Source organism: Pezoporus wallicus, unplaced genomic scaffold, assembly GCF_028554395.1.
Source record: "Pezoporus wallicus isolate ANWC-B61680 ecotype Strahan unplaced genomic scaffold, APGP_CSIRO_Pwel_v1 contig_4684, whole genome shotgun sequence".
NCBI lineage: Eukaryota > Metazoa > Chordata > Aves > Psittaciformes > Psittacidae > Pezoporus > Pezoporus wallicus.
This window is the reverse complement of record NW_026637499.1, coordinates 1,750,725-1,894,903: the sequence shown is the minus strand read 5'-3', so window position 1 is coordinate 1,894,903 and position 144,179 is coordinate 1,750,725. Positions and strand designations below refer to the sequence as shown.

The 144,179-nt window shown below is 44.4% G+C and overlaps 1 protein-coding gene across 1 annotated transcript; it reads left to right on the top strand.

Annotated features, from left to right (window-relative positions):
• Positions 1-32,155: 32,155 nt before the first annotated feature.
• BRINP1 (BMP/retinoic acid inducible neural specific 1) lies at positions 32,156-118,653 on the top strand. The gene is made up of 8 exons (XM_057405894.1): positions 32,156-32,406; positions 59,085-59,352; positions 91,686-91,876; positions 96,977-97,146; positions 98,445-98,550; positions 104,528-104,764; positions 110,253-110,475; positions 116,969-118,653. Exons 2-8 carry the CDS (start codon positions 59,135-59,137, stop codon positions 118,107-118,109), a joined length of 2,286 nt encoding a protein of 761 aa, XP_057261877.1. The 5' UTR covers positions 32,156-32,406; positions 59,085-59,134; the 3' UTR covers positions 118,110-118,653.
• Positions 118,654-144,179: the final 25,526 nt, after the last annotated feature.

Here is a 144,179-nt window from a genome sequence, read left to right as displayed (position 1 = left end):
CTCACTGTGCTTCTTGTTTAAAGACCAAGAAAGGAGAAGCCCTTCTCAAGGAAATGTTTTAAATACAATAAACTCTCTCTGAAATTCTGCAGTTCTTTCAAAGTCCGTATTGCAGAAATACTGTTGTGTTCACATAGTCTCACAGTATTGGAGATTGAAGAACGAGGTCTTAGTATACTTGTTCATATTGAGGTAAATCAGGGAGAAAAAGTCTAGGTGGGGTGGTAAATTAAAACCAGGCCCAGATAATACCATGAATGTCCTGAGACAGACTGTGTTCATGTCAGGATTCCTTCTCCTTGAGTGGTTTGGATGGACAGAATGAAAGACCTTTGACAGATCTCCCATATTAATGGAAATTTCAGTCCCTGATACCTTCCTTTCTATCCATGTTGTGATCCTGATGTATTATCAAAGCTAGAGCTCCCAGTGGAAAAAAACACTGCAAAGGAATTCCTGCAGACATAGTAAGCAAGGTATTTTCCTCTGGGGAGAATATTTACAACCCCAAATCAAAATTAACTGACTTGCACCATAAAACTCCTCAACTCAAGCTTCACCTTCAACCCTGCAAATGCTAAAGGTGGCACATGATGCATTTCCCACTCTCCCACCTTCCTAAAATCCGTTTAAAATTCCTTGAATAAATGTCCAAAGACAGGACACCTGAGCTACAGTTAACTCCTTGTGCACTCTGATGGCACCAGGATGAGATGACAGCCTGATTATATCTTTCTGACAACCTGCTCTGAAATAAACTCGGAAAAGCCTTCCCACTGTTTGCTCAGACTCCCACACAAATCCCCAGTTTATCCATAAAATCACAATGACGAGATGGGGAGAGAAAAAAAAAAACAGCTAATGAATTTTTGTGCTTCCCATCTTAATATTTCAGTTTGTCCCTTTGCACAGGCTTGCCTTCATGCACAGGAGCCATAAATCTGGCCTGTCACTTTTATGATTATTAGTGGTTATACCTGATGAATATTGATATGTGGCAAGCGCTCTTTCGACGTTAAATACGTTTGCCAATTTTCCTCCTCCAGACTCCACCCGTTAATGCTTCATCCAATATGAATCAATATTGGTTTAATAATTAACATGTTTAAACATTTTTTCATGTATTTTTCATGACGAGAAGATCTATGTTTATTTTATGATGATAAAATATTTAGGGCCCAGGGAATTTTACTGGGCTGTCATCACAGTGTCAGTTGGGCCCTTTTCACTCTGCCTGAGGGGGCATCTCTGTCTCTTCCCAGCAAAGCTGAGGCTGAAAAGGTTTCAGCTACTTGTACAGAAGGTCTGTTTATGTGGATCTGAAGTTATCTGAAATATGTGCTGGGGCTGGAGGGGAAAGACTGCCAGTGTGTTTGCTGCAGAGTGCCCACCATCAGCCGCACAGATCAGAACACCAATGGAGACAGATGTGGATCCGACCTGGAGAGACTTGTAACAGGCTCAGCTTCAAAGCAGATTCAGAGTAGAAGTTCAGACTCTTGGAAAACATACACAAAAGTGAGCAAAGAAAGAGAGAGACTAAAGCTGGCACGGGGAAGGCTTTAAAGAGCCCATGGTGCTTGCTGCATAAGTGGGGGCTTACTCATCCCCTTGAAGGCAGCAGGCTTGACTTCCCATTGCTGTTTCTATACTGGCAAAAGCAGATGTTGAAGCAAATTTCCTGCAGTGGAAAGGGCTTGGTGGGAGTTGAAAACCTCCCTGCATAAGTGAAGGGGTTATTCCTTAGCACCTATGTAACATGCAGAGGGGCTTGACAGCCTGACAGGGGAAAAAAGTACATGTAAGGTGGAAAAGGCTTAGGAAACATATTTGGTGCTCTGCTGCTTGGCCTTAGCCATGTCTGGCTCCCCAGATCCTACAAGACCTCTCTACTACATCACCTCATAGAGGACAAATGCAAAGAGTGCAGACTTCAGAGCCGTGCAAGCGGCATAGCGGTGATGCCTTGGCTTTGCACTGGCTCTTACACAAGGGTGAATTCTGCTCCGGCTGCCCAGGGCCACCAGGGAATCAGGGATAATGAACAAAGTGGCTCCGAACACACCGAAATCCACGTGAAGGTTTCCTGTGAGACTGTGATTAATGTGATTAAGATGATTATGTTTATTTCCATGTATTTGCTGAAAACTATTCAACTGGTCACAGTCCAGCAGCTCCTGACGTTCCACTTCTGGGCAGCAGAACAAATACCTTGTAGTACATGCGATCTGATCAGGCACCAGCCCTCACAACATTCCTATTGCAGATGCATTGGAGGAGTGCTGCACTCCATTGGGTACATTGGAGGCTGTTGACTCCAGGAAAACACTTTTCTTGCATGATTTGCTGTGCAACATGTTTATTCCAGAAATGGATTTAAAGAAAGGAAAGGGGGAACAAAGCATGTATCAAAGTCATGATGTCTCCTGAGAAGAGATTTGCTTGTCAAGGTGTGTTTGTAAATAGCACATCCAGAAGGTGAAAATGTAATGTGGTTTCACACTTTACTTTTTGAACCCGTGTAAACTTCTGGCATTCACAGAAAAACAGAGTTTTACAGCTTAGCTATGCATTTTGTGAAGCTGTTAGATACTTCATGGAACAAAAGCATCCAACAAGGGCATTAAACCCAAAGATAACACCGGTAACTGGGGCAATATCTGTGCTGTTGATCACTGGAGATTGAGAATGAGTAGGAGAGAAATGGTGCCACTTACTTGCCTTTTTTATATAGTCTTTTTGGGGGCACTACTGAACATATGACACTGGGCTAGGTGAACTTTTCATTTCCTTTTATTCTTATGGCATGAAACGTGAAACAAATCTGGTGGAAGGTCAGGTAGGATGCTGCTTCCTAAAAATACCCTGTGTTTTGACCTGAGCTTAAAAACCCTTCTGAAAAATAAGGAGGAGAAGGTGAATGCTTCCACATCCTGCTTGGCATCAGGGAACTTCCTGCAAGATATGCAAAAAATAAGGATTAAAAATTACCTGCCAGGTTTCAAAGGGGATTTTTTAACTTCATTGTGGTTATTTTCCTCTGCTCTGGTTAGGAGTAGCAATTATATTAATCCTTCTCCTCCAGGTTGTTAATCTTAGTAAAGCAACCTGTTGCTTCGAAGATTGTATGTTGTTAAGGAGCCCCCTGAGAACATTTATTCATGCTTGGGGAATGCATTCCTAATGCACACGCTTTTCAGTGAGGCTGAAATTCACCTCTAAGAAGAGGGGCTGTGCTGAAAGCCTCAGTATCACTTAATTCACACTTAAACCCTTCAGATCAGAGGATAAAATGAAATCCAATGGAAAACTCTGCTGATAGAGTAAGGAGACCTTAGTGCAGAAATCAGTGTGGCTTTGGGTGAGAAAAGGAAGATCACTGAAATTAAAATCACTTCCTTTGAATTTGATGGATCTGAGCGGGTGTGAGAGAGGGGAGACGGAAGAAAGATGCTCTCATAGTTATGTGAGCTTGTATATTTATGCTCCAAACCTGAGCACAGAGTGTAAATCGGATAAGACAAGTAAATTGCACCCAACGAGCAGTGAAAGCAAGCAACAGCATTCATGTGGAATCTCAATTTACACCGCAGCTGGGGTCTGGAGGAGCTTCACTAGGAAAGCAGGGGTCTGAATCACAATCTGCTTTCTTTATTCCCTTCTTTTCCTCCCAGTTATTCAGCACAGTAGATATGCTCCAGTGCCACCATCAGTACAGCACAGTGAGGCTGCGAACCAGTCACCCAGTGCCTGCAAAGAAGTGTCCCACATCCTAGGACGTGTTCCACATACTGCTAATAGCCTAAGAAAGATTTACATGGGCACTGTGCTCTGATATGGATTGCTGTCATTTCCATGTTAATACGCTGCTGTTCACCAGCCAGCAACCTTTGTCCTTGTAAAATGCTCCCATGGCTTTGTCACAGCAGAGTGGCTCAGGGGCCGAGCCAAGCAAACTTGCTGCTTAATGCTAATGGTGATATGTTCTCTTTTTTCCTTTAAACCAGTGAAGGAAAAATGCTAAATTTGGTTTCTCTGAGCATGTTTAAAGCTCTTCATAACATGGCTGTATCCCAACCCTTTTCAGACCTTTCCACCACCTGCTACCCATGAGATGTGTGCTCTGCTGCTTGTGTGCCTTAGCTGAGGGATGCTGTGGGTATGGAGCCAGCAACCGGCTCTCAGGACTGTGCCAGGCCCTGTGGGGTGGCCCATCTGCACATGAGGGCTGGGATTCACATCTTCCTACTTTCAGCAGCTCCAGCACAACTGTCTTCAGCTGAGCTAGTTGTCTGGACTCCCCTTAGAGTTGGGAAAGAGAAACAAGCAATTCCACAGCACAATTCATCTGACTTGTTTTAGATGCCTGTCTTAGAATTGGGCCCTACAAGTGACAGTTTCTCTGCCTTGATTGTAAAGGGAGGCACTCCAACCTGCAGGGATGCAGACCTGGAAGCTCCAGGTATCTGTATACAGCTAGATAAATCCTAGAGTACATGCCTCATACTGATGTAGCCCAGTGACCCCATGCTTTGAGGTGTTGAGCAGCACCCATGGTTGTGCCCTGTCCTGAAACAAGATCTCTTCTGCCCTTAGAAGTGTGAGGTCCCAGCTGAGAGACTCACAATGCCTCATTTCTCTTGATCGTGGTGCTTCGCTATGACAGATATTCCGATCTGTCCCTGTATAAATCTCTTCTGAAAAGCTGTCAGACCATGTAAGAAAGAAAGATGGAGCTCCTTCTTGCAAAGTGCTGACAGGGTGCCATCACGTACCAGCACAACAACAGGGTACCATGCAAGGGCCTGACACTTCTCTTTCTGCACAAGAGTATTGTCCTTTTGCTCAGCTCCTTCTGTCCCCAGCTGAAGCAGGAGAAGCCTTTTTGTCTTGTTCTTTGTTTTTAGTCCAACAGTAAAATGCATTGTTATTTTCCTGATGATATTCTTATCATATTTAAATAGGTGTTTGATTCAATCCTCTGCATGCCAAGTGTTTGTTTTCTCCTATCACTGACTGCAAAGTTATTGTTGTTCATAGACATATTTCCAGGGGAGATTTTATTCAGTGGCAGCAGACGTCTTTGCCTGGAAAGCACTGATGCAGATAGTGAGTGCCAACTGCCCTTGTGTGTTAGGAGGCATTTTAACCCAGTTCTCTATAACTTACACTTCATAAGAGTCTCCAGCAAGTTCCACTCTCAGTTTCTGCTGTAGCTCTGACCAGAAGCATCATCACTCACTAGTCCCAGGCTCCTTGATTCTGACCCAGCATCATGCACACTGACTTGTTTACTAGAGCTGTGTGATAGCTGACAACATACTCCTAAAGAAAGAAGCAGGAGAAGCCCAAGAAGAGCTATATTATCATACCTTCATTGGTGGAGGTGCATTTTCTACACACACCTCTCTCTGCACGCTTCTATGATGGACAGATGCCCCAGAGAGCATGAAGATGTAAGGGAAATAGTGACACTGTTGAATCACAGTTTTTGAATACTGTTGACTCGAAGGTATGTGAGTCCCCTTCCTCCCATGGGGATCTCTGTGCACCCTCTGAGAGGGCTGAAACATGTATTTTCTTGCAGGTGCCTGCCTTAAAACTGGTGGAACTAGCCAGCATCAGGTATTTTGGTCATCCGTCATACATCTGAGCTCCCTACTGTTACCTACACACTGTGTGCAGCAAGCAAGGATGTACGTGCAATCAGAAACCTCCCCTGCACACATGGGCATCTTATATGCTCTCTGCAGGCACACTGGCTTCAAAAAACAAGCCTGGGCTGTGAATGCCAGACACGTCCTGCTATACCTGCTGCATCAACTGGACATCTCTATAGGAAGTGTATATACATCAAACACACACACACAGCACGGAGACAAACAGCAATGGGGGAGTCATGTATACTTACTAGCACACACTCCCACATACAAATGCAGTGAGACACACTACATGAGCAACCATACTATACTTATTTACTGCAAAGTAGCCCCATAAAGACCCATGGTAGTTGCATCCACGCAATCTCATCTCCATGTGCACACATGCAAGCACGAACTCTTTCCCCTGGATTTTTGTGCTCTGCAGTCTTCAGGGGTGACTGTACCTGGTCTGTCTCCCAGATCTAACACATTCCAGGACTTTATCCAGACCCTTCAATGAGGTTTCAAATGTTTCTGTGCATGTTTCAATCCGTTCAGGCATGTCAGACAAGTAAGTGCTGTGGAGGTACCTGCAAATTACACCATCTGGCTGCCTCAGTGAGCCAGACGAGAGGCAGACTGCAGGGAAAGGGAGAATCCAGACATTAAAGGAAGGAGAGGAACACACCACTAACCATTTGCAGAGGAGTGCTTCAAAATCATTCCAAATAATCTTGCAGTAAAGGTTTACCCATTTCATTTCATTTTATTAACAAAATCTGATAAGTGTGAAGGAATTTTCTTTGGAATGAGCTCAGTTCAGTGGAAAATCATTTCCACCTTAATGGTCATGCCTTGAGTAATGCCAGGAAATATCCTGTATGGCAGAATCTGCAGGTTCCCAGGCCTGGGCCTCTGAGGGTGAGAAATAGTTCATGATGGGATGAGAGTGGGTTCAGAGCAACTGATATAAATAGATAACTCCATGAATAGATAACTGATGACAGAGCCTTTTTCACCCTGACTTGTTTAAAAAAGAATATAGGTAAATTTTCATGCATGAGTCTGCATGAAACAACGTCACTGCCGTTAAAAACAACCCCTCTCACACCACCTCGACAAAGCAGCTTTAAATCAGAGCTGGAGCATTACTGGGGGGGGAAGGGGTATTTTTCAGGGGAAATAAATTATTTTCAGACAAAACAGACTTTTTCTTTCAGCACATTTAAAAGGAATGGGAAAAAAGGTCCCCTAGAAAGTAAAGAAAACCAGTTAAGCAGGTTCAGACTGGGTTCTCAGACCAGGATGGATGGATAACCCTCTGATTGGGTGCATCTGCTCAGAGGCAGGCTCGCTTGTCCAGGTTGAGGGACAGGAGCAGCCAGTGACACAACAGCTTGTGTCACCATGATACTGACTGTACCTAATCTGGAGGTAAACCAAAGATGCTCATCTGTTGCAGTGTTAATTTGCAGAAAGCTCCTAGTGGGAGAAACAAGGCAGGGGAATAAAAGCGTTTATTTGTTGAAAGGGAAACATGTTTTTGTTGACTCAACCTTCATTAAATGGCTTTCATTATTGCCGCAGTGTGAGCTGTTGGCACAAGCCTCTGCTTTGCCACTAAACCCTAATGCCATCTGGAAAAGGAAGAGGAGGGAAGCAGGGCAGAAGAGCCTGAGCATCTTCCCATAGCCCATCTCTGAGCTTGCCCCGATCTGAAAGAGAGATGCTCTGCTGGGATGTGCCGGGAGCCCCATGGCTGGGCTATAAATCTCACTCCGTCAGAGAGGAAGATTTATACTCACAGCTTTGAAACAACGCCTGTAGCAGACACACACACACACACGTGCTTACACACACACACATTCCCGCCCCGCAAACCCCAGCAGCTTTGCCAGAACTGAGCCTGAAGAGAAGGTGCAGCCCCTGGAACACCTACGTTTGCTTTCATGACTTTCCAGCAGCGTTTTGAAGACAAACTGGGGGCTTGTGTTTTAAGTGTAGCCCCGATTTGCATTCGGATGGGCTAACAGGCCATGCAAAGTCCATGGTAAAATACTGACCTGTCAAAGGCACCTCACAGTTCTCAACAACTGCTGAAATGGGTTTAAAACAGACCTGGGAGAGCAAAAAATAATCAAAACCCCTCTGCCTGATGAGTGAGTTCTTTCATCTGCTAAAAGCTCTCCAAGCCCATGAGCCTGAGGCTGACTTTAAATAGAGTCAATGGAGAAATATCTTCTAGACAGGGAATGATGAAGCCCTCCAGTAGTCTCTCTCCCTTTCATTTGTGCTCTCTCTCACACACATGTATTTACCTCTGTTCTCTTCCTCCCTCCAGATAAACTCCTATCCAGGCTGGTGCTGGGTACCCTCACTCGTCATAGATGTTGGAGGGGTGTGTGCCATGGGGTTGAACTTTAGAACAGTTCTACAGCCACAGGATCATGGGGTCTTGTCCAGTTGTGGATGATGATGCTTTAAGGTCATTTTTTCACCAGGTAAAGAATTCTTTGGTTTATGATATCTTTAAATGAGTCACAGGGGAATTCACCACAGACACAACCAGTTTCTGGATTCAACCAAGAGACAAAATATTTCCTGGGGACACGTATAGCCCTGAAATTCCACTCAGCAATGTGGGCCACTGCAGAGCGCTTTAGCCAGAGCAAAAGAGGCTTTGAGAGGCGGAGGCAAAGGGCCTGTAAAGCATTCGCTCTTCCTTCTTCTTCCCCAGCACGATTCCATATGTTCTAGGATACCCCTTGGGTCAGTTGGGATCAGCTGTCCTGGCTGTGTCCCCCCAACCCCTTGTGCCCCCCCCAGCTGCCTGATGGGGTGCGAGGAGCAGAGCAGCGCTGTGTGAATGGCTGTGCAAGCGCTGCTCAGCAGGAGCCCAACAGCCCGGGGCTGGCAACGCTGATTCCATAGGGACCAAAACATCCCGGGGTTGGCACCGGTTTCCAGCACCAACCAAAACACTGTTTCCAGCACCAAAACATCACCCCATACTGGCTACCACAGAAAGATTAACTCCATCCCAGCCAAACTCAGCGCAGTAAGAGATAAAGCTTTTACCTTTTGTCATATATTAGCAAAGCAAATAAAAAGCCCTCCAATCGCATGATTTGCTAAACTACAGACTGAGAAAGACATTGCGAACTGTCATTTTCCACATTGCACAGGAGATAACCTCGGGACAGTTTCCAACATCCCTCCTCCCCAGTCTTTGAGTGAAGAAGATGCTGAAAGTAGCCCTATCTCCATTTAAAGAGTTTTCAATTAATCTTCACTTTGGGCTGAGCCAGTCCCAAGTCACATCCTGAGAACCATTTAGAAGAATGATGGATACTGAAAACTGGAGTTTCAAGCTACCAAGGCTGCGATCTGTGTCTGACTCCAGAGATCTAAAGATCTCACCCGCTCCTTTTCTGTGTGAAAGAAGTCAGCTCATCTTTGGGTGCCTTTTTATAGCTCATCCCACTGACCTCTGCAGCGCCCTTAGGCCATCTCGATGTGCACTGACATAGTAATGATGGATAAGAAACATTTACCATATTGGGGGCGAGGCAGAGTGAAAAACAAGGTTTCCCAGGCCTGCTCCAGACCCTGCAGCCTGGCTCTGCATCGACCTGCCCCTTTCCCAGAGCACTGTGAAGCTTCCCAACCCAACAGCACATTCCTCTCCCTGCCCTACAGTTTAGCTCTGATGCCTCAGCAGCTCCTATACTTTTGACCTCGCCAGCATTGCACAATCTGCCTATGAGCCCGTTCCTCCTGCTCCATCTCAGTGATGCAGCATCAGCCTGAGGCAAACTCAGCTGTGAAGAAATGACTATGCCTTGAGGCTGCAAACCTTTTGAGATATGTGTGCAGATTCTGTGAGCTCCAACAGGCATTTGTACCTACTTGGTCCACTTCTCTTGCTCTTTGGGGTGGGTTGATATTGGCTAGACACCAGGAGCCCACCAGGCTGCTCTATCAACTCCTCTCCTCAGCAGGACAGCGAAGGGAGCAAATAAGATGGGAAAAACCTCATGGGTCAGGGTAAAGTTTAATAAAGTAAAAGCAAAGGAATGTGGAAGCAAAAGTGGGATGAGGAAAGAAGATTGGCACTGAACTAGTGTGGGCTGGGAGACATCAGTGGTACCTTTGGGTTAGCCACATGGAGAAAAATGTGCTCAAGATGTATCTGTGTGAATTACAAGACTGTGAGGGTAACATGTTGTAGCATGGTGCAATTCCCAAGAGCTTCAGGGCTTGGGACCTATGTGGCCCATGAGAATGGTGAATGTTCCTCCATGCTTGTTTCAGGTGAGATGACCCCATCAGGATAAGGAAATGACTGAGCCTGGTGTGGAGGTGCAGAGAAGGAAGAGCTGCAGTCAAGGGGCTCCATCACAGAGCTAATAACCCTGAAGTGTCTGATTCTGACCCAGCTCTGCACAGTGATGTATGGCTTTCCCAGCTTGCATTAGCCTTGCATTAGCAATGACTGATGAATCTCTGCACCATTTGTCTTTGCATGCTCTGGATGAGGCCTCAGCAAATCACCTCAATCATCTGCTTCTCCTGTATATTGCTCTGGCCTCCCTGCATCCCTCCAGTCACCTCCTCCCCTCTTCTGTTCAACATGCAGTGCACAATCTTAACTTGGTGGCTCCTTCCTCTAGTGTTCTTTACCTATTTAACCCAAGCACAGTAGTGACTTTGTCACCTATTTAATCCTGAGCTAAGGCCACTGGAGTTGTATCTATGACAAAGGGAAAGAGCATACAAGGTATTTTCCTCACTACCTTCTCTCCTTCCCCAGGCCTTCCTCTGGAAGGATTTCCCTTTGGCCTTAGCTAATAACTGAGTTCAGTGAGAGGGGAGAGCTGCCTCAGGACACAGTTCAAGCTTTTTTCTCCTCAACAGGATTTTTGTGACAGTTCCCATTCCACCTTAGGAGCAGATACTTAGTTATGAATTTCCCCTCTCCATCAGGTGAATGGCACATAGGGATGGCTGGTCTTGGGGCTCATACAAGTTTTCTGCTTAGAAACAATTTGTTTTGGCATAAACTGGTGGGTTGAACACAGACATAAGGAAGAGGTGGAAAGGACAATGTGACTTCCATGTGCAACTCAGCCATTAGAACTGGCTTGTTCTTTACTTGTTCTTTCCCATTCACCCCTCTTGCCTTGTAATGGTCATTGGTAGCAATTTGTGTCACACCATCCTGAGCGCCAAGATCCCACAAACCCATTCATTATGGCCCTTAGGAACAAATCCCATCAAATCACCAGTTTATAAACTGCATTTCAGATCTGTTACATGAGCACTGATTGCAAATCTGAAGACATTTCCATTTTGCCTGAGGCCCAGATTTTTAATTTAAGAAAAGAGAAACCCTGACAGGGTCTCTGCAAAGGCTCTTTAGATATTCCAACCAGTGCAGTTTATTTAAAAATTCAATAAGGCAATTTTCATGGAAGCAAGGAAAAAGAAGTTGGAGTCTGTAAGGAGAAAGAAGCAGCCTGGATCTTATCTCCCAGACCCACTCAAGCCTATGCTGCTACCTCGTTTTGGCTCCTAGCAGCCATCAGTGCAAAACTTGAGATACTCTTTCTGCTCGGCAATTAAATTGTCTGCAACAGCGGAACAAGGATTAGGGAGCAGGGAGCAGACATGGCCTTTTTAGAATGATCTGCTGCTCAGGAGTCACATTAGCCAGCACAGAGCAAATACAAATGATCAAACCTATTTGTGGACTTCATGAGGCTGGTGATGGAGGAGAAGAGAGTGGTTAGCTTTGCACAGGCATAGCCCTGGGAAGTGGACAGAAGGTAAGTATGATGTATCTAAAAACTGGTTGTTCTCTGCTTTCTATGAACCATATGGGGCTCCTTGGAAAGCAGAGACGAAACTGAATTGCTGTATTCAGACCAGAGGTGTAGAAACATCCCTGGCTTCTCTAGATCATGTAGCAAAGGTACTTTTTGCTATCTTATGTCCATTGTTATCTTGCTATCTGCTCCTCAGCCAGACATAAACAATAGCCAAGACATTCCCTTGTGATAGCATGGGACACACCCAAGCCCAGCCTTGGAGGTTTGTGAGGTTCCTATCCCATCAAGGAAAGCAGTAAACAGGAGTCAGTGGTGCTTAGGGAGAGCACGGAGATTTCTGTCACCCATCTCTCCCCTCATGACCTCAGTTCAAATGCCCACCCCTCCAGAGGAGCAGAACATCTGTGAGACTTCCCCCTTAGTGAGTATTCGGGTCTCAGCCTAGTGGCAGAGGAGCTGAAGGACTTTCTGAGCGTGCTTCTAATGAGTCCATTAAGACAAACACAGCAATTACATGAACCTTTCTAGTCAGAAGGCTGAGGTGGGGTTTTAATTAAGCTAATTGTACTCAGTTGGAAAGGCTATTTGCAAAGGCATTTAAAGGCTCTGGTAAGGTGCTGTGCTGACAGACTGAGTTTAAAGATAGCAATATTTGTAGAGCATGTGAAGCCTACTGTCTGTGTGGACTACTGGACTCAAGCTACCGATGTCTTGCATGAAGAGCCTGATGCTGTACAAGAGGTAAGTGATGTTTTGCCGATGGCAATGTCAAGGATGAGTTTGTGCTGAAGCATCTCTATTCTGGAGAGGACGCTGCTCTCTCAGCTCAGGGGGCTTTTCAAATGGTCAGCACTTTCTTTTCCTCCTCCAAAAGAGGGCAAACACTTTTAACTTCAGAAATGTTCCCAGGTCAGCATTTTGTAGTGACTGACCAGTATCTGTGTCAGGTCAGTTGGTGTTTTGTGTTTGTAATAGAGCGGTTTGGGTTTGTTTTTTCCTTAAACTCTCTTAGTGCAGTGATCTATAGTGTCTATATGAAAAGCAATTGCAACTTGAAATTGGGAACCTGGCATGCTTCTGACAATTCAAAGCTCTTATGGATTGTAGAAGATGGGTCAGAACTGACCCTGGCCTGCAAGAAGCTGGGGTTTTGACAAATCAATGCGTCCCTGTGCAAGTCCCCATGGAAAATTTCTAATCAGTGCTGGTTGTGTCCACTTTACTCCCTTTTTAAAGTCTTCCTGACTAAAAGCCACACAAACCTATTACCCCTTGCTAGGGACCTGTCCTCTTGCTGTGTTACAGCTTGGTTGAGTATTGGGGTCCCATGGTAAGGATATCTCATTGTTTCTTTATCCTCAGTCAGAAAGACAGAGCAGATCAATGTGACTTACACTTCACCCTTTCCCATTCAGTGCTGCCTCTCATTTTGTTCTGCTTTTAATATCATCTTTATTGCAAGTCTGTTCTAATGCTGGCTGTTTATTTATGGCTATTACTGAGATGATGCTTTAATTGTCGGATCAGTGCCTCCAGTCCATCAGTTAAAAAGCAGGCAGCTCTTTATAAAACATCATTTTTTATTTAGCTAGGCCACATGCACACACACAACACACACACAATTAGGAACAGCAATGGTGTTATTCCCAACAAACCCATGTTCAGCCCTTTGTAATTTTACCCTGTCTTGGAAAGGACAGGCTTTGAGTCTGTTTACTGTTCTTTCTGCATTGAGCATTTTGCTTTGTAGATCTGGAAAAGGGAAATTTAATTAGAGTAGTATTCAGGATGGTTTTATATACATTTTCTTCCAATTAGCATTTCATTAAGGCAGTTAAATTGCATTTGCCAGAGACAGACACAACCCATTGCAGAGTAGTATTTTAAGATCTCGTTTCTCTTTTTTCATATTGCAAGCAGAAAATGAGATCAGGTAGTGATTGATTAATTATTAATTCATTACTGGTGATTGGCTTGGGTTGGAGCTGGGCAGGAGTGTGTGAGAGAGAAGGGGGTGTGCTAAGGCATAGTCTTGTTTTGTTTCTTTGGACAACATTGCAGGAGAGATGAGGTGGGTAGACTCAGCCTAAAGCCAAGTAGAGATGCTGTGCTGCTTTGGGTGCCTGGCACTGCCTCCTTCTGAGTTTCTTCACCATGAGTTCCCTGCAGGATGGAGATGGTAGATGGGGGAATGGTAATACTTCAGAAGTGATAGTGATTAGAGCTGTTGAGCAAGAACTATCCTATTCCTTGGTTAATCTCCCTCTTCCTCATTATGTAGTGAATTGGTGGGATGAATGCTGCTTTTCCTAGAGGGCTGATAGGACACATGCCCACACATGGCATGCTCCTGCTGGCTGACACCAGCTGTCCAAACTGCATCTCTGCTTTGCTCTAGAAGAGGGCTATGCTCTGCCTTCCCTTTCTTCTCTGAAAGCTCCTCTCCATCCCTCCTTCTGCTTGCAGTATGGCTTTGTCTCTCTTCATCGTGCTCAAGGTCACCATTGATCAGACTGTGAGTACTTTACAGCTACAGCCTCGGATGGGCAGAAAGAGAAATTGATTTCAGTCAATTCAGCAGCAGATTGAACTGTATTGACTTGTCCCCTATTCATGCAGATGAGGAGGTTTGCTACCTTTTAATTACCACGGCTATCCGTCCTCAGAATCAATGGAATGGTTGTGTGTGTGTGTGTGTGTGTGTGTGTGTGTGTGTGTACACAGGAGTGTGGGGTCTTGATGGGAGAGTATCTGGGGGGGGATGTAGGGATGATTTTTGGCATGTCAGGACTACACAAGGCAGGAGCACTGGTACTGGAATCCCGAGATAGAAAGTTGTGTTTCCTCTCTTCAGTAACTCTTCCTGGAGGATTCTGCCACTGGAAGTGGTTTGTTTTCCACAGTGGAAGCCAGCCATTTTCCAGAGAGTGGCACTGTGCTGAAGAAATGGCAGCTATAGGTGATACAGGTGCTGCTCCTTTGAACTGGACATACTGGGCAGGAAAGGCAGAGGTGCCACTGTGAGAAACATTACTCCTTCTCTCTCCCTGTCTTTGAGCACACAGAGGAGGGGTGTGCTGCTGTAAGCTTTAATAGCTGGATAAACCAGTCTCCTGTCAGCAAAGTCTTTTGGCCAAAACCTGAATTCCTCTTGTAAAGGAGAAAGAGCTGGTTTTGTGGTTTGTGCTTCCATCTGCAGATCAGGAGAGACTAGGATGCGTTCAGCTGACCCCTGTGGAAAACAGGATGTATGCGACTGATTTCCATGGAGCTGCTCAGGCTTCTCGCCCTGGATTCTGCTTCTGGCTCTATCTCTGAGCTTTTGCAGCACAGTGATTCGCTGCTATCATGGAAAGTGCAATTGGCATTTTTGAAAGGTGCAGGATTGGCAGCTCTAGAAGACTGAAATCCTCTGTTCATCTGCTGAACTGCTGCCAGTAGTACCAGCACTAGGAGTGAGAGAAGAGCAGTGATTCCAGCAGGGCTGGTGAATGACAGCTTTTCTTAGCAAATTGAAAAGTTTAAAAAAGCTAAACCAGAACAATGAAATCCCTTCTATTTAGGGTTGGAAAGTCCTGCATTTCTTTTACAATTAAAACTAGTCTGAGTGAGACAACAACATTAAAGAAAACGTTCAAAGGAATGCAGTCTTCAAACTAGAGCTAAAATCAACTTTTTAAAGAAAAATAGGGGAAAAGTTAATTTTTTCCCTTGTTCCTCCTACAAAAAGGTCAGAAATTCTCTGCAGGTGACCAAATACACTGTTTTAGCCTTCCTTCTGGGACTTAGGCCCAACACACTTCTCCCAGCACCAGGATTACTTAAGCCTAGACCTAACACTGTAAGGATGCTAACCCCCATGTGTGCACTACATGGCCAGTCACTGCAAGCTGGGTTAAGACAAGCAATTCACTTTACATGAACTATTAAAGCCCCATCAGCTGGTTATAAACACAGGCTGAAGCTTCCCTTGGAACCCAGACTGATGGCCTGTAGGTCACCTTTCCTTGACCTTTCCATATAATGAGGGGGTATCTTTCATGACTGACTGGATAGGTAATGGTGTAGGGATCCTGACTTAGTAGGTTTAGATAACATAAGCAAAGGGGCTTCACCTTTTCCATTATCTGCTAAAGATAATTCTTATTTTAACCTTGCAGCAGACGAAGGTACTGAGATGAGGTGTTCAATATGTAAGTGCATGACATTGGTTTTAGACCCTGCTTTCCAAAAGGTCTTTGTATGAAAGTCATCCCCTCGTGATTTCTGTTAAGACATTCTGGACAAACTAAAATGGGCTCAGTCCTGTACTCCAGCCTCTGTGATGGAGAGGTTTACTTGTTATTAGTAGCAGACCAAGGGTACCTATTGACTATTGCAATCCAGATTGAAAGTTGACATAGAGATCAGCTCTGTAGTATAAAGGCCTTCCTCCTGCCCTTGTAGAAAGACCCTTTCTCTCTTCCTCACAGCATCCTAAAGGGGGAGAAGTGAATTCCAGCGCTTTACAACTCCCAGGGAGAGAATGTTCTCAGATAATCTTCCCCGGTTTCTAGCTGTTAAGATAAATTCTTCCCATGTTAGTAAGCCTCCCCTGAGGCCTCAGGAGAACAGGTGCTCACTTGACCCAAGTGTCACCTGTACCTAATATATCACATCAGCCTCAGGGGGAAAAACTGCAGCCAAGGTTTCCCTCCCCACACCCACACAGGGGAGGCCTGGCTCAGCACAACCACAGATGGAGACCCGCATGTGCGCTTGAAACAGAACACTCTTGAGAGATGGGATTTGCTTATTGTGTCCTTGCCATGCCTCGGTGATGAATGGTTCATTGGAAGGCTTGAAGGTATCATGCAAATCTTTGTCCACTGCAACTTTTGAGGTGCGTACCAAATGTTCTTCTATCAGGTGGCCATCCTCTGACTCTATGAAGGCTTCTGGGTTCTTACAGCTTTTCATTACATAGCTAGTACTGCTGGGCTTAGTCATGGAGATGAACAATCATCCTGTGATTCTGGTGAATGAGCGTTTCCCTGTGGAAGTTGAACAAACATTTTCTTCAGGGAGTATGTTCTTTCCTGCTGTAGAAAGTCCCAGGTCATCTAGTACCAACAACTCTTCCCCTGTCCTCTCCCACGCAAACCTGAAGTGTGGGTGAAAAGTGTCACTCAAAGTAGCTTGAATGATGACACATCCAGAGAAAGATAACTCAGCCAGGGAAATGCAGGCCCAAATATATGATTCTAGAGGGCTGTGTGGGAATGTTATGATGAAAGCAATGAGGCATGTCCCCTGCCCACCATTGGTCCTGGTTGCCCATCACTGGTTTCTGGAGGTGGATTTCAAGAACAGTAAATCCTACCTCTTCTTCAGAAGTCATTGGGAACAGAGATGCTCTAAAAAAAGTTAGAGGAGATTGCCCCAGATATTAATCAATGGGGAATAGTAGAAGAGAAAAATGTCATTTTTTCTGAATAATATCAGGACCCACATTACATCCTTGCAACAGTTACCCCAAAGCCACAGCAGCCAGATCTTGCAATGATGGGACAAAAACTTAGTTTATATTCTGAGCTTGTTCACTACAACCCAAACTCAAGGAGCCCACATGCTCAGGCTCTCATTTTTTTCCATACCTAATTATGTGTAATTATTTAGCAGGGTATTAATTATTTTGCTAATTATTGAGACTCTGCATGTGACTGGCCATTCCAAACGATGTACAACATGGCTTGATTTCACGCTTCATGCCATGTTTGTGCCAAAGTCAAAAAGGCTTATTTTGTCATGATTAGAGAGCGATATAGAGCAGCAATTGTGGAACAGTTGTTCAACACAAGGTTCCTGGGAATCTCGGCTGGAATTTCTAAGTAGCCAGCAATTTGTGTTTGCTTCTAGGCTATGTGAAGCTGAACAGTCACGTTGGGCTGAATGTAAAGTTGCAGGAGGACTTGTGTAAACTGTCTGTGAGCCTCTAGTTGTAAGTGTTTGGGAGCCATCATCTAATACAGAAAGAGGTTCGACAGGACCTTATAATTGAAGTGACCAGTTGCTGCGCAGTAATGATTAGTTTGTGAACATCTCTGAGCATCTGTTAGAGGGGTCTGCGTTGTGATGGTTTTGCACAATAAAAATGTTTCAGAAAATGAAAATCTGTTCATGGAATACTCTGGCAGTAGCAAAAGAGTTTATATACGGCTTGTAAATTCTTCACCAAGCTCCAAGAATAACAAATTCCTTGCAGGGAAAAAAAAAGTGGGGGATGCACACGTAGAAACATGAGTAAATAGGAATCACTGCATTTATTTGGGTTTAAGTGGTGTGCAAATAGAAGCAGATAAAAACATTCATGCTTTTGGAGGGCTTGAGGTCAGTCTTCCTGAGTAACTGTTACTAATTTACTTCTCTGCCTCCTTTCCCATGTCTTGGCTAATACCAGTACTCATTCAAGGCTGGACATACATCCAGAGGGATGGGATGGGAAAAGAGGAAGTACAGAGAAGGGAAATAGCTTTTTGTCTGTCCCCTCATCATGCACACTGAGGAACTGGAGAAGAAAGGACAGCCAGCTTGGAGTATGGGTGGAAAATGCATGGAAAATCCCTTTCCAATGATTCTTATTTCACTCCCATTACTAAGGCACAGAAGAAATACTATCCTCAGTTGCGGAGGTAAAAGCCAGTGTGTGTTTTCCCTTGTAGAAGACTTAAACGTTTCCTGAGGGCCACCTGTAGAGCAAAGCCTCCTCTTTCCAGCCATCTGGGAATCACTGAATGCAGGCTCTGCATTGGTTTTATTTATTTTTCTGTTTGTAGTAACCAATTAAATGAAGCTTACTCAGTCCATAAAGAGCAATAGCCTGGGGAGTGTGGGAGGGAGAGGCATTGCAAAGAGGCATTTTATCTTTGACACACGCTCCTGGGCAGAGGATTGAAGGTCAATGCGTGCACATCATACTGGGCTGATTGCAGTGTTGACAACCATTCAGTCAGTTTTATGAAATTATCAATAGATCTGTGATTGCAGAACCTAATCAAGGCTTAGGAAATACAGTGGGTGGAAAAGCCAGTTGGGCTGGATTGTTCTCCTACATCTGGCTCTGTGGGCAGGGTGTCTTCAAGCTCTGTGCAGCTTCTTGCCACTATCCTTTCTATAGCCTTTCCTATCAGATGCCTTACTTTGCTGACAGGTCATCCTGTCCCTTTGTGGTATTTTAATTCAAGGAGCACAAATTTATTCCAAATAATATGAGAATTTATTCCAGTGTTTGCTGGAGCCTGAGAATAGCGTCAGAAAGGAGGGAGGAACATTTGTGAGGGGAAAATCTGAGTTCTTGTATTACTTACAAGATTTATCAAAAGCATCTTGACAAAATAAGCTCAAAAAGGACTTCAGTAATGTGCACTGATATCATTTTAACCAGGTTGTTATAAATCTCATATCAACTACTTTCTGAGAGACCCAGATTCAGGTGTCATATTATAATTTGGATAGCTCGTCTTTTACCTACTCACTGTAAGAATCAAGTTTTCAGTTTTCATAGCAGAAAAACCCTACAAAATATCTCTTGTGAGCATTCTGAAGGATCTGAAAATAGAAGGCAAATAAAAGATCCTTTCCTGTCTAAGTTAGTTTTGTATTTCACAGAAAGTACCTTACACAGATTGTAGAGAAAAATACTGCAATTCTTTAAATGCTTGAACTTATCAGTACTGAACAACACAGAACTGATGTCAATGCATGGATTTCCTCCTGGAGCTTTCCCTTCTGAAGGCTGAACACACAGCTGCTATATCACCATTCTTTTTCTCACAGGATATACCATTTTCTAGCTATCTCTACTATTTTCTAATCTTGGCACACAGTATTTCCCTTTCAGCTCTTTGGCTGTGTCACTGGAAGTGCAGTGGTCAGAAATTATGCATGGATTGGGATCCAGCATTAACCAGCCATTAATTGAAAGAATAATGGCAGAGCAATGTTACATCTATACTTCTGTAAGCATTCCTGCATACTTCAGCCTTCCAAAGCTGGTAAGAAGACAAGATCCAGTGTGCTGGGTGGGGTGATAGTGATGTTTTTGCCTTCTCTGACTAACCTTCAGAAAGAGCACCTATTAAGAAGCATTAGGAACATTCTCCTTATTTCATGTAGCAACTGATGAAATGATTCCAGTGAAAAACCAGAAAAACATTACCATTAACTGCAGTAGGAGAGCAATTTGGAATCCTGACGGAGACCAAGGCTGTGTTGTACTAAGGGATATTCAAATGCATAAGTAGAGAAATACCCGCTCTGAGATTCATGTCTGAATAGCTAGGAATTTTTGGAATCCAGAATATTCTAAAATGAAGAGTGTTCTCCAAGGTAACAATAATGACATAAGTATACAAGAATTTAAATCAACAACGCTGGGATTTGGAGCAGTGGAATGTGCCTTTTCATTTCTATGTAAGATTTGTACTCTTCTACTGGTGTAAGGAGGTATGAAAGGACTTCTTTTTTTTTTTTTCCAAATGAAGGAATCAATTCTCATGTAATCAAAATGAAGCAAATAGACAAAGCCTTGGCATTATGAACCTTCAGTAAGCTGAAGTTCCATGTATTATGGAGCTCATAATGAAAGCTTGGACTGTAATAAAAGCCCTTCTCTGAAATAAAGGAGTGGAGAAACGGGAGAAAAAGGAGTTTTTCCCAGTCCCCTGCTTTGCAAAAGTAAAGGTAACTGCTCAGGGACTTGCTGGGGATTGCCCAAGAGGTGGAGCTGTGATGATTAGAACTGATAACTTATGTCCACCTTCACAGCCTGGTTTCTAAGCTTCTCTGGTACTCTACCCTCAGCTGGAAGAAAATACCTCAATCAGTTAAGTCCCATTACTTCAATTCCAAGACCATAGTTCTTCTCAGGAGGCAGCAGAGAAATGTGAGAGGTTATCCTGTGCCCTCTCCTGATCTGGCTGAGGTCAGTCTAGCAAGCAGATGTATTTCCACTCTCATTTTAAAAGGCTTTACAGTTTAATAAAATGGAAAATCAAATTGCAAGAGAATTAAATGATTTTCATAAACGCTGTGGGCAAAGGGGTCCTTTGGATGAAGGTTTATCTGTGTTTTTGAATCTTCAGGCTGCCCTAAATGCATGTAATAACAGTAAGTCATTCACAACATGCACATTCTCACAGAATTGCTGTATTAAACAACTGTGTTAAACTGGTGGGGGGTGAAGGTATATCTCTTTTAATTACCCCTGCAAAGGGAACAGAAGCTCATTGGTAGATCCTGGCCTTGCTGCCATGGCTAGATAATGCCTAAGCCTATGGAGGTCGTCTCGGAATTCATTGCTTACTACTCAAAGGCACTGTCCTGCAGTCGCATCACTGCAGGCGGAGGGATTGGAATAAATGGTGATATTTGGAGAGCCATGGTAGTGGAAGAGGCTTAGCTTATTTTTGAACAGTAGAGATTTACTTATACATTACAGTTCAAACTGGAGAGCTGTGGGGATGAGGCTCTCCTTTGAATCAGAAATGTTAAACAAATCCTCAGTAAACAGTCTCTGTGCAATTTGTACCTCTTTTAAGGTCAGGCTTTGGCTAAAACTGAACTGATTTTTTTATTGTCACAGAGTCAGCTGGTGATGATGGGATGGGATTGTAGTCCTGAGAACCCCCCTCCTTGGCCTGTCTCAATTTACTTCTGTAATACACTGCCTGCAAGGGAAGAGGCTATGACTGTAGATAGATAGATGTGTTCCAGAAGCAAAACACGGTCATTCCTCAATTCCAGGCCCTACCTGGGATTTGAAGAAGAGAGGGACACAAATCATACTGCAGTCCCAATATCTGCATTCCTCTTTGTGTCAAAGAACACAGGGACTAAGGATTTTTTTTCCCCTTCACTTATACCTACCTTTGGTATCACTTGGTAGGACACAAGGTTGAGCACAAGGGATGGGAGGAATAAGAAAACCATAAGACTCATCCAGTGCCCTTTCCTATGAATTCTGCTTAAGGGAGTGCACTGACAGAGACCTGAGGGAGATCATGCAAGGACTAAGAGTCTGTCAGAGTACCAGGTACTGACCTCCTGGACTCATCTGCACATCCCTTGGTGTCAGACTGAAAGTTTCTTTTTCTTTGTTTTTACTGTAAATAAAATCCCATGGCTGAGAACTTCTGGTGAAACAAAAACCTTTTCCTTGCAAAATTTGGTGTTGGAAGACTGTTTTCGAATCAAAACTCATTGCATTGGGGAATGAACATCCATCTCTATTCTCTAGATATGGTCAGCTTGTATGTTTGTGAGAAATGCTGAGAGGAACATTTTGTCTCCTGTGAATATGACATGTTTGGGGAAACCATGTTTTTGATGGATTGCCCTGGGCGCCGCTGCTATTAGAGATGTTTCTCCATTTGAACTCCAAGGGATGGAATAGTTTATTTTTAATAGCAGGAAACAGATATAACATCATGTGGTGGAAATAATTCCCTCCATGCTGAGAACTTTAGTAAAATTTGGTGGAGAATGATTTTGAATTCCCCCTTTTCCTTTGAATTGTAAAACCTTTGCTAGCAAACCCTCAAAAAGAGACAATGGCAGAGTTAAGGTGGTGAAAATATGAACAACCAGTTACTTCCAGGGCCTCCTGACTTCCTTTATACACAAAACTATGCTAGCTAATTCTTCTCTTATTTCTGATGATATGAAATCCTGGGGTTTGAGGCACTGTGGACTGAAAGCTTCCAATAGGAGGTTGATTCAGTGGTTAGGAGACAGGCTTACTATTTTGGAAGCAGCAGGTCAATATGTTGTCTGAGCATATCTTTTCTATGTTACTTCACAGATAAGTCCCATCAGTCTGTCAGGTTTTCATCTATAAAAAGAACATTTCCACCTTATCCTACATGTGTTAGGAAATAAACCTAGAAGACTCAGGCTTTCTGTCTCCCTGTGTGCACACAGGCATATACCTATACTCCCTTCTCCCTTTCCACAGAGCTGTTACTTCATTCTTACAGCACGTTCACAGCTTCTAAGAGGTAAAAGTGTTAGCTTATCCCTAAACCTTCTTTTCTCTTTGCTGTGCAAAATAACATTCTAAAGATGACACAAGTTTCTGCCACCAGAAATCAGTTTCATGGTGCTCTCTGTAGCTGAGGCACATCCTGGTTGAATGTGACTGTGAATAAGCTCATCGAAAGAGGAGTTTGTCCACCGAGAGCTGAGTCAAGGGGTATGTGGGGATAGTTGTACGTAATAAGCATACTTATATGTGATAATGTAGTTCTATGTAATAAGTAATGCTCAAAAGTATTAGTTATAAATTAAGCGTGAAGTATTATATAAGAATATATGACTATATATATAAGAACAGTAATAATATACTTTGGCCTAAACATAGATGTCTGTTCCTCTTCTAGTTTGTAATAAGATTGTTTCTTTCTGTGTGGAGAACACAAACTTAGTTTACAGACCTGGGCTGGGAAAGCTAAAATCCAGTGATCCATGGGGCAATTCTGATTAATGCTCTGAGAGTTCTTGCTTGAGTTTCCCTATCTGCAGAAGGAATATAGAAAGTGTCTCATTAAAGTGAAGCTAAACTTATGTTTAAGTACCTTCAGAGGTGTTTGGAGCTATAGAAAGCAGCTAAGTGTGCATCTATGCACATTCTGACACACAGTACCCTACAGCAAAAGAGGTGGTAACAGAATACTTTGCCCAGTCAGAGGATTTGAATCTATCTCACCTTCAGCATCAGAATTGTAACAACCCAATGTCCTAACATTCTGCTAGTCTTAGAGTCCAGGGAGCTTCTCACCCAGTCACCCAAGGGAACTTCAGGGTGCTGTGGACATACAAGCAGGATCACACCATACTTGAGGTCATTATGTACGCAATTCCCCACCTACCATTTCATTGAGTGCACTGATTGGGAGTTTCATCTGTGGGTCTGATTAGAAACCCACTTGGAATCACTAGGAGTCTTTTTCCTTTTTGGCAAGTAGGATTTGAATGTGGTAGTTCGTAAAGAATGCTTGGGCCTCTCTGGGATGAAAGGCACTGTACTGAAATGTAACAGAAAAAAGTTCCTTCTTCCACATGTTTCTATGAATATAGGTACATCCACTTACTTTGGTACACTGAAATTAATATCTGCTGTAAGATTAAAGCTTATCAAAGCCTAAACATTGTACAGTCAGCCTTCTGTGTAGATGCAGCAGCAAAAAGAATTGAACCTGACAGAGGAAGACGGACTCATTAAAAAGAGTTATAACAAATCGGTTATCAGCCGTTTAAAGAATAAACTTGTTAGAATAAACCTGTTAAATAAATCCTCAGCAAAGCTAATTAAGTTGGTGTTACACTGGCACAATGGTTCCCTTCTTCCATAGAAGACTTAACGGTAGCATAAGCCTGTTAAAGCAATACACTAAGCATACAGTAAGCCAGCTATTTAAAGGATACCTCAGTCAGTTCATTCTCTAAATCTGACCTACCTACAAATTTTCCCTAGTGAAAAATATCTCCTAGGCTCCAAATGCCTATTGAAAACCCTTGCCGGTGAACCCTCTCCTTTGTGAGAAACATAGCCATGGATGTGCCCCTTTTACCAAACAAAGGGACTGGTGATGGCTGTGGAAGAGCTACATGACTCAGGGTTTTTTGTTTTCCTTTGTGTTGTACTCAAGCTGCAGATTAACCAACTGAACCTCTTCTCAGAGCTGTAATGACAGGATTGATCGGTTATTGGTGAAGCAGCAAGGCAAAAAAGGGAATAAAAATAATTACTTTGCCCTTATATAGTGGGTTTTCTCAGGGCATGTGTAAGGATGGATGATTTGGAGATGAAGAGATGTTTAAGTGAGGCTTGGAATACCTGGGTTTGTCTCAATTCTGCCTCTGGTTTTGTGTAAAACGTACTCTTTCTACATCCCTCTTAAACAGGGTGACTACTGGTTCCTTTTGGTTTTGCCTGTTGTGATACTGAAGTCTGCGATGTAAGCTTTACAGCTTCCTTCATGATGATCTACAAAGCCAAATGAGGCTTTGGTAGAGTGTGTTAGCATTCCTGTGATGGCTTAGTGTGGATAACGGCAGGAGTGGAGATGTAGGTGCAAACCATGTTGCTCTCAGTACTAACATTTCCCCCACATAGCTTAATATGTCACTACCATCATTCCTTCATGCTGCTGTGTAGACAAGAATCCGGGTGGGTAACTGCACTCGGCTCAGTTCTGGCTTCTAGGTGAAAGTTATACAAACAATAATCCTGACAAGATGAGAGCGCTAGACTGGTGTATTATCACTTGTATTGCATAGATGGAAGCAGAAGCAAAGCAAAGTCATCCCCTTGAGATTATGTGGCCATCCAGCAGGAGAGCCATAAATAGAACCCAGGAGTCAGAGTTGGTCCTGCATGCTTTATGCAATAGATCACTCCCTCCAGAGGTGAACTGGGTGATTTTCCTCAAGTGACATGGGAAGAGTTAAATGCTGACTGCCTTGGAGGGAAACTAGCTAAAATTAGCAGAAGAAGAAGTGTTTATTTCTGGAGAACGTGTCACAAGCCAAAGAGAAGCTAAGCTTGAAAACAAGAATTGAACACTACATAAAGAAGCGCTTGACAGCCACAGCTCTTTCAGTTGCCTTGAGTGTCTGTGTGCAGAATTCATCTCTGGCAACCATAAAACAGTGTCAGCTCTGAAGCCTAGGGTATGAGTTTACTGTAACAGCATTGGGACATTGGGGATGGCAGTGCTGTAGGGGAGATTACTGGGCTGGCAGAGCTGCCATGGACAAATAAATACCAAAAGAGAAAAGATGGGAAATCAGAACCTGCAGGATCCCCTAGACTGAATTTCTGCCTAATGTTCGACCCGCTCCTGCAGAAGCTCAAGGAATGAAGTGTCTGGTATGGAAAGCTGGAACATGCTGGTTTCAGAGCATGTCTGGACAGCAGGAGGTGCAGAAGCACATAGGCGAAGTTCATTGTTAGCAATATTACCATTAGCAGGGAAAGGTAGCAGCTGAGTTCAGGACTGCTTAGGGAGAGATGTGCATACACAGAACAAGTAGCAGTCTTTGCTTTGGGAAGCATCCAAATAAAATAAACAAAATGGAGTGTTTATGCACACTCCTTAACATGCTGCTTGGAAACTGTGGCATAAAAGCTACATTTGCACCGTCTAGCAGCTGTGTTTCACGCTACATGCGAAGAGCCTGGTGTTAAGCACCTGCACAAGGTATGCTACGGCTTGTTCTTAGTTTACCCAACTGTGTTTCTAGAAACTGATTGAACTTTCCTGCTCTGACCACTAACCAAAATAGCACGAGAGGCTGTTTAGGCAGAGTTTTTGTAAAGCATTTTGGTGTGTACCTTTCAAGTGTAGCTTCTGAAAATCGATTGCATCAACTTTTTCTTAACAAGATGAAAAGTCAGTATTGTATGTGAGAAATAACGTTGCTCAAGGCATGTGGTTACTGCATGGTAACAATAACCCCACTTCTCAGGGTGCCGGTATGCACCAGCTATCAACCTTGTGACTCACTGCATACCTGAGGCAAAGTGCAGTTATCTCAGAGTAGCAGCATGCTCTAAAACATGTCATTCCTTAGTGCTTCAAATTCAAATTTTCTCCCAAATAAATAATAAATGACACCCAGGGGGAAAGGAGGAAGGAGGGGGAATTACTTACTCTTCTTCCTATATTCAATACTTACCAGATAGACTGTTTTGTCCAAAGATAATGATGATAGTCCATTCTGACCTAGACTACTGATGATAAAAAAGTGCAGTGTGGTTGTACGAATCTGTTGTAACATGCCAGACTCCCTTCCCTGGTGATTTGGATCCTTGGGATCAAGAAAATGGAATTTAACCTCTTTGTTGTGTGGCAGATAGCCAAGTGGCTTGAGCATTAGTTATAATGCAAAGAGAATAAGACAGAACCATCCCTTCCAGAAGCTGAAAAAATTTGCTCTTACAATTACAATACATCAGCATCAGTTTAACAGTCATGCAGTCAGATGTGCATACATGTTATGAATTGATTTGATGCTGGGGGTGGTACGGTTATTCTGTACCAACGTCTGATCATGCAGCCTTAGCACAGTCCTGTTGATGTGCACTGGCTTCTCTTGGGTAAATCAGAAAAGAAGCACTGACCCTCTAACTCTCATGGACATGCTTCAGAATTAGTTTAGACTATGGATGCCAGTGTCTATCTGCCTCCTCCAGCAACCCCTGTTAAAAGACTGAGATCTTTCTCATGCCTGCTTTGCAAACATCAGGAGCTTAGCAGTGCCCCTTGCTTTACCATCTCCTTTGCAATGAACAGTTTTAGGGCTCTGGGAGTTATGAAGCAGACTTAAGGACATAGATATGTTGGAGTGAGAAATAAGGGGGGAAAAAGCTCAATTGAACATTTTAGTCCCCTCATTTGACTGCATGGGTTTCAACTACCAACACCTTTTTGAGTGGTCTGAAGTGCTGAGTGATTGCAGATAGAAGCAGAGAGAGGCTTGAAGCCCTGTGTGCAGTGTACAGCTCATGATGGGTTGGGAGTTACAGGTGGTTTCCCTTTGAAAGCCTTAGTCCAAGTTGAGAAGGAAACTGAGCTGCAGATGATGAATACTGATGACTTGTACTTGGTACCAGACAGTAGTAACAATAGTGAATATGAAAGATCGCTAATAAAGCGGTTGGATTTGTGCCGAAGATGGGAAAATCGGCAGATACAGATTCATTTGGTTGACTTTTGTGCACCTCAGCAAGCTCTAGAGGAAAATATTCAATTCCTTTAGCTTCATCCCTCTCAAAGTAAGGAATTCAGTCTAAGTTGCTGATTTTGTTCCCTTGAGAGTCAACATACAGTGAATTTCAGAAGGAAATTCATCCCATATCAAAGGTAGTGTTTTATGTAACAGGAAGATGACTCTTGTAGAGTTAAAATTACCCTTTTCTGTTAACTGGAGAGGGTATTTAGACAAATACCTGAAGCCCAGCGCCTGGACAGTTCTAATTCCCCATTAATTCAATGGATCACATAATTTTGCATTAGTTAGCCTTGGTCAGGACCCTTCACATCAATGACAGTTGGAAGCAACCTTCTAAGCTGCTAAACAGTAGTTCTCACTGTTCTTTCTTCCTAGTACATTTTCCTACAGCTGACCTCATAGTGACTGTTCTCATCCTCAATGAGACACAAACCACTATTACTCCTTTGTCACAAGACATCTGCTTCCTACCCAGGACAAGTGGGAAAAAAACTTAAAAAGGTAATTGGAAAGCTAAATCTCAGGAGATTGAAAATCCCATTCTGCAATCCCCAAAAACTCACAGCGCTCAGAACAAGTATCCTGAGTGCTTAGTACAGCTCACGCTCAATTTTGAAGTTGTGGCATTTCCTCCTTTATTGGTTTGATGCTGGAAGGAATTTATATCAAAAGATAAACTTGGGATATGTCAATTGAGGAGCAGTGCAAAGATGGAGAAGCACTTCCTTGGAAAGTTTAGTGAGTTCAAAGCCTTTCAGGCTTCCAGAGCTGCACTGAGGATGATTCAGTTTAATGCAGAGGAACAAGCTATCAGAAACTCCTGTCAGATATAAAAGCCAAAACCATTCCCAACTGTTTCTTCCCACTCTGCTGGGACCTGCCAATGTTTTTCCTTAGCTTGGCAGGGGGTTCCAGCCTTCCCTCCAGCCCCTACTCAATCCTTGACTCTTGCATTGCGGATGGTGGAAACAGTTTCTGCTAGCTCCTTGCCTCTTAGCCCTGATGCTTAAGCCCACTCCCAGACTTCTTCCCATCATCCATCAAAACAGCCTGGCATTTTCCTGGCCACACAGCCCTTTTTATCACCCATCCTGCCTTGTGAACAGTAAGACACCCATGTTTTAAGGGATACCAGCAGTAAATGAATACAGTTAGTGTTTAGGAGGTGGATATCTCTGCAACCAATGCAAAGCACAACCTAAATGAGATCACTACTTACTGTGATATTGTTTGCAGAGGAGAAAAGGGAAATACATTTCACAAGAGACTGGGAGAGCTCCAGAATATCAATACAATGTTCACAAAGCAAGTTTAATCCATTTGTAGCCTGTGATAAACAGTGAAGTCTACGAAACCTTGACAAGAATACATTCTGCCTCCTCAAGGAGGGCAACACAACAGGATATGTGGAAAGAAAAAGTTTGCTGGTAGTGTAACAAGAACTCAGGGTAGGGTCATCAGCTCATGGGACTCTAAAGCGAGTTTTTGCAGCTGTATCACAAACATAAGTGAAGCATTTACTGTATGTAGTTGGCACTCTTTTTGCACTAGATAATGGCACTTTGTGCTGCCCTGTCTGGGATGGAGTCAATGGAGTCAATGTCTTTTATAGAAGCTCACATGGTTTTGTGTTCTAGATGTGCGACCAAAACAATGTTGTTAACATGCTGGTGCTCAGCTGTTGCTGAACGGTGTTGGCCCAGCATTGAGGTCGTCTGCTTCTCACCCTGCTCCTCCAGTACATAGACTGGGGGATATGCAGGTGGTTGGGAGGGGATGTGACCAGGTGGATGACCTGAGCTAACCAAAGAGATATTCCATGCCATATAACAACATGCTCTGAAATAAAACGGTAAAAGGGGGAATTTTAGTTTGGTTAGCCATATTTTGCTTGGGAACCAGCTTGATATTGATCTAACTATGGAAGATGATGAGTGATTACCTTTGCATCACTTGCTTTTTCTTTCTCATCTTCTAGTGCTCCTTCAGTTATTAACATTTTTTTCCCCTTGCCCTTTTTTCCCTTTTTCCCCTTTTACTCACCCTTTCCTCTTCCCCCATGGGGAGTGAGCGACTCTGCAGTGTCTAGTTGAATACTGTAGTTAATTCACACCCACAACACATTTGGAGTACATGGTGAAAACCCATTTTGCTCATCTTTGTGGCAGCTGTTATATGAAAAAACATGAACACTGTTTTCTGCTTTCTAGATCTGTTTCATGTGATGTCTTCCAGAACTTCTCCTAGACAGTCCAAATTACTGTTTTCCTATCCTTGTCACAACCGTAATATTGGGGGGCCTCATGCTTGCAATTGGTAGACTCTTTTTATACCACGTGCATTGTGATTTTCTGTTCTTCATATCTTCCTGTGATTGACTAGCTTCTATTTATTTCATGGGAAGAATATTATAGCTTGGAAAAATCGAAGCATTGCTTTTAAGACAACTGTTGAAAGAAGAGGAAAAGATAGTGAGGATTTGACATGCTAAAACTGTTAATAGCTTAAAGTCCTTACTGGAAGAAGAAATAGAAATTCTTGTTCAATGGAGCTTTGCTGATTTGGGCTGAAGATCCAGGTTTTCTTCATTGCAGGGAGAAGGAGAGTTGCAATACCCAAGACTAAAGAGAGACCACTGAAAAGGGAAAATTACTGAAGTGAAATAATTTTGTTTTTTAAAATGACATCCAGAAACCTTATCTTTGACACATAAGAACAGACACACAGTTAAATATGCTGTAACCTGCTTAGGTTTCCAAAGCAGCAAATTAAACCAGTGGACTATGCAGTGAGTGTCCATTCAGATGAGCAAAGCTCATTGAACACAACAATACTGTAAAAGAACATGTTGAATACTCAATGCACCAAATAATCCTCTTTTGATACAGAGACAGTAAAAGCTGTTGGGAGAGGAAGCGATAGTGTATGTATGAAATGGGGGAATAGAGAGAAAACATTCTGGGACAGGAAAATGATGTGCAGAACTACTCTTTGCTTTGTTTTGTGTTTTCCCCTTGTATTTTTATATTGATAGCAACTATTATTTCCAGGCAAAACACTGGTCCTAAAGTTTGTTGACTCTGAACAAGAAGAAGGCGTTACTTTGTAGAGAATATTTGAGTTGTTTTCTAGGGTCATGAAACCTTTGGGTACCTGAAGAGCATCGTATCACCTGTTTTCTCTCATTCCCTCTTCATAGGGAGTATGAAATATCAGGCTGGGTGGTGCTAAGTCCTGCTGGACCCGATCACACAAGGGCCTTCTTGGATGTAGTGAGGAAAGACACCCAGTACAGTTGCATTAGTTGAATCAATAAATCCTGGCTAAGTCCAGAGCTTGCTCATGGAGCCTTTGCTTTGATTTCAGACAGCCTCATATAGGATGGAAAGATTCCTCTTCCATTTTTGGCAAATGCCACAAGCACTAATGGAGCAACACACTAGTGATAACCCCAAACACCATTTATATGTTTAAACAAGTGAAAAGTGCTTGTTTGTGTTTTGCATAAGATCTGATCCTTCAATCTTCTCTGCCATGGTGTAAGCCGTTCCTTTGTGGCCTTGTACCAGGGGAATCTATGAGAATCACTTCAGCCTTTCATTTAAGCCAGTGTGACAGAATCAGGGGTGGCTTTACCAGCAAAGGTGCTTTGTGGCTGACTAGTCACTTGGAAAAAAGTAAAACTACTTTGGGTATACTGTAACTGCAATAAACTAAGCTACAGCCCTGTTGGTATAGCTTGGAGTCCGACCAAACTTCTAATTCTTCTTTGGAAAGATTTGCTGAAGATTTAGCATAAGACAATGTTCTGTAGTTGCAGAGAGAAGGACGTAGTGTCCTTGCAGGCCAGGGAATGGAGATGAAAGGAAGGGTGCCTCCTGTTGCCCTCCTTGCCACCCCTGAAGAAGGTGGTGGATTTTTTTCCCTCTGTCAGCACAGTCAGTACCTGACTTGTCCGAGGGGTCCTTGACTTGAAGCCTCACACAGTGGCAGGAGCTGTGAAGTGCTCTGCCTACGCTGGGTGGCCTTTACTGAGCTGCTGAGGTTCGCCTGGGTGGGCCGTGTCCTTGAGGCATCCCCACCTCCATTTCCTACCTCAAACCTTCCCTGGGGGGCTTTTCCCACCCCTGCCGTGCAGACCCAGCCGAGCAGTCGGGACAGGAGGCTCCGGGGATCGCCCGTCCCCTCCCTGCTCCGCTCCCTGCCTGCTGCGCCCGTCACCGCCCCGCCGGGCCGCCGCTGTCCGCGGTGCTGAACCACAACCGCACTGCGCTGCTCGGGGCTGTGGGGGAAGAGGCGGCAGCTCCTTCCCCCTACCGCTGAGGGAGGTGAGACCCCCCCAGGCGAGGAGGAGACGGGGACACCTCGTTTCCCCGCAGCTCCCTGCTCGGCGGATCGGGATCCGTGAGGGGAAAATCGAAGGCGAAGAGGGAGAAAGAAATATTACATGGAATGAGCTGCCTAGAATCCAACCAGTCCCCTCCCCAAATCCGAGGGGCAGACAAGTTTAGATCCCCGTCCAGCGGCCCTTCCCGGTGTCATCCTCCCTTTCCGCGGCTCAGGCTCTGTCTGGCCGGAGCTTAAGTCCCTCCTTTTTGCTCCCCATCCCGCCCCTCCCCTAATTATGTACAAAACACTTAGAATAAGATGGCCAGGCTGGGGCTCCTCCCTGCTTCCCTCTTCCCCATTCATCCTCTCCAGACCGCTGCAAGCCCCTCCCCCGGCAGCAAGCCCAGCCTCTCGCTTCCCTCCTGGAGCCCTTTTCATTTTTATTTCTAACCCCCTCTCCATTCTCCCTGCTGCCTCTGCTCCTTCCCCCGATGGCTACGAACTGAGCAGCAGAAGAGAGGGGGGGGCGCGGGAATAAGGGAAGGGGGAAGGAAAAAAAAAAAAAAAAAACAAGGGAAAGAGGGGGAAGAAAAGGATTTATTTTTATTTTTTTTTGCCTCTGCCCTTAATGCCCGCGATCTGGATCAAGGAAGGGGATTTTCTGTCTGAGCATGAAAAGGACTGCTAGAGCCCCAGGATTTTCACGCCTGCATTATCAGCCCAGCACCCAGTATGCGAGCTGGACACAGAAGCTCTCCCACAAGTTCCTACCGAGCCGAATAAAACCCACGGGCGATCAGATCTCCGCCAGAGAGGGACATTAGCATCAGGTAAGGCGAGCGCTGCGGCTGCAGCCCAGCACCGGCTCCGTTCCCGACGGGCTCCCTGGTCCTGCTCGGCCGCGTTGTGTAACGGCCCCTCGGTTCCCCCGGGCCCCCGGCAGCGTGGAGTTACCGGGCAGAGGGATGCACAAGTCCGGCAACCCGGTTAGCGAGTGTGTGCGGGAGCGCGGGGCCAAGATTCGCCGGTACCGGGAGCACCGGTTCCTACCGGGAAAGGCGCAGCCCCTGGGGGCTGGCCGCGAGTGGGGGTGAGAGGCAGCCAGGATCCATCTGTATTTCGGAGTATCGATACAGCCCGGAGCGGCTGGGGGGGACACAGGGACCCTCCCCAAGGAGATGGTGTCATCGCTGCTTAATCCGCTGCTCGGGTTTCGCGAGTGACAAAAGCAAATCGCGCACGAAAAGGGAAGTCTGGCGCCTTGGATCCCACACTGGGCGGCTCGCCTCTACTTTCGGGGGGGAGGAAGAGATGCCGCGGGTGGGGGGGGAGCGATGCCTGGGGCTGCATCTCACAGCGCAGGGGGTTGGTGCTCTCCGGCTCAGCTGCTTATGAGGCTGGTGAGGAGCGTAACTTTGCCTTTTCCAGTCCGTGGGGGAATGGGGAGCCCGGAGGGCACCTCCACGCCATTGCATCATCCCCGGGGTCCAGCGTAGCCCGGCTGTTATGATCCGGAGAGGGGAGGCTGCCGGTGTGAGTGTGTGGCTTTGAAGAGTCCTCCCGTGCATTTACTTGCGAGTAGGGAAGGGGAGGGGTTGTCACTTCCCAAATGCAGTCTTCGCTTCATGGAGAGATGCAAGTGCTAGGAGTCTTGATGTATGGATTTAGCCTTGTGATTGACATCTGCACTAGGGAGGACAGGAGGGTCCTTCATGCTTTACCCTGGCTGCTCATCTGGGTGCATATTAATTCGTTAATGGCAGTAAAGCTGCTTTCTTAAGAGTTGCAGAGAAGTGTTTTGGGAATGGTGAGCAGGAGGTAGTGAGTGAAGGGGAGACGAGGCTTTGGTGTAAGAAATGTGAAAGGTTATATATTTTTTTCAATTCCTTATAAAGGAAAAAGATTGATCAGATCTGCGTGTGAGTGACAGACAGACAAACCCGGGCTCTCTCCCTCCCACACACCACACAGACAAGCAGTCGCGCTGTCCCTGGCAGGCATGTACACGCTAAGCACACAGGACACATGCTGCCGAACTCGCGCAAGTCCGTCCCCCCCCCTCACGCTTCAGCGCAGCATCTTGGTCTCGTTCTTTCACCGATTCGAGGACCTGTTCAAGCTCTGCAGTTCCCCACACTCAGACACGTATTTGACCTACACAGGAACACACTGTAGCATGCAGAAATAACCACATTGATATTCTTATGATCTGAATCAAACATTCAGATGCTCGTACGAGCATACACATGCTGTCTCCTGTGCAGGTCTCTCAGTGTGTGGTTTGTTCCCCAGCATCATCCTCTCCCTCATAGTCAGTTCCAGGCATTGATTCAGGGTTTGCTTGACTCTCAAGCTCTTTGCAACTCAGCAGAAAAAGCTGCTACGTTTTGTGTGTCTTCGTCTGTTTTATGGCTCTTTGCACGTTCCCAGGACTCAGTGCTGATTTCACTACTCGAAAGGCAGGCGAGTGGCAGGCAGGGACTGGGGGCAGCGGTGGCAATCCCAAATCCATCACACCCTCTCTGATCAAGAGCTGGAGTCTGTGAGTATGGGAAGGGCTCTGCTGGAGCCACACTGCTTCTCTCTGTGTGTGAGCAAAACCACATACGCGTCTATAGCTAAAACATACAGTGCTAGGCTCTGCTTCAGTCTTACTCTGCTTCAGAGCAAAACCCTCCCATCCTCTGAGTGCCAACACCCCCGAGCCTTTGCAAGCCCCTTTGGTCAGAAACATCATCATATGTGCAGGGGGTTGTTGTCACTGGTGTTAGATGTATTTAAGTAACACCCCGCTCTGACCTTCCTCTTCTTCCTCTCTTTCTATGGGGCCTAGTGAGGAGGCTGTGCAAGGATAGAATGAGGCTAAAGTCTGCGTTAAAACTTCAGAGGAAGAATGTGTGGGGAATGGGCTTGCTGTAGGAAGAGGGTATCCCAAAAGAGGTGGTGGAGGGTGCTCTGTGTTCCCTCCTCACCTCTGCTGTTTACTATATTAAGAGTATGTGTAAGGCTGATGCTGAACCTTAAGTGAGGACTGGTCTGCCAGGAGACAATCCTCACTGCCGTCTGCATAACAGAAACGGTTCAAAGCCAAATCCTCCCGTCCTCGCTCCGGCAGAAGCCCCTCTGCCTGCCTGGGGAGCGCTGCTCGGGAAGGCGCTGCAGAAACTGGCTCCAGCCCAGACCCGCACAGCCGTGCCTGCCTCCAGGCATGGATGTGTGTTTCCAGAGTTTATCCAAGGCTCTCAGCCTACACCCTCGATCCAGCTGACGCAGGGAAGGCAGGGAAAATTTACTTGGGGGGGGGAATAAACGGCTGAAGATGGGAAGCGAGGATGGAGAGCGCCAGCAGAGCCCGAAGCACCACGTTCGTGGGTAGGGAGTAAGGGAGGGATTTCGGCACCACCACCACCACCACCCTTTCCTCCTCCACCGCGCAGCGCTGCGCTCCCGCGGAGGGAGGCGGGCGGCACCTCCCTGGCCCAGTAGGGGGCACTGTGGCTCCATGCAGCGCCGGGCGCGCAGCGGCGCGGAGCGGGACCGACTCCCCCCCGGCCCCGTGGCGCTGGAGCCAAGCGCCGAAGATAATAATAGTACGGGGGGGAGCGGTGCATAACAACGGGGCTCTCTTCTCCCAGGGGCCCAGGTGCAGCTGAATGGTCCGGGCCAGATCCTTCCCGGCCCTCTGGGGCGTGCGGGAGTGCTGAGGATCTGGCCTGGTGCACGCAGGAATCTTTTACCCGGTGATGAAATGCAGCTACTTCTGGGACAGAGCCCAGCAGCTTTTCCGTGCCAGCCAATACTACAGGGGAAGTGAAAAATCACTTCATGCATTGAAAGTGCAGAGATGAACTTAGTGAGGCAGAATATAAATTACCCAGAGTTAAGTAGCTTGTGCCTTGTGGCTTGATTTACACCATCCCTCTTGCAAAAGTATCATGAGATTTTTAACAGCCACAAGGACCTTGGTCTGTTTGCTTCCAGAGCAGCTTCCCAGAAGGAGAATATCCATGCATGCACAGAGATCTGGCTGCTAAACAGACCCATGGATTGTGGTCCTATCCTGTGAATCTTCCTCTTGCCTGGAAGATGGCTGCCACCCAGAGCAGGATCCTGAGTTACTGCATGGTGCTGAGCTGGGCCAGGATAAGATGTGTGTGGTACCCCAGGGTGTTCTTGGATGCTGGGGAGGCTTTTCCTTGCTTGCTGTGCCACCGCACTGCCGTGGCCAGCTGACCCATGGGGACTGGAGCTGGGCTGGACAGGGCTGCAGCAGGCTTATAGCTTGTAATCGGTGTGCAGAAAGGAAATGCTATCAAGCAGAGAGGCCTGGGGAATAGGAAACTGGGTATATCTGCCGGGTTCTTGCGTCTGGAGAGAGTCAAACATGGGCAGAGAAGGACTTGACAAATGAGGTGACATTCACTGGGGTTGGGGAGTAGGTATAGGGTAGCTATGCTGACTTGACAGGCTGAGCTGTGCCGTTTCAGGGAAGAAGTGCTAGGACTAGTGAGAGGGAAGAATGGGAGAAACCGCAGAAATCAGAGGATCAGCTAATTTAGATTGAGCTGAAGATAACTTCAGAGATGCTGGACCAGATCCTAAGTGAAGATGTCATAAACTGGGTATAAACATGTAATTTTGAAAAGGAGCTAAAAGTCAGACCCAGGATTCCTCCTGTGGTTGGGTTGGGGAGTTTAATACAACATATCTAAGCCTTTGCAACCCTCTGCTCAGTGAGCTGTTTCTTTGCAGCCTTGAGGCAGGACCTGCAACAGCATCACAGGGGAGAAAGATGCTTATTTATTTTTGCTATTTGTTCTTCTGAAGTCATGTGCTCTACATCCATTTTATTGTTGCCTACAAGATGCAGCTGACAGAGCTTAGCTATGCACAGCGCTGTTGCTGTGCCTGCTGACAGGCCCCTCTGGAGCACAGTGTTGGGTGAGTACCACAGTAAGAGTGGTACCCATGGCGGTACTGATGCCTCTGCAGCTCTGGCTGTGGCATGCCTCTAAATGTAGACATAGTGTTCCCCAGTGCCCTGGACTCATATGCATGATTCTCTGCTCCTGCTTCAGGAAAACAACTAGTTGCACTGCTGATAGATCACCTCTTACACTGGCAATAGAAATAACAGTAAGTCAGAGCAGCAGCAACTGATTAGAGTAAATAATCTACAACAGCTTCAAACGGTGGCCTGCAGAGGAGGAAGGAGTGAATAGCCTTTGCCAGACTCACACTGTTGTTTCACTGTTTATTTTGGTGGTAGAAATGCTGGACAGACGTAGAAATTCAGGTGCCAGGAACACCAGTACGGCTCTCAAGCCCTAGGACAAATTCTCTCTGTGGGTTAGCAGTGGGCACTGTGCAGGGGAATATTGCCATCAGTGACATCTTTCCTCCCAGAGGTTCACAAATGACATTAAGCCAGCTCTGGGCTGACATGTACCAAGCAATGGCACAACAGCTTGCAAACCAAGCCATGCGAGCTTCTCACATGTAAGAGAAGCTCTAGAAATTACAATTTGCTCCAGGGTTTTTTGCTGGAAATCGGAACAGAATATAGGAGCAGAGGGAGCTCTCGCACTCCTATCCATCCTTCTGCACTGCCTGATTTCCAGTAGAGTAGCTCTGGTTCTTCCAATGTCTTCATGCTTGGAACCTGTCTCGCTGCTATTCTAATAGAACGTGTGCTCTTTCACCTGGTGGTTATAGAAGATAAAGCCTGAAGCCTTGTGAGAGGTTGTCTTACAGCTTGGACTTTAATATCTATGCATATTACAGCTGAAATATGTACAGTGAGTACCCATGAAAAGCTTGGAAGCACTTGCTGTAAATCATCACAGCCTGTCGAAGCCAGCAAGTTAACTGGCTTCATGGTGAGTGAGGATCTCTTTCTTAGGGTTTGATTTAGAGCATGATTTAGAACCTGGCCTCTGCTCTAGACTCTGCTGTGTCCATCATGAATTTGGATGTAGTTTTGGCCAGAAGTCCTGAGTCGGCACAACTGATCCCATTTAGCCATCTCTTTACCCTCCTGGAGCTGCGTACGATGTTGTCAGATACATTGCTAACATTGGAGACCTTTGTTGTAATTTATCCTCTGCAGTTGTGAATGCTGCCTCAACAAAGCTGCATGGAGGATGGGGAGGGTGAGCCTTAAAACCATTGCCTCATGTGGGCAGCACATTCCAGGTGTAGCTTCAGGACCAGAGGAATAAATACGAGGGACTTGTTCAATAGTTCAGAGCAATAGATAGAAAATTGCAAAGAAATTAAAACAGAGGAAGGATGGAAGGGAATGAACTGCGACCCAAGGGAAAAGGCTGATGATTCTGGGCAGGCAGAGAGAACCAGAATGAGCAGGTGGACTTGTGGGATCAGTGGAGCAGACAGCAGTGAGGCAGGTACCAGTGCTGGAGCAGTCTGCCTGCTTTCGGCATGTGACTGCTCTGCAAGCAGGTACAGATGGTGAGCGGGTAAGCAAAGCCTTTGGACATATGCTGGGTTACATATGTGGCTATAGGTCTCTCCTGGCTCACGCCACCTCTTTGCCTAGAGAATGAGGATACTAGCGTTACTGCAGACACTTCTCACACTGCTCTATGCTGGCTGAGATTTGCAGTCAAAATCAAGGGTGTGTTTCAAGCCAGCTGGGAAAGCTGAGGATGTACAAGGTGAGACTGAAGAATGCTTCAGAGATGCTGCGAAAGTCCAAGTCAAGAATGAGCAAAGGGCAGCATAATGTTTGTGCTGAAATGGTGAACAGAGATAAAGAAGCAGCAGCGAGGATACATGCAATGTAGCCTTAAGACCAGCAGCTATTTCTAGAATTGCTTATGTCATGTTGTCCAAATTCAGAGTAGCTTCTGCAAAACAACTCCAGGCTTTGCTGTTTTATGCCTGAGAATGCTGATAATGTGTTTATCTGCCATTTCCACACTCCTAAAAGAGAACTAAAGTATTAGAAAATGATGGTGGGCTGCTTTACTGTATTTTAGGCCAGCGACTAGATAAATCTAATCAGCCAGGGAAAAGGCACCAGTTAGGATTCTCCCACAATTTGTGTGATTCTGGCTTAAAATAGCCTAATAGGGGTAATATGAGTTCTCGTAAATATTTTGGTAGAATCCTTTTTGTGCATTTAGTAATGTATATTTATCAATCCTTTTATTTGCTTCTTGAGGGAAAAGAGTTAATGTTTAAAGACAGCGATCAGAACTGGATCACTGTTGCTCTGCATATCTGGTAGTGACATGGAGGAAGGAGTGATATGTTTTCATGGTGGAGCTGGATCAGGCCTTATTAAGACTGGGAAAAGCTGGGAAGGGGTCTAACCAAGACAGCAGGACACTGAAGGGATTAGAAGGGCATGGATGAATGCAGTCGCTCCTGGGATAACCTTTAAGCTGTTTGGGGACATGCAAAGTCAGTAGCTGTATCGGGATTGTCATGTGTAATGCCACTAGGAATCTGAGATCTTGTAGGTATAACTATGTCTTTATTGAGCCTTTTTATGTTTTTAGTTTTCATACTGCTCTGCAGCAATGGAATTACTTATGAATTGTCTGCAAAAATATTTTGTTTGGGATATTTAGATCTGTTACCACATGATTTCCTTGGGTGCCTCCAACTTCCTATGGGCAGGATAAGGTGAGAACATTTCTCACCATCCATCTCTCCCCCATTTGTGACTGGGTAGGCATCAAATCACTTCTGCAGAGTATGCAATCCAGTACTTGTATATTGCTGAAAGTGTATCACATACAGGCTTGCTTTCAAACGCGTGCTCAAGTGTCGCTGGCCCGTGCTATCATGACTGCAAAGGTCCTGATCCTGCAGTCTGCATCACACAGATGAATTTTTAATTACAGTCCCATGCATATAATGAAACCTGTTTCCAGGATCAAAGTCTAAGCAACAGCAAATCCGTATATATGCTAAGTGCAGAGTGAATCATGTTTATGATCTGCCAGAGTTCAGCTGCTTTGTTCTGAAAATGCTGGTCAGGAAGGCAGAAGAAATATTCCCTGGTATATTATAAAGACTAACATATCAGAGGGAGAATCAATGGAGATTGATGGCAAATTAGATGGACACTTGAGACATTAAAAGGAAGGCTGGAAAACAGAAGTGATGTTATAATTGAACCATATTAATATATTTTGAATTGCTTTATAAATACTAACAAGTTAAATAAGGAAAGCCTGGAAATAATAGTTTAGTCTGGGAAAGCTAGGAGTAAGAAGGGACTTTTGAATTCTAATATGAAGGTTAGAATAAAAAGTGATTAGAAGTATCTTAATGCTTTGATGATACAAGAACAAGGGGACACATCAAAATTAAAGGGCACAACTTTTAAAGCAAATTAAAAGGAAATAGTCCTTTTCGTCAGTGTATAGTGAAGCTACACAATTCTCTGCTGCAGAATGTCACCAAGATGAAAGTCTAGTTGGATTTGAAGTGTAAAAGGCTACGTAACTTGGTAGCAATTAATAGCACTCACAGCTCTGCAATCTGGGACAATGGTAATCAGATCTCACACTTCAAAGCAAAAGATGACCATCTTCTGGGGTCAGGAAGGACATCTTTTCTCTGCATAGAAAGAAGATAATATGGCTGGCCAGGTAATGTGACTGGGTATGGTCGATCCTGCTAGAAGCTAAATCAGCAAGAGATTAGCAAATAGCTTTCTGTGGGTGCTGGATTAAGGTATTATGAAAAGGTTTTCATCAATGCCAGACAGAATATCAATCCAATAATCTCTTCTTCTGTGTCAACTCCCACAAAAGTAATTTCACTGATTACAGTAGATATTGAAGTAGGACATAAAATGGGTGGTTATAAGCAGCAGCAATGACCCTGAGCCACTCGTTTCAGTTTTCTCTATCAGCATTGTGATCTGCAGGACGGTGCAGAGCTCAGATGAGCCTGGAGTCTCCTTGTGCTTTATACTGTACAGTCCAGACAGAGGAAAAGAAACAAGGAATGCTGTCCATTCTGCTCAGTATCAGAGAAAGTGCAGCACAAGGCTCAGGGATCAATTCAAATTCTATTAGGGTCAGTGGAAGTATTTCAGTTTGCAGGAACAGGAGGTCTGGCTTGGCCTCAGCAGAATTGGAAAGACATCGATGGTAAGGTGATGGAACATGTTTAGAAAACAGGACATTAAATATCACAGTAGGGTATGCTGAGCACTTGGAAAATCAGCCTCCAAGGTGTTTGTAAAATGTCACCTGAAGGAATTTGACCACGCTTACATGGGAAGGATGAGACAGAGAGAAGTCCTGTGTGCATTAAATCTAGATATTTAACCAAGCTAGCCTGGTAGAAATAACAGTGGAGAGAGCTCAGTTATGGAGCCAATTAGTGTCCAATCTCCCCTCCCCACATTTGTTCCCATGCACCAGAGGGTCCCTCAGTGCCTCCCCCACGTGGAGGTCCACCTTCTTGTGCTGGGCACAGTCCTGCATCCTGTCCATGGTCTTCCACCATCACTGGGGCCTTCCTTATTGGTGGGAAGAAGGAAGAATCTGCCTTCCTCGATACTCTTTCTTTCATATCAGCCATTTTTTCCTGTTGATGAAGACACGTTTGTGTGAAGAGAGAACAGGCTGTTGTGTATAGACAGGGGTATTCAGCTTCTACAGGTGGTACTTGCTGAGAGCCACTTGTCCAGTGGCCGTAAGCATCTCCAGGTGAGCAGAGAGCAGATTCCTCTTCCATGGTGTCATCTGCACTGGGGCTGAGACGGGTAATAAAACTGAGTTTCCTTCAGAAAGGTGGGAAGGATGAAAAGCTGTTGGCTATGAGGAAAGCCTAAACAGTAGATGGAATAAAACCCTGAGAAATGTGTGACTGGTGGTGGGTGAAGGAGGGGGGAGCTGGAAGGTAGGAATACCAAGTTTACTGGCAAGGCAAGTGTGAATGCTAAGATGAATTGCTACATCAGGATGAATGATTCCTTTGCTGCTTGGGGTGCAAACAAGAGAGAGATGTGACCAGCAGGTGCAAATCTGCCGATGAGGTGTTGTGTAGGTGTGATGATTGCTGTGCTTCCAGGCTTGGCTGGAAAGGGAAAGGATGGACAGGAGAGCTTTCATTCTGCAAAATGCATGAGAAAGATGCATGAAAAAGAAAATAACTATGAGGTAGGATTGCAGTTTACCTGCATTACTGAACGATTGATTTCTGATGAAAGGAGCAGAGAAGGGAAGGGAATAAAATTTTATAGACGGCAAGAATGGGATCAGAGCTTTAAAATGGCAGTTGTGTGTTAGTATTCTTGAAGGATTGGTTTAAATGTGACTGCAGAGACCAGTGCTAGTTCCTGATTTCCAACCATCTGCATTTGAAAGAGAAATGAACCCAGCAGACTGGCCTCAGTGAAATGCAACTGGGTTTCCCCATGAGAATCGGAATGGTCACTGCATTTCAAGTACCTGGAAGACTTAAAACACTGACAAGGCTGAAAGGTGGGGCGAGGGTTGAAAGGAAGAATGGATGACAGGAATAAGTAGATTGTAGACTAAGCTGGATAATTCAGGGTTCTGTAATAAAACTGCATGGTGACAGAGAGTGAATAAAAGACTGTAGTTATATTATGGTTTACGGAGCACAGGACAGATGTCTCTCTAAGGAGGCTGTGATAAGGAGTGGAAGGTAACAGTGGACCGAGAGCAGTGGCTGTTTCGGGATGGAACAGCACTGTGTGAATAAAGCAGCACTGTAGCACGATAGTTCAATCCCAGTGCTCACTGACATATTATATATGACCTTGGGCAGGTCACTCAGGCTGATACCTTTCAGAAAAGCTTTTTAAATGCATGTGTCCCCATGCACAGGAACTGAATTTCTTGCAGTCAGTGCTGCGGTCTGAGCCCTCCAGCTCACACTGTGGATGTGAGCCACCCAGAGAACTTGGCTTCAAGTTTGGTATGAGGAAAAATGTGGGTTTTTCTTTCCTTAAGGATTTGGCAGCCTATGTCCTCAGGAAATACAGCCCCCCAAAGACTGGTGTTCAGCAGTGCTGAGTCTTTACCTTTCCAGCGCTGGGCAAAAGCAACACTGGATTTCATCCATTTCTCCTTTACCCCAACAAAATGGCTCAATGTTTAGCAATCTGGCCTGAATTCATTTCTCTTCTCATTGCCTAAGATCACTAATGAAGTTGGCCTTTTACTGGAATATGTAAGGGAAGAATATGGTAATTGTATCTTGTTTCATTCTGTTGCACACAGATATAGGGCTTTGACTTGCATAACACAAAATGAAGTGTGCAAGCGTATGTGTGCACACACACGTGTGCATTGTGCTTTAATAAGCCTGAATCAAACCTGCTGTTTCAGTGCAGCATATTAGTCTTTTTACCAACTTCAGCATTTGCAGTAAATAGCAATTAATGATAAAGCTGCTTACATTAAAAAGAAGAGCAAAAGAGGCTGATAAGTCCTTGTTACCAGTAGATTCTCCTGCAGTGCTCCTCATTACTTTGGTTTCAAGTTTGAAGCCAGAAATCTTGTCCATGGCACGTTTTTTTTCCCCTCCCTTTCTCTGCTGCTCATCCAAGGGAGCTCTTCTGTAGAGCCTTGAGACCAGTGAATTACAGTCCCCAAACCTATCGTGTCTCAGATAACAGGGACATCGTGATGCTGGGGGCATGACCCTCCCTCGGGTGCCATAATAGAGGTGGACAGAAGGCCTGCAGACAAATACACACTCTGCTGCCCTTGCACAGCATTACTGCTCTTCTGCAGACCTCCATAAATAAGATTTGAAACTGGGGAAATCAACAGGAGAGCTGAGAGACGCTCTGGATTTTATTTTTATGTGTAATTTTAAATTTCTAGGCTCTTGAAAGGATGTGAGGGCTGATTTCCAGCTCAGTAATACACTATTTTTGTAGCAAGATGCTCAGGAAGCATTTTCTGTGCCCCATGTGTGTGCGGGTTTGATGGTGCTCTATCTTCTGGGATAGCACTGAAGGATTGTGGAAGATGACAGTAAACCATTGGAGGGTTTGTGCTTGCTCATATTGCCCACAACTGATGTTAAGAAAGTAAAATACACCCAGAACTGAGTTTCTTCTTAATGGAAGCTTGTTTTCTCCTGAAGAAACCCCAAAAGCAAACTAATACAAATGCAATGCTTATGACTAAGGAATGCAGGAGCCAAATTCTTTGGCAACGTAGAAACACTCAGATATTTATTTAGACTGCTGGCTTCTAGATAGGGGCCTCATTTTCATTCAATCCAGTGGATGAAGGAAGCAAAGCAGGTGATGCTTCCCTGAATACCTCTGGGACAAAGATTGCTGGTACGTGGTTGGGAGCAGGGTCCTGTGCTTGAGAGATCAGGAGCAGATGCCAGATGTTGTCTGAGGAGCAGCAGCCCTGGTACATGCTGTTCCCATCCTTGCCTGTCTGTGTCTCATCCAAAGAGCACTTTGGTGGTTTGAATCAGGGATGGCTGATTGCAGGGAGTTCTGCTTTTAATTTTGCTCAATGTCAGATGGAGTTGGACATCGTATGTTCCGATTTGCTGTAGGAACCTCAGGCTTGTTTGGTTACATGTTAGAAAATGAAATGAAATAAAAGGAAAGCCAGAGAAGTGAAAAGAGATAATTCAGAGAAATAGATGGTTAAAACAGATGGTGTGACTGTAGAATAAATCAGGAAAATACAGCTATTTCTAATGGAAAAAGTAAAACCAATCCCAAGATTATTTCTTGGGAACTTTTCTCTCATTTTTGATACAAGGATTTGTTCGTTTATTTTTCTGTAAATCTAATTATTTCCCTGTAAGTTCTTCTTTGAATGCAGAGAGCAGAGGACTATGAAATCATCAGCTTAAACTCAGACTTTCAGCCTTGCTGTGATCCCTCATGTTGCTATGAAGATCTGACAGGCAGTTATTGTAATTCCTGGTAGGGATAGGTGAATAATCATTTTTGGTTTTGGGTTTTTTTGTCAGTCTGAAGCAAAAAAAAAGGAAGAGGGAAAAATGAATTTTAGCTTTTCAAACATAATTGACATGGGGGGAAGAATGAAAAGTCTTTTATATGTGGGACTAAAAGGAAAGGAGAATAGAAAATCACTTCTAAAGTTTAAATGATGCAGAAATGCATAACTTTTTCTCATAACTGTTTTTCACTTTATTTCCTTCTAGATGCACTTTGTAAACATTTCAATCTGAAGCATTTAAGTTAAGGAATAACTCAGTCATGTACCTTGATTCTTTTGAATTTTCCCCAATCCATTTTTTGACAGTAACTATCTAACAAATTCAACCTGAATTAATAAACACTGGCAGTCAATCCCCAAGTGCTTCGCTGTGCCTAATTTAACTATGTGTTTAAAATGTCTTGCGTCTTTAGTGCCTATGATTGCAGTTTCCTTTATGCTACACACAGTTAAAGACAATTTGTATCTCAAATAACATATACTCAAAGGGTAGAGAGCAGTGGAGGGGGGGAAAGGAGAAAGTAAAATGATTTGTCTGAGTAAACCAGTAGCAGAAGCATATAGAGAAGACTATAGTCTTGACTTGCATTCCCCTGCTCTCACTAGACTGTGGATTAATTATAAATCTTTCTCACACATAAAATTTTACTCATACTTCTGCTCCTGCACTTTCTCATTCACACCTTCAGTTCTGTGTTACTCTTAATTCAGAGTTCTTTACATTCCAGTTTTACATGCTTTCCTCTTTTCTCCTCCTCTGCTCCTCGTGTAGAAGGTTACTAATGAAGTGGCAAATGTTAATAAGGTGTCTTGGCTGCGCTCGCTGTGATGGATAAATGAGCATGGTGGGTGAAGAAGAGTAGCAAGGAGGGATGGAAGACAGTAATCTGAACTGATTTCAGACTCCAGCTGAAGGTATGCAGGAACACAGAGGAATTGGCTGCATGCTTAGAAACCCCCAATGCAATGGGAGCAGGAAGTCCAAACTGAATACATAAGCATTTCTGAAAGGTTGGGACTTGTATCCTCAGGGATACAGGGACCAAAAGGAGAGCAAAGACTTGTAAGACTGGGTGATGTGTACGTGAAGAGGAACCAGCAGATTCCTCCTCTTTGCTGTGACAGGACCTCAGATGTGGATCTCTTGCTCTTGATTTATCTGGATGAGTTTGTGCACAGGCACTAGAAGCCCCTGTGCACATCTGAGTAAACTCAGATGTGAATATGCATATTCAATCAGACAGGGGTTACGGGTGCTCTCTGCGCACTGGGCATTGCATGCTGGCAGGGATTACACCACCATCTGCTTGGTACGATGCACATCACAGGCTTGGTACCTGAATCTGGGATGTTGCTGCAACTCCTGCTGACTTCTTCAAGTCTTGCAGAATAATGTTTTTGTCACTGGAAACTCAGTTGTGTCATTAATGGACAAATCTGGACAGAAGCTATGGATTTAGTGGGGAGAGGCATTTAAGGGGCAGATAGAAGAAGCTGAAGGATCCATGCTTCAGGTTGATACCTATAGTTCCCTGAGGAACACAGACCAAGCCCATAACAGCTAGTGGGGGAAACTGTGTTGATGCCATGGGAACAAAGACGCTGTGTAGTCTGCAATCCAGGCAGGAGGAGGGAGAGAACAGAGATGTAAATTAGGAGGAAATTTCCTTGAGCTGCTTTGGTCCAAGAATATTATACCAAGAATAAAATGTGCAAGAATAGCTGTCTGTCATTGTAACAGTCACATTAGATGTGATGGATAACTTCAGGCTATGTGTTCCTGAGCACAGTAGACTCTAAATACCCTTCTTTCTTTAGAAACTCCTTCCAAACACCTTTGATTTCCCAGGGATAAGCCAGCTAGCTGTATTCCTGTTCTGCATTTGATTTTGCGCTCACAGAGTATTATTCATCTAGCTAGCTATTTATTATCTAATTCCATGGCTGCAGTTGAGGCAAGTCTGTTTATTCCTTTTCCACAGCAGTGTCTCTTTCTCCAGCAGCTCTTACTAGCTGTGAGGTGCCCTGGGGAATGTCAAAGCAGAATTAATTACTCATGACCAGCGATGGAGGTGTTTTTTTGGCTTTGGCTTTGGCCAGCTGATTGCACAAGATCTTTATGGGAGTCAGGCTGTTGAAGAAACAAATGTGACACCTGCTCTGGATTGCTTTCAGACAGAGTCACTCGGGGAGGCTGCAGAGGCATGTAGGATCTATCGAGCAGCAGGGAAAAGCTAACAATCTAGCCAAAGTCAGCAGTGTGCATGCTGGTGGAAGGGACTCCTCACTTCCTTTGGCAGGACACCATGTCAGTGAAACTGTAAACCACAGTTTAGTGTGTTCTGCTCTGTTCCCAGCCTGCAAAGGTGTGAGTCTTTCAGTGTCCATAAGAAAGTCTTCTGTGCATTCATTCTGAATGTCCTCTTTGGAGCAGGAGGAGTTGTGAAGGCATCTGACACATGCTAAACTGGAAGTCACTCCATCAGCATGCGCATGACTGATGGCAATGCTGACCATTTGCACAGGCTGTGCTGAAGCAGCAGTGCTTGTTTTACAAAGCGCTCTGAATTCTTCCAGACCCTCTTCTTCTCCCTTGTAGAGCCCAGTAGAGCATGTGCTGTTCTTCCTGGTCAGTGATTTCCTCCTGGCAATGGAGAAAGGTCAAGTGTCCATGCCAATTCTTCATCTGTCAGCAGCTTTCAAATCATCTAGCAATGAAGGGCTAATGATTTGCAGTGTCTGGCATGGATGGGCACTCTCTCCCTGCAGGAGCATTCCTTCTTCCTAGATAGAGTCTCTCTTGTTGCTTCAGGTGATGAAGCGTTTCCTTCAAGGATTCTTCCAAAGGGGTGATTCAGTGCTCAGCTGTCAGAGTGATGGGGTTACAGTATTAGAATGCGCTGATGACCAGGGATAAATTCAATTTTCAAGTAAATAATCCACAGTTTTCAAAACATATTATCCTCAAATATCTTCTGCCTTCAACTTGTTCCATTGTTGCCTAACACAGAAACAAATTGAGGCACTTTGCTCCTTTCCCACCCCAGAGATGAGGCCATGTGTACAGAAACATCGGCTGGGACAGAGCCATTTGTGGGGCAGGGAGGTGGAAACATCGGCTTTTAATGGAAGTCTCAGGCTCCAGCACTACTCACTATTAGCAAAAAGCTGTAATCTGTAGTGACAGCCCAGCTGGAGCAAGAGTAGCTAACCAGGCACATCTGCATGCAGAGGTGCACGTTGAAGCAGCTGCGTGGGGGATTTCACATTCCAAACTGCAGTGTCTGGTGGTGGAGGCATATCCCTTTAAGAGGAAAAGCAGACAGAAAAGCTCCCTGCTACTTCAAATAAACCTCCAAAGAGTGGGGATGCTTCTCCTTTCTGTTCCCATTGCATAAACCACTGTGCTCCCCTGCATCACCTGAATGGTGGTTGGCACTAATCCCTCTCTCCAAGGGGAGGTGGCAGACTTGCCATGGAAAGGAGCAGCCTTTGCTCCTTATTTAAACTTGGTTTTAGCCTGATGAAAGGGAGGAGAAGGGAAATGTGGTCATGCATAGCCATGCACTGCCTCTTGCTCCATGCACAGCCGTAGATCAGGGCCCTGCCTTTGTGCATGCTGTTCTCTGTATGCACATTTAGAACAGAGTCTGTCCTCTCACGTTCAGCCCTGCGAAGAGGCACCAGCAGCACACAGCACTCAGACTTCAGCACTGAGACCTGCTGCCCTCCATCTCTTATTGAACTGCAGTGAATGCACAGGAGCCGTTGGGGACATTTTCATCCATGAAATGAAGAATCAATAGAGTTGCCTCATTACAGGCTCCGCACCACTGTTCTCTCCTTCCTCCCCTTTGCCACTTGCCTTGCCCTGTTTTTCAACCCACTTTTACCACAGACTCGATGGTGTGAATTCATGGGTAGCAATTCCCCTCTGCTATGCAGAGGAGCAAAAATCTGGTTTAAAAGAAGAAAAGGAAAATCAGGTAGACTTCTTTTAACCAGCAGAGAAGTTGGTTTTCTGATCTGAGGAGGGGAGGGAAGCTGTGCTATGCAGTCATTGAGCTGACGGAGCTGCTTGGAAAATGGACATGTTTTTTCCTTGGGAAAAATCTTGCCTTCTGATTTGTGGTCGTGCTTTTAAGCTCCAGTTTGGATGAGAACCATGCTCCCACAAAGCTTTTATGGCCTGAAAATTCGAAAGCAATGCTAACTTGAGACCTTCATTATTTTCTGTTTCTGTGGTGCTGAAGAACTAGAATGCTGTAGGAAATATTTAGCATTGTTTAATGATAACACATAAATAAACAAATAACAAATATTTTCTACAAGATGCAGTATATTTGAAATATATCAATACAATACAGAATATGTAAAAATGTCAAAACAAATTAATTGAAACAACATAAAAATGTGTTTCTCTCCTCAAAATGAAACGTTCCAGTATGACTGAAATGGAGAGAATCAAAATGATTTGTTTTGACACCTTAGACATCAAAAAGTTTGTCAGAATTGACACGTTCCCATGCAACGTTTCGATTGCAAGAGAGAGGCGTTTTCCTGCTAAGAACTGTTCTGTCACAATTGTGTGACCAGCTCTACTTGCAGTCTATCTAAACAGACAAACATCACAGCCAAGACTCAAACGCTCCAGGTGGTCAGAAGATGGATTTAGCACAGAGCAGAACAGACTCAAAGAAGGAAATAAAGAAAACTCTCAGCTAGCGATGGTCTTAAACTCGGATACCAAGCTGCTTTCATGTTTGAGATGCTCAGACCTGCATGGTTTCAGCCTTTAATCCTAGCAACGACTGAGTTCCTTCAGTGTTCTAACAAATCCGTGCTGCAGGATTGGTGTGCTGATGGAAGATGCTGTTTGTGATGGTGGAATGCCAGTGCAGATCCTTAGTATCCTGTGGTATTTTTCAGTTCTTGGCATTGGTTGGGGTCTAGCTAGTACCAGTCCTCTGTGTTTGACAGATTAATATTGATAAGTATGTGATGGCTTTATTTTCCACACATCCCTCTGTCTCGGTGGAAATCCACTAGGGATTAGGCTGAAATGTAGTATTTTGGGCAGATTGGCTCTGGGATTCAAGGCTGGTGAAAACCCCTTTGGCTTGGAGTTCTCCCACCTTCATGATACACAGATTTTAAATCTTCCCATTATATAAATGCATTTTCAGGTTAATTTGAGCTTCTAATTTAATATACTATTCCAAATTAAGAGTTAATATGCTATTTGATTATATTTTTGCAATGAGATCCAACCCAAGGCTCATTGACTTCAATAGACCTTCCAACAGAACCTGCGGCTGCAGAGCCTGCCTAAATGTGTGCTTAGAGAGGGAGACCCACGCTCAGGATTCCTGGCTTCTGTTTCAGAAGCTGCAGATAAAATGGTGTTATTACACATTCTGGCTCACATGTCTAGCCTGAGTTAAAGTGCCTGTGTGTTAATGTGTGTGTAACTTTCACTATATTGGAAGGCAGGGTGATAGAGAGACCTGGGCCCAGGTGTTTTCAGCCTCAGACCAGTGTCCTGTGCACTAAAGGAATCTGTCCTAAATACTTAAGAGATTCCCACAACACATCTCTAAGTCACTGGGCATCATCTATTAGGTAGTTGCAGGTGTATAAAGTCCATGGCAGTAACCACATATCTTCAGCCTGCAGAAGTCTGAGACCTTATGAGGACTCACCTTGTCTCTTGAGTATCCTTGCAGGGCTGTTGCTCAAGGGTCTAAAGCTGCAGGAGCCTGTGTGTCTAAATGCACAGCGAGATTCTTATGGCCATAGCAAATTCTTCATTCTCTCAGTGTGGTAAGAGAGGTGGATGAGCCCAGGGATAGAATTTGCAGTCATCAACAACTTGGGGTCTTTTTTCTTTCCCCTCTTCAACTGCTTCTGGTTCCCTTGGCTTCATCCAGCGTGAATGGTGGCAGAACCTGGTGCCCATAGGAAGCGCTCAGTTAAATGATGCTTTTCATCCTGGCAGGCAGGGCTGTCATTATCCAAGCAGCAGGAGCTGTACCAGCAGAAGCAATAGCCTGTGGATTTTAACCTGTTCTGCTCCTCCAATAAGAGCTGAGGAGCACAAAAGCCCCAGCTTAAGAGCTAAGCTCCTTTCTGAGGGGTAAGAAAACCAGGAAGATGGATCATTTGCAAGGATTGTTAGGTAACCTCAGCTTCCTAGCATACCAAAATCAACAGCCTTACCTTGCCTATGGAGTGAGATTACTCTGTGTGACAGTGGTGGTGAAGTCCCTGCCCAAGAATGAATTTCAGAACAACAAAATTGTTGTAAAGAATGTTAGGTGTGGGATAACAGTTGACCTTTAGGATCAAATGTTACATTATTGCTCTTCAGGGCAGTTTTGGCATCGATTACTTTTTTCCTTCAAGCTTTCTGCTTACAGGTCCTAAATGTTGCAATGAAAGGTATTAGAAAGGCAAGTTTGGGACAGAGAATGGAACAGGCTTGAAAGCAAAAAGCAGGGTTTCTGGACTCTGACAGACCTCTTTGAACTTAGTTTTCAGATTACTCAATTCAACAATACGGAATAGTCTGATTTTTGTTTGGTTTGTTTGGTATAGTTCACAGGTATTTCTTTTTTCAAAATGCAAGAAGAGCACTAAATGAATTTGGACATTGCAGAAAGCACAAATTACAAAATAAATTTGGCTCAGTCAAAACACGCTGTTTAAGAAAACACTTCATTTTGATTTTGAATGTATAGTACTCAACATGTAATGAAAAACAAAACACAATCTTGAACCGAGCCTTTCCAAATGGAACACTCAACACATTCTGTTCCAAAGAAAAGCTGACTTTATCAAAATGCTTCTTTTTCCCCCCTTTAAATCAACAAATTTCTACCAAGTGTTCTGCCTCTGATGAATTGGCATTTTTTGACATAAAATGAGCAGTCCAAAAAAATCCTAAGCAGCTCCATGGCAAGTCCTAGCTAATTCGGGAATAGTAGCGTGAAGGTGCGTAGGAAGGGTACTGCAAGGAGATGTCGCATTGAGCTGAGACTTAAGAGATTCAGGTTGAATTCCTGAAGCAGTTAGAAAATGATCTGGGACAAGCCATTAATCAAGCCTGTGTCTCAATTCCCATTCTGCAGAATGGGAAAAACCAGCATTTCCCAATCTTTTAGAGCTGCTGCAAGGATAGAAACCTATTAACACTTATGAGATTACAGGACTTTGATATGAGGTGTATAAATACTGAGGAAGACAGAGGACAGAGCTGCATTTTTTGGTGTAATTTAAAATGAAATTATGGAGAAGTGGCTTAGCTTGGACAATAATTTAATAATAGTAGGAATAATTTCAAGTTCAGGGCAGTGTTTAATAGAAATCACTGCTCACCACCCACCATATTTTTTTTTAATAAGCAGCTCAGAAAAGTGCTATTTATCATTATTATTACCATCTATATTCATTCTATCTCTGCCACTTCACAAATGAGAGGAGTTCCTCACAAACATCTCCAAAGCTAGCTCATTATCCAGCCTCCCTATTTAGAACTCTCATTTCTGACAATAGCTATCACAATCTTGCCAACAGTAGGGCTGCTGGTGTGCTGACACCACTGCTCTGAGCCCGCTGAGCAGCATTATCTCACTGTTCCCTTGTGCTCCCCCATCTGTCCCTGGCCATCTGGTGTCCTTGGTCTTCTGATTAGACTGCAAGCTTTTGGGGGCATGGACCACCTTTCTGGTGTCTGTTTGTGCAGCACCTAGCATGATACCTGTTCCAGTCTCAGATTCAGCAGGGCTGTCTTCAGAATGTGATACTTCACCACGTAAATCAGTGTGTACATGCATAAGTTCCTTTTAATTTAATTCCCAGTTCTACTGAGCACTGTTAGATGGATCCTCTTTCTAAGCAAATCCATAAACCTAGTGCCTATGGATCCTGGATTTCAGAGTGGTGGCTTTGGCACCTTGGCTACTGGATTTATGATGAGGACTACCTGATGTTGTACCTGATGGAGGTTACAAGCCTGCTGCAGTTCTTTGGTTTCAAAGAGCCTCTCATCCTCATCAAAACAGAAACAGCAGTTTATAATTAGCTGAAGTGTGGGGACAAATGAGCTGAAAACAGGTATTTAGTTGTTACCAGTGTGATTCTCACCTCGATAGAGGCACGGAGTAAGTCAAGTTTCTGCTCAAAACCTGCTCCCTCTAGGCTACTGATTGAACTGCATTAATAACAAAGGATTTGTAGGATGTTTTTGGTTCACTGAATATTCTGACAAGTTGTGAGCACAGTGTTGACAAACTGAAAGGAAAAAAAAAGCCTTTTCTCCTCTAAATCACTTGGGGTCAAAGGAACTATTTTCATCAGTGTTCTCCCTTAAGAAGCTGGAAAGACAAACCAGAAGGAGAAAAGGGAAAAAAGTCTGATAGTTTTAAATGGAAATTTGGAAATGTTTCCCCTTGGTGCTCTCACAGCCAAAACACTGACATCTCCCAGTCGTTATTTTTTTCAGCCTGAACAATCTGGCAAAAAAGTGAGTCCAGGGGTTGTGTTGGTATTTTTGGTGAGATATTTCGTATCCTTTCTCCTTGCTTTTCCTCACCCAGAAATGTTTCAGCTGATGAGTATCCTTCAGGTCTAATCACTCAGGCATATTTTAAACTGAACTGGTCAAGAGTGAGTGGAAATGTAGGCACTGGTCAGTGGAAAATAGCCAAGGTTTGGGGAGGGATTCACCCATCACTGCCTCAAATGGAGAAATCACGCTTCCACCAAATAATAGCTTATAATCATTCAGGATTTTACAACGTTGCTTGCCAGAGACATCCAGAAAGTCAGAACCACTGCTGACTTGCAGCTCCATCTCTGACTCTAGTCAGTTATCAGCCCCTGTAGTTTGAGCTATAGAGACATGTAGATCAGAAGCAGCCAAATTCTTTTTTCCCAGAGCTCAGGTTTATCCACAGAAGTTCTTATGACTTGACAAACCTTGACAGATTTGTTTCCTGATCCTTTTCCATCCCTGTTCCCTGTTTTCCCCTGGCCCTGACACAGAAAAGATGTCCTCAGCTTGGTTGGATCGCTGACCACTGTTTCCAAAGGACAGTTAAAGCAGTTTCATGGGCAGTATCTACCTCCCAGCACTTTCATGAGCCATCTCTGAATTAGGGGCAGGACATAAATATTGTCACTCCAGTTGCACTCAGTGACCTAACACGAGTTAAATCCTAAAGGTGTAGGGCAGTAGTTACCTGTCTAGCAGGAATGTGAACGTACAGTTAACTTAAAGAAGGGGTAGTTGAATAAAATCTAGAAGAGTATCTCCCAGACTTAAAATTAAGGATGCACTTAAGCTGTTTGCTGAAATGAGGTCAGACGATTGTCACTTTGCAGGGTCGAGCTCTAAACTAATATAAGCTGTTTCATCTCTCCCTTGACACTTCAGTCTTTTACTAATTTATCAGCATCCTAAAGCAGTGTGTGAAGTTGCTGCAGAACAGAAGTGTTTCAGATACAAATAGCGATTGTTAGCCTCTTCCCTCTGGTAAATGGCAGCAGGCAGAAACCTCTCTCAACCTGCCAAGAAACAAATGTGGGACACAAGAAAGAATTATTGGTGCATGAAGCTTAAAGAGATAGGGGACTTATTTCTTTACTGCAAATAATGTGTTCAGTAATTTCTCTTTCCTGAGTCTGCATTCCTGATGGAAAGAGTTTACAACACGAGGAGGAGAAAACAGAAGGGTTATGTGCAAAATCAACTTGAATCTAATAGAAGGGATGAATGAAAGGTACAGAGGTTAGAAGAAAGGTAGAAAATCCCAGGAGGCAGAGGAGTAGTGAAGTATTCACAGCAAGTGATGGAGAGTCAGAGCTCTTACGTTCTGCCTTTCCTGTTTGTAGCAGTCATTTGGCGCTACACAACCTCCCTTGTATGAAACAGACCTTGCAGTATCATTCTGTGCAAAATCTATCATTCTGAGCTATCCCACTGTATAAAAATTACCTTTTAAGTGGCTAAGTAGACACCCAGCTCTATTCCTTTCTTCTTGTTTCAAGAAACAATGGGAGTAACAGCACTTGCCTGCCTTACTAGAGTGCTGAGAGCTTTAATTAATGTCTCTAATTCAATTTGAACTCCTTGGATAAAAGGCACTGCCTTGTGACAGAAAAGGTATTGCCTAAAATAGAATATAATTAACACAGAGATATCAATCACAGTGAAATTAAGTGTACATTCAAATACAACTTGCACTTTACAGAAAGTACTTGCCTATTTTTCCTCCAAGAACCCTTAAGACTCACAAGACAAGGAACGTTTAATGTTCCAGGCTGGATCTGTATTAGAATAAGGCCATCTTAAACCACCCAACAAAATAAAAAGGGTTGTAACAGAAACCCCTATTTGCACTGATGGATGTGCCTTTGTGATGGACGATGCTGGAAACCGACTGTAACGTGAGTCAGAATCAGTACATCTAACATTTTCTTCTCCCAGTTCTTATTTACTGTGAACTGCAGCCTATGTCTTAGCTCACCCACTGATCATGTTTATTAACAGATGTGCTAATTGCATGATCATATTTGCTGACATGAGCCAGAAGGACCCAGATGACTGCATTGCTCTGTAAGGCTCCGGAGTGGAAATGGCCTTTGTAGCTTGTATTTTTGTTATCTGCTGTATTACAAACCTTCCTGTCACCTCAAGAGGGTTTTCATTCATTGCTTATAGGGCAGGAACACCTAGTGAGCTGTGGGGGCAGCAGGACTGCCTTTTGTTAGGTGCTATAACCAGATGATGGCCTCTCCTACAAGTTTGTGGTCCAAGTAGTCAAACGTTATTGTGTTTCTATGCTGGAAAGCAAGGCAAAAAAGCATGGAAGGGCATTGCCCAAGATCATAGAAGGTGCAGAGCTGAGCAGAAACCTAGATTCCTGGATCAAAACCCAGTGTCTGGCTCTCCCAAGCCTCCCCTTTTAATGCAGAGATGGCTTTTACTTAGTCTTGGCTCTCCTACCCAAGCTGTATATACTTGGAGACATCACCTCCTTGCCCCTTTTTCCCCATCCCCTTTGCAAAATCCCCAGAACACACTGCACATCAGCTGAGCCCCATAAAGACACCTAACAAATTAATTTCAGATTCAGTCTTGTTAGGAGTTAGATTGAATGCACCTCATATAATATTGCCTTAGACGCAAAATAATCCCACTTTAGTAAGCTTTATAGCTTCCGTGGGGACCAGCCCCATGGTGTGTATTAATCTTTAATGTGAAACAACATCTCTACAGCAGCTACAGGGGGGAAAAAGATACTACTAAAAAATTAAAGTTGATGGTGTGATAGTTGTCTAGACCCAACTGTGCTCTACCATCCTTCATTGCCTCAGGCACCATTCCCTGCTCTCAGTGCTGATCCAGCTTCCAGACTGGAGATGTGTCCTTTTTTGCTAGCGATCTGAAGGCATGTTCTCCCCATGTCTTAACCTGTGGTTAAGAGCTATCACAACTCATATCATCCTGACACTAGCTTCAATCTAAAAGGAGAGGAAAGGGGAATGAAGACGTGCGTGGGGGGGATTAGTGAGTATCTCCTCTCTTTTATAAGTTGATATTTCCTCAGTGTGTGATGCTCTCATGTGGGAGGACACATTGGGACTTCTCTGAAACACGTTTTATTTGGTTCTTCTTATAGTTCAGTTCACACTTGCACTGCCTGGGAACTGGAGGGGAGTTATCACTCTATTTAGGTATGTGAAAGCTCCTCTCTTTGCAATAGAAATTCAATAGAAAGTGAAATGTTTAAAGCAAAACTGGTCCAGGCTGGCTGATGAAGTAAGTAGTTTTGGATGAGTTTAATGAACAGACACCCAAGCAAGTCTGGACAATGTGTACTGATAGCTATCAGAACAAATGTGCGTACCCATCTAATGGCAAATATGCTGAGTTTGCATCTGCTTACTGTGATGGGACAGTGTTGCAGATCTGCAAAGAGCAGCAAGGCAGAGAAGTAGCCTGGATGGAGAAGGAGGAATGGGTTCCTGAACTGGAATTTGGAAATCCTGAGGGTGCGATACAGCTGGGAGCATTTCCCAGTAATCACCTTGGGATCATGACCAGTGTGAGTGGAAGAAGAGATATAATGTAGTTCACTTGGAATATTCTTTATTCTTTTCAGTGTGGGAATAGAGCATATTCCTTTATCCCCAAACCCTGGGTTTGTAAGGTAAAGTAGAACCGATCCTTTCTGAGAGGAGATGGGCTGAAACACAGAGAGCTGCCACACTAATGGGTGCAGTAAGAGTTAGTGCTGAAGGGCACTATAAAGTACATGCCTTCAGAACAAGAACAGCCTCTTCAGTCAGGAGCTACAGGTACCATTAGTTTTAATAACAGTAATATTCTATTGGCATTTGGAAAGAAGTTCGAACAGAACTTCTGCCCAACAGAAAAAGCGAACATTCGTTGACTTTCCCATACTTAACGTTTTTCATTCCTTCATGTAATACAACAGCTGAGTGTCGTTTTTAACCAGACTTATACAACTCAGCTTTGATAAGTGCTGCAGAGCACACTGCAGCTCCACAAACACATGCTGTGCACACGTGCAGACTCCCACACACGCACTCGGCACTTGTGCTCCCTGTCACACTCCCGGCACAGGAGACCTGGATGCTCAGAGCCATGGGCTGCAGCTCTGCTGTGCTCCTGGGAATAGATCCTGATGCAAGAGACACCCATGCCAGCAGATGGTGATGCTCTCTGGTCTACACTGCGCTGCTTACATCAGCCATCTCACATTCACATGCAGTGCTACAAGTGCACATGGCACCTCTAGCACACCTTGGTTTGGCCTCTCCTACGCTCTTAGCAAAACTTGTCATCTTTGGGGCTCGCAAACTTTTAGTTTGAGGGCTTATGGTGGACTCAGACTCAAAACCAGAATGGTTTCTGGGGATGTACAAATAATCCTGACGCTAAATTTCCTTGTAGCAGAGCTTTGCATAGCCGAACTTTTCCTGCTTCAGAGAGTAGCAACAGTCTCTCTGCACTCTATTCTGCAGAAATAGAGGGTATAACCTGTCCTGAGGACAACTTTTATCCAGGTTTTTGCTCCAGGAGTGGGGGATGCAGCCTCAAGATCTCTGTGCCTGCCCAGGTATGCCCACTGTGCTGGCACATCCTTCACCAGACTCAGCGAGGCAGCCAGATGGACAGGAGGTGGGCAGGAGGAGGAACATGTCCTGTGTATGGAGATGACTTTTTCCGAGCAGCATCAGCAACAAGCAACACAACCCAGCAAGCTGGGATGCTGCTGCAGCCAGAGTTAGGAAGTAGAAAGTGAGGGTATCCATGTCAGGCGTGGGGTGTCAGCTAAGCAAGCTGCTCACCTTCCACCAATAGAGCACACGGCTTTGTTCAGAGAGGGGCATTGTGCCAACAGCATGACTGTGGAGGTGGATGATCTAATGGCTGAAACATTGCGAATAGGAGTCAGGAGATGAGGGCTCTCTTCCAGCTGTATCCGTGGCTTGCTGTGTAACCTTTGGCAAGGCATTTCACCCCTCTGTTTCCCTTCCCACTCATCATATGTCTTGTCTATTTAGCTGTTAAACACGTCGGGGAGAGGAGCTGGCTCATAGCAGGACTGGCCTCAGCCATGATTTGATGTGGGGGTGCAGTGGAACAACCACTCTCCCATCATATGAATGACAACATGTCCTGCACCAGGTGCTGTGAAGCATCCCCTTAAGCTGCCTAGTAAATCTGCACTGAATATGCAAGTTCACTGTGTCACCTTGCGGAGCCTTGATCTTGCAAAGAGCCTGGAGGTCCTCCTGTAATCGAAATAGCAACAGACCTTGTTCCCCCTCTACCAGACACACACCTCCCAAACACACAGGCAGGAAAGCAGGTTGAGGTGATTTTTCTCCTTCAGAGTTTGGCAGGATTTCATAGTCGTGTGTGTGTCTGTGTGTCTGAATGTGCTCCTCACTGGAGCCTGGGTAATTATTTTGTTTTATTTCTCTTTTTGGCAACACTTTGAAGTAAGAGCTGGGCCTTCATAGATTGCTCGGGTTGCACGGAGTATGGATTACAGATCATCAGACAGGCATGAAAGCAGAAGACACGTTTCTCTGGCATGGCATTAAAGGGACAGGAAAGGGGTAATTGTAGCCTAAGGTGCAGTCACCTTCTGCGCCCAGCTTCACTTGCCTCTGCGACACTGCAGAGAACTTCATGAGGGAAGTGATGGAAAAGCTGGGGTAAGGATGTCTCAGGTTAGGACCTGGTTATTTCAAAGGTGATATATGCTCAGGAGGTTAAAGACACCACTTAGGTACATGAATAAAACACTGCCAAATACCCTAAGCTGTAACACAGGCAGAGGGAAGTCTTTTAAAACTTGATTTTTCATGTCTGTTTTCACCCTGAGAGACAGTTGTCGAAGGATCAAAGCAATTCCCATTTTAAACTCTCTCTTTCTCTCCCTCCTCCCTCTCCCCTCCATTTCTCTCTCTCTTTCCTTCCTCCTCTTCCTTCTCTTTTTCAACAGGACTCCACAGAATGGAGCAAGAATGAGAGGAAAAAGGCAGACAGAAAAGCATGAACTGGAGGCTTGTTGAGTTCCTCTACCTCCTGTTTATATGGGACCATATACTAGTACAGCCCTCCCACCAGGACCCAGCTGCTACCAACCAACATGTCTCCAAGGAGTTTGATTGGCTTATTTCAGACAGGGGGCCTTTCCACCACTCACGGAGCTACTTATCCTTTGTGGAAAGACATCGTCAAGGATTTACAACCAGATATAAAATATACAGGTACGTTGGTTTCCTACAGCACCTGGAGCTTGGATAACTTGTTAGGTGGTGGGAACTCAGTCAGTTCCATGGGCTCAAGGCTTGTAGTCAGTTTGAGACACATCATTGTCCCTGTTTCATCTGGAAGCGCTTCTTTTGTTCTTCATGGTCCTCAGCTGGCAATGAAAATTGCTTCAAAGACTCAGCATTAGCTCTGATAGGGAGATGAAGGTAATACCGTGACAAAAGGGACCAAGGGTGTGGGTGTACTTCATTTGTGATGATGGATAAGTTCATAGCCAGGTTCACAAGCATGTTTGTCAGACCAATGTACCAATGGGCAGACCCCAAGCCTCTGTAGTCATAGATGTGAACTGCCAATAGCTTAAGGTTCACATGAGTGAGAACAGACATAAAGATATCAAGACACACATCAGTATGGCAGTTCTCACACTGCTGAGAGTGATGAGCTTTAGCTATGTACTGCCTACCACAGACCTTTGCAGATTATCTCCATGTAGGAGCTGGACTTGCCCCAGAACTGTGATCTTGGTTTAAGAGACTTACAACTAAAAAACTCCAGAGGATAGGCAGAATCTGGATTTTCCTTTGCCTTCTAGGTTTTGAAGCTTTTGTTGTTGCTTGTTTCCAGCTCTTCTTGCCCACTGTGATATCCAGAAACATGCTTTTCATTTCTCATTTTAACATGAAAACCTGGGGTGCCCATATGAGCCTCCTATTAACACAGCAAGTGCTTTGGAGTGAAGGGGAATAAGCCAGCAAATGTCATGAGATTTGTGTTAAAACCTAAAGAGACTGCAAAACCCTCATAGACATGTGCACATTTACATAATTATATAGCCCTGGTGTGTTTCAGAAAGACACTTGCAAACACAACTGTTGCAAACTAGTAGATAAGAAAGCACTAGTGAATAGCCTACTGGCAGCATGCACGCAGACACACATTGGATGATGACTGGGGGGAGCAGGGAAACCACATGTGTTTAGGCTGTGTTCTCCATGGGCAGAGAGCCAAAAGCACTTGTAGAATAAGAGTGATGTGCAAGACATCATCTATGTGTGGGGAAGAAAAATGAGATGTGCCTGTCCCATGGCCTCCAGGGAGTGCAGCATCCCCTCCCCTTGCACCAACCTGCAGAGCAAAGGCAGGTAAACATGGGTTGAAGATACTGTTCTGGCTTGTCCTCTTCATTCAAAACAGCTCAGGGGGAAGACAGCCCCAGACCTAGATACCATGCTGCCATGCATCCACTAAGGGCATCTCACTGTCTTTGCTTGCCCAGAGGAACAGAGAAAACATGCCTTTTTCAGACAGACTTTCTTCCTATGTGTGGATATCCCCAGCTCTCCTCCTGCCCTGCCTAACACCAAACACTGTGATAGAGACTGCAAATCTCTGCCCCACACAATGCCCCTGGTAGAGGCTCTGCCCGTTGCTAAAGAGCTATTCAGCCCTGAATACCACCTCACTGGTCCACAGGGGCTGTAGTGGGAGAGAAATGCATGCAATGTATGTGTTCAGACACATCTATGAACTGTCACTGTAGGTCAGGCCAGAGATCCACCAAGCCTGGGATTCTGTCTCCAAGAATCACGGAAAAATGGGTCTGGAAGGGCCTTGAGAGGTCATTTAATCCATGCCTCTTCCCCAAGGCAGACTCAGACATACCTGTGTCACATCTGACAGAGGTTTGTGGGCAACCTCAAAGGTTTCCCATGATGGAGAATTCACACCCAGAGCAGGGAGCCTGCACCACGGCTTTGCTGTCCCCACTTTTATAAAGGAACTAAAATGTTGTTTGTACGTGAAGCCTGTGATTTCTAGTTGTATCTGCTGTGTGGTGAGGAGCAAATTCCCCTTTAGTTTGTAGGAGGCTGGTAAGAATTTGAAGGCTTATCTTAGTTAAGGGTGACCTGAATATACAGGAAGCAGAAAGGGATCTCTTTCTCCATTTCTGTTGGATATTGCTAAAGCAGTTGTAGCATGAGGAGGAGACAATGTCCTCCTTCTTCCAACATGGAAGAAAACGGGCAGCAGCATTCTACATGCATAGGAGATGCAGATGGTCACAGTGCTGGTACTTGCAAAAGAAACTGGAGATGAGACAAAGTCCAGTGGAAGGAGTTAGGAAAAGAGTTTAGAGACGCAGGGGAAGACTGCAAGGGCACTTTGGGCATCTCATGGCCAAATATCATGCACTAAGCTGAGGGAGGGAGCTGGGGGCTTGGAGAAATCCAGCCACGAGTGTCATGGTTTGAGCTGCTGGGAGCTGAGCGCTTTGGAAACACTCTCTGGGGTCTATCTTCTGCTCCCACTGCAGTCAGCTGAGGAGGACGGGAGAGCCTCATGTGCTTCAGCAGATGGAGCCAGAAAGTAGGTGGCTGCCCAGATGATGGAGGGTTGGTTGTTTCTAATACCCTACCCTGTTGGCAGAACTGGTCACTTCAAACCTGGTCCCATGCAGTTTTTGAGGGAGCGTTAAAATCAGTCTGGTTATGGTGAATTTAGTGGAGCCACAGCCAATTCCAGCAGTTGAGAGCTGGATTCAGAACATGCACCCCCTCCTCCAGAACATATCATTTTACTGAAACCCACAGGGGTAAAATCTCATTTTGTGGGATCCTTAAATTGACTTGGAGAAGCTGTAAAGCTGTGGGGATTTTGTCAACTCTTTAATTCCAACACAGAAGCTTCTTTCCTACCAAATGATGTCTCTCAATTGCTCTTTGCACTAGACTAGCCCAAGGGAGGCACATATCCTACATTAAGGATATTGCTCCTTTCCTTAGAAAAGCAGCAGATACGACACATGGGAGTTTTCTGTGTACTCTTCTCTTTCAGTGTTCCTTTCCTCCCATACTTTTTTGGGGGTGGCTGGTTTGTTCTTTGTCCTTTGGTCAGACAGTTCCTTGAGGCACTTGTGATTTAGTTGAATGAGGTTTAACCTGACCACTGCTTTTCTAAGCAGCAGACCTCAAACCAGCCAGAGCAATCAAGGATTTGGAGTGGAAGTGAAATCAGGCAAGAGGACCTCACCCATTCCTAATTGAAACACTGTCATCTGTTTAGTGGTGATTTCCCCAGTGTCTTGCTGTGCCGGAGCATGGACACAACGCATTAGGGCCATGTCATTTACACTGAAAACCCATACAGATAAAGCCACTGTCAGTGCTACACAGAGCAGAAGGCAAACCACAGTATTTGTTCATTTTTACAGGTGATGTTAGAAAGGGAGCGACACCAAACTAAACATGAAACCCTCAGAACTAAAGTCCAGAAGTCTGCCAACAGCAAGCAAAGAGCCTATTTTAGTTAGCCAGGCAATTTTACATGCTGCATAAGCAGAACTGCTCTGGCACAGCAGAGCTGCCAATATCTTTTCATAGGATGCCTGAATCCAGATCTATCCAAAGGCTTATTCCCTTCTTCTGTGTATTTCATTTTAGTATATTTTAGGTTCCTTTCTCACAAAACTTAGACCACTGATTTTTCTGGTATCCTCAGTCAAGGTCTGCACTTTTCATGTGACATTATGAGGCAAGTAAAGGGAGAGATGTTTTATATGTTAAATCATGAACAGTAGGGGCAGATACAATTGCATTAAGGAAGCACATTAATCAGCATCAATTCATACTAATAAGGCTGGTTTAGGGGGGCCTCTGGCAGGAAAATGCTGCTTTGATCATTATCTGTGCACTCTGATGCTAATGCAGATAGGATGGCAGATGCTGAGAGTGGTTTGTGGGGCGTCTGAATATTCATTATCACTATCCTGGCTGTTCCTAGTCATGGGAGCCTTGGGTAGTAGGTACTGCGTGAAGGCTGGAAAACAGATGAAGCTCAGCTTGGTTTTGGGACTAGGGCACTGCTCAGCCCAGAAAACATTCCTGTTGCCACAAGACAGTAGTTAACAGCTTCAGTCCACTTCTTTGAAGTATACTGTCACGTTGTCGTTTCTTCTTTTCCCAGAAACTGATTATTTAGCTATAAGGCAAAGCAAAAGCAACAATAAACTGAGCACTTGAATACACTCTGCAGCTAGACAGGCAGAAGCACTGACACAGAGGCATTTTGCTAATGATGCTGCTCAGTTTAAGTAAGTTCTAGAAAAACAAATCTTTCATAGGAAAGAATGAGTCTTTGTTGTTCAATGTCAGAGGTAAGGCACAGGAGGCAGAGAGGGAAGAGGTGAGATGGTCTCATCCAGCTGAGCAGACAGGCTTATGGTTACACTGTCAGGGTCTATATTGTATCTGTATAGATTATGTGTATCTATAATCTATGTTATTGCCCCAGGCTGAGGTGTGGCTGTGGGTAAACTCACTTCTCTATGCCTTGGTTCCCTCCCCACTCCCTGAGAATGAGAGATGACAGCGCTTGTCTGCTCTGCATTGCTGGGCAGACTTAATTAAATGTTGCAAGACGTTTGGACATAAGGGACGACAGCAATATAAAATGGATGTTTGCACAGGGCTGGAAGGGGAATGAGCAAGAAAAAAGGTGGATTTTCTATGTGTGGGAGTTTAATTCCATTTTCTGCAATGCAAGTAGGAACCAGGAAATCTGGCTCTCCGTGTAGGTTAGCAGGGAGACCCTGGAGTATAAAGAGGAGATCTGCTCACCTTGCACTTCTCCTGCAGCAGGATCATTTAGAGGCTGCCTAATTCCATGAAACTTGCAAATACACTCTGCCAAATCTGGATAAAATGAATTAACAGATTCCAAACGCAGTAGAGGATGTGACAACAAACCAGTCAGGCCTGTCCCATCCCTCCGCTTGCAGAGTGACAGGACAGAACTGATTGCTTACGTACGCTCGTTACAGTAAGGTCCCTGAATATATAAAATGGAAATACAGCTCCTGAGACAGGAAGGGTTGTGAGTATGTGAGTAACTGGATGCACAAGCTAGCTATAAATAGGTTGGAATGATGCCTAGGAGAGAAAAAAAAGCTGATTTCCTCCCCTTAAAGGGTTGTTTTATCAGGAGGATGGTGCAGGTCTAAGGCAGGTCAGTGGAGAGGTGAGGGGTGCCTCTATCCGTGGTGGTTTTCAAGGCTTGGATGGACAAAGCCACAGTTCTGTCCACTCAAGGGCTGGTGATAGTCCTGCTTCAAGTAGAAGCTGGATTAAAGACCCTTAGGGTCTCATCTAACCAACACTTGGGTGATTTCCCTGTTTCTCCAATTCAAAGTGGACACTAAACTGTGTGCTCATAAAAGGATTGGTACTGCTGAGCGCATTCAGCCACACTGGAGGGTTTTATTTAGTCCTAGAAAACTCACAAATCGTGGTCTCTTAAAGTGTCATTCCCCTAGCAAAGAGGAAGAGAATGATCATAAAGTGAGGATCTTTGCTGTGCACGTAACACAGCCTACAAATGACTTAGAAATACATGTGCTGTTCTGCTGCTTCAGTTTTCCCTGAGAGGAAAAATAAATAATATTAAAAAAGAGGACAATCTGGTCTCACAAAACTTTCTAAGTTTTATGGCACCACAAGTTAAAAACAATGAGCCAGATTCTCTGTGACATAAAGGAAAGTTCACCAATTTACTGCCTGGAGAATCTGGGATAGCATATCCAGCATTGCCCAGGGGCTTACACAGCTCCAGGGGTTAGAAGGCTGCTTGCCCTCGCTGGCTGGGGGAATGATGAGCTGTTATTATTTGCAAGCAAAAGCCAAATCTGGCTCCTACATCCAGGCACAGGACTTGGACAATGTGGTGAGCGAACGTGAGGCTTCTGTGGCTGGTTTTAGCAGCTTCTATTACAGATGTTTTGCCTTTCCTGATCAGAACTTCCAGGCAGGTTGCATGTAAACCTCTGATTTTCACAGCTGAGGAACTGATCTGGCAGAAAACTATGTTGGGGCTCTCCAGTCTGGAGAAGAGAAGCTGTGTAGAGACCTCTGAGAAGCTTCCAGTATCTGAATGGAGGTACAAGAATGTTGGAGAGAGACTGAAGATCAGGGACTGTAGTGATAGGACAAGGGGTGATGGGTTCAAATTGAAACAAGGGAAGTTCAGGCTGGATATAAGGAAGAAGTTCTTTACTGTGAGGGTGGTGAGGCATTGAAACAGATTGCCAAAAGAAGTGGCAAATACTCTATCCCTGGCAATGTTCAGGTCAGGTTGTATGGAGTCTCAGATGACATGGTTTAGTGTGAGGTGTCCCTGCCCATGGCAGGAAGCTGGAACTGGATGAGCTTAAGGTCCTTTCCAACCCTGATCATTCTATGATTCTGTGACTGTGTGGATGGAAGTAGGAAGGGGACTGGTGAGACTGCTGTTTTCAGCAGCAATGTGGATTAAAGTAGTATTAAAGTGGTTGTGAAAATACACGCTAAGTTTTGGCAGGGACAAGATCTAGCAGAGCTGCTTCCACTCTTTTTTTCAGCACATCACTCCACTCCTCATTGACTCTTTCTGCTGTCTCTCTATTGCATTGAATTTAATCTACTGGTCACTAGAGCTGTACAAATAATTGATTTTGTGGTTCACTGGTTGTATGGAACGAAAAATAACATTAAAAATGGGTTGATTTGAAATGGATATTTGTAAAATGGAAAAATCAAAACATTTCATTTTAGCCTCAGTGAGAAGTTTAAGCTTTGCTCCTTGTTTTCATTTTATTAATCCAGTGAAAAACCTTTTCTTTTATTGCGATTTTTAAGACATAATATCTCATCTCAAAACACAAAGTCAAGCAATGCCAGTTAAAACATGTCAGACAGGAGACATTTTGATTTTGAGTGTATTTTGTTTAGCTCTTTGCTCTTCAACTTGCTCAATCAGTTTATGTTGAAATCTGCAAGTACTCTTTCTGTCCTTGAAATAGGGAAGGAGAAAATAAAATAGGCTGAATGTCCATATTGATCACTCTGAAACTCTTTGACTTCCCTTGGGTTTGGCTTTTAGCATCTTAGAATAAAGAAGAAGTAATACTTTCCCCAACACTGCTGGGCAAGAGAGGCAGAGCCGTGGTGAGCGGTAGGATTGAGCTTTGATGTGCTTGTTCAAACTGAAGCTGGATGCTGAGATCTGGGTGCCACTAGCTGAGACAAACCGTGCTCTACATGTGCAGTCATAGCTCCTCTCTCACACACATACCCTGGCAAGTTTTCAGTCCTGTTCCAGTTATTTGGATGCCTGAAGCAACCAAAAAAGCACCGTGAAGGTTCTTCTCAAACAGCATTAAGGTGATGCTTTGCACTGGTACAAATTGATAGGCACTGTTAGGCTGTTTAATCTTTGCTTTGGCTTTTTTAGTCACGCTGGAGTTCTGCTGACAAGGTTTTCCTATTAGGTTTTTATGCTATCTGTTAAAGGGGACATCAGCTTTTATGTTTCACAGTCAGAGCAAGGCTTTTTTAGGGGAGGCAAAGCAGGAATTGAAGGACAGAGGGAGCTGAGATGAAAGGAGGCTCTTGCCTCTGTGTGGAATGAACAATGGAAAGCCGTACAGCATTGCATGGCAAGAAACAGGAAATCTCCATAGTTTACATTATGCATGTGAACGGGTGATGTACATTGGTTTGTAATCAGTAAAAGCCTTGTAAATAAATGTGTGTAAACCCAAAATTTAAATCTATTTCCATAGTGCATGTAAACAATGAAGGCTTCCAGTGTTCTCCTCAATGGAAATGTTAATCTCAAAAATGACATTACTACAAGTTTATGCAACTTTACAAGAGAGCCACAATTTACATTCCTGTCTCACCAGCTCTAACATGGCAGTTTGGCAAACACAGGCCCTTCAGTAATGGGTGTAAACCAGCCAATTCCATCACATTGCCTCTGCTTTAGCCACCACCTTCATTATTCTTGCACTTCAGGGACCAGTGTTATTACATTCCCTGCATAATGCATCTCCCTGCATAGGGGAAGCTTATAATGTATTTGCATAAGCAGAATAATGGCAGGAGTAGGGGATGACGGGGAATGGCTGAGCTATACAGCGCTTTGTCCTGGGGCTGTTGGGCTGAGCAGACAAGGAGCTTGACTTCATTGGGGCTGGAGGAGCAGCTGCTCTGACTGCATTTGGATGCAGATGGTGAGGGCTTGCAAACAGCACTGGCAGCTGCAGGACTTGACAGAAGCACACACCTCTCCTCCTCTTTGATATCCTTGAGAACAGAGGGCAAAGGAAAGGATAAATGGCACCAGCCTTTGGTATGCTCAGAGCTGCGAAGATATGAGAACAGGACATCTGGCCAAGCTTTGGGGAAGGGCAGGCCCTCATCCCAACGAGGCAGTGCAAGTAGAGAATAGCGCAGAAGCTGTAGGGAATGGTGCCGAAGCAATGCAGTTGATAAGCTTGTGGTTAGGGCTGGCTGGTTCCCCTGGAAAAAAGCATGCGCATGAGCTGTATGTCTAGAAAGGCATCTCACTGACTGGTTGCCCTGCCTGCTGACCCAGGTAAGCTCTTAGCTGGGCTGGCTGAGGGTTAGTGCAGTCCTGCAGTTGCGTGCTCCAGCACAAAAATCCCCTTTCTGAATCCAGGATGAAATGGCTTTAAATTGAAAGAGGGTAGATCTAGATTAGACATCAGGAAGAAGCTCTTCCCTGTGAGGGTGCTGAGGCGCTGGCACAGGGTGCCCAGAGAAGCTGTGGCTGCCCCATCCCTGGCAGTGTTCAAGGCCAGGTTGGACACAGGGGCTTGGAGCAAGCTGCTCTAGTGGAAGGTGTCCCTGCCTGGGGCAGGGGTTGGAGCTGGATGAGCTTTAAGGTTCCTTCCAACCCAAACCATTCCATGATTCCACGATTCTATGAAATATTTTAACCATGCTCCCAGAAGAGGCACAGGCAAATATTTTCAGTCACTGAACCTTTCCAAAGAGATCTGCATCCCGCTGGGCTGTGAAGAAGCTGTCCACACAGTCCCCTCTGGGACTTGCTTGGTGGGGAATCTTTTCCCCTCTGCATAGCACAGGGAGGGCTCTGCTCACATACCTCCCCAGGCTGCTCCCCAGCATGCTGCAGCAGCAATGACTCTGCACGTTCAGCTCTGATTTCTTCAGACCAGCAGACTGTGGTCCAGTGGCTTGGGAGCATATTTTAAAGGCTAACAAGCCGAGGAGAAGCCTTCACTGTTTTTTTTTAGCACATTATTAATTCTGCTTTCAAATCAGGCAGATGCTTATTTCAGCAGAGAAGCTGTTGCACACACACAAAAAAGTCATCCTATTAGATGCATGGGATAATTTTGTTCTGGCACCAGTAGCACTGGGAGATGGCATGACCCCCCCTATTACAGGGGGTTTTCTATTTCTGGATCCATCTGATGTTTCCCTTGGGTTCCAGAAAGTAGTTTTTTCCCCTTTCTTTTTTGCTGATTGCCACCCACCAGCCTCTGTAAATGGAACAAGATGCATCCCACCGGGGCAGTCAGAGCCATCCGGGCTGGTTTCCTGTGTTAAACTACTAAACTGCAGGTACAGAAGCCAAGGACACCTCTGAAAAGAAACCCAGGAATCAGCTTTGTCTGCAGCAAGCAGGGAGAAGGGTTTGGGTCAGCTCTTTGTGCCAGAATCTCCTCTCCAGGTGGTGTGAAATCAAATATGCCTGCGTGGAGCCAGCAGTTCCTCTGTGTGCTGCAGCGCACGTGTGCCTGGTGAAGGAGCTGACGCAGCACGTGGGCAGCTTGGTCCATTCTCAGCATCCCCTGTAGAGAGCCCTGGGCAGTTGGTACCTTCTGTGCTTCTGGAGAACAGGATGCAGGCGCTACTTGGGCTGCCAGGTCTGAGCACTAGGGATGCTGTCACTGGTGACCAAGCCTGGCAGCTCTGTGTCTCGGGTGATCAGACCCCGTTTCATACCCTCAGGCTTCCACACAGTGACCACAAAGTATTTACAAGGAAGCTGCAGTGAGGTTTCCTTCACCAAGGAGTCATGTTTGCTGGTTAAATACACCCCATCTGATGAGAAATGCCGGGAGGGAAGGGAAGGGAGGAGATGGAAACGGATGAGAGCTGCAGGTCACGGCAGTGTTTCCATTCATCTGGGCTGCAGGCAGGTGCTGCCTCCTCCTCCTCCTCCCTCCCTGCCAGACTCCTCGCAGCTGCCTGGCTCTCAAGCCGCTCTGTTTCAACAGGACAGAGATTCCCCCCATCCCCATACTCTGTGGCATGGGAAAGCCTCCAACCTGCTCCAGCGCCTGCCCTGAAAGGCGAAGCAAGCCTTGAGGTGTGACACCTGCAGCTGTGAGCAGGGCCAGGCTGGGGTGTAGCAGAGGGACGGGGTTCTCTAACGTATCTGCTATGCTTCTAAATCAAAGTCCCGCTGACAGCACAGAGCACTAAATGCCTGCCTGGGGCTCTGCTCCTACAGTCATGTGACGGCATCAGAATTTAAGCTTTAATTAAGAAACGAGTGCAGGGAGGGAGGAAAGAGTCTCTAGCTCTGATGGCTGCAAAAGAAAGCTTGGAAACATGACCCGAGTGCAACCAACATCTGCTTTAATGTGCAGACGGCTCCCAGCAGAGGGGTAAGGAGCCGGGAGAGAGAAGCCATTACATCCAATTCCCAATCAGGTCAGGCCTGCCTGTGCTTCTGCTTGCAATGAAAGAGCTTGCTTGGAGAAGGGAGAGTTTCCATTAAAGCTGTGCTGTGGCAGAATTACACCAGTTACACCAATTACACCATTACACTCTGGCTGTACATGGCTCTCATGCTGCCTTGTAGGGCTAATTTTCACACACAGCCTCTGCTTGTGGACAGCTATCATCTAGAGGTAGCAAGAGCCAGCTCCTGATGCTGTGCTCCTGCAGGCTGATCTGTAACAATGGTGTGCAGCACTTTTTAAGCAGTGACATGAAATTGTCTGCTCTGGGATTATGGCAGGAGGTGTTTTGCCTCCTTAGTCCAAACTGAAGGGACTGTTAAAACCATGCAGCATTCTACCCTTCAACACTTGCTGGCCTGAAACCCAATGCTGGGCTTTCATGTGCCCTCCTTTTCAGTAGGGGAAGGGAGCAATTGGAACAACTAGACTCCAGTCTGGGTACTCTCCATCTCTCAGAGATACATCTTTGGCATGATTCATTGGATAACTATGCTCTCAGCTAGCATACCAGGGTCTGAGGCTCAAATATGCCTGATACTGCAGCAACCTCTCATTCCCATGAATGAGTACCATGAATAGCCTGTGAAAGAGCTGTTCTCCCTATAAATTATACCTGGGATCTATCTCTGGTACTCTGACTGACTTAGTGTTAGATCTTGCAAGCATCTGGATGCTGACACCCCTTACTGGTGTGGCTGCTGATGTAGTTTCTGCCATAGAAGTGCCCTTCAGCAAGGTGCAGACTAAGGTTTCATGGACTGGCAGTGACTAACAGGTCTACTGGAGCACAGACTTTGGTTTAATTTCAGTAGGGGACCATCACAGTGCACTCAGGGGATTGAGCCTGGATGAAGGCACAGTCAACGATCAGTGAGGCACACTGCCCCCCAACAGCTACCTGGAGATGGAAGAAACAGCACTGTGTTGAGAAGACAAAGGTGTTTTCATTGTCCGTGCATCCCTGCCCAACATCATTTTGCTTTTCCTTCCCTTCAAACTGGTTCTTTCCCTCCCAGCAAAGGAAAACCTGCCTAGTGAGTATTCTGTGTTAAATATTTCAGTGTTAGCTTCCAGCTCTTGAGCCAAAACCTAGAAAGAACATTACTTTTTACTCCTCTCCGAATGTCTGGGGCTTTCTCTGGGGAGCACAGGCACACAGCCCAGGTAAGGCGAAGAAGAGAGCTCGGTGCACAAGGAGAACTGTGTGTTGCATGGATAGGAGCAAGCAGGAGAAAGAGGAATAAGAAAATAAGGTTGTTAGCTTCATCTCTGGTTAAAACTAAATTGTCTCCACCAGACTAACATACTCTCCCTGAATTTTGTCTGCCTCCTCTCCGTTTTCCTCCCTTTGCCCCCTTTTCATGCATAGACTGTGAAAGTCTCCGATCCCCTCCTCATTCCCATAGACTCCAGACTGTTTCTTGGGAGTATTTGATATCTGGGTTATACCAATTCAGCAGGTGAGCGTTGCCGAGTCACAGGATGAACTATATCTCAAGACTATTTAATGTCTCTTCAAAGCCCACACTTTAAAAGGCCTGTGATTATGTAAAGAGTCTCAACTCAATTTTTAAAGTAAGTTTACGGCCTTTATAATTGCAGAGGAAAACTTGATAATGTGACTCCTACATACTCAGAAAGCAGAAGGCAAAAAAAGGAAGAAGAAGGGGGAAAAAAAAACAACCCAACCCCTAAAGTTTATCAGATTTTAAAAGTCTCATGAATTTTAAAACCAATCTCTTAATTCTTTTTTGGAGCCTGACTCATGATTTTCAAACAGTTAGCAATATGGCTGTAGGGATTGTAAGGCTGGTTTGTTATCTTATTAGATAACTTACATAAAATATCCAAACCCAGAGAGACTCTGAGATTGAATATTGCACTTCAGTACACAGCTGGAGAGAATAGTGTCTTTTTCTTCTGTATAGATGCCGAGGATCTCCTCTTAATCCAGGTCTCTAGTCACTACTGCAGCATAAATATTTCCCCAAATTATATTAGTGCTAATCATATGAATGAGAATAGCCATAATATTGATCTTCATAATACTTAGGTTATTAAATTTGAGTTTGAAGGTAGTTTTGTGGGGCAATTCATAATAGTAAATCTCCTCAGCATGCATAAGCAGGGAAAGCAAGCCACAGAGCAATAGCATTGCAAACCCAGAGAGAAATATATTCTAGAGCCTTCCATCCTACCACAAGTCTGCACACTGAGCAGGCATGTGAATAAGTTAGCAATATCAGAACGGAAGTTGTGCTAATAATTTGATAATCTCAGGTGAAGTAATTGATCTGAAAGGGGAGAAAAGCCTCTGGATGTTGAAACAACTTGTTCCAATGTTTCTATGAGGTATATGCATCACCCAGGGGCATTTTATTCCTGGAGTATTTACACACACAAACTCAGGGATGCTGGTGTTTTGAAATGAAGGGGGATTACCTTCTACATACATGTTTATTGAGGCTGTCCTGTTCAATTTAAGAATCATACATACCGAAGAGGTAGGGAGGCAGCAGAGCTCACCGTGCTCATAGATGTTCACAGAGTCTCATTGGTGCCTCTGTGCAGACAAGAGGTTTGAGACTCACACAGATATTAGAGTGGCTGAAGCTTCTTGCATGGCCTATGGTGGATTAGAAGAAACCTGAGCAGACTTTTCTGTGAAATAGCTCCATAATAGGGGACAGAAAAAGCCTCCCCAGCTCATGTAGCATCTAACAAAGGAGGAACTAAGAGTGTGGAACAGGCTGAATGCTGCTACATAATAAGCTTACAGCATATTTGCCAACTATACTTGGACTTAATTTTCTCCTTCAGAACAGTCATAAATAGGTTTATTGTTTTCACTCCTGGGGACTCAGATATTTTAAAGACAGTGCTTTACCTCCCTGCATGAACACATCAGCTCCACTGGTGACCGTCTCCTATACAACTGTAGATGAGCATCTGAAGGTGAGGACTTTATATGCATTGCTGGTGTCTAATAGCTGGCATAGGAATATCTCAGCTCTCTGTCAGAGTCTTGCAAGTGTTTGTAGAACCAGGGTGGGATTTTCACTCATGGTAGTGGGTATTGTGCACCAAGAGGGGAGCAGATCTGGTAAAGTTCTACAAGGATGGAGGAAGGCAAGTGCCAAGCTGGCAAAGTCTTTGCATTTTAGGTGTAATAAAATCAGCTCAGTGAGGTAGAAGAATGTTTGCTCCAACGTAAGGTTTTGTCAAACTCTTTGATATTGTCAGTAATACAGTGTTTCAGGTGATGGATTGGATTCAACACAGTTTTGAAGTCTCAGCCTCTCTGGTCACTACTGACTATGGTGAAAAAGAGAGGTCCAAGAAATGAGCTGTTTTGACAGGAATTTGTCTAATGAAAACACTACTGGCTGTTCCAGAGTCTTCCAGCATGGGAAAAAGAAAAAACAAACCAGATTCTGCAGCCCTGAAAATTGCTGCAAAATGGAATAAGCACCCAGAAAACTCCAGTGACTACTGAAGAGGGAGCTCGCCCAAATGTGAGCGATTTAAGCTTTGTCTGGATACACAAAACTGAAACCCCTACCAATTACAGATGAGTTATCATCAGGTGCCACAGGGACAGTGCAAAGGGGCTGAGTAGTAAAGGATTAACCAGTGCACACAGAAGTATTGAGCAAGCCACTACTACCTCTTATTGTGCTTGTGCCAGTGAAAATTCCTTCTTTAGAAGAGAATATTCCATTTTTAAGAGCTCTCAATTTTTCATTTAAGAAAGAGACTTGGAGCAGTGTCCAATCTGTAATCAATCAGTCTGCCTTTGCAGAAAAGCTCTGAGGAAGAGCTCCTGCTCTTTGGTCCTTTATCTTCTCTGGGGACTCACAGAAATTATATTTCTCAATGGGATTAAGAGGGAGGGAGAGGGAGAACTGAAGCCAGGGCAATGCTCAACTAAACCTTATGGACTGCAGTGCTGTATGCAGTAACCTGCCGTACTAAAACTATCCCAAATCACACCGCTTCTGTCTCCAGTCAGATCAAGCAGATAAGGTTGGCCCACACTTAAAAAAGATGTTTAAGCATTTTGTGTGGGTACTTAACTGCCTAAATGCCAAATACCTGTAGATTTCAGTGGGCATTATAACATAGAATCATAGAACGCTTTGGGTTGGAAGGGACCTAAGAGATCATCTAGTTCCAAGCTTTTGAACAGGATTTCCCACAGGCCTAAATGAGGCCATCAGTAATATAACCCATGAATGTATTATCCCTGGTAATGAATCACTAGAAATACACAATGATAAAAGGAGGAATAACAGGCACAGCTCATCCAGGGGTCTCCAAGCTCTTTGCAGCCATTACTTAAGAGTTCCTTGTGATCACTAAGGAAAAGGCTGGGTTTTGTTTGTTTGTTTCAAATGAATACATTAATCATTAGTAAAATATTATGCACTTCATCAAATCTATTAATCACTTGCTATTTGTTGAATAACAGCTCAGTCATATATTATCAGAGCGAAACATTTATAATGTGTGTATATCTAGTCATCAGATGATTTATTCAGGCTTTTGTGGACTGAGTTAGTTATTGACCAGTTTAAAGCACTGCTCCCTTGGGATGCAGGGACATGTTAGGTTGTGCTCTTGGACCATCTTTTTTGTCGTTCAGCATCTGACTCCACAGAGTCCTGTGTCTGGGTTTCCTTTTGACACTTATCTCAATAAACATAGCTAAAACTCTCTTTAGCCAATGCCAGGTCTATCTGAAGTAGGAAAATTCAACTACTAATTCAAGATCGAACTATGATCTGAGTTCTCCATGTTCTTGTAGGACCAGTGCCTAAACCCAACACCGAGGTCCTCATCCCTTCTGAGATATCTCAACTATTTAAGTGTCTCTCCATGTCCCAGTTGCAGGAAAAGAGGTTTTAGGGATCCCGGTTCACTGCTCTGTGATAGACCACACAGTTTCGGTCTGGGAAAGAACAGAGGAGTCCTTTACCAGGTCCCTCCCAGCTCCCTCTCCCATGCCAGCAAACTGGCCTCCTTCCAGAAGTGCCTCAGCAGAGCGAAACTACGTGACTGTCACTCACTGACTGCCCTTGTCATCCGTGACCAGCATCCCAGGAGGCTGCAGCTTCTTCCATGCCTTTATAGGTGTCAAACACACAGCCTCTCCCCTGGGTTTTATTAGGGAAGCTGATGCCAAATCACCCAGCTTCCTCCTACTCGATAAAAAATGTTTATAACCCAGTAAATTCTAACATATCAGCAGCTTGTTACAGAGGGAAAAGGTCACTGGGAGAGAAAGGAAAGGAAAAAAAAAGAGTGCCCTTCCATCAGAGTCTCTGGCTGGGTGTATATGAAGGAGGCAGAGCCAGGAAAACATCTTTCGATATGATAAAGTCTCATAATAGAAAATGTTGCTGCAATACAGCCCTCGTTTCTTCAGATAAATATTTAATATAGATCACTGAAGATTAATCGAGTACAGAAAAGAGTTTTTCCTATGGCTGGTGTAAAGAAAACATCTTCTTGTTAATTTATTATGGAACCTGAAAAGAAACAAATCCTATAGAGAGAAATGCAGGGTACAGTTTCCATAGAGAATCAGTGCACCACACCAGGATTTATTTAGCGTGTGGGCAGAGGACTTCCCAGAACCAGCTGCAGCTTGGCATTCATGTGATAAAAATCCCAGTGTAGGAAGAAGCCTCACAGACTCATCTGTGTTCTGCTGATCTGATTCCTGCAGATCCCAGGGTTTCCAGGAATGGTGAGACTGTAACACCTATGGGCTATTGAGAGTGTGCTCCAGCCTGGGTGAAGGCTGTATGATGGCACTTGTACCATCCCAAGCTGCTCCTCCAGGAAAGGGCAGTCAGTTCTCTAGGAGTAAGGTGATGTTCCAAGCTTGCTGTGAGGAAAGAAGCTCCCAGTCTGATCCTGAAGGCTGCTTGCTTTGGCCAGAAGTCCCCATAAACATCTCCCTGACAGCTTCTTCAAGGCATTGTGACCATTTCACTGTGCTCCTGACTGTATCGGGCAGCAAAGAATCCATGGTGTTGGTGTGAGATTTCCATCTCTCACAGTGCTGGGGCGTGCTTCGTCGGCTCCGTTGTGATGGGTAAATGACAGGACCTCTTTGCTACCTACAACACCGTCCACAGAAACTGTGTTCCTGACCATTTTGCAGCATTAAATAGGACAGTTACAGAGAGTAAGTCATAAATAGCAGCAGAGGCAGTATGAGGGAGAAAATAGGAGTCACAGGCAAAGGAGGAGAGAAAAAAGATCCTATTTCAGCTGAGACTGAAAGGGAACAAACAGTCGATGAGATGAAGAGCTGGATGGGGGTTCCAGATGGCCAGCCCCACTGACGTGAAGCCTCTTGCACCACCAGCATCTTGTGATCAGCTTGTGAAGGAGGGGGGACTGCTTGCTCTTAGATGAGCAGTGGATGTGGGTAGGAGAATCTGGCAGATCTGTCTGTGCTCAGGGATGGGGGAAATAGAGGAGCCCCCTCTCAAGTGCGTGTTTTAGAGACCAGAATCAGCTCTGGAGAGAGGGAGGTGGTAACATTTTCCCACCTCTCCAGCAAGCCGTGTCTTGCTGGAGACATCATCTCTACAGGTGATACTTTGTTCTGCTTGACCTTTTCCTGTGGACACCTCTCCTGTTTTGGGAATGTTCCTGTCAAACAGCCTCAAAACAGTAGTCCACATGTTCAGCTGTCCCCAGGAGAGAGGCCAAGGGGAGGAAGGTATGAAGAATCCCACCAGTCATATCCCACTCATACTGCTCTGTGCAGTGCTAGGAGGCATTCAGGAAACATAGCTAGGAAGAAGATGGAAAAAGCACGGTTTGATAAGGATAGTTGTCTTTATTTCTGTGGCATAGGCAACTCAGAGTGTCTCTTTGCTGCCATGCCTAGCTGATCTTGCAGGATACCTCTCTTTTGGGTCACATGGAAGGTGGTGGAAGGACAGAGAGGATTTAGCATCTGGTATCCCAACCCAAGGAACACCTAACTAGAAGGACTTCACAGAGTCACAGCTTCCTATCTCCCACTCTACCAGGCACAGTGTTTTGCTGTTTGAAGAATTACAGTCCCAAACCTCTAGGATAAGATGGGGAGGTCTTTTTGCAGACCACAGGCCTTCGTAACAGAACCTAAGTAACGACCAAAAACCTAAGTAATAATCCTCTAGTTCTACCACAGGCTGCAGAACTTGCTACAGGTGTGATTGAATGGCAGGCTCTAGCCTGGGGCTGTCTGGTGGAAAGACTAACAGATTTTTAATAGCTGCAGGGCTTCTTGCAGTCATCTAATACAAACCTAATCTGTGTTTAGAACATTTATTTGTGGCATGTGGCACAGATTTGGTCAGGAGAACTGCAACAGCTAAACCACCCCCAGGCTACCCCGTGGCTGATCAAGGGGCTCTTCTCTCTGCATACACCGTGACTGCACTGCAGTTTGGCCCCTGTCACCTTGGCAGGGGCTTTGCCACTCTGCTTGTCATGCTTCATATTCCTGCTGCACTGAGCCACGGATATAATCCGTGGAACACAAACATGATTTTATAATATGCTTTCTATGCAGCCAGGATAAAATGCCAAAGAGAATCAGAAGACAATCAGTCAGTGAAACTCTGCGCTGCTGATGAGAGCGCTGTTTGTGATGGTTCAGCACCCAGGAAGATTGAGGCTTTAAATGCAGCCACCACCTGCCCTTCCAAACATGGGGCAAGGAGAGATGGGCAGGCAGGGAACGAGGCTCAGGGAAGGGGGAATACCCGGTACAGCTCCTGTTCGGAATAAGCTAAAGCAGGAGCAATACCAGAGCCGCAAAAAGACACCTTAGTACGGAGCCACTGCTTCTTATACCTGGACATCAGCAAATTAGCCAGGAGCTGGGCTTTGTGAGAGGAGCAGAACAAACGGGTCTGCTGCAGAGCCAGCATTTGACATAAACATGCACTTATTGTGAAGGCCTCTGGGTGATGCTCTTGCACAGGGTCATATAATTGATTCCTCCCGCTGGAGGCAGCTTTAAGACACTTCTACCCCCCAGTATCAGGCTTGCAACAGCCCCTGCAGTGGACAAGTTGAAGTTTACTTTAGGTTCTGCATCCTGCCACAAGAATATAGTCTGTAGGATGCTAAATCTGTGCTGCTCAGCTCAATGCAGCAGCTGGGGGAGAGGAAAAAGAAAATGAGGGCTGGGAAACATGAAGAAGGAAAGGAATTCCACCAAAGAGCAGGAGAAAGAAGAAAAGTGAGTGCCTTGCTGCAGAGGGGAGTGCTAAAAAGCATTCTGCTGCTCGGAGAAGGTAGGGATGTAGCCCAGGGATAATTACGTAGCCCATGGTGAGGAGGCATGGGTTTCTTCCCCTTCTTCCTGATACTTCCTTGGGCACTGGAAGTTGTGATGTTCCTATTCAGTAGCAGGAAACAGTAGAACCAGCTCTCTACCAGACTGCACAGATATATATAGTTATTTATTTTTCTCCAGTAAGAGTTGGGGGATTCATACTCGCTTTTTTCCTGTCTCCTTTAAGTACTCCAGGCTTGAGTCATATAATTGTATAACTCACAACTTCCATTAAAAAGAAAATAAGAGTAGGCTGTCTTTTAGGATTGCAAAGAAAAGCCAGAAAATATGAGTCTTTAAATCTTAAACCCCAGAAGACAAATAAACAGCAGTGCAGATATTGTTGTTTTGTTCAGTAGATAAATATATACATATGCATGTGCTTCAAAATGCTGGGGTCCAGTTCATTATGCCTGAACAGAGGCTCAGATGTGCAATAGAACATAATCCTTCATTCAGCCATATGTGTGGCTTTCGTTAGCATAGGAGATGATGCTTTTACTTTGCCCAGTCCTCACTCCATAAAATAGATATGAAGGGAGTTCTCCTGCAGCATCTGATCCCCCCAGACTGTTTCCAGTATCTTTCCTTGGGGAGATCATGACTTTAACTTAACACATATAAAAAAGCCTACCATGAAAGAAAGCACAGGCAAGAAGGGAAGAACCAGCCCCACAGACACTCCCACCCAGACTCAGCAAAGGATTCCTGAACCACGATGAAAGTGTAAAGCAGATACCTACTAAGCCAAAATGAAAACCAGAGATCTAAAAGTCCTTTTTAAGAATAACCCCCTTTACCCTCTGTTTCACTCCTTACTAAACTTAAAACCCCCTCCCCACACAGCTGAGCTCATTCTCCCCTAAATACACTTTGAATGGTGAGGTTATAAATCTCTGCAGCTGGCCCTATCTTGCCCCATAGGAGGGAGTTTTGTATTCAGGGGAAAGGGACTATGCCCTTTGTTTAGCAGCAGGACTCAGTTCCTGCCCGTAACCATAAGTTTGGGTGGAGGAGTGTAACCCTGCTTACAGCTTAGGAATCTGCTGGGCTTTGGCACTGCTTTTGCTCGTGGGGTTGGATGCTGCTTGCACTAAAGAAGGTTTTACTCTTAACTTCTTCAAGACCTGAATTTCATACCCGGACTTTAGCACGTGAGTGGATTTTACCACTTTAGTAGCTGAATTGAGTGACTTGTGCTCTGTGCATGTTGTGGGGCAGTTTTCACGTAGTACCCTTTCACTGAGCTCCCTCCAATATGCAGCAGATTTTATGCCCACAGCATATGCCCCTTTCAGCTATTTAAGATGTATTTGAGGCTTAGTTAAGAAAGGTGGCCTTTTTTTCCATAGAATCACAGAATGTATCGGGTTGGAAGGGACCTTAAAGCTCACCCAGTTCCAAACCCTTCCCATGGGCAGGGACACCTTCCACTAGAGGATATTGCTCCAAGCCCCTGTGTCCAACCTGGCCTTTTTTACACTAGAAGAGTCTCCTGGCTATGCTATATTCATAACACTGCAGGAATTCAGACAGGCACAACCTGCAGTGGTACAGATTAGCATTGCTGGAGGCCTTGGAGCTCTTCAGCCTTTTCTCCAAGACTATCTGGCATGTTCTTTGCTGAACGTGTTGAACACAACAGTCAACAATCAACACAACCTTCCCAAAGGAAGTGGTTTGCATTTCATTAAATTGATTTCAGTGTCTTTGGGGTCCTATTACCTCATAGACGATAAATGCTGGGCTGTGCAGTGGATCCTTCTCACTTTTGCTATAGGTAAGGTTCAACACCAACTGTGGCAAGGCTCTAACTCATTCCATGTTTTTCCACGGCTTGCACATGGCTCTGGTGTCTTCTCAAAGGGTTGGGGTTTGGGAATCTATGCGTGGTGGTTTTGATGGGTGCGTACTTCTGCTCTGTGACTCTTGGGTTGTGTTTGTACATTCCCATCGCCACCCTTAGCCTTACTGACTGTGATGGGGAAATGGCAGGCAGAGAGAACCCTGAGCACAGGCTAAATGGGCAGCAAATTTAGCCTTGACCCCACCATCTCCTTTAGTCCTTGCTCATGAAATGCTTTGGCCTCTGGGTTAATTTTGTCTGTGATTGTCCTTTATGCTGGATCTCTTCCTTGGAGAAGTTGTACATCTCCTGCTACCTTCAACAAGTGATAGCTTCTCTGTCTACAATGACACATTTAAAAGTGCTTTGAGAACCATGCATCAAAGTCACAACTAACAGCTAAGGGAAACGTGACTCATGACTGGGAAATTGCTAAGCATGTGCGTGAACAACCAAGTGCTTCACAAACAAACCCAGCAAACAAAAGGATTTGCAGTCACTACTCCCTGTTCCCTGGATAGGACAGGGCAAAAAGAAAGCTTTTCCTTACTGTTGCACAAAAAACATGGTTATCTTTTTATTGCAGCCCACTTTGCAACATGCAAAGAGACTGCCTTTCTTCAGGAGGTTGTGAGTTTGGATTTTACTGTAGTCTTTTTATTGCCTCCATCAAAACATGTCTGAGTTGGAAATGGCATGACTAGGAATGAAAATTAAATACATCAAACCTGATTCTTTTTGAAATGAGGGGTTTGAGCAACCAGGGAATGTTCAAGGCTTTCTCACTGCTTGTGTTCAGGGTTGGGTTTTTTTTTTTCCTAAAGCGGGCTGTAGTCTGAGGAAATGGGTCACCTTTTTCCTAGAGAAAATTTCTTCCATTTTACTGTAACTCTGAAATGGCACAGGCTTTTGGGGACAGAGTTTGGGGTTTTGTCAGTCTTGAACAAAGCACAAATGTCTCTCATTATGGATGGCTTGAATTTTGCTGCTGTTATACTCTGCAGCCTAATTATTTCAGCTCTTCACCTCTTACCTTCTGCCCTTTGACAGTAATTTCAGGCCCAGTCACCATCTGAATCCTATCCCAAGAGGGGACAGTCTCTGCATATACCAGCTGTGTATATCCCTGCTTGCTGGATGTCACTGTTAAAATAGCAGCCCTTGGTGAACGGCCTGAACCGAACAGCACAGCTTGAAAACCAAAAGGCTCTTGAGCCACAGCTCTTAAGGTAAAGGCACAGAAATGGATGAGGAAACATGAGAGGAAACCAGGTTTCTCCTAAATCAACTTGAAGGAAATGTCACAACTATAGGAATAAAGTAGAAAGTGTCAGTGTGAGAAAGGACTGGGGTTTTATGATGTCAAAACACTTTTTCTTCACTTGCATTTAGACTTCCACCATGTACTTGTGAATGCACTATTGCTTGCAGCAGCATGGGTGATGAAGCTTGCTAGTCCTCATCACATCTCCTGAGTTATTCTGAGGCTGTGACCATGTGTTGGATCTAGGTATGGCTTGAGGAGCAGGCAGTGATGGGTCTGTCCCATTGCATCTCAGCAGGCCATGATTTCCCTCCACGCTCTCTACATGCAGCCTGCATCATGCCCTTCCATCTGAAGGATATTCACTGGCAGGGCAGGTTATGGATGCCTTCACTTCACTTAACCTGGACCAAAGTCTCTCATGTGGCCTGCAGCAACAGATCCCTGATGTAAACAGGTGGCTTTGCCAACTGCTGAAGTCTTTAGGCATCCAAGCCACCCACCAGCACCAGCCTTACATGATCACTTATGTCTCCATCAGCTGAGAATGACTCAGGGGCAAGGGGATGAGTGAGATGGGACAGCTTTCCCATTTTCCCATCACTGCCTGTCCTTGCTGAGCCCGCAAGCGTGGTAGCTGTGCCCAGGTGGCTCTGCCAGGATGGCCTTGAGGGCAGAGTAGGGGATAGGAGGGGCTTTGTATTTAAACATCACTTTTCTCGTTTCCTCCTGAAACCAGTGAATTTGAGCCTTTGCCAAGTGAGCAGCACAACTGACCAGAGGGAGGGTGATGTCTCCATTTCCTAAGAACAGTTCAAGTTTTGAAACATGGCTCCATGCTGTGTTGGAGGAAAGGATTGTGCTTTTGGAGTTAAAAAAGGGTAATCAAGGCTAAATTCCTGATACTTGCTCTCCCAGCATTGATAAATGCTGTGCTTCATTTGCCAGTTGAGCAGTAGCCAGGTACCCTTGCCTGTAATGTGAGAAATTAAGGTTCAAGTCCACATTTCTCACAGTTATTTCATCTGAGCTGGCTGTGAATCATGATAAGTCAAGAGCAAAGCTTGGGGTTATAGTGTCAAGGGCTGAGGTTATCAGCTTGCTACAGCTAAAAGGCAAAAAAGCCTGTAGTCCACACACCTATATCTTCAGGAAGTAAAGCAAGTTCAAATTAATGAAATTACTTGTTCCAAATCAAGTTCTTGTTATAGCCTTTTATTTGTGCTGCTGTGTTCATACGAAGACTGATAGGCAGTGAATATAATGACGAATTTTGGGGCAGGGGTCCATGGAGTAAAGAGTGCTCACCATGACTTAGCATGGGACAGTCCTCCGCTATGAGATTTTAGGTGCACTATAAATGAAAGCCTTTCTGCTAGTCTTGCATTTTAAGCTTGCTTTTAGAAGTAACAGGTTTAAATGCTTTCATGTACTACTTACCCATAGGAAGAGGGAGTTTAAACTTCAGGAGTTTAATCCTCCAACCTACTAGAGTCCAAAACCACCAATGTGAAAAGGTCTCTCTTGGTTATCTCACCCTCTTGTATCTTACCTTCTCTTCCAACCTGTTGTTGGCTAAAAGCAATTGACTGATGTATGCCATGAGCTCTCTAGACAAGGACTCTGTGTCGAGTAAAGCAGTGCACAAGAAGGGAAATGGAAGAAGTGTGGAGAAGAGAACCTGAGATCATACAGATTATCCCAGGTTTCCTCAAAACTCTCTAAAATTCCTTCAGTGAATCATGTTGCTTATTCCATCTGTTGCTTCAAGTGTTGTTCTTTGAAAGCAGCTTCTTGACAGCTCCTTGACTTCCCAGCATCTGCGTGATCCTGAATTCTGAGTCAAACTCATAGAAATCTAAATCCAGGAGATCATGCTATGAAAATGCCAGTGCTGTTGTAATCACAACTACAGAACCCAGAATGCCTGGTTCATAAATGTGTTTCTCTAGGCTAGCTCAGGTATTTTCATGGGGAATTGGTCTGGCTGTATCTCTTGTGATTTTTACCCTGATTCATAGTGAAGGAATGGGTGTCTCTATTGTCCGTTGCAGTGCTTGGAGCACAGGACCCTGCAGCCTATTAGAATAGCTTCCTCAGTAGCTTAATAAACCATGTCTGGTTTAGGTAAGCTTTTAGGATGAAAACAGCAACAGGACAGAACATTTCCTCTTGCTGATAATGTTTGTTAAGCTGCAGCAGTGCTAACAATGCTGGGAGCTCTTGTAGACATGTCACTCCAGCTTCCAGCAGCTGGTATCAACCACGATGTAAATGGTAGTGGATTAGAAGTGCCTTCAGCCCAAAACTCAAACCAGCTGAAATGGTGTTAACAGTAATGGGAACCACTTAAAGCAAGTCTCCAAGGGTGGACAAGGCTCAAGTAGGCTGATGTTGGAAAGGGTGTCTCTAGAGCCTAGGGTGGGTGCTTTTTTTGCAATGAAATCTGCCCAAAGAACACTATGGGGAAAGTTGAGTGGAATAAATGTCCCACAAGTAGGTTGCATTGTAACTGAAGGGTGGGAAGAAAGGGAATTTAGCAGCTGGCTTGGGTGAAATGTGATAACAGATGAATAGATGTGAGATGAAGGTAGCTGGTGAGTTAGCACAGTAAATTCTAAACTTCAGAGTAATCTGAGGCTGCATAAACATGTAACTTGAAGATGACTGATTGGTTCAGGGGGTAGTAACCTACTCTACCACGTTTGCCTGTGATTGATCACAATGTTGCTGTGTTCAGGTTTGAAGTCAGAGCTAGGAATCGTAGCCATGGCCTGGCCATGATCAAATTTAATAATAAGCAACCTTTGCAATGATCAGATTTAATGGCCTGTCTCTTAACTTGTACTTACCTGTGCTGAATCACTCTGCTTTGACTCTCTAGTAATACATTTATTCCAGCTTCATCTTTTTTTAAACAAATCAATGTTCTCAGCACCCAACAATTACATGTTGCCTCCCAAGAGAGACAAATGTAGTCCTATCCTAAGCAAGAACACAAGACTCAGAGTCACGTCTGCCTGATTGGTTTTTAATTCAGTGCTGGAACAATCTGTTTACCTGATGCTTTCAAGGGCACAGGAAATCCTCCTAACTTTGAAGTCATTTCTTATTACTTCTTGCAAACTTCAGGTCATTCTGGATCTACTACTTGTCCCCCCTCACCTTCTATGGAAATAAACCCTAGAACCCTCCAAGTTTTCAACCATAGTTCATGTTTTTAAGGAAAATATTAGAGATGAAAACTCTGTTTGTAGCAGGAAAATCCAAAGGGATGAAATTACAGCCTAGAAAAAGGGAAGTAGTGAGGTTTCAGACACCTCAGACCAACACCAAACACATGGCCAAAGCATGTAGACCAAGGGGAAGAAACCACAACAAAAGATTCATCTATTGTCCTTTGCAAGCAGTGAGGTGAAGGAGCAAGTAGTTCAAAAGCAGTGTTTTATCAGCCCTGTGATTGAGTGATCCAAACACTGATAGTCTTCTCCTTGGGTTCGGTCTTATCACAGCAAATGTCCTTATAGAAGTAAAACTGCTGCAGCCAGCACAGCATTTATCAATAGATCAATAGTCAATTTATTTATCTTATTCACCTGCCAGCTGTCATCTGCTTGCCTGTCTGCTTGCCTGCTTGTTAAGCTGAAAGCCTGACAGCATTTTGCATAAGTGATTCCTTTTTCATATTTCTCTGAAATTAGATTTCGGTGAGGGATTTTTTTTCCTCTCTCTTTTATGGCAGAGCTTCAGCCTCTAATTTGGAACTAGTTTGGATCTACGGACTGGAGTTTTCTTAAATAGATTAGGGGGGATGAGTGCCAAACCCTCACAGGAAACTAATTCTTGTAGGTCCTTTGAAAAGCTCAGCTTTGAAGACTGGCTTCTTCATGCTGGCCTAGTTAGAGAGGAGGCCAAACTGCAGAGGAAACTGCTAAAGGAATATCACACCGTTCAGCCTGGGGCTGTCTGGCATTTTGAGGGCACAGACTAGAAATAAACCATCACTGACCCCATCATAATCACAGATACACACCCCCCCTTACAGACACATTAAGGCAGCTCTGGCAGTAAAAGATAAGCATTATAGTGCTGTTGTCATGCTCATATCCTGCCCCGATGGTGTTGTTTGCAGAGTCAAGGGCTCACAGTAACCTGGAAGAGCTATCACCCTGAGGACTGGAGATAACTATTCCTTTGTGCAGCCTATGATCAGGACAATTGGGCTAAGAAAAAGAAAGACAAAGACTTCCAAACCAACTGCTTTGTTGTAGCAGCACCCGGAATGATTCTGGAAGACATTGGGCCAAGTTTCTGGTGTGAATACAAAACTTGCTTTTTACCTGGGCAAGGCTTAAAATCTGTTTTGCTTCACATTCATTCTAACGGCTAATAACACTTGTTTGCAGTGCACATAGGGGTGTCTGAAAATGTCTGTCTTGACGATTGTGAGATGCTTGGATGAAAAGAAGGTGCAGAGACATGCCTAGGCACATGCTCTTGTATATACACCAAACGCCAAGACAGCAAGAAGGCTCTTGGAGTTCTCTGTCTCTGGCTGGGGATCGTAGTGACAGCAGAGTCAATAATGTGCGCAATATGCCAGGTAGAGGACATTGGGATGTTTGTATCTTGTGCTGTCACTGAAGAGGGTGCTGCCTTTGGAGAGGCTCTGTCTGCTCATCACCTACGGGAGCTGTTGATGGCGTTTCAGCTGCGATCTATAAGAAAGATAAGTGCTGAACAGAAAGGAGCTGCTGCCTTTTCCTTGCCCAGTTCCCAGGGAGCGCTAGGGCTGCTGCTGTTTGCTCAGTGTGCACTGTGATTGGGATGCACTGACTGCCCTGCAGGCAGCCCATCCAGCATCAGGAGGTGCTGGGGTGTTCCAGTCAGCATGACAGCTACAGGCTTTGCTCAGTGCCATCCTATTCTGCTTTTTCCCTTTTCAAACAGACTCTGTCTCGAGCATTGTTTAATGCATTTCATTTCTTTCTGGTTTCGAGTGCCAGCCCCTGAGGTCTGTGCTGAACTTGTTTGTTCACTCACATACTTTAGTTGTCTTGGCCATTTGAAAACGGGGAATTTAATTTGCTCTGATGGCCTCTCTCTTTCAGACTTCCCTCCCTGGGTAGCGATGCTCATGCCCTTGGACTCTCCTCATCTCTCTGCTGGTGCAGCAGTGGTTCTGGGTGATGCACCCATTCCAGGCTTTTGGCTTTTCCTCCCTTTTCAGTATTTTCTCCTGCTTTTTCCTGTTTCCCTGGAGGAGTCATAGTGACACTGAGACAACCCTGGTGGCCCCCTCTCTCTGATGTGTATGGCCTTGATGCAAACTATGAAGGGGCAAGCATTTTCTCAGCTATAGCCATATACAAATAAACCATCCCCTTACTGTTACAGGGAGGAAGGGCTGAAATATGCATTTCCTGAGGCAGTACTTCATCCTTATATTTCCTCTCCTTTCCCCCTTTTGGCATTAGCACCACCTACCCTTTCCAGCCATTAGAAGAGTCGACTCTTCAGTGCTTTCACCAGAAGAGAGCAGACTCTCCTCTGCTGACCTGGAATGCATTTGCCTGGGCACACTCCACATTAGTATGGGCTGTCTACACTGGCGAGACATTAGAGCATAAACATCTGCCTCTCCCCCCACTATTCAGACGTTAGGTCATAGTTTCTCCTTATCCCATCTCTGCATCAGAGATACAGACTCTTCCTCCTCCTTGCTAAGAGGTTTATCATCTCTCCAAAGCCCTTAAAAGCTTCCCCACTGGCAGACATTCAGGTCCTTGCTGGGGGTTTCCCCTGAGGGTCAGGAGACTGTTCTAATCTTAACTGTATCATGGAGTGCCATCATAATCCTGGTCAAGTTTGGCAACTTCTTCACCGGGAGAATGAGCAACAGTGCACTGTTTGTCTTTATAAGTGCCTTGAGACCTGTAGAGGCTTCACCTGTGCTTCCCAGGCAGTGGCATCAAGACTGTGGTGTCCCTGATGGCACTGAGAAGCAATGACAGTGAAATGGGGTCTGAGAGTGATTTCTGAGAGGAAAGATTTCAATGCCTTTTTAGACACAACATCCCTGAATCCAAGGCCTTGGTAAATCATGCAAAGATTCCCAGATTGAAGGAATCAGTGGAGACAAATAAGAGTGCACTTGCCAGTGCCATGAACTCAGTTTGGGCCAATAGCAGCTGCTTCTGCAGGAAATGCAATTCAGTCCCGCATTGCAAGCTAATAGAAAACCTGTTCTTGGAGGTGTTTTATCACAGACTTCAGGAGTTACAGGTTGGATCATTCCAAAGGTCAGAGCTATACAGTTCACTGCAAATATACTTCACCTTTTTTACCACCTCAGTAATGCTAAGTAATTTCACTAGACATATCCATTAATGTTGTCTATTTTCTGCCACTCTCTACCACTGTCTTGACCTCAGGTGCATATTCCAGCACAGAGTTCTATAGGTTGTGTGGAAGATTGCTAATATTAAAGGCTTGCTTTCAATATACAGTCCTCTGGAACTGGGGAAGCCAAGCTTAAAGTGTATTTTTGGTCATTGATCAGGAAGCTCCACAATACCAGATCGTTTGCCTGAGCAATCCCAACCAAAGGAAGGATACGGCCAAATGTTATGCAAAACCTTGGAAAAAAGCTTGGAAAATATCACTAAATAAATTCAAATAATACATAAATTATAGGTAATGGCAACTGGCTCATGGATATTCTATGAGCAGAAGATAAACATCTAAGTTAGTTGCATAAATTATTCATCATAACGTATTTGCTCAGCTTTTCTCATCAGCTATGAAAGGCAGACATCCAAACGTTAGGAAAGTATAGCAGAACTGGGCTTTCACCTCAATGATATGCCCTAGGAGCAGGAAGCCCCAGGGAGGGGTGACATATGTAGGAAGTAAGGGGGAGCACAAGTTGTTTTAGATGTGGATTCTGCTAAAGGCTTCTCTTCTGCATGAACAGGGACTGGAATTGTCTCCTGGCACCAGGCAAGGCTGAAGATATGGCAATGATTTCTTTTGAACTCCTCCTTTTCCCTGCTGCCAGTGGTATAATCAGATGCTGTTGGACCTCATGTAAAAAAAGAACCCACTTCCCCTTTGAATACACCATTTACCATGTTTCCAGTCTCTATTCCTACCTTCTCCCATCTTCATTGTTCACTGCTTTCCTGTTTTACAGGAAGCAATAATTGTCTCTTTGCAGAGAAGCACAGATGGCATTTTTCCTATGTTTGCTAGTGATAATCTTTATGATAGGAACATGGGAATCTGTATTTATTATAAACCTTGCCTGTCTTTCAGCACTCAGATATACCTCTTCCCAGACCACTCCTTCCTTATGCGAAGAGGATTTCCTTGTATAGTTAGATCTGGGATTGCAACACAAATTGGGAATAAGAGCAACCTCTCTCTGTACTGTCAGACAGAAGCTATTTATCTTTACTTTTAAGGTTTTATCTGTCTCAAAAATCAAGTGTGGGACCCCCAAACATATCCCTTCCACACATTCTAAGTACTGGGATTGGACACTATTCTGGGATAGCAGATGAAACTCCCTATGTTCTACTCCATACAGTGAACACATTAGTGATGTACTGATTACCTGCAGACAACTTTGGAGCCAATGGGCTGTTTTCTCCACTCCTTGTAGTAAGATCCTGGTGTAAAGGTTATTTTTGGGTGGGTTTTTTGGCCTTTTTTGATGTTTTTTTTTAGTTAAAACCAGTGTTTCTGTGGATTTCAAGGTTTGACACTAATGGCTCTTTGGATGAGGAAAGAAGGGTGCTTTGTTTTGGCATTTTTACTTGCCTTACGAAAGCCTGGAAGCGACAGAGGGGGCTTTAGCTCAGGTGTAAAGAGGTATTTAAGTAACAAGCTGGCATTTTCCTATTTTAATGAATGCAGCTACTGCTGGGCAGCCTGGGGTGTTGTGGTGGGTGCAATCTAAATACATGCATAACTGCATTAAGTAAAACAACCTGATGCACACAAAGTAGGATCAACCTGGGGAGAAAAAGATCTGTTTTGGGATCCTGGCTTTGTAACTTAAAACATCTTCTAAATCTGCCTGCTTACCAGGTTCTCTACCTACAAACTGGGACTGCTGGTGCCGGGTGACACAATTTGATCAGAAATGCAACGTATTGTCAATCCTATTGAAATGGGTCAGACTGGGTGTCATGGATTAACTCACAGCACCAAAACAGGGTTGGGCAATAGCATCCCACTGAGAATACCAAGTCCAAGTGAAGGTTTCCAATTAGTTTTTTATTAATTCTTAGGTTACAACTTGAGCTGGGTGCCTCTGAAGAGGGACCTCTACTCCAACTCATGCCTCTCATACCTGTACCACCAGCACCCCTCCCCAAGTCCAGCCACATAATATTGGTCAGTCGTCTCTCATTTTCTTATGGGCTAGCCTTCTTCTGAAGGTACTTTGTTCTCTTGGAATTGTTTCCTTGGTCCTTGCCTTCTTTATCCCACTTGTATCTGCTAAATCCAGCTGGTTCTGTGTAAGCAGCATTAATTTCCTCATAGTTTACTCTCCATCAGCTTGTGCAGCCGAAGTCTTCAGCTGCTAATGTTAAGCTACTAATGCTAAACAGGACTATTCGGAGAGAATAGTTAATCTAATTTCTTCTCTAACACTGGGATAGAGTTCATTTTCCCATAGTAGCCAGTATGGGGCGATGTTTTAGTTTCGTGCTGGAAACAAAATTGCCAATCCAGCGATGTTTGTGCTGGAAACTGGTGCCAACCCCGGGATGTTTTGGTTCCTATGGAATCAGCGTTGCCAGCCCCGGGCTGTTGGGCTCCTGCTGAGCAGCGCTTGCACAGCCATTCACACAGCGCTGCTCTGCTCCTCGAACCCCATCAGGCAGCTGGGGGGGGCACAAGGGGTTGGGGGGGACGATGACACGCAGCCAGGACAGCTGATCCCAAATGACCAAAAGGGTATCCCCGACCATATGGAATCGTGCTCAGTGTATAGAGCTGGGGAAGAAGGAGAAAGGGGGGATGTTGGGAGTGATGGTGTTTGTCTTCCCAAGTCACTGTTACATATGGTAGAGCCCTGGTGTCCTGGGGATGTTGAGCACCTGCCTGACTATGGGAAGTGTGAATGGATTCCTTGGCTTGCTTTGCTTCTACTCTGTCTTTATCTCAACCCATGAGTTTTCTTGCTTTTACTCTTCTGATTCTTTCCCCCCTCCCACTGAAGGGGCAGTGAGCAAGTGACTGTGTGGGGCTCAGTTGCCAGCTGGGGTTAAACCCCAACACCTACGACTTAAAGCTTTGTCTTAAACCCGAGCTACAGGAATAAGTGAATGAAAAGTGACAGAGAAGCTTGTGACTTGATTATTTGGGAGAGAGCTTAAGATAGAGCAGGTGCATTGCAGGAGGGGAGTTATAAATAATATCCTTGCCTTTTAAGAAGGCCTTGCTCAATAGTTTTCAAATGACATTAACAGGCTTCTCACCTTTTAGGTGCTCAGCTGGTGATGTTTGAGGCCTGTCTTTTAGATCGCAGATGGGCAAGGTTTTCTCTAGGCATTTCCCTCTGTGTTGTTTCAGAATGGATACCTGCAATAAAGAGCTGCTTTTGCAAGCATCACTTTTTGCCCCCTAGTAACTCTCAGTTTAAAAGGAGGGATTTGAAAATCACTTTATTTGATTTACAAAAGGAAAGGAAGAAAACCAAAACCTCAATTTTCATCCTGGCCTCTGCTTATATCTGAATTGATCCTTTTAGGTTGTATTTCCGAATGATCTTTTGCTGTACTCCTGGTGCTGAAAGATTAAGATGCTTAGAGAAAGTGTTTCCTTTAGCTTTGCTTTGCAAAAGCATGCCACGAAGGCTTGTGGACACAGGAGTATAGCAGTGATCAGATTGGGCTAGATCTGCAGTCTAACTGATAAGCTTTTCTGACCCAAACTAGGATTTACTGCTTTATGGAGAGGTTTAAGACCACAAAGTGAGTGTGGATGATAGGGCCAGCCTACTTCCTTTGCTGGAAGGGAAATGCAGCCCTTTTCCACACATCTCTGCAAACTCTGAGGCTACCTCCTCATCAGCCCAGACCCTGATCCTTAAAGTGTATTGTCATTGTGCAGTAATGTCTCTCCTTTCTCCTTCTCCTCACCCTTTCTCTTTGTCTAGCCATGTGTGTGTCCATGCGGGGATGTTCAACAGGATTGTCCCTTTCTCCCTCCTTTCCTGCCCCCGGTGGCTCTCCCTTCCCCTCCAGACTCAGAGCCTCACCCCTGTTGTGTTCCTATGTTGTCGCATAGGGAGTTTGCCCGTTGGAAGGTGAGGAACACAGCCATCGAGCGGAGGGACCTGCTCCACAATCCACTGCCCCTGATGCCTGAGTTTCAGAGGAGCATCCGTCTCCTGGGCAGGAGACCCACCACGCAGCAGTTCATCGATACCATCATCAAAAAGTACGGCACCCACATCCTCATCTCTGCCACCCTGGGAGGTAGGTGGCAACCTGGGCGGCTTCCTCACATGGGTGGTGGGGTGGTGAAGGCATTGGGCAGCACCTACAAAGCACCTTGGAGGATGGTTGGTAGCATGGAGCCAGGATGCAGCTCCAGCAGCTGAAGCCTGTCCCATGGTGGGAGCATCCCTGGAGTAGAAATAGCCTTTGCAAATGAATTCACAATGTGATGTGTGTGCATTCAGCATCTGTGGTACGTGTGCACTGGTGCTCCTCTGACAACAGCGTGTGTGTACCGGTGTGTGTCAAGATAAACTTGCTTCATTTAGCTGCAAAGCCTGTCTGTCATTCCTGCTCCTCTGTCCTTCATTTGACAATAGGATGTGTGATCCCTCTCCTTTTTCTTTCCAGAATGAACCCAAATTTAGGGGGAAAATCATCTTTTCTTGCTGGAACTGGAGGAATTTTAAACAGCTCCAGGAAGAGGGAGTTCAAGGAGTTGGGCAGGGAATGTGTGCAGCCAGAAAGGCCTGTGCTGAATACATAAGTGAGCACAGTAATGTGGGGTAGGCTCTTGAAAAAACAATAGTTGAGTAAAACTCAGTGTATGTGCAAGGACTGCAGAGAGGCTTGTGTGTGCAAGTGGAATATGTCAGTGATGACATAAGATACAGTGCTGTAGGGCCATTAACCCATGAGTGTGCACTGCTATGGGTGCTGCACGAACATTTCAAGTACTGAGTATTGAAAACTAGGTGAAAAATAGCAGCTCCTTGATAGTTGCTGATTTTTCTTTATCTCTTGTGTTATTTTTGCCATTCTTTATCCCTTTGGGGTGTGTATTTAAATGCTTTTCTTTTGAGAACTGCTGTCTGTTAAGAGGGATTCTGCAGTGCAAAAGGGTCTTAGTTTTAGTGTACTTTGTTGCTGTGGCTTCTTCTAATGTACCTGACCCCCAGCCTTGCCACTTTGCGAAGTCTGCAGTGAACTTTGAGGGATTTCTGGCCATCTGTCTGTTCCCAAAGCATTTTGCAGACACTGGGGTGAGACGGAGATGAGATTAGATGTGTGCATATGATTCATACACAAATTAGGTGGTAGGTAGATTGGCACAGTTCCACTGAAGTCAAATGGCCTCTCATGTGGCAAACGTCCTTCAAAGGTCCTCGGGCTGCTTTTGCAGCCCAGGCAGTCAAAAACATCCCTCCATCTGTAAGAAATGTGAGAGAAAGCAGGTTTCCATGCACTGAAGGGTACAGGTGACTGCCTGCATCAGGCCTTAATGAAGTCTGCATAAAGATAAACTGCTTTTTATTGAGGAAATCACTTTTCAGGACCATATTTTACAAGAGCCAGCCAAGTAAAGACTCCAGTAAAGCATTGAGAGTGGTTTTGTGGGTTTGCTATTCTTTCCATCGCATTCCTTTTTCTTGCCACTCGCATCCATGGAAATCTGAAAGAAGACCTTTGATAGTGAAATATATTTTTAATTTTGCCTGGCTGAGGTTGTGAATTATTCACGGGGGTTTGTTTCTTCTCCTGAGTTTTACAACACAACACTTTTAAATATGCAGAGGCTTGTAACGAGAACTGGTGGTGGAGAGGAGTGCTAAACGCTCCATCAGCCCAGAGCATGGTGAGCAATGGGAGGGGAGGGAAGAAGGATTTATCTGGGCAATGGCAGTCCCAAAGAAAATGTAGATGAAGCTGGGCATGCATTATGCAAGGAGGACACATTCTTATCACAGGCTGTGGGCTAAACACCACCACCGGGATATAAAACCAGGCATGTCCCGGCACCCTTGTTCTCCCAAGACTTTATGGCTCCTCAGAAGAGTAACAATGATTCTGCTTCGGATTACAGTGGTTTGTAATTTACCTGATGTCTTATTAGGTTGCAAAGGAGTGACAAGCACACAGGAAATTGTTCTGCTTTTAAATGCCAGCTGTTTCATGGTCCCCAGGAGGCTGGGTGATGGATCAGGCCAGCCCACCTCAATCCAGCAGCTATTTTCACACCTGGCCACATGAGGAACAGCTCTGATGCCTTTCAGCCTACAAAGCAGTCACATCCCCCTTGGGTCCAATAAAACCCAGCTCTGCTCCAGTTTAGTTCTGACAAAGGAATTGGTGAAGGGTCATTTTGAGGGCACCCATGCTCTGGGAGGAAGCACACAGAGCTGAGAGGCAATTTGCAGGGAAAGCCCTAAAGGAAAGGCAACTTTGAACATAGCATCTGCTTAATAAATGAGAAATTAAGACTTAATAATGCAGCAAAAATCTGTTAACCTCTCTTGATCTAGAGTGCTGCTTTCTCATGCACATGCTCCATGGGGATGCTGTGCTTTTCCACATCTGCACACATGCATGTGGAATAGGTTTCCAGCAATGGTATTTCTGGTCAGCACCCTTCACTCCTAGGGGCATTATTTGTCCCTCAGGAAAAGCATCAAACCTCATAGTCCTTGCTTTCCTGCTTTCTTCCTCTTACTCTCACTGGAAGGGTCCAAACACCTCAGAGAGGGGATAAAATGACAGTTTTTTTGTGGGGAAATCACTGATCTGCACTGCCCTAGAGCACAGGTTTATCCTCTCTGAGGTCAGGAGCTGTTTCAGTTGCTCATTGCTTGTTTTGTGTCGTCTAGGGACAGAAAGCAGGTGGATTTCCTGGTGATCTGAAACCAGTGGTGTTGCCTAATGTGATTCAATTCAGGATTCTTGGTTGCTCTGTTCAAGGCACCTCCAATCCCAACATTCTTCTAGCTAAAATGAACTAGTCTGGAGTGAAAAGCTTCTGATTTTTGTGCCTTGACTATTAACAAAGGTGTGACAATTTTCCAGAGAAATCTGGTATTTTCCATTTACTGGTGAGATTAGAGTTGTTGCCTGGATCCAAGAGGTTCCTCTGAGAATTGCAGCTAGGGGGGGATTATCCAGGTCTTCTCTCTCCTGTCACAGCCTTACAAAGAGGTGACAAAGCATCATTTATGTCTGCTGCATCTCCACGCTGTTAAATGCTTCTGTTACATGCAAGATACAAAACTTTGGGCTCATTCACACAAAATCAGCCTATCTTTCCTCAAGCCTCTTAGCTAACTCCTATTCAGGCTTCCTTTTGGTGGCAAACAAGTTTTCTCATGCAGATTCACAAAGTCTGACCTTCCCTCAAATCCTCCTGTAAAAGTCACCTCAAAGCTGAAACCTGACAACACATCAACAGTGGCTGGGCATCTGGTGTGTGGTGACCGCTGTTTCTTGTGCTAATCACAGTCATCTTATTGCCTTGTGCTTTGCTGCCTGTCTGTTGTATACAGCTGTTGTCTCCTCAGATGTGTGGAGTTTAAATACTCTGGGACAGGATCTATCTTTCTGCTGTGTGTGGCTAGAACCTGATGTGACAGAGCCTTGATCCCTGCCAAGGCCTCCTCATGCTGTTCAATGTACAATGATGATAACGGTGATAAAGGAATCAAAGCGGCTCATTTTCCAGGGAAAGTGTATTTGTGAGAGGTAACAATGAGGATGCTGTTACTACAACAGCTTTGATCACAGGCAAAGGATATGATGTTATTCTAAAGAAAATATTAAAGAGAGAAAGTTTTCCATGCCAAACTTCACCACTTTAGCTCCTGTGAAGCCAATTAAAAGATTTCAACTGATCGATTCTTTTGATGAAAACTATCTTCTTTCCACCAAAAAAAAGTTCATTTTTCATCTTAAAGCCAAAGGCTCAATCCTCAGCATATCAATAGCTTGAAAAAAAAACTGAAATCCAATAAGAAATATTTTGATTTTCAGCCAGAATATTTTGGGTTTATTTTCAGGCATTTGGCTTCCAGATGAAAGCTGGAAAGTATCCAGGAAAAAAAAACGGGGGGGGGGGGATTTTTTGCATGTATGCAATAAAAGAAATTATTTGGACAAATCAAACTACTTCAGCTAATAAGAATTTTGAAGAAAAGTGCTTGCTCTCTAAAAAAACACAATATGCAAAAATGCTGAAGAGCAAAACATTTCTTGGCTGAGAAAGTGGTAGAACATTATTTTCCTCTTTGACCATGCTATCATTGCCAGGGGCGATGTATTCATCAGTGGTTCATCTATCAAATGAGAACAAGTGTCATTCCTCTCATTAAGAGAGCTATGTAGAAATGGCAGAAATTTCTACCGTGGGTGTCTATTGTCTTTGTTAAAATCAAAGTCACATGTTAAGGGTGCAGGATAGGTTTCTACTCTTTTACGCCTCCTATAGTGCCAGCCTTATGTTAAGGATGAGCTGGATTTTAGTCTGGCTCATCCAGCACAGAATGAACTTTTGGCTAAATATTGCTTCTCAGCTTTATGTCCTTTTCTTATCTCTCTTGTTACATTCAGGCTTCTGCTGATGTTTAGGATGGTTGGGGCTCTTTAGTATTAGCTGTTTCACTCCCACAACAACTCCATGGTTACTGGTTCAAAATCACCTCTTGTCCCTTACCTCATAGAATACTCTTCACTCTCCACTGAAATTCCCTGAATGAGACTCTAGGAGAGGAAGAAAAGCAGAAACGGTGGTTGTTTTAAATTAGCTTTCTTATTTGTTCTTTCTTCTGATTGCTCCCCTTCACTCACTTCCTTGCCCTCATCCTTTCACATGCTCACTGGAAGCTGAAGAGTTGCATCTAGCGTTTATCCTCTATACCCACCTACATAACTGTGTCCTAGTGGCAACTTAAATCATTAGTAAATCCTTCCAGATATCAGGTCAGAGACACCTGCATAAAATTGGTCTTCTCCCATTGAGTGTGCATCATTCTAGGGGTGCTGCCCACAGAGAAAAGCATTCCTAAAGAGGGATGAGTGCTCTGAATCCTTTCCAGCAGTTGTAGTAAAGCTATGCTGGCTAACAAACATCCAGAATGTTATCTACTCGATTCAGTGGAGCTGATCTACAAGTGTGGTAGCCCTGGCCTTTCTGGATGAATAGAGAAGAAAGGTCTTGTATACTAACTACAGTGAAGTTCTGGTACTGGTGAGGAAAGGTGGATGCATTTAAAAGTGCTTTAGGTGTTGGACTTTTCTTTCTCTAGGTGCCACATGTTCCTGTTCAGCTGAACCTCCACAGCAGCCTGAAATCTCCTCCTTTTCTTTCTGCTGCAGGAGAGGAGGCCTTGACCATGTACATGGACAAAAGCCGCCTCGACAGAAAGTCAGGAAATGCTACCCAGAGCGTTGAAGCGTTGCACCAGCTTGCTTCCTCCTACTTTGTAGACCGCGATGGCACCATGAGGAGACTCCACGAGATCCAGATCTCTACCGGAGCAATCAAGGTATTGTCTCCTGCCTTGGGAAAAGAAAGAAGATTGTGTGCCCATACTAATACTGTAGGGATTTGGGCAGGACTTTGCTAGTCCAGTGTGATGTCTTTTTTGATCACAAGTTGTTTTGTTCTTGCACTGAGTTCCTGGGTAAATTGTTCTCTTATTGACCTTACTGAAGAATTTATTTCCCTAGGGTGAGTAATAACTGGAAAGAGGAGGGGGTATTCAGTGTGATAGTTGTGTAGGATAGGAAACTTCCACTATGTGTGGTGGCGACCTCTAGAAGGGAGAGAGGGAACAGCTAATCCAGATCAGAGATGGAGCTTGGAAGGAAAAGGCAGGTCTGTGAAAGGGGCAACCACATCCGACCCAAGAGTATTCTCATCTTGCGGGTGTAAGACTGGTGAACATCTCTCAGGTGAATTTACTACAAGAAAAGATGAAAAACTCAGTGTGGCATTACTGAACGGAACGGGCTGAGACAGCTTGAGGGTTGCAGCAGGACCGAAGGGAAGCTGCTCAGAGCATACGAAATAGGGAAAATAGCTCTGCAGACAAAGGCTGCCTTCTCTGAAAGCAATCATCCTATACTGGGGAGGGATTTTATTGTTGCAGAGTTCACTCCAGGGAAGGAGATATGGATGGAGTCATCATTGTTAGCCATTTCTGAAAGGTTTCAGCTCTGTGGTGTCTCATGGCTGAGTGTGTTCCCTTTTGGGTGGGAGATTGTATTGAGATATTGAAACAGTGACAGTAGATAATCATCCTTTGTGAATTCAGGAAGGGCAGCTCTCCTCCGTGTCTGGAAACCAACAGCAACCACAACAGCAACCACCACAGCAACAGCACCGCAGGTCATCTGTGCCTCCATCAATCCTCAGCACAAGGATGGTGTGCAAATACGTTGTTGGGAGCACTAGGCACTGTAGTGGGCTGGAAATCCATCTCTGTAGCTTGCTTTCCAATAAGAGAAGCCAGGGAATAATTCCTCTACTGGCTTCTGATGTTCTCCAGTGGAGATCCTCTGTGAGAAACATCAATCTGCAGGCCCTCATTGCCAAGCCCAGAATAATATGCAGTACCATAAAGAAAGCAGACACAGTTTGCTGTTTTCACTTTTGAGTGAGCCAAACATGAGCTGTGTCTGTCCAATGTGGGGCGGTTTCTTTTCTGTGTTAGGGGAGATGTATTTTGGATTGCATCAGTTGCTGATAAGGAGTCACTATATTACAAGGTCTGAAACTGCCTAGGGAAGATGTGGTGCTGCAGTCAAAGGGAACACTCTCTGTTTTCTACATCCTCCATAGGTAACAGAAACTCGGACTGGCCCCCTGGGCTGTAACAGCTACGACAATCTGGACTCTGTGAGTTCTGTCCTTCTGCAAAGCACTGAGAGCAAACTCCACCTGCAAGGTAGGGCACAGGAATAAGGGAGATGGATATAGGGATGGAATGGGGGATGAAATTAGAGTGGGGGGAGAAACCTTTTTGAATAGCATTTTCAACTCCTCTGCTGTGATTGCTGCCTTCACTGTAAGTTCCTTGAAGCAAGACTGGTGGCTTCATCTGATGCTCAGCACAGCAAAGCCAGAGCTTGACAGGGACTGAGCTACAGGCACAAAGAACTGCAGGCTGGACCTACTGAAGTGCCTTTTGTCATTCAATTTTGATGGACTTATGCATATAATACATACACCAATATAAATACATGTGACCTTTTCCTTTAATGCTGAAGGGGCACTCTACCCCATCTCTCTCTGTCCCTCCCAAATTGCTGATTCGCGTGAGAGGTTTGCAGATCAGCTTTTGGGACTCTCTAATGACCATAATCTTTTGGAAAAGTCATAGAGGTTTTATTTGGATGCTAGAAGCCATGGCTTCAGTCCCAGTTGGGGAGCTGGTCCAGAAGTCAACAGATAGAGGTCATGACTGAATTAATACATACATACATGCTGGTTAGCAAGAAGTCAACTTCAGCAGAATGAGGAAATTCACTGGGTGTGTAATTTACTAAGGTTATTCCTAAGTTTTTTGACAAAATAAGGAAATGTGGGATTTAATTGCTCGTTTGCCCATCTGGTTTTATTTCTGGAATCCTTGTACTTGCACCAATTTTAATTTTTCAGATGAATGGGCTACATTACATCTTCCGCTTAGAGTATAATTTGGCAAGTGCTGTTTTAATCTTGGTTGCACAGAAAGTGGGTTTCATTTACTGAGTCATGTTGTGGATATATTGTTGTTGTTGTTGTTGTTATTCTCCTTTAAAAATAACAGGCAGGTTGTTTTCACTATTCCTGTGATTATCTAAATCATTGAGTTCTGGTTCTTACCTAATTAACAGTAAGTGATTTGAGGCTTTTTATATACTGCAATGATGGCTGCTGGTAATGAAAACTGGAGCATGACACATCAGATAACTAGGTAAACAGTTAAATAAGCAGACAGCTGGGTTTATAGGCAGACAAAGTGATAAGTAGGTGAATCAATACATCCCTATCGGCTATTTGACTCTACAAAAGAAGAGAAAAAGCAAGGTGCCTGAGAGGGGGAAGGAGGTGGAGGAAGAGGGAAAAATTAGGAGATGAGGTATGTAAGGTAGATGAGGCTGTGATTTCTGATGGGAGTAGACAGAGACCTCAGGGGTCAACCACACGTTGCATAATCCAGTGAAGAGAGACCAGACCCAGCCAAGGTATACAGGGAGGAAAGTAAGAACTCCTCCTAATAGAACAAAATGACCTTTAAAGCTACACCTGAGTTTTCCACCTAATCTGAAGTGTGGTTCTTGGGATAATTACCCAGGATCCTTCCTCTGCTCTGAGAGGCCTCATTAGGAATTAGTCACAAGGCTGCAGGTAATGGATCGTGACCGAGTCTCCTCTGATCTGATTAGCAGCTGAGCATAAGCTGCTAACAGAAATCCATGTTTCTACCTTCGTGTCACTCCAGCTCTGAGGCTGGCTCAATAAAAGAGCAGCTTCTTTGTGACAGGGGGAATTTCTGTTTCTGCACTTGCTGCTGCCCAGCCCTGAGAGCTGTGGCTTCAAAGATGTGCCCTTTAGGAGATGCAATGGCCAGACCCAGAGCTAAGCTACCTTCCTGCTGCACGTAGGGCTCAGAAGGTCAGCCAGCCTGGAGATTTTGAGGAGGACCTGGGTGTTTGCACAGTGCAGGGTGTCTGGTTCTGCACCTATGGTTACACAGACTGAAAAGCATCACTAATTTATAAACCAGTATCCACATAGACGCAGCATGTATCTGCATCTGTGTTTGGAGTATATATACAGGTGCATCACAGTATAAATATTATCACATAGTACATATCACAGTAGCTTAGGTTTCCCTTTTTCTTACCTGGAGGCAGGTCCCCTATCCCGTATGTAAGGAGGGCTGTGTGGTGATGCAGCTTCTCTGAAAGGGATGGGGGGGATCCTGTGGTGGGCCAGTATCTCCCAGGTGACTGCACTTCCTTGCACTTTGTATCCCTCTGTCCCTGCTTCCAGTGTTGCTGATGCACGAGCTGCCTGGGAAAGGAGTAAATCAGAGCATAGCAGGGGACGATGCTAACAGCTCTGCAGTGGTCTAGTGGGAAACAGGAGTTTGTTCCCTGGAAGAGTGTCCTAGGCTGAAATTTGAATATTTGAGTGGAAAACAAAAAATGCATCACTTTGAAAAGTTTGGGAAAATTAAAATTCCAGAGGTGTATCCTCTTGGACACTGTGACAGCATATGTCAATATTGCAACATGGCACTATTTCAACAAGGTAAAATCCTTCTGTGCTATTCCAAAGATTCTGACATTAAACAGGAAATAGTGCATATTAGGCAGTTACATCAAATGCGGTAATAGAATATTAAGATTTGCATTACAATTAATACTAAAGCCTTTGCCAAGATGAGCAGAGCAGTAATGACAACACAAAACAGTCCAGCTTTTCAGTGAAACAAAATGAGGAAGTAGAAAAGAAATACATTTAGACCTTTCGCTGTCAAGAGTGCTTTTGGAGTCAACATGCTCTCACCAAATGCTTCAATGAAACTGCATTTTCAACAGAGAACTCTTCTGTGGAAAATGTTTCAAATAGCTCCAATTTAGAGCTGGGGAAATTTACCTCTTTTAATGTAGGAAGCCTTTTATACACAGTCCAAAGGCAAACATCTCTCTCTAATAGTTTTTCTAGGTGAATTAAGGACACGTCCCCTTGTGAGACACTTCATGTTCTGCCTGTAGTTATCTAAGGCAAACTTATATCAAATCTGTGCTGCTCTTAATTTTTAAAGGGGAACTTCATGCTATACACGGTGGCAGAATTCCTCCTTCTGATCCATGTTACCTTAACACTTGTCACCAGCACACCTACCTTCTGCATCTCTTATCAGCTCCTGAGCCCATTCCTTATGCACCTCAGCTTGGGCTGAGGTGTTCATCCCATGAAAATGGTCCCAGTATCTCAGCCTGTAAGGTTGCCCCCCTGCTTGGCTGCTGACATGAGGTTCCTTTATCAGTAACCTTAACAAGATTTCTTCCACAAAGAAATTCCTGGCTGGAATATCTGTGAGTCATATGTGCAGCTTTAAAGTTAAGGCTTTCGCTTCGGAGTATGCACACTTGTGTCTGGATGAGCAGCTGGATTTGTGTGTCACTAGTTCCTGCTCTAAGCACATATTTGAATATATGCTGCTTGTTAAATGCTACAATTAGCTGCCTGGGTTCCAGCAGAGCTGCTTACCTGATTAAAGTTCAGTATTTATATATAAGTGTTCTTTTGAATTGGTGCTAAGTGTATGCAGGGATGATTGCCTTTTAAATCTGAGATTATTTCTTAAAGAGAAGATCCTGGAAAGGTTTCTTTAGAAACCACGAGTTTTATGGGCAAAAAGAGCATCCGCATGAGGCCTCTGTAATGCAGGATGAGCCTGTGTCATCTTTTGGAGGTTACTGGGTATTTGGTTACTGGGTCTGCATGTGCTGACATACACAATCACTGACCATTGTAATTGGCAGTGCTTTCACTGAAACTTTAGTTGCCTTTTTTTACCCCCATTCACTCCAGGAAAGACACAATTAACTCGAAAACCACTTTCATTTGTAGCTGGGACAAACAGCCTGTCAGTTTAAAATTCAAAGAGAAAACAGGGTGAGCAGAAGAACCTGTAATCATTTGGGTTTCATATTCAAAGGCTGAGGCCAGGGCAGGTTGCTCCTCTGTGAACCAGAGAGTGGAAAGACTTATTCATAGGATGTGGACCATTTAATAAACAGGATCAATGCACATCAAGGAGTTCAACCCCCCTTTCTTGCGAGCTTGCAAGCTCAGTGACCACAGCAGCCTTCAGGCTCTCCAAACCCCTTTTGTAGGTCTCCATTCTCCAGCAGCCCTTCACTTTTTTTCCATCCTGAAGGAAAGTTCTTGGAGCTTGGCAGGTGGGACCATCCCTAACATCAGTGTGAAGGTGTGAAAAGGGACCATCCCTGTGCGGTGGTTGCTTCAGATAAACCCCTAAAAGAGATTGAGCTTCAGTGCTTCCTGAAGACCACAGGAGGAAAGCTGAGCTTTTTGCTGAGAAACATCTCAGGAAAGCCCAAATGACCTCAAAATGCTGATCTTATTTGACAAGTTTTGAGGTGTTCACAGGGATGCTGAGGATTAGGGTTCAGCCCCTTGCATGCTTCCTCCCTTTCACACACCACAGAAAAGGGAGCAGGATCTACGCACACGTGATGCTTCCAAATTCTGGGTTTGAAACCCCTCTGCAAGTGTCACAAATGTATTCATCTGCTGAAGGTTGTTCTGTGTTCATTCTGCTTGGTGGCTGCCACCATTCCATGCTCTGCTGCGGATTAGGTCAGACAATGGGGCAGTTGCTGCCACCAGGCATGGTACTGCCATATGCCTCCTGTTATCACCATGTGCCCTGGCAATAGCAGGAGTGGAGAGGAAGCAGAGGTCCCTGTGCCTTCAATAGCCTCCTGATCCCCCCTGTGCTTGGTCTTCCAAAGGTTCCTTGTCAAGGCTGAGGTGTCTCTGTGGAACCAAAACAAAAGGGTAATGGGAGTCCCAAGGGCACAGCCCACTGCTTTCCTCTTGCTTGGGGTGACCATGACCCATCACAGAGATGGGCCTGAACTCCTGAAAGGAGTCGCAGCCCCTTTTGCCCTTCCTGTACACTCTCATCCTCTGAATTATTGTCTTATTTTCATTCCACTCCAATGAGCTGTCAGCAACAGATACAATAATTCAGCACAATAGAAACACCAACAGATGGGTAATTGACCCGCGTGCCTTCATTACACCGGAGTTCAGTGCTGCTGCTCAAGCCATAAATTCCTATATCTGCTCTTCCAAAATCCCTGGGCCTTTTATGAGGAAGACAACTGGTCCAAGCTTCCTGTGAATGCTCTCTCAGAGTTACTGTCATCCCTGCCTCACGCACCAGAGACACTGACTGAGTCTGACAAACAGGACTCACCAGGTAGAAGAAAACAGCTGTGGATCCTCAGGGATACCTGTAGGGAGCCTGCAGACAGGGACTGGAAAAGTACAGGCCAGAAAAACAAGCACACTGCACACAGGGCAAACGCTCACACTGTTATCATGTCCTCTGATACCTGAGCAAGTGTCCACCTACACTAATGCCTGCACAGATGGATGGATACACAAACACTCAGATGGAGAAAGAGATATGGGGATAGAGCTCTCCAGTAATGTAAATCTTCAGAACACCACTGAAATCACTGGCACTAAATCCATTTGCACTTTTATAGGATTTGGCAAGTAGCCTTCCTAGCAGGGAGTAAGCTGAAAAGACTCAGGTACCCAGCTCCTGTATTTACACCTTGGGAGCTGGGCACTTAACTCTGCAAGGGCCTTTTCTAAATCCCTCCTTGTATTATTTTCCTTTCTCCTTCAGTGTGTAGTTTCCTTGTTTCTGTGGTACAAAACCTGTTTAGTCTCTCTCAAAACAGGTCAGAACAGCATAATGCTGCTCATCACTTCTGAACTAGCATTTTGTTGCAAAGTATAAAACCCCCACATATAGGAATAAAGGTGGCTTCATATTCAGCTGTTTTGTATTACACTGGGAGCCAGGACTGGGATGAAGGGGGTACACTGGGTGCTGGGGAGAGGGGAGTTACTTGTCACCCTTCTCTCACAGAGCAGATGGGCTTTACTCCTAGCTAAGTCACTCCTTGCACTGGAGACATGCAATTTGTACCCCACCTTCCTTACTTGTGACAGCTTCAAGAGAAATATCCCAGCAGCTTTTAATTCCTCAGCATCACTTTCCCAAGCTGTTAATGAAACACGTTTTGAAAGCAGAACAGGTACCTGAAATGACTTTTTTTTTCTTCTTCCCACATCCCCACCTCTCGTTTCTATGCCAGGTCTCCAGATCATCTTCCCTCAGTATTTACAGGAGAAGTTTGTCCAGTCTGCCTTGAGCTACATCATGTGCAATGGCGAAGGGGAGTACATCTGCCGGAACAGCCAGTGCGGCTGCCAGTGCGCAGAGGAGTTCCCGCAGTGCAACTGCCCCATCACTGACATCCAGATCATGGAGTACACGTTAGCAAACATGGGCAAGACCTGGACAGAAGCCTATAAAGATCTGGAGAATTCAGGTAATTGAGCATAACTCATGTTTCAAGCAAAGCATGTCAGATTACACCAGGTCAGGATCTTTTCTTCTCTCAATATAATGCTCCAGTTTAGACAAAAAAGTAAAGGGTATTGACCCAAAAAATGTGATGTTATTCTTGAGGGAGTGCCTTTTTTCTCTATTACACACACAGGTAAAACCACGCACCACACATAATTCTATGTGTAAGTGGATACTCTCTGTGGAAGAATTTGTTTGATTAAAAATCTGATTTTTCATACCAAACCACCTCAGAATCTCTCTTTAATAGTTCTACAGAGAAACTTCCACAATATGAATGATGCAGAAATTGCTTTTCAGATTTGCATGAATGATTTATTCTGCTTTGGTGAAAGGCAATTCAGAGAGAGAGAGCACAGGCCAGATGACACCTCATTTGAGATAGAGAGGAGAAGGGAAAATTACTTCTCTCTCCTACGGTGCCAGTGTCCCCTGATGTGAACGTTTCTCTTCTCCCTCCATTTTCTCCCAGTGTGTCCTTGGGGTGTCAGAGAAGTTTGTTCCATGTTGATGCTGGCAACACCCATTGTAGGTGTGTTGTAATAGTTGGGCAGTAAGCATCCTCAAGGGTTTGAGGAGCAGCCATACCTGTGCAATTATAGCCTTTTCTTTAGCAAGTGGTCTCCTTACCCTGAATCCACATGGGCACTAAGCAGAACTTAATCGAGAACTTATCCCTGTGCTAGCTCACACCTCTTAGTGTTAGCCAGCTACTTTCCAACCCATTTTGTTTAATGATTATGGTCATAACTGTCTAGGTCTCCATGTTAGGAAAGAAAGCTATGAGGAAGGGACCATCTAGCTCCTTTCAGTTCTTCTTCAGAAGTCTCCCAGCAGCAATTTCTTTCTTCATGTTGAAGGTCATCACAATCCCTTTAATGGTTGAAATGAAGTGGCCTATGATGTTTCCTCAATGGGCTGTTGAGGACTGCTTCATGCTTGGATATGTGAACCCTGCTGGTGTTCCTACTGTTGTACAGATTCTTATGCCCAGCTCATGCTGTCAACTAGGTGTTCATCTGAGCAAAATTAGAGTAGTAGTTAATGACGTGAGGCTGACTGCTGTCTTGGCAAGTTCCACCTCTACACTACGGGGATCCACAAGGCTGGGGCAGTTCCAGAAGCAGGTCACTAGTGGAAGAGGTCAGTGGTTTTCTGGGAGGTTCATGGATGGAGTAGGTACCCAAGAGTAAACCAGAAATGATGCTTTCAGAAGCTTCTGCTTGCTCAGTACTACGCAGATTAGGATTCCTGGCAGTAGCTAGTTCTGGCACAGGGTCTTCATGCAAGATGCTCAAGAGCCACACATGGCCACCACTCATCAAACCCCTTTACACTCCCAGGGGATCTAACCCAGACACTTAGAAGGGGAGAGCCCTATGAAGAGAGAAGACTTACAGTCCCACAGTGATTGTTTTACTGTTACATTCTGTACTTGTTGCACTCCATCTAAGCAAAGACTTAGATCTAAGCAAAGATAATTATATTCAGTCTCCTTCCCCTTGAGATTTAAACAGGGGAAGGTGTTTTTCATTTGCTGTGTTAAAGTGACACATTGCAGTGCAATTCTCTGCTGTGCTGTAGCCATATTCCATCCAGGGTTGGAGGCTTTTCAGGGCTAGATGGAGTGATTATCTTTATGTTTAAAGCTGCTGCATCTCATTCATCACTTTGTTGCATCATGCGTGAACTTATCCTTGGAGATGAAAGTGGCTACCACAAAAGACTCTAGTATTAGTATTTTGCTGCTTTTGTTTTAATAAATATTCCCAATAACTAGAGGATTTTCTTCATTATGAAGAGCAGAAAAGAAATCTCTAATGACATCTGAAGGCTTTTCCAATAAAGTGGGCTGAAAGGCACATGAGTGCTCTGAAAACAAATGCCATTTGTGCAGGAAGCTGCAGATAGCCTGAAAGATCTGTATTCTGTTTCTGATCTATGTTGGATTCCTCTATCAATTTGCAAGAATCCTGCAGGGCAAATCAAGATGTGGTGTGATTTGGGATGGTATCTTCAAAGTCAAGAAGGCTGCAGTGAACTGATGCTGCTTTAAATCAGCTTAGGAGCTCTCGGTCCTGTGCTTCATTGCTCATGTGTAGATGGAGGAAAACAACACTACCTTATTCTTGACATTTTAGTATGGCTGGCCAAAAATTTCTGCATCAGGGCTGTGATTCTGGGTTTTAAAACAGCCTTTTGATTAAAAGTCAGGATTTGGTTTTGGCGTTTTTTGCAGTATTAATTGCTTTCTGATGGAACAGTGATTCTTTTTTTTTAACTGAAAAGACAATCAGAGGAGAAACTAAAGTTTCACTTTTGAAAGAGATGTTTGATGTGGCCGTTTCCCTGTGATGCTCTCCAGAGGCTGGACCCTCTGCCCTGTACCATCTGTGACGCTGAGTCATTGCCATGGGACTGCCTGCAGGGACAGGGTGACTCAGCACAAAGAGATGCCATGGGATTATGGGAGATGTAGTCCTGACCACCTTCAACACTTTCTGAGCAGATAACTAGAACAAACCCAAATGCAAACAGATGGATTAATTAATTGGGAAGTCTCAGGGTTAAGAATGAACTATTCCCAGAAAGGCACATGACTTAGCACCATGCAGCCATAGTCTTGAGATAGCTCCAGAGAGAGTTCTGGAGACATGAAGAAACTATTCATTGTAGAAAGTAGTTTCCTTTTTTCACTCCCCTCTTTATAAAACCAACCCCATCCAGCTTTTCTTCTGCCAGCTTTCTTTGCTCATTTGTTTTCCCCCCAGCATTGCACTGCAGTATCAAAATGTGCACACTGCACTGAAATTTCTCCCTTACCCGTCTCTATGAAAAATGTAGCACATTCATCATCGGAGGGAAAAAGAGCTTGGTCTTTTGCACAAACAGGATTTTGAGGGAATTGATTTATAAGGGGGGGAAGTGAATGCAAGACTTTTACTGCTGAAATGTACCGCAAGTAATCAGCATGGTCAACAGAAGCAATTATACATGATGATAGTTTCAGAAGACCACTGAAGAGGAGAGAATCATTTTCTGGGAGGAGAAGGGCATTGAAAGCAGCATTGCAAAGAGAGTGAAAACCTGGGAGATGATTAAAAACAAAGTATCTCTCCATTATCTTGGGGAAAGAAAAGAGACAAGCAGATCTCCTGTGGATCTTGATAGTGCAATGATGGTGATTAGTTTTATTAGGTGCTCAGTTTCACCATGTGATGAGTATGACATGAACATCCATTTAGCATCTATGTAATGATGGTACTGACTAACACAGAGATATTCTTTGTTAGGCAGTTAAGCATGAACTGCAAGTTACTGAATAATAGGAAATCTGTTAGACAAATATCCACAAGCTTTGTATGATAGACTGTAAATTATCTAGTCTAATTTTCTTCAATACTTCTATGGATTATTTTTCTTTATTGAAAAGGTATCAGCCTTTTCAAGCTTTCATTTTCTGGCTATTGTCCTCTCTTCTGAAAATGAGATGAAGAAGTTTTAAGAAAAGATCAGGAAAGGAAGAAAAATGATGTAGATAACGTACAGGAAAAGATGGCTGCATTTCTTGTTGGATGCTTTGTGGAGTGTACAGCAGGGCTATAGTTCAACCTCCTTATAGAAGTAAGACTACCACCAGCACTACTAGATCAGGTCAGCCATGGCTCTGTTTAGCAGTCTAAAGTGTTCTTCAACATTTCTGAGCAGCACATTGCAGTGCTGCATTACCTCCAAGTGAAGAAGTTGTTCAGTAAATCATTTGAAGTGCTCAATCGGCAATCTATTGCTCCTTGTTATATCAACTGTAAGAAGAGTTTCTCTCCTTCATACGTGTAAGTAACTTTTAAGCAGTTGTAGGCTGTAATTAGGTTGCCCCTTGGCCTCTTTACCCGATTTAACAAGCGCAGCTTCTTCTGCCTGACCTTGTAGGACTTGTGGCCCTTGACCACCGCAGTAGTCCTTTGCTGTGGCCTCCCAGTTTCTCAACACCCATCTCTAATTGGGTGGCCCTAAAGCTGTCACAGAAATGCAGATGCAGCCTTAGCAATACTATGAAGAGGGGAATATTAACTTCTGCAGCCTACTGGATTTAGTCCAGTATACAGTGCTGCTTCCAGTGAGAACATAGTGTTAACCCACCTTTAGCACGGTGCCAGCCATAACCCCCAGGACCTTTCTAGCAGCTCTTATTCAACTGGTTGTTTCCAAGCCTATACTGATGCATGGGATTTTTCTCTCCTGGTTCAAAACTGTATTTACCTTTATTGCACTTCACAGGGGTTTTGTTGGTCCACTCATCACATTTCTCCAGTTCTCTTTGTGTCAAACACAGCTTTCTGGTGTCAAAAAATGGGTTATTTTCTGATGAGGAAATTGGAACTGTCTGTTTTTTCTATATGAGGATACTCCAGCCTGATAATGAGTCTAAGCAACACTACTTCTCAGTTAGGAAGGGGTGGTCATGAACAGAACCAACCTCTCTATATATTTTGTAATGAAAAAACCTCAAACAAACCCAACATAATGTGAGGGGTTTTTGTTATCAAACAAAAGCAAACAGAACTAAAGTGATCACAAACCAACATTTAACAACACATATTTGGATCAATTATTTTTTTCCCTTTGGCTAAAATTGACACATTTAGTTCTGACCTTAGTCCTGCAAATTGCTTGATTTTATTTTCATTGTTACAGAAAACAACTCATTTAACTTCAAATGAAGTAAATGAGAAAAGAAGAACCAAATGCTCTTTTTGAAAGATGAGAAGCAGGACATTGGAACACAATCAAAACCCTTCCTCTGGGGACTTTTATAAAGCCCTTTTTTCCTCTTATTTTAACACAAAGTGATTTGACTTCAGTAACAAACATCATTTTAGGAGCAGCTAAAACACAATTTAAATGAGAACTCTTTAACTAACAATGATTACAACTCCCTGCTTTTTGCTCATAACCCCTAAACTATGATCCCATGCCCCAGGGAATTTATTCTCCTTTTTTTTTCTCCATGCATTAAATGAATTGTTTCACTCTAATACTCTCTGGGTTTTGGTTCTCATGTAGGAGCAGCAACAGCCATGGAATTAGTGGCATTGCTGGGGAAGAATGTCAGACCAGTGAGCTAAACATAGAATGGTTTGGATTGGAAGGAACCTTAAAGCTCATCCAGCTCCAACCCCTGCCACGGGCAGGGACACCTTCCACTAGAGCAGCTTGCTCCAAGCCCCTGTGTCCAACCTGGCCTTGAACACTGCCAGGGATGGGGCAGCCACAGCTTCTCTGGGCACCCTGTGCCAGCGCCTCGGAACCCTCACAGGGAAGAGCTTCTGCCTAATGTCTGATCTTAATCTTCCCTCTGTCAGTCTAAAGTCATCCTGTTAATGAAAACCTTTGAAGCTTTGTTACAGTTCAGAAACCTTTGTATTTCTCCACATTTTTGTGTGTTCCAGATGAGTTTAAATCCTTCATGAAAAGGCTACCTAGCAACCACTTCCTGACCATTGGGAGCATCCACCAGCACTGGGGGAATGACTGGGATCTGCAGAACCGCTACAAGCTGCTGCAGAGCTCCCTGGAAGCCCAGCGCCAGAAGATCCAGCGCACTGCCCGCAAACTCTTTGGCCTCAGTGTCCGGTGTCGGCACAATCCTAACCACCAGCTGCCTAGAGAAAGGTATCTTCACCCTTCATTGGGGATGGGTGTCGTGTGAGGGGTGACTGGTGGACTCAGGCTTGTGCTTTGACGTAAACCCAACAGCCTAAGTGTTTGGGTATGGGATGTGCTAACATAGAGGTGTGAGGGGAAATATTAAAGACTGGGAGTGTGTTGAAACCTCTGGACGTGTAAGTAACCTTTATCACACACCTAAACACATTCACATCCCTTCTGTGTGGTCTTAGCTACCCAGATAAAGAACACCCACTTATTTTGTGGTATTCTGCAGGAATATTACAGGGCTAACAACAGACAGCCAAGCAGACTAAGCTGCTTTTTAAGCGGTTTTGCCTCATGTACTGCAGCCAAGCTTTAAGCCTCCATTTGCTGCTGAGATGGATATCCAGAGCACAAGATGTTTCAGCCCATTTTGGAGTTGTGCTCCTCAGTGAGTGTAGCCAGAGTGAAAGAGAAGCTTTAGTTTCATCTGGAATAAATCGCATCTCTTCTACAAAATGCAGAGTGACCCCACAAACCTGTACTGATCAGAAGCCTACCAATCTCAGTAGATTACAGCTACAGCAACTATTGACTGGTATTGATTGATTGATTAGGCTTTGATATCTAATACTGGCCTTCTGGGGCTCGTTTCAGCCCTGACCTATAGCTCAGTTTACGTTTGCTTCTAGTCATTTTTTGGAGACTTATATCAGCAGATTTTAATAAACATCTCTTGATGTTTCTTTCTACATTGTCTGAAATAACACTGAAAGTCTTGGAATAAAGGAGTCCAAGTGCCTTTTCATCCATGTTTCTCTTGACAGGATTAGGCCAATATTGGGGGTAGGGGGGGAACTCGTTTTGTATCTCCTTCATTACCTAAATTCAAGAGAAAATTAAGTTATTGACTGCTGTCCCCTGTTATCCTCCAGCTCCCCGGCCACTAAACACACTGAGCTTTCGTTTCACCACTGCGCAGCTTAGGAAACTCTTCCAGGGTTTAACATCTCTTTAATTACCAAGAAATCTCATGTTTCTGGGCAAAGACTCCATAGACTTACTAGGGATGAGGAGAAATATCTATTAAGTTTAAGAAATTAGGGGAAAAAAAACCTTTGGAAAACTTCCTAAAATAGGCCCATTCCTGCCAGCTGGCTGAGCTGCTAGAACCAAGCCAAGTGGTGGAGGAATCGCAAGCACATCCAGGCACAATTCTGAGTTGTACCACAACAACAACAAAGCGAAGCAGCAGTAAGCAAATACCCAGCCAACCATGGTGCTGCAAAACATTCAGCTAAATACATCTTTAGCATTTCTCTTCTATTTTAAAGAGTCAGCCACGCAGAAAGGCAGCCTCCATCTAATACTGCAAAATCTGGGGGAAGGAGGATGAAGTGGCTGATGGCAGCTGGGTTTTTAACTGACTGATGTGCTTGATTTGTTTAAGTCAACACCAGCAGGCATATTATCATTTCCTTTCTTATTTGTCATGCTGCATTTGTAGCAAGGCAGGGGAGCAGCTCAGTAGATATGCAGCAGAAGAGGTATACATTTCACTGTGCCTTTCACCAAAGCCTGGAAATACTCTAATTTCCTAATTGTTACTGTACAGAATGACAGATGCTTATCAAGCATGCCAGTGGCTTTGAAAGGATGGAAAGGTTCTATTTAGAGCAAGCCTTTCTCTTTTATAGCAACCTTGCATTATATATTCAAAAGCAATGGAAAAGAGAAATACAATTACTGTTGATGGTCCTCAGGGAAAGGAGGGGGTGGTGATCCCAAGAGAAAGAGTAGGGATTTTGGCAATTAGGCTGATTCTCCATGAACTTTGCAATAGCGAGGAAGGCTATGAAAATATGTATTTATAATGGCTATATTTACAAATACATGGTTTTTAACATATATACACATAAATATTCCTGCTTTTGCTTAAAAACCACCTCTTTGCAGGCAAGTTTGTTGTTTTTGTTCCAAGTCTGAAAAAGGAAGCACCCCTCAGCTGTTAAAACATCAATGTTGAATGAGTACCTACGGCTGCATTATGGATGTAAAATATAAATAACATCCAAAGAAAGGGGGGCTGCTACATGTTCTGGGCTCCAGCCAGATTGTCATTAGTTAAGAGTACATCATGCAGCTGCTGACAGTAAAAATAGCTTTTTTTTACTTCACTGTGCCACACTGAAAGCCCAAAAGTACCTCCCCAGCAGCTAGTGCTGGTTGGAAAGAGGAAGGTGAGTTTGCAAAGAACTTGTTAAATCCCTACCTTTTACTCTAGCAACTAAAAAACTAGAATCTGTCCTTCTGGCTCCAGTTTCTGATTGTTTTTGGTTTTTTTTGTGGGGGGTTTTGTTTGTTTGGGTTCTGGTTTTGTTTTGCTATGGTTTGTTTTTCTAATGAGCTCAGACACCATCTACAACAAAGTGGTAGCTTTGCCTCAAGGGTCACCCATCAGCTTCTTTCCCTCCCCAGACCTGATTCATCCTGAAGTCAGGAGGAAATAAAATTGTTCATCACCTTTTGGTATAACCTGACACTGGCCTGCAAAACATGTCCTTTTTGGCACAACACATAGGTTTTAAATGGTGAAACAGCTCTTTGTGGTTACCTGGCTCCCCATTCCCACCATTGCCAGGGGCCTTCCCTGTGAGGGTGCTGAGGCACTGGCACAGGGTGCCCAGAGAAGCTGTGGCTGCCCCATCCCTGGCAGTGTTCAAGGCCAGGTTGGACATAGGGGCTTGGAGCAAGCTGCTCTAGTGGAAGGTGTCCCTGCCCATGGCAGGGCATTGGAACTGGATGAGCTTTAAGGTCCTTTCCAATCCAAACCATTCTATGTGATGTTTGCATGTCTCCAGTGAGCACCAGCAAGAAAATAACAAAATAACTCTCAGTCACCACTTTCCCTGGATGTAGTTCTTTTTCATTTTAGTTTTGGAATGTAAGATATTAAAGCTGAATGCAAAATTGCTTGACAGTGACATTTGAAGACTTAGTTTCCCTTTTTTTCACTTCCACATGCTCTGGTACTTTACACTTTGAACTAGCAGAGGTAGCAAATATTAGGCAAAATAACATTTGCAATGATATGAAGAGGGAGAAAGATAAACCAGTGACATTTTAATGAAAAAGAAAATAATTAAAATGTAAACCAATGGCTTCCCTGCTGCTGGCTTTTAGCTTTTAAAGTAGGTCTTTCCAGCTTCCTTCTGCCCTGACATCCCTTGGTTATATTCACATAAGCTGAGCCATCACAGGGATGTGTCTTAGGAAGTTTACCTCCTGTCAGATCGAGGGCTGTGACTGAGTCTCCATATATTCTTATCCTGCCCCAGTTACAAGACAAAATGGGATAATTTATACCACTTTTCCTCTCTCTCATTTTCTCACACTTCCCATTGTCATGTTTGTAGCCGATGCCCAGCTCTGCCCTGGATGCTGCATTTTCATTTAATTACATCCTTTATTGCTGCCATCAGCAGATGGTTGGTAGGCTCCCTTTTTTTTTTTTGTCCTACTTGTGTCTTTGCTGAGTGCTAAGACATATATATCCACCAAAAAAAAAACCTCAGCCCTCTTTCTCTTGATCTCCTCCCATCCTTCCTCCACAAAGTGGACCTGGGAAAGAGGAAAATAACTGGTTTTGATTGCAAGATATCAGCTGAGATTCCCCTGTTAGTGTAAGAGAGGGATGGAACGATAGAGTTTGGTTTTTTTCCCCTCAGACAGACAGGATGTGATCAGCTGGCTCCAATTTTTATTGTGCCCCCTGAAGTCCTTGTCCCATGAACTCAATGGTATTATCAACATGTCAAACCTGTGTAAAGCATTGAGCCAGCACTGCACAAATATGCTGGGAATCCTATGCAAGAGGAAATCAGGACAGTTGAGTTCACCTGCACAGAGCTGGAATTGGGATCTGGGCATGGTGGTTGTTCAGCCTGTGTTTGGCTGTCATTTGCATATGCAGCTGTATGAGGCTGTTGGCAGCTGTATGAAAGTGGTGGCAGCACATGTACAGAAGCACAACTCTGATAATACCTCATCAAACCCATCTCAGAAACCACCCTTAGGCCTATGAGCAGCCATTGCTACCTCATCTGGAAACCCAGTCCCACAAAAAGCAACAAATGTGGCCATGGGGAGAGCTATAGATATGAGGGAAATACTGCCCTTACCTTATAGACAGGGCTAGGGATGCTAAGAAAGTACCTGATGGAGCTGGACATTTACCACCTCTCTGCCACCAGCTCTCTGGCTCAGCTCTTCATTTCCTTTGTGCTCCTGGGCTTCTCCTTGTCTTAGTATAATTTACATTGGAAGTGGGAGCTAGGGATGAAGTCTGGGGCTGTAGGAGATATTCCCTTCAAAGCAGTCTCTGATTTTCATCATTGTCATCAAGCCCAACAATGGGAAGAGGCAGCATGCAGGAACCTTGTGCTTCCCCTCAGCAGTTCCCCTAACCCAGTGACCCCAGGCAGCCTGTGTGTGTATATTGGAGGGTTGCTTTGGTTTTAGTTTGTTCTCCTCTTGCTTATGCTTCTCTAGCTCCAGGCTTAGATTGCTTAGAAGTAAAGAAAGAAGCTTTCAAGGAGGTGCATGGAGGAATTGAGGTGGGTTCACAGCACCTTAGGGAGATTGAAATGTGGAATCAGGGTGCCTTGCTGAATTCAAGTGCATTTGGCACTTTCCAAACAGGAACTGTGAGGCTTCAGACAGGGTAAAAAATATTTGTATTGCTGGGAAAGGGAGAAAAAATTCACTGATGAGCAGAAGGCAGAGTCCAGCCCCCAGGGGATGGTTTGGAGGGTGCTTGTTGCTGTCAGCAATGTGTTTTGCAGACACACTGTGCTGCGCTGTCTCTCCCTGCTGAAGCAGAGCTGTCCTACAGACCAGGAAGAGCCATGTGCACTTCTAGGGACCAGGACTGTTGCTGTCTCCCTCTGCAGCAGATATTTATAGGTGTCACTGCCTTGCTACCAAGCTCCCCATCCGACTTTGTCTTTCCCATTAGCAGGAGAGCTCCTGTTAGCTGTGGATAGGGAAAAAGACCCAGGCAGCCCTGTATCACAGGAGGAATGTGAAAGTTGACTCTTCCTACATTCAAGGCTTCACAATTTTCCTGCTAATTCACTGCCTTTTTCCTCACTAATTATTTTCCTTTCACTCAGTTTCTTCCTGCCTCTTTTCATTCCTGCCTGTCCTGTCTTTCAGTTGTTGCTGCTGTTTCAGTTTCCTCCTTTCTCTATGCCTATTCCTCCTGCCTGTGGTATTTCTCTCTCATTTTTCCTCCTAGCTGCATTTCCCCCCCACCCTTTCTGCTTCTGCCCCTTGACTACTTCTTTCCTTCCAGTGCTTTCCTGTTTCCACTCTCATCCCCTCACTCGCTCCCTCCCCCTAATCATCTTGCTGTTCTTTGCTGCTGTATCATTTAATGCCTTCTTTGATACAGCCTACAGCTTAATGATTATTCGGAGGTCAGGCGATGCAGGTGCCATGAATTTCTCTAATCCAGCTCTGAGAGCCTCTGTCCATAATCACTCCTCCTGTTCTACAGGGACTGAATCCTAATTTGTCATTAGTCAGTCCTCTCACTGCAGCACTACCAAGAACTTCTTGCCCAGAGGAGACAATGAAGTATTCATTAGCTGGGGGGTGGTGGAGGAAAGGGAGGGAGAGGGTGGCTGAACAAGGCCTTCAGCTGAAGGCTGCTGAGAAAGGAGTCGCTGTGCTGAGATTTCCCCGGGGCAGTGGGAAGGGGGAAGAAGGGGCCACAAGGCAACATTGCAAGGGACTTATACAAAGGCAAACGTGGGTTACAGTGTTATTCAACAGGAGTTGTTCCAGGGCTGCAGGATGGGAGGGGAGGATGCTGATAGAGCAGTTTGGGGAGTGATGGGGCCTGAGGATGGGCAAGTATAACTGTTTTACAGAGAAGAGGTGGTCAGTTATCAGTGGACTTTTAAAAGGCAGACTGTTTTACCAGCTTTGTCTCTATGCACCCTGACTTCTACCCTCTTTTCTGCTATTCCTGAGCTCTGCACTGTAAGCAGAGGTTACCATTGGCTTTGCCTCATCCCATTACATTGGAGAATGCAGGAATTGCCAGTGCCATGGAGGGGAGTTTTCTCCTGCTAGCCTAGGAGTTGTGCTGACCTGTGATCTCTGATAGCACCTCAGCCTCTGGCGTGGCTTTATCAGCTCTATTCCCATGGCTGAAATCTGTCACTGTAGAACTGATGAGATCCTTGGCAGGAGACTGTGCCAGTCTCAGCTCCTAGAGCAGCATGAAGAGAGAGACTTCAGTTGATCAATTCTAACTTCCAGCTATTTCTTATAGGGCTTGTGAACTCCACCAAGGAATTAAACAGCAGATGATTAAATCTAGGGCATCAATGTTCCTAGAGCTCTGCTTCAGATGAATCCCTGAAAACACTGTGGTTCTAGTAAGATGCCAATAACACTCTATGAAACTCTACCATGCTAATGACTTTCTTCTTCCTACTTGCAGGACAATACAGGAATGGCTTACACGGGTCCAGTCTCTGCTCTACTGCAATGAGAATGGGTTCTGGGGGACCTTTCTGGAAAGCCAACGGAGCTGCGTTTGCCACGGTGGCACCAGCCTGTGCCAGCGCCCCATCCCTTGCATCATCGGAGGCAACAACAGCTGTGCTATGTGCAGCCTTGCCAACATCTCTCTCTGTGGCTCATGCAACAAGGGCTATAAGCTTTACCGGGGTCGCTGCGAGCCTCAGAATGTAGACTCGGAGCGGAGCGAGCAGTTCATCAGCTTTGAGACAGACTTGGACTTCCAAGACCTAGAGCTGAAGTACCTGCTGCAGAAAATGGACTCTCGCCTGTATGTGCACACCACTTTCATCAGCAACGAGATCCGCCTGGACACCTTCTTCGACCCCAGGTGGCGCAAACGCATGTCCCTCACCTTGAAGAGCAACAAGAACCGGATGGACTTCATCCACATGGTGATCGGGATCTCCATGCGAATCTGCCAGATGCGCAACAGCAGCCTGGACCCTATGTTCTTTGTCTATGTCAACCCCTTCAGCGGGAGTCACTCTGAGGGCTGGAACATGCCCTTTGGGGAGTACGGCTACCCACGCTGGGAGAAAACCCGCCTCCAAAACAGCCAGTGCTACAACTGGACCCTGCTACTGGGCAACCGGTGGAAAACCTTTTTTGAGACTGTCCACATCTACCTACGCAGCCGGACTCGGCTGCCCTCTCTACTGCGTAATGAGACTGGCCAAGGGCCTGTGGACCTTTCTGACCCCACCAAGCGCCAGTTCTACATCAAGATCTCAGATGTGCAGGTGTATGGCTACAGCCTGCGTTTTAACGCCGACCTACTGCGCAGTGCTGTGCAGCAGGTCAACCAGTCCTACACGCAAGGCGGGCAGTTCTATTCTTCCTCCTCTGTCATGCTCTTGCTGCTGGATATTCGGGACCGAATCAATAGACTGGCACCTCCTGTGGCCCCGGGGAAGCCCCAGCTGGATCTGTTCTCTTGTATGCTCAAGCACCGCCTGAAACTCACCAACAGTGAGATCATCCGCGTGAACCATGCTCTAGACCTGTACAACACCGAGATCCTCAAACAGTCGGACCAGATGACAGCCAAACTCTGCTAACCCGGACTTTTCCATGGACATGTTGGTGATTGATCCTTTTGCTGTAAAAAAAAAAGTACAATAAAAGAGAGAAAAAAGAAATAAAAAGAGGAAAAATTAAAAAGGAAGAGAAGTGGGGGGAAAGTAATGGGGAAACCCGAGATTTGTAAAATGTAATTAATATACAGAAGAGAAAAGAAAAGAGGAAATTCTTCATTTGTTGAAAAACTAAGCCCATTCTAGCAGCTGTATAAAACTGTCAGGCATGTTTGTTATTTCTATAATCCGTCATAAAAGGGGAACACCTTACTCTCTCTTGACCTTGGGGGTGTTGCTTGCTACTCCTTAGGGGCAGCACAGTAAATAAAGGGAGGAGCAGAGGGAGGGGTAATCTTCTGTAATGAACTGTAAAGTTTTCTGCTATGCAGGTGCCAAGACAAAGAGACAAAACCAATCAAAGCAAAGAATCAAACAAGAGTTATATGTAAATGTAAAAGAGCTACCATTATTCCTATAGTGGGAGTAAATGGTGAAAGATAAAAGATATTTCTTCTGTTGAGATTTATGCCAGCTTTATGTGGAGTTATTCACACAGCCTCTGCTGAGCTTTGCTGGAGGACAGAAGGTGATGGCAGTCCTATGACAGGAACACTAATGCCTCATTGGTGAGAGGACATGTAAGAGGTGGAGGGTGGGTGCAGCTCTCAGGTGGCTTCACTTTGGGATTTCCACCTTGGAAGGCTTTTCACCAGAGGTAGTGTCTCAGCATTTGCTGAAGAATGGGATCTGGTCCCTTTGGTTACTTTGGTTCATGCCTTGCATCAGATGCTGCTGACTTCAGTGATGCCAGAGCTTAACCCATGGAGGACCAGCACCTGTAAATCTTCAGGTACTCATCTTTAAGGTATTTCAAGAGTCCCTAAACCAGAGAAAGCCAAAATCCTATGCCACTTTGACAAACCTAAAGGCAAACATACATTTGGCTTTTTGCCTCAGGTTCTGAGTTTTCCAGTAACGCTGGGAAACCTTTATCACCACAAACACCAAAGCACCAGAAAACACATTTCCAAGGAAACTTAGAGGCATTAAAAGACGCACATGTCCATTTTTTATTTGGGGAAGGAAAAATCCCTTTTACTTTCTTATGTTTCCATGGCTGTGAATGAAATCCTTGTGTCACTTACACTTTCTTTGTCTAAAAATGTAAGTCCAGAAAACGGATGAGAAAATCTTATTAAGATACCTGGAAAAGCATTAAAAGTGAGGGGTGGGAAGGAAAAGCACAATAACCAAATAGACCCTGAATCTGCAAGGATAAAGACAAATTAAAGAGAGTTATCAAACAGAGCAACTAAAATAACTAAAAGGTGGGTAAAATGTTGAGTGTGTGTTTGTGTGTGTTTGGATTTAAAACAAATAATACATCAAATGGAACATTTGAATGTAGGATAATCTGAGCTGGGTAATGAAGCCTGAACACAGTTGGAGGTGAGTAGTAGGGTGTTTCTCTGACTCTTACTCTGGCAGTGTTCAAAGCCAGGTTGGACAGAGCCTTGGGCGACATGGGCTGGTGTGAGGAGTCCTGCCTGTGGCAGGGGGATTGGAACTCGATGATCTTCAAGTCCTTTCCAACCCTAACTATTCTGTGATTCTATGATCCCAGGGAAAACCATGCTTGAGCAGGATGGATAGTTCTGATCCGAAGTCCAAAACTCAGATCTGGCTTAAGACTTAACAGGTTGATTTAATTGAGATCAGGAGTCTTGTAGAAACTTCGACCTTCTTTCTTTGAGGTCTTTGGCTCCAATTCTGAGAATAGCATCAGAAAGATGGAACGAGCTAAATGCATTGTGGTGTTATTCATGTGACAGCAGGGATTTAGACAATTCAGTTTGGCTTCAGGTTTAGTTTAATTTGTGTGGTTTCAGTTGATGCTCATCCAAGTTTCCTGAGGAGGAATTGGATACCTTGAGAAAAATACACATTCACTGAAATCTTCTAATGAACCAGCAATGGGGGCATGAAAGAAACTATCTGGGTAGGCTGTAAGAAAGCAAAAAGGAATCCTAGCCACATAAGCACACATTAGTCCTTGTCTGTCTGCCAAAAGGTGGTGAAATGCATGCATCTGTTATAACAAAAATGTTTCTAGGAACATCTATTGATTTCCATCAGTAGTAACTTTGTGTTTTCCCTAACTTGCATTGTTATCTTCCTCTACCAGTCAGTCCATGCAACAGGTTGCACTTTTCCCAGTTTGTTTGTCTGATTGATTTTCCTTTGGTTGGTCTTTGCTTTGTGCAGTAGAGGTTTGTGCTTCCCCACCAGTCAAAGAGGTTCCTTTATAGTTGCGCCATTCCTGTGTCAAGATTTCTGATAAGAGAAAAGTCACCAGCAAGAGTATGCATGGAACTTAGTTTCAAGCAAATAGTAGAGACTATTCATGGGAGATGAATGTCAGATTTGTAATTATGAGTGGAAATAATGTTCCTGACAGCTACATCTATCCAAGCAGGGAATAGAAACGTACTGTTTAATTTACATGTATGACCCAAAGAGCTGACACTGAAAAGAACTATAGTTATTGCTCTAAAAACACTGAATACTGCTTATGAGAAACCTATAGCCTAAGATGCATTCTGAATTCAATGAGATTCCTTCATGGCTGGGAACAGTGACCGTGCTAACACAAAATGAAATTAATCTGATCAATTGCTTTCCTATGAGATAAGTATAGAGCTCCCATGACTGGAAGCCAAAGAAGTTGCAATTAAATCTCAGATCTCGTGGGTAACTAGCAATACATTAGCTAAATCTTGCCCCATATCTGTGGGAATGTTAGGGATCAAATCAACTGCTCTCATATATTGTTACTAATGCTTTGGGATGATCAGCCCTGAGTATTACTGGGCTTCAGAAAGGGGGCAACACAATAAAACATAAACAAGATATTGGGTGCCAACACCACATTAAGCCCTTCCCCAGGTAAAGGAACAGTCTGTGACAGCCAGATCCAGACTCAGACCCCAAAGGTTTGTTTTAGGTTATCTGTGCAGTCAATAGAAGACGTGGAGGCATCTGGCATATTTCTTGATAACAGAAAGCTGAGATCCCCCTAGAGAGGACACACCAGTGCTATAGTGGTGTTAATGGGCTTAAAAGGAAATTATATCTAAGTCCTCCATTTGGTCAGAAAAAGATAGTTTACAGCCAGTCAGTGACTAGAATGGAGCATAATTAATAGAGGAGAATTAAGTGGAGCTCAGAGAATCCTTTCGCCAATAAACCCAGATTCACTAAACTGCATGATCAGTAGGTATTGTTATAGAGTTTAATGATAACAGAGACATTTGTACTTTGAAATATGAGTAACCATTCTCTGACTGGTACAAGACTGAAATTCAGCTTCCTCCCTCTGTACAAGGAGTTAGGGACTAATCCACAAGATTGTCCAGTTCAGCTAATACAAGAAGGTACTTGTCCCTTGCTGTAATTAAATTAAGGACTGCATGAAAGCTGGAGCTTCCAAAGAACCCAGAATAAAAAAGGAAAGCTAGATGCCAGCTGCCCCAAAGTCAAAGCATGGCAAAAGCAGCAGGTAAAGCAGAATCTACCTGCTTCTTCCCTTCAAATGCAGAAGACTTCTGGGATCAGTTTCTTCAAGTCATATGAGAGAATGCACTGGGAGCTTACTAAGAAATTGCTTTTTTTAAGTCATTCAAAATTAGACTTAGCAGCCATGTGGCAGAAAGCAAAGGACGTCAGTGAGTCTTATTAATATGCTGATGCTACAGCTTCAGAAGCGTGCAGAATGTCCATTTGGATCAGGGCTAAAAGCACAGCATGAAGTTGCCATGGAAACATGGGGAGGTAATTAATTAGCTATCACATGATGACATCAGGAAGAAGCTGGACCTCAGCAGCTTTGCCCTCCTTAGAGGCAAAGGGCTCAGCCCCAGTGACCCCCAGTCAGACCCAGAGACCCCTCCACAGCTCCAAGAACAACCATGTCCTGGAGCAGAAGTGTCTTCTTGGAGGCACAAGAAATGGATGGCCAAGTAACAAGGAAGGGGTGATGAGGGCAGAAGGCAGGAAAGTAAAGGATGGAGCCACTTTCCCTTCTTATTTCTCTCTTCCCGGGATGCCTGTTTGCTCTTGCATAAAGGAATACAAGAGATCTGTTGCTTTTTGGGCTGATGGGACTTACACCAGTAACCTCAAAGAAATCAAGATGGACCATAAGGCCCAGAATAACTCTATAATGAGTACGCATCCACTTGGGCAGGCTGCACCTCTGATTGGTGAATGCCAATGCTCCCTGGTTCCATCCTGCTCCCTAGAGATGTCTCTGGCCACACTAAGCTAGGAATGCCTGTTTCCAAAGGGAAACATGGGCAAGTGAGAGACACTTATTGGCTACTTGCCCAAGCCTCCCTCCAGCATAAGAATCTTGTAAGCAAGCTATGATGGACTTCAGCTGCCATGTACAGAATGTTCTTTTTAGCTTTTTCGCCCACTTACTAAAACACCACTCAGGAGGACATTTGGCAGATGGCATCTCCTGTGCCAGGGTGTTGCAAGATCCCTAGTCTGGCTGCTCAGCTCCCAGTGCTGAAGGAGAAATGCTGGGTGGCAATCCAAACCATGTGATGCTGTCTCCAGCTAAAGCACATTCCTTGATGAATATACCCTGGTGCTTGTCGAAAGGAAAAAGAACAAGGATTAGGTGCTGCAGTTCCTTGTCTGAAAGCAGGAACAGAGGTGGGTTGTCAGTGGGGTGTGTGTGTTAGGGGAGAGGCAGAAGGGAGACAGATGAGACAAGGCATAAGGAGATCATAAGGGAGACATTTCCATGTTCTTTCTACCCCACGATGTTTGAAATGATACATTGGATCTGCTGGGCCCAGTCAGATTCTAGACCTTCTTGTCCAAGATACTTTTTGTAATCCACATATCAATGAACATTGCTTCACATTTCCTTTGCAACTTCTTCCAGTAATCTTTTCGCCATAGTCTAAAACTGCTTCTCTTAATGTCACCAGGATCATTATCCTTCTGTATATTAAATAAACATGAGAAACAGTGAGGACTAAAAAGCTATATAAAAACCTTATTGGAAATTTCAGTTCTTCCTCCTGAATTTTCAACTGGCAAGAGATGGGTGTTTTGTACAAATACATTCTTCAACCAAAAATGACTTTCCTTTTGTGTAAGAAGAAAAAAACCACCAAATGGTACCAGTCTGTGCCCTTTGGATGCGCAAAACAAACCTTCTCGCATACAAGACTGGCCATATGAATCCTGATCACAAGAAACCAGAGAGCAGTGGTACCAGCTCCACACCTTCTCAAATAAATACTGACAAACATACCACCAGCCACTACAGTAAGCATGGATCTCACCACTGGAGTATCATAGAATAGCCTTTCCAGTCTGAACTGGATTATGTTTAGCAGGACGCATGAGATGGGATCTAGCTAGCTAAACATCTTAAATGAGCTTAGTGTTACTAAAGACATCTACAAAGTGGTCCCAGACACACCATTTTGTATCCCCATCTTTAGTGTGTATCTGCACAGCAGTGTAATCAATGGGTAGTTCCTGCTGGCCTCCAATACTTGCAATATTTGCAAGAAGGAAATGTGACCTTGTGTAGAGACCTAGAAAAAAACAGGCCATGGGTCCTTCCCCTGGAGAACCACAAAAGGTATTGCTAGAAAGAAATAATCATGGCTGGAGAACCTGTGGAAGAGTGAGATCTGGTTAGGTGACCCCGAACAGACATTGGAAGGCACAAAAGAAATTGCATTACTGACCTTACTGCTTGGGGAGGACCCCTTTCACTCCCCAAGCCCATCCCGTCTCTCATCACCCCCTCTTTTCAGTTTTGGCTCAGTAATGAACAAAACCAGCCCATGAGCTATTATATATAACACACATCCCGTAAATGCAGCTTAAAATAATATATTAATGCCACAGAAAAAGTCAACCAAAATGAACAAAGCAGCAAAACGAAATGGGAAAAGCACACAGACTCACTCTGTTTATTAGGGATGGTTTTGCCAGTGATAAATTGCTGCGAGTTGCTGTAGTTTTTTACAACACAACAGCTTCCAGTAGAAAATGTCCAACTGAATTATTTCAACTAAAATTTGAAGGGAGGCCTTAAAAAAGAGAGGTTTTAAAGTCAAGCTTTTCTGATTGAAACACATGGGATGGATACTACTTTTCTACTTTTTGAACTATCCCTGTTTTATAATACTGTCAGTCATGTTGTAAAGAACATAGCTTTGTTTAAATAGGAAAGAAAAAACTGGGATGATTTTCCAAAGTGCTCACAGATGTCCTTGAACAGGGTGTACCAAGGGGAGCTGAAGGTCAGTTCTCAGAGATGCTGCCAGGAGCAGAGGAAAGAGCACCTGGATAATGGTATGATTTTAACTTACTAACTTGATTTATTAATAGATACCTATTCATATTTTAGTTATGAATAATTATTATAATATTTATAACTATTGATTTATCAATATATTAATCTATATTGTGACATCTCATTTACAATCCAATTTTCATTGTGCTTGGTCCTGGGTATACATACAAATAATACAAGCTTGTAATTTAAATAGATATAATCATTTTAGGGGTAGCCTGACTTTTGTAGGTGAGAAAGGGAAGCCCAAGAAGGACAAATACTGCCTTGCTACGGCAAAACGTGCATAGGGCTGGGACCAGAGTTTGAGTCTGTATTTAGACTTGTTATCAATACCGTAGCCGAGTTCGGTTTAAAGTATATTAAACTGAGTAAGCGATAGCAGATCAAACAGCGCTGGGTGCCCTGGGGACTCCTCCGCTCCGCTCCAGCCGCGCACACGCGGTCCCTGGGAGGCGGTCCTTTATCTTTTTCGGTTCAAGGTCCCAGCCAATCCTGTCGCCCCTCCTCACTCGGATGTTGACATGGCTCTTCCCCATTGGTTCCCTTTGTTGCAGGGGGTCTCATTACCGAGAAGTTTCGGGAAGCTCCCAGAGGCTTCGAGAAGCTTCCACTGCCAGCCTCCTCACCGCCGCAGGCCCCTCCTCTTAAGCGCTGCAACAAGACACCGCTTCGAGCCACCCCCCCCTTTTCTCTCTCACAATCCTGTGCAACAATGCAACTGACCTCCCCCCCCCCCCCCCCCTTACCTACAGAGTCAAAAGGAGTATTGTTTCCCATAGACAGCCACAGAGAGCCTCCCTCCCCCCAGACTTCTTGATGAACAAACCCCACACATTACAGACTGACCATTGTATGAAGAGAAGGAGAGACAACAGGGCAGGAATGGTTATTCCAGGTATGCTTTTATTTCCACTAACAAACACATTCTGATGTGTGAGAGTCCCACTCTCATGTGCATTAGTAATGACCTTTAGAAAGACATAAAATGACATGCTGCGATGTGGATTTTGTTTCAGAGTTGTGACATCCCAAATGCTTAGGTCAAGCCTCAAAGAACTGGCTTTGTCTGATTTGGTGCAAACAGAAGCCTCACTACAGTCCGTTGGGGTCAGGCTTCTTGACAGCATGCAGCATCTCCCTCTGAGTTGGGCTGTGGTACAGTTTAGGACTGAATCTTGTTCTGCCGTGTGATGACAGGATTATATTATACAAACGTCATGCATCCAACTGCTGAGATCTGTGTTCCGAACTTCCTTAAGACATTTAAACTCAGAGTCCTTTTAAGAATCATCCCAGGATGAGAAAGCAAAATGTGGATATTGGCTGGGTTGGATTTAAGGCACTGCTTCTGATCTTCCTGTGTTTTATAAGCAACATAATGAAGGGAGTTCACTCCTGACTTACTCGAGGATACTTGGTAACTCTCTCCATACTTTCAGTCTCTTGATATGAAAATTAAATCATGTTCATTGCTCAAAATCAACTCTGGTTGAAGACTAATGCAAAAAGGCTCAGCCTAAGGAAGGAGCTTGCTAAGGGAATGTAGATAAGAAACCCTTGCGAGTTGCTTTGAAAGTCAATAGACTTGGGTTTAAACGGATTAGTGAAGGGCTCAGTCCTGCAAGGTGCAGTGCATGATGAATTGCAGCACTGGGTGTTTGCATGGATGCATGAAAGTCAAAGGGACTGTTCAATAACAGTTAAAATCATGCCCATATATTTTTCTGGCTCGAGTTCAGAGTTCTCAATAACTGGAAATGTGTGTCAAGCTCTGGGGGGATCCCATATCTCAGGGGTCGGAAGGCCCAGGGATCCCAGTATCAAAACCCAACTTGCCAGCCCGAATCACTTTTTAAATCTCAGTGTTTGGGTTGGATTCAGCAAGCCCAGGCAGCTGTGATGGAGCATACACAGAGCCAATTCAACCAAGATGAACACTTACATTGCACCCTGGAGCACCTACATTGCTTTTTAATGAGAATTAGTATCTCTGATGCAGCACTGGGGGACCACAGTCATGCACCAAGACCACAGAGCAGTGGTTTTCTTCTGCCCTCTCTTCCCAGGAAATGCTGAACAGGAGCCATTCCTTTTGCTAGTCTACATCTATTCCCATTTACAAAATGCTTTTTTACCTCTCTGATATTCTTTATAGGATGAGCAGCATTTCCTTCAGGTCAGCATTACTTGTGTGTTTATTACAGGATTCAGTTAATAAAAATCAAGCAAATTTAGAACAAGAAATAAATTACATGGATGTGAGAAACTCGTGCTCCTAAAAGTACTGGTTTAAAACATGAAAGAGGTCAGAAATAGATGTTGAAAGAGTTGCCTATGATCACATCATTAGTCCAGGGCCAAAGCAAAGGACATACCCAGAGCATGTCAGTGGTCTTCAGAGTCTGTACCTACAGAACCAAGAGTCAACGGGGCAATTTAGGGTTTGTTGAAAGGATGAAGGGAGCTAAAGGGCCAAACCCACATGTCTATTGTGTGGCTACTTTATCCACCAATTGTAGAATAGCTCAGATTTCTCTGAAACATCAGGTATTGGCCAGAGGCAAGGTATTAAACTATTAAACTCCAGGAAACCCGATTGTGCTAACAAACCTGGCATATCCCACCTTTCTGTGCTCTCCTGTAAAGCAACAATGCCATTTCTCCCATCATTATGCATCGCATATCAATCTGGCTGTTCATGAACAGCACTGACCTGAATCTGTCACTTTACAACAGGCTTCTGCAGGATTCCAGGTTTCCTGCCATATATCTGCTTTATTATCCATGGAGGGCTGTAATAAGCTGATTAAAAAACCTTCCTTCTTTTTTTTCTCTGAAGACTTAATAGATACTTTCCTGACACCAGTTAAGTATAAAATAAACCTGAAGCTTCACCCAAAATACATTATGCAAAGAAATCTGTCACTATATAAAGCCTAAACCACACAGGGCTCCCTGTACCAACTCCTCTCTGCAGCGCCTTGGCTGCTTAAGAGGGAGTCCTGTTGTGGCAACTGTTAATTCTTTAAAAGCCTTGTGTCAAACCATCCTTTCCATGATTCAGGTGGTGCAAGACACTGTTCATCCTTAGAAATGCAGCTTTCTGGAGCAATGTTTTCATTCTGAGGAGGAAAGTTTTAAACTTAAATGGAAAATGCCATTCTTAAAGTTGAGGGTGAAAGGCTACATCCCATCATATTTCAGCTCAGAAATCTCAGGACAGCATGCTTGAAGGGGAACTCTGGTAAATGATTGAAGGAGACAAGGGCTTCTCGGATGGGTTTTGATTACTTCGTGCCAGATGAGACAGAACTGGCCAAATACTAAAATGGAAATGAAGTGTTTCAATAATTTCCCATTAAAAATGTCAACAAAAAAATTATATTTTGCTGAATTTGCATTTCTGTAAGAGAAAACTGTTCAGCTGGGGAAAAAAAAATGGTCAGCTCTAGCAGCAGAGCTGGTTATGAGAAGGGAAGTTCATCACATCTGGGCTAATGGGGTGTGAAAAATAGACACATAGACCTTTCTTACTGCTCCTGAGTGGCCTTGGAGGAAGGAGTGATCCCAAATTACTCTGTCTCCTGTCTACACAGCTGCAATCTGCTGATCCAGACAGGGCTGGGATGCTGGGGTTTGCTTCATGATCAGGCCAGTCTGAAAAAGGTGATGTCCATCACGCTTTCCATGGTTAACACTCTGTGAAGGTAATCAGCCATGATGGGAAGATATCACACAGCACCCAGATTGGCTTTTCCCTTTATATGTATTCCTACTGTCCCAGAAAGTGATTTTGTCTGTATACATTTTCACCTCCAAGTGGTGGATATAGGAAAGGAGCTGTGTTGCAGAGAGGACCTGCTGCTTACTGCGGGCCATGTCTTCAGGATGGCTGGTGGTGATGTGAAAGAATAAAGTCTGTTCTGATAGTGGTGAAGAACTGTCCTGGATAGAGGCAACCAAACTTAGATATCTAAAATAGATGCAGCAGCAAAATACTATGTAAACTACACTAGTGTTTAAATTAGAGGGACCAAAGTGACTGCTCTAAAAGGAATCAGCTATTGTGTGTGACTGCCAGAGGATAGGACCTTGGATGAAGTGGTGGCACATATGGTCAAGCAGAACAGTGGTTTTTTTTTTCCAAATAGAAGGCAGAATGATGATGATCATGTGCAATGTTTCAAAGCACAACTTTATCACTTAGAATCCAGCTTAAAAGGGAGAGAAAGTATTTTGAGTCTTACATCTAAGCTATTGATAGTGGCAGGGTTTTACAGCGTGCACTGCACAATCAGGGGAAAAAAAAGCCCTAGATATTTCTGTTAATAAAAGCTCGTCTTTTGAATCAGTTATCGGGTTTTTCCTCTTGTTGCAACCACTGGCCAGCACAAGCTGAATTGCAGTGTTCTTTATTAACCAGCCCTGCTTGCTCCACCTTAATTAGTGCGGACCAGTGGAGTTCAGGTGAATGAGGTGAGCATTAGATGCAATTTTGTCATTGATGTTGAAAAGACAACCATGCCTCAACTTTTCTCTCTCTAAGTACATGCCTTCCTTTTGTGAGATGATCAATAGTACATCCACTGGAGGAGGGTGAGCAAAGCACCTTTCAGAACTGATAATTGTGCAGGATCCAAATCTTTTCTAATAAAATCTTTCAAACCCTTTACAAAATTTCTGCTGAAGGCCAGCTTTCCTAGGAGACCTGTAATTATTGAGAGCAAAAGAGAGATGAGATGAGAGTTATCAACCTTTTTCACATAAATAGGACCAATTCAAACAAGGGACATGAAAGACTGGATATGGACAATCAAATAAGAGTAGAGGAAAAAAAAGAAGTAATAATAATAAAAGAACAAGGATCAATATCTCTAAGAAGAAAAAAATTGTTTAATTTTATACAAACCATAAAGTGGACACATATTCTGTGATTTCCCAGAGGTCTTCTGGCTGGTTCTGTTTTCTTGTAAAACCCACATCTTTACACACCGCATCCACAGCTATCTTAGCAATACAAAAAGTACATGCAGACTGCAGGATATCCCCAAAGATTTATTCCCTTGATGCAGCTCTTTCTGTTCTTTTTCATGTTTCAAAGTCAAATATTTATCATTTGGCGTCTTCTGTGTTTTGCTTTGATCCTTGAAAGAAAGAAAAAACCTCTTCTCATTGCCCTCACTTTGGAAAACCATGAAGGCAAAGACAGGGAAGATGCAGTAAGACAATCAACGTAAGATAACAGATAGGAAGATGGCTCCAAAACAGTCATTTTCCCCAAATTATGGCAACAGGTCAACATACTGACACATTGAAAAGCTTGGCATTCAGGAGGGAAAAATACCAGTTCAGGCTGAGGGAGACAGTCAGAGATCTTCCCTTACCTTTGAAAGCATGTGTTTTAGATTCAGAGCTTCTGGCATAGCCTGATTGATGCTGAATCACCTTGAAGATTTGTCTCTTTCTAAGAAGAGTAGAGATCAAATGGTATGGTCAGTGCATCCCATGCTTTTGTCTGCAGCGTTAGTGGGGAATGTCTGTGGGAAGCCTTTTCTAAGTTCATCCTGATCTAAAGGTGTTTTCTTTCACCTAAATTTGCCTGGACCATTGTCCAGACTATGAAAAAAAGTGTTATTCCTGTCTCTTGCTAGCAGTGTGATATAGATAGCTGGTGAAGCTGTGGGATAGTGTGCAAAAAGAGCCAAAAGTGAAATTAAAACCCCAGTGATGCCCCTCTTACCATAGACAAACATACGCAGACTCCTCAGGCAGCTCTGCCTGTGTCTGCTATCTCCAGTGTGGAGATTTGTTGCACAGGGCTCTGATGGATGGGGGCAATGCTCCTCAGGCAGCATCACTGCACACTGTTCCATGTGTGACATCCCTTGATGATGTTTCAGACAGATGTGCATCCCCCCAGTCCCAATGTCCTCCAGCCCTTTTAGAAGTCAGCCTCTGGTTTCTTTTCACACATGCCTGCCTTTGGAGGCTCATGTCTTCCACGTAGTGTGGAGGTGAGAGGAGACCAGTCAAAAAGAAAAGGATGAAAAACAAAGCAAAGAGGGTGGCGGTGGTGGGGAAATAGCAACAACTTAGCAACAACTGAAAACCTCCTCAAATCTCCTTAGGAGGATCAGACTCTCTGAGGTACCCTCAGTGATAGCAGTAAAGACAGCAGGTGGAATAGGAAGGATAGAACTAAAACCATTACACTGAAAACTCATTTGAAAGAAGCAAAGAAAGATGGGGCTGAGCCAGGCAGCAGCTCAGCTCCTGTTACTGCTGCTGTGGTGAGCAGTGCTTATCATTCTGTGGAGTTCAGGGAGCTTTCAGGTGATTGCTCTAAAAATACCTTATCTGCAATAGTTAAAAATAGTTAAAAAAGTTTCTTCCTATTTATTGACCTCCCTTTTTATGACCTCCCATTCCCAAACATTTCACAAGTATTTAAAAATAACAATCTGCCTTTCTTCCAGCCTAATTTGATTAGTTTATATAGCTCTGTTTAACTGGATGCATACAGAAAACAGAGACCTAAAAGAGGAGCTTTGCATTTGCTGGTTAGTGTGACACACTCAGTCTGAACAATCCTCAACCCCTGTCTCTGAATACATTTTGGGTGATTTAGATAGGACCTGCTTTCTTTGAGCTATTTCTTTGTTGTCCTGGCAGTCCACAGCCTGAGAAGTGTGCTCAGGGAAAGAGAGACTTCAGATGGAGCAGCAAACTGAAATAACTTTGTACATGGGTTAATGGCTGCATCTTATTCCTGTTAAAGCTTTTCCTTGCTGTGCCTTCTCTTGCTGTATGTATGAGCAACACTGCAAGGTGCCTGGACAATGTGCCCGGCCCCATGTCTTCTCAGATGTTGTGCAATTGTTGCCTCTCATAGCTTGAAGTGGCCATTTATTTCTTCATTTTTCATCTTCTGGCAGCAACAGGAAGCAATCTCGAACTCTTCAAAGAGAAGGGGCTTCGTATCACTGCCACTTCAGACTGAACTGACTTTTTAAGGCAACAGATACTTTCTTTAAACATTAACTTTCGTAAAGGAGAAGACTGTGTTGTGGGAATCTGCAGGTGCAGGCATGGAAGGGCGGGCTGTGCAGGATGTCTGTCCTGATTTGATTTGGAAGGACAATTTAGAATTACATTGTTCATCCTCTGCTAGAGACGGGGTATTATTTAGCAAGCAATAGCATCAAACTCAGGGGGAAATACGTACATCACAATGGATACAGATGCACTTCATTTAGTTTAGTACTTTCATGTTCCTCACTTCATGATTGGGGACGCAGAGAACAGCAGCCACTTCGTACTGCAAGCACAGCTTTTTATAAGGACTTTGCAGTACCTTCTGCCCTATTAACACTTGCTGTATTCTACTCCCAGGCTTAATTATTCATCTTATACCCAAAAGTGCAGCAATGATTAAACTGAAGAGCAGTTAGGCATTTTCAAATTGAAGTGATGCTGCAGTGCTGGAGAGATGCGTATTTCAAGGGTATGAGTTTGTCCCTCTCCACCTGCCCAGATCTCCTCTCCACTGAGCATTGCCTCAGTGTTCCTCCACTACTCAATCTTTAAAGCACCTCTCTTTGTTTCCCTCTCTCCACTCTCTCACAATTACGTCTTTAAGCTCTCTCGTGTCATTACCTTTCCCCTCTGTTGATTTGCCTCTGCAGCTGAATTCTCTCTATTGCTCTCTCCGCAGGCTTGGATAAAAGCCCATTGAAGACAACTGAGATGTTCTTACTAACTGTTGGAAGATATTATTGAAAGGAGGAAACGTTAAGTATAACAAAACTTCATTGCACTTTTCTGCTTGTGGACTGGGGATGGGTCAAGTGACCTTGTTTCCAACAGGCTTTAGTCTTTCTGACTCCAAGAAACTTGAGCAAACCATTTTTGGAAGACAAAGAAGTGCAGATTCTGGATGAAAGCACAAAATAGTCCTTTGAAGGCTACTCACCTTTCTCTGCCTTTATGAAAATAACTTGAGACAAATGCAGGTAATGGTGAAGATGGTTAATTTCTGCCAGTAAAGTTATGCTTTCAGTTGGAACTAGTCATTTAAGCCATGGAAAGAGAGGCTGTTACCTTGGGAGGATGAGTCATCCCACCCACTTTAGACACTGTACATGGGAAGAGGTGACTCATTTTCTGGAGATGCCTCCCTTTCTCCTCACAGCCTGTAGAGGAGGGCTAGATCACTGGCTTAGACATCTAAAGTTTCACATAGCTACAGCTGGGTAAATTTAATCCTCACTTTGCTGAAGAAGACACAGGTATTACCGTGCTTCATGGTGAAGCACTGTGATGGACCCCAAACCACTGTTGTTCTGTGAATCCTGCAAGTGGAGCTGCCACAAGTGGGGCTACAGGAGCAGCACTGAAGTAACGGCTGCCCATCAGTGGGTCAGCTCAGGTTCAGGCTGTGGCCTCGGCTGGATTCTCCTGGGAGCCAACAGTGTTGTGGGTAATTTCATCCCAGCTGAAACCAGGACAAACAGGAATACTTTTGTGTTTCCTTATACTAAGTAGAGGGTGAGCACTCAGAGTCCAGCTTGATTTCAAAACCCCCTTCTCTCTCCTTTGTTACCCCACTTGAACACTGCTCCCCGTAGGCTGCGGTACATTCTTGCCACTGAGCTTCTCATCCTTAATCACCTGATTGTCTTTTGATATCTCTAGCAGGCTTGGCTTATTGTCCCTGACACCATTAGGACATCCCAAGATCCTGGGGCAGGTGGGAACTGACTACAAGACCTGGTTTCATTTTCAAATACACCTCCAGCTGGGCTAGCTAAGGCCATGCTTGCTGCTTCAGAGTGGAAGTACCCAGCCCAGCACTTCACACGCTTATTGGAGTGCAGCCAGTTCTCTGCTGAGAGAGTGTGAGAGCAGTGTTGAGATTTTTCATTTCCAGAAAAGCACATGATGGGAAAGAAGTCAGGAGTTGTTCTTGTTCTCTCTTGTAGTTTCTCCCTTGCATTTTCATTGAGGGCTGCATCAGTACATTCATTTATAAGACTGACCCGAAGACAAATGTGCACAAGCTTTTGTTGCCTTCCTACTGCTATCTTGGAGGCAAGGCTCCAGTTTTTAACCATATGACACAGCCAGATAAGCCTTACAATAAAAAGCAAACAATGCAAGGCCAGCCCCCGGCCTCCAAGCCCTGATCTCCATTTGTTCAGCATTTTCCCAGGAGGTTGTTAAAGATACCTGTGAATAAGGTTGAATGCAGAGAGTCAACTTTGCTGAAGCAAAGAGCACAGCATTCTGGGTTATTAAACCATTTGTCTTACAGCTCTGGGGAAAAGGAGTTTGCTAGAAGAAGTCACAAATGGACTGAGTTTGCTTGTGTCAAGCCTGCTTCTCTCCATGTCACTGCACCCCCGGCTTGGCACCATTGTAGCATGAGCACCAACTTCTGGGGAGGAGAGAGCAGAGACTGAGAAACTGAAGGAAAGGGTATGTCAGTAAAGCTATTTTTGAAGCTGTCTCCGGCTCTTGTCTGCATTATCTCCAGATCTCCCCTTGACAGTATTTTTTCATTGTTCATGATAGGTTGAAGGGGTTTTTTTTCAACACAGAGTTACAAGAAGAGTTAATACTGTCAAAAAATTCACTTTTAGAGTAAACTATATTCTCCATGGCATGGTAATACAATATGCTGTTAAATTCTTTCACTCAGAAGGGAATAAAGGATATTTGAGCATAAATGCATTATCCACAAGCCACAATAGCACAGCCTATCCCCCTGTGGATAATGCTATTAGTGCTACATTTCAAATTAAAAAGCATATGCTCTTCTTCTTTCAAAAACAAGGGATTGCTGCCCACTTCCTTCACTTGACTAAACCCGAAAGCTTTTAAAGTGATAAAGCAGCATTCATTTGATAAAAACAACCATCTGCATCTGATTTAGCCAAGTGTTTGCATTTAAAGACAAATTGCCGGTTAGGGAAAAATTAAGTACAAGCATGAAGGTTAACTTGATTTGACCACAAATTGGTATCTACTATCCCCACCAGTACTAACCCTAATTTTGACACTAAATCCTGACCTTCAATAGCAAGTCCCCATCAAGGGTTTTTTTAATCATTTACTCACAACCCCTCAAATCAATGTGTTCCCAAACTCACTCTCTTCCTTCTCAACCCATTAGTCTGTATTAGTTAAAGTGGGTTGCTTATTAAGTTTTTTATATCTTCAGAATAATTTGGAAAGACACCAAGGTCTTAATGTACCAGATTTTCATAACACAACGTGATATTAACAAACATCAAACTCCATCAATGATCTGTGCAGCAGGCATCCTTAAAGCATATAATTAAGATAACAGAAGATAGCATCAGGCATAAAAAGAAAGCGGAGGAGGGAGCATGCAGTTTTCTGAGGCCGCACTGGGATCATCCCGCTGAGGTCAGGATACAGGGGCGACATGGGAACACTGGAAACGCTGTTCTGACAGTGCACTGGGGAGAGATGAGCAGGGTGAGAATTCAAATATACAAATGTTCTTGAAGAAATCGTTATGTAGATCCTAAGGGAAAAGTTCTCCAGTGTTATAACCTGTCCTTGATTTTGAAATCAGTGAGGAATGCAACAATGGTAACAAAACCCACCTGATAGAGAGCGCTTTGCATTAGTAGGTCTCACAGGCTTTGCAAAAAGGGTCAGCGTTTTGAGTTCCACATGGGAAATCATTGCGGTAATTCCTGTGCCATTCTGCTGAGGACCCCCCGAAGGGGGATGTGCTTGTGGCCCTCACAAAGGCCTCATAAAGAGCTGTTAAAGACCCAACAAAAGTCCTGACAAAAGCCCATGAGAGCTTCCAGCCACAGCTACCAACGGGGCTAAGAGTGGGGTCCTCAGGCAAGGAGGAGCTACGGACTGTATGTGACCACGGATCAGATTCGACCGGGGCAGGAACAGAAGTGGTCCTCCTCGGAGCAGCGGGTCCTCCGTTATTAGGTGAGTGATTGCGCATTTTGGATCATTTTCCGTAAACGTGAAGAATTAATCGTTGAGTCAGCAGTGTAGTGATGAGTCCATGTGGCATCCTCAATCTGGAGTTGATGTTGGTGGAGCTTTAATTGAATTTGAACACCAGATTTCGTTTGGTTCGGGTGACAGTGCTTATAGGGGTGTGTGTGCTGTGGAGGGCAGGAGAGGCGCTAGGAAAACACACAACAGTGAACCCAAAAATCATCGTTATCATCACTTTGTACTTTCAAGAATCATCCCCATCTCCTGGGCTATTTCTGTTCGGTTTAGGGGGAGCAAAGTGGGAAAAGTACTTTCTTTCCATGATCAATTTTCACTGGGAAAAGGCTGGATATTTTCGTGCTGGGAAGTGTGGTTGTGACTGTGTCTGCTGTTCCTTTTCCCGGCAGAGCTGAACACATCCATACAGAAATGAACATGTATATTTAGCTGTTAAAAAAATAATATATTAAAATCCCAACATATCATGATAACAAGTTTATTTCCCACCAGACACTTCCATCTATTTGGGCAAAACTTTCTGCATTCCAAGACAATAATAGACAAGCCCAAATAGACAAGCTTGAAGTATTTTAAATGACATCAGAGAGATTACAAAGCGTATTTCAGATGCATAAGTAAGTTCAGGCTATTAAACTCCCCTTTCCCTACTCAAAACCCCCAGTGTCAGAAGAGTAAACCAATTTGTCACAGCTGCTGCCTAGTGCTTGTGCTGTTCCCATTCCTTTGCCAGAGGTCACTGAATGCTGTGTCTTAAAGCCTGTCTGAGGGGGAAAAAAAGAGTGCAAACGAATCGCGAGGAAGGAGCTCTGTCGTGACTAGTAGGAAGGCAAGGCGGATGCTGGCTTTTGGGGGAGCAGGACAAAAGACATACCTGGTCCATCCAGTGCAAGACTACTCTAACCATTTTGCGATCATTTGCTGCTTTCAAGGGCAAATGGGTACTATATATTTTGCTAGGGCCAATAAGTGAGATAGCAACTATATTTTAATGTACTGATACAGCAATTAAGTGAACCTGTGTCCATGGACAGCTGCTGAGGCTTCTTAAAAGTGGAGTTTTAGACAGAACTTCAAGTCTTTCCTCACTAGCAGTGGGAATGCACAGAAAATATTGCTGTATGTGCTGGCAAGAGCAGGAAGTCCATCTGGGAGCATCGTTCCCTCTTCTATATCTATAGTTTGAGTTGCAAAATCCTGACCTGGCATGTTTCCTCTTCTAATCTGTTCCTTCACAGGATTAGATGGAAGTACATCTCTCTGCCATTGCCAAGGCAAAAGCAGAGGTGTTTCTTGGTAATATGGGATAGTAAGAACAACCAGAGCTTTTGTACCCTTGAGCTGCTGCCCATCATAGGATCAATTAATCTAAAAAATGTACCACTGGGCTTGCTTTTCTCTGTAGCTTGGACAAATTTTATGGGGTTATAAAACTAGATCCTTTTTTTGGTATCCTGGAAGGCACAGGGCTAAGTCCAGCACTGTCAGTTTAAACTAGCAGTGCCTGCACAGCAGAATTCTGAAGACCTCTAGAGAAACAACAGCACAACAGATGCCATTTTGGCTGACCACAGAAGAAAGCCCTACAAAGCTGGAAGTCTTACAAATCTTCAGGGTCTACAAACCCAGTCCGTTCCTATCAGGAATGGACACTGAGACATCTGCTGCCTGATGAGCACTGGATTGGGAGAGTTTCATACAGGAGGTTAACAAACCTTTGGATCCCACTTAACTCCTCAGCTCTGATGTGTCCAGGCTGGTACATGCACACTGAGTCACTTACCATGGTCAGGGTCAGTTCCATTGTACCTGTCCACTGCAGTGACTAATTTCTAGCCACAGATTTATTAGGCTAATTTAGCTTTAGAAATCCTTCCTCAATTATTAGTCTCATTTTGCTTTTCTGTGAGTTCTCCTACAGGTGAGATCATCAGCTCTTCAGATATATTTGCCAAGCATTTTTTTTCCTGCAGTTGTTTTTCAGTGTCATAACTTGAATTGTTAAGCTGCTGCAGGTTGTCTGGCTTGTTCTGTGTTTGTGGTCCGTCTGGCACTTTGATTGGGGCCACTCTGTCCCTCTGTGTGGTAGACATATATATAAAAATAGGCAGTACATTGTTAGTACTCAGTACCCCATCTTCATGTTGCACCGGTTGCTTCTGACACAGCCCAGAGTTCACATGCTGTGGATTGGTCCCCCTGATTTCATACACGTTCCTCTTATCAAAGCTGGTTGTTAGGGCTATACCTTAGAAACAAAGTCGAGTTCCGTCTAATATTCCCCAGTTGTCATTCCTAAACATAGGAAAAGGAGGTTCAGCCACTGAGCAAACAAGAGATGTATTAATTAGGCTGTTATTTCTGGAATGTGTTTTGAGGTATTTTCTCATTGTTATTTTGCTCCCTGTTGTGTAATGTCTGTGCCTTGTGACCCCACCTGACACTGTCACCACCATCCTTGCTCTTTCAAGGGATCTTTTATTGCCAGACAAAAGGAAATACATATGTTTGAATGTGGCCACCAGAGAGGTCGTTGCTAACATCTCTACAATGGAAAAAGACATTGCAGAATAAAGACATCATGGGTATTACCAGGAAGCCAGGTCCGGGCAGAGAACACTGAGGTCTTGTGACACATTACAAGGATTAAAGGTGGCTGGCCTTGACTTTGGCCACACTAGGGCAGATTCTTAGCTGGCATAAACTAAAGTGGTTTCCATGAAGAAACGTAAACTCTGACCATTCTATCCTGTGACTTCATTGCAGTTGAAGAACACGTGATGGAAAGAGAACTCCAAAGGTCATTGAATCCAATCCCCTGCTATCTCAGGCAACCACACCACACAATCCCACTCGTAATCTGATCAAGCTTCATCATCAAACCAGTCAGGCTGCTGCTGCCACCCACTTCTGCTGAAGGCTGCTCCAGAGCTTCCTTCCTCTGCTGGATGCAAACCTCTTCCCAGCTTTCAAACAGAATTTATTAAATTGAATCCATTTCGACTTGCTTTCTGAATACACAATTTGACTCCCGCTGGGGGAGGAAGCAGAGGATAGTGGGGCTTCTTTGCATTTCTTTTGTTCCATAAATCTGGGATAACATTCCCCAGATGTAGGAAGCCCACTGCATAGATGATAGGTAGGGCTCAGCTGTTGATTCATACCATTTCCTCTCTGTGTGTGGCATGCAGGTAATGTCACTGCAGATACTGAGCTTTCTGCTATTTCATTTCAGTCTCCTCTTCAAAGATCGCTTTCACATAAGCAGAGCCCTTTCTTCATGGTGAGACTTACCCCAGGAGAATTAATAGCAAGGAGACAATATCTATATCAGTTGTCTGTTCAAAATCCCAGGTGAACCACAGTAAATCTACTGGCACTTCACTCACAAGGGGTGCATAGGATCACCAGGCCAAACCTGAACATCATTAAACCCTGTGAGCTCCACAGTGTGTAGAAAGATGGGTTACTTCTGCCCCCTGTACCCTGAATATGTTATGACAGTTTCACATGGAGAATAAGACTCTGTCCATTCAGGTCCATCTATCTATGATGCTTCATATGGGGTATATCACAATTTTGACCAACTGGAAGTTGGGGGCAACATTAATGGCATTGTGAGTATGGCTGCATCAATAGTGACCTGGAAATATCAGTCTGTGTTACTCTGCACCTAACTGGTGACTCAAGTCCTTTGCCTTAGCCCAAACTGGTAGCAGTAGGAGGTTACAGCCTCGTCTGTCAAGATATGCCCTGGGTTTGGATCCTCCTGAGAATGCTGTGGTTATGTTCAGTCAAGAAGGCTTCAAACCTTGGTGTACACATTGTTTTGCTCTCTGCACAGAAATAAAACATTCAGACTAGCACTGTCACCTTACTGAATATGAAAAATGCCAAAGGAAATATGCTTTATATATATAAAAAAAAAGTATAATGAGCTCAACAAGCAAGATTTCTCTAGAGGGATGTGATCAGATGAAGGGAGAATTCACTTCTGGACTTCCATTTGTTTGCAGAAAATATACATTGTTTTGGTTGGGTTTTTTAGGACAAAAAATGACAGTGATTAAGAGATTCATTTTAGGAAGCTGATGTTCCTTCCTTCCAGGCACTCTGTCCCTGGAGGAGTTAAATTGGAAATCCAGAGAGGCTCCTGACAGTGGGGAGCTCAGAGGAGGTGTGGAGAGCATATTTCAGCAGTTGCTGGGGGTGGCAGGTAGTGATTTCAAACGAGGAAGCAGGAGATGTTTATAGTCTCTGCTCAGCCCTTGCTGGCTTTGAGCCTGCAGGGCCCAGGAATGGTTGTATCCATGGTCCCAGTTCTGCTGAAAGACAGTGGAATGGATTGAGAGGCACTTTCCTTAGGAGCTTCCTAAGAGAATCTGGCCTCAGTAATAGGGTAATAATGGCAGAATTTAGCTAAACGTTTGTAAAACTCCCTCCATTCCTGCTGCTTCATCATCTATGTTTCTATTTATGATATCCACAATGTCTGTGTACATGAAAATAGCTGCTGCAGGCTAGAACATGAAAACCTAAGTTGTTGCTTTGGTAGGGATTGATCCTGTGAGGTACTGGGCATACTGGCTCTAGTTCTTTGCAATACTGAAGTACCTGTTCAGCTCTGAATATACTGTGAACAAGAATTAGCAGTTTGCAGGGCTGAGCATTCTGAGGATGAATCCCATGGGTATGGCTAGTAAGACCCAAAGCTGGACACAGGGTATTTGGCCTGAGGCCAGGAGTGTTATTCATGGTGTAGAAAGCCCCATATTACTCTCATGCATGCTCAGAGCAATGTCCTGGAAAAGAGGAGCTCACCTTTGGATGAAACACACCTTTTTTGGTGGTCACTGTAGTGTCATTGTACATTGTAGTTGCTGTAGTAACTACAGTATTAGTAGTTATTGTAGTGTTCTCTTACCAGGCCACCATCTACAGGGACAGCCCAGAATGTTGACACTTGCATGGGTGAGTGAGAAAAGCCTCTGAAGCACAGTTCCAGACTGCTTATCCACAGACCTGATCCAGCAACTCAATGAAGAATAAGGACAAAGTCTCTTTGCTACAATTTTCCTTCTTGTGTTGTCTTCTTCAGACTTATTTTGCAATCCTTTCCTTTTGCCTTCTCCCTTTTCTCCTTCCCATAAACCTTTGCTCTTCCACCTCCATCACCTTTGCACCACCCTTTTTATGTTAACATCATCTTACCCTCCTGCTCTTCTTTCTCTTTTTCCATCTCCATTTGCCATGGCAAATCACATTCCCCTGTTATTCTTTTAATGCCATTCCTTTCTCTTGCATCTGTTCCAGTCCTTCTCCATCCTCTTTGCCTATCACACCTTTTCCCTGTATGGCCCCAGAAGCTTTCCCACTCCAGGGAAGAGATGTGCAGCAGCTGGCACCAGGAGTTCGAGCCCTGGTTATAAGGTGATGCTGCTTGGTTATGCTCTTCTGGAGCTCCAAAAAGAATGGCCATTTAACAAGGACATGAGAGCACATCTGCCCCTAACAGGCTTTGAAAATTGACTTCGGAAGCATGAAATGGGTCAATAAAAACAAGACATGAAATTGATGTCAGAGGTTGTATATATATGACAATAAATAGCTTCGTATGCTCGCATTTCTCCCTCAGTTGGGAGGCTCCCAGCTGCTGGCCAAGTAAATAGGCTCTGCAGTGTATAGAAATGAGGGGCAGAGTCAGAGCAGGGGATAAGAGCAGTTGTTGAAGGCAGTAGGGACACCAGCTGCTTATACCTTGCATGTAACCCTAGCCAAAGTGTCCATCATTAAGCCACACAAAGAGGTAACTATATTTGTATTTAATGGTTTTTTTTTACTGCGTGGCAGTATTTTGGATTATAAAATAATGTCAGAGCAGGAGGTGTACATAATAACTGGTAATAAAAGGCAAAACTGCTTGAAGATTTTTTCCTTATAGGCTTATTTTGTCAAGTATTGTTCCACATTTACTTTTTTCCCCTCTTAAACTGAGAAATAGATCCTCCTCTTGCATTGTGAGGAGCACCTTTTGAAGACAAGAAAGAATGGGAATAAAATAGTAAAACATAACATAAACCCTGGAGCCCATGCTTCTACTCCCAACTGAAAGGAGATTTCAAAGGGAAGTATTTGTAATTTAGATTTGTGAATAGCAGTGGAGACCCACTACTGACTCTCCCACTGAAGATGCTGAGGCTCTGTTCCTCTGGTACTGATGATGATAGAAGATTTGGGAGCAAGCTCAAGAGCACCTACCCAAAACCCCTTCAGCTATTTGGTCAAATGGATTCTCTAAGTCACTCAGATGACTCTGATCAGGACTTTACCAGCCTGCTTTCCTCATGCATCTCCTCATATTATCAGGAGATGCCAAGCCCTGCTACAGGGAGGAAACTCCCTCATGTTGCCTCTGTCATATGTTAAATGAGACCTGTGGCTGTGGCAGACATTTGGATGGTTTTATTTCTTCTCAGCACAGTGGAGAGGGGACAGCAGAGCCTGAGGTTAGACTTGGAGCATGGCTGTTGCCAGGAGAAAAGTGGTTCGACCAGCATCTCTGGGACCCAGCCTTGCTGTGTCACTCTGATGGCTGTACCTATTGCATACTGACACAGGACTGGCATTTTTCTTGCTTAAGCTTTCTCCAGGTGTAAATGACACTTGCTGCACCATGTAAGACTGTGGTCTGAAGGCAATCCTGTTGCTGTCCAAGCCTGACTATTGACTTCACTGGAAAGAGAGGCATAATTTGTGCTAGTTTTAAGTTTGGAACAGCTCAGTGATCATTTATCTTCTCAGGTAGCGAGTCTCCAGTGTCCACCTCCCAGCTTTCTCACTGCCAAGAGCCACTGGCCTTACTCTGCTCCAGCAGAAGGGCTCAAGGTAAACTGCATGCACTGATTTTAATTTGGATGAGGAATTAATTTCAGTAAGATCCCCATCACCACCAGCAGCCCCCTGTGCTTCAGAGATGTTTGAGTGGAGCAGTACTGAACATAGGGAAGATACAGTAACAGGGCCCTTGCCCCGCAGCTGTTTATTACAGGTGAACTCCGAGGGGTGTTTGGACTCTTCCTTTGCCTAGCAGAGGTAAGAGCATAGAAAGCTTTGGTGAGACCAGCCTGAGCTTCCAAATTTCTGAATCTATATGAGATTTAGAACTCCTGAGGGGTTAATATATCCAGGTGAGAGAGTGGACAGCTAACCTCTACCTATCAGCCACTTGCATCACCACAGCTGCAGCTACAGGAGATGATGTGGATCACAGGACACCCCTTCTCATACTCCTTGGGCTCCTTCCAGCCCCCTGTGCAGCCCCACGTCCAAGCTAGCAGTAACAGCAGCAGAGCTGGATGTGCTCTAGTATGAATGTGCCTTCCTCTAACATCTCTTGCCTTCAGGATAGTAGAGCTGCAGCAGCTCTTATCCTGCCCTTGCTACAGCAGTGCCCAGCATTCAGTACTTTGAAAACCAGGTGATTTCTGCAGTATCAGGAGAGGGGCTGGACCCACACGTTGAAACCAACGGTGGCAAGTTTAAAGACATCAGTTGAAACTGGGAGATACTGAAAGTGACTTTGTCTCACAAAAAGGACATTCCTGTGGTTGTTTTCTTCTCAACCAGTAGTCACCCTCATCCAAATCTCCTCTTAATGCAGGATATTACCGTATGTACACATTTTGGCTGGACTTCTGCTCACGTTGCTTGAACTCCAGGTGGGCAGGACCTCTACTAACTTCCCTGGTGTGCTGTCACAAGGCTTGTCACTTTTGCTTGTGCACAGCAGCTTCAGACTAGATTTTGTTCACAGGTAGGTAAATGCAAGCCTTTGCTCTTCTACAATGAGCTCCAGGTTGTATTCAAAGTCTTCACGAACTTTATTTAGGTGTCTTATAACCCCAGCAGTTATATTTGCAATCATCTGTAAGCATTTTCTTGAAGTGAGCTCTCCAGTCACAAATAGAGGATCCTAGAATGGTTTGTTTTGGAAGGGACCTTAAAGCTCATTCAGTCCTAACCCCCTGTCATGGGCAGGGATGCCTTCCACTAGACCAGGTTGCTTCAAGCCCTGTCCTGGGACTTGAACACTTCCATCATCTGACTCTAGGAGTCGCTGTAACGTGAAAAATACAGGGGCCCTGAGACTGTCCAAGTAGAAAAGATACTGGTTAATTTTCCCCCCTCTTTTGTCAATCCTTTTGGTTTGAGATGAAAAGAATGAGAACTCTGGTGCCTCAACACACCAAAGCAAGAACCTCCAGGGTCTGACTTGGGTCATCTTTGAGAGAAATGATAAAACAAATAACCTGGGACTGACATCCTGAAAAGAACACAACCAAAGGAGCTCATGTGGAAGCAGGACAGAAGGAGGGATCTCACCAGCTGTTCCCAACACAAACCTTGTGTAATTAACAGGTTCTGTAAATGAAGCAAAGCCAATGTGACAGTCACAGCTGGATTGTCTTCTTTGCTGAGCTTTGTCTTCTTCTGACTAAGTGCAGACATCAGCATCCCTTATCTTTTGGGTGCCAGATGCATCTGAACCCCTGACTAGCTCAGCTCAGACCTGGCCTCCGTACACTGTGCAACCTCTTGCAAAACAGAGTCTCTGCCCATTTGGTGTGACCTTTGATGAGCCA

What these genes read in the sequence shown, in the direction of transcription:
- BRINP1 (XM_057405894.1), top strand. Translation starts at nt 59,135, where the DNA reads ATGAACTGGAGGCTTGTTGAGTTCCTCTACCTCCTGTTTATATGGGAC. An exon ending in CATCTCTGCCACCCTGGGAG is followed by an intron (nt 91,877 to 96,976) that starts GTAGGTGGCAAC and finishes TTTCTGCTGCAG; the next exon opens with GAGAGGAGGCCTTGACCATG. An exon ending in GAGCAAACTCCACCTGCAAG is followed by an intron (nt 98,551 to 104,527) that starts GTAGGGCACAGG and finishes TTTCTATGCCAG; the next exon opens with GTCTCCAGATCATCTTCCCT.